Source organism: Pseudoliparis swirei, chromosome 17 (assembly GCF_029220125.1).
Source record: "Pseudoliparis swirei isolate HS2019 ecotype Mariana Trench chromosome 17, NWPU_hadal_v1, whole genome shotgun sequence".
Classification (NCBI taxonomy): Eukaryota; Metazoa; Chordata; class Actinopteri; order Perciformes; family Liparidae; genus Pseudoliparis; species Pseudoliparis swirei.
In genome coordinates, this window is record NC_079404.1 from 16469704 (window position 1) to 16601169 (window position 131466).

A 131466-nucleotide genomic window follows, 5' to 3' on the forward strand; every position below is an offset into this window, starting at 1 on the left:
CCATCTCTGAGGGAAATATTTACTTTTTAACTGCACTCTATTTGTCTAACAGCTTTAGTTACTGAGGAACAGGTGAGCATGGAGGAGGAGAGTCGGGTGATCGGGACAGGAGGGAAAGCCAGAGGACATCTGGTGGAGAGACGGAGAACTGCACTCAGGAGGCCCGCTCTGTCCTAAACTTCACATTTATCACATATATATGTCTTCTTCATATTTAAATGTATATTATTGACACTTTCACTTCATATTTAACTCTAACATTAATTCTCCAAAAACACGAATTGACTATCGTTATCGTTCCTTTCTTTAATATTTAACAATGACAAGTTTAAATAGTAACATTATTAAAAAGGCTAACGTTTCAGTTGAATGTTTTGAAAGTAAATGTTTCAAAGTAATATGTAAAAAGATACATTATATATTATAAACAAGCATGTGTAAATGTTTTGCAGTAAAAAAAAGGTTTACAGAAAAATGGTGCACAGTGAAAAGTATTAAAGATAATAGTTTTTATATATATACACTACCGTTCAAAAGTTTGGGGTCATCCAGACAATTTCGTGTCTTCCATGAAAACTCACTTTTATTTATCAAATGAATTGAAAATTGAATAGAAAATATAGTCAAGACATTGACAAGGTTAGAAATAATGATTAATATTTGAAGTATTAATTTTGTTCTTCAAACTTCAAGCTCAAAGGAAGGCCAGTTGTACAGCTTATATCACCAGCATAACTGTTTTCAGCTGTGCTAACATAATTGCACAAGGGTTTTCTAATCAGACATTAGTCTTCTAAGGCGATTAGCAAACACAATGTACCATTAGAACACTGGAGTGATAGTTGATGGAAATGGGCCTCTATACACCTCTGGAGATATTTCATTAGAAACCAGACGTTTCCACCTAGAATAGACATTTACCACATTAACAATGTATAGTGTGTATTTTGGATTAATGTTATCTTTATTGAAAAAACAGTGCTTTTCTTTGAAAAATAAAGACATTTCTAAGTGACCCCAAACTTTTGAACGGTAGTGTACATATTTCCATTTCCTGAGGACACCTTGCAAAAACAAATAGCAAATAGACCCATTTAGTCCTGAATAAAATGTCATCATCAGTAGTTTTAATATACAAGTTAGACTAGATGATAGATATTATGTTAAAGCAATACTTCAACCCAAAATAATTTTCTCCATTTCACCTCTAGGCACTATTTAGCAATCTAGATTGTTTTGGTGTGACTCGTATATCGTCCTGGTAATACATTTATAATACTTGAATGGACAATAGTATGTAGTGTACAAAGTAAGATAGCATAGTAAGAACAAAGTGTGCTTTCTTAGTAATTGGAATAAGCCAAAAGCGTAATTTTACTACAATATTATCATATTACCACAATATTATCATATTCATAATGCACCAAAAATATAAAAAATGTAAATGCTAAATGCTGGATGTATAAAGAACCAATTGTTTGTTTACAAGATCGCTAGAAACAACTTAAAGGTGGTGATATGTTAGTATAGGTTTCACAAGTGACGTTTCTGCTGCTCTCAGGTGAACGCGCTGCCAACTCGCATCCATCCGAACTTGGGATAAACACGCGTTTATTTCCAACATTTGGCAGAGGTCCCACCAGATCTCAAAATATCTTAAGCGACGACATCTGCCGAAATCGGTAAGTTCCTTTACTTTGCCGGTTGTTCTCGCATTATAACCTTTATCGAAATGTTACCGTTGTAGCGTCACATTGTGACTAAATGTTGTGTCCACATCTGCACTCCTCTCAGCTTCGACTTCCTGCCAGCAGGTGTCACATCCGATGGCTTTAAACATGGAAAAGGCCCCATCCGATCAGAACCGTGTAGAAATTGGTGACTTGCTGAAGTCGGACTCCTCCAGGTACCTGGTGGAGTCTGTCCTCGGGCAGGGTACCTATGGCACGGTTGTTAAGTGCACGAATGTCGCTGACAACAAGACGGTTGCCATCAAAACGATGAGGCATCATGGCTATTTAGCCACGCAGGCCAGAGCAGAGGTAGGAGAGACATGCACGGCAACGTGTGTTTGTAAAACTTGTGCAACAAAGCTTTGTACAGCTGTTCCATCAACTGTATTTGAAGAAATGCCTACAATACAATACAACAATATAACATCTGTCTGTGACCTGTTGTGTATCGCCAGGTGGATGTCCTGTTGACACTTCAACTAATGGACTCTAACCAAAGCAACCTGGTTGAATGGTACGGAGCTTTCACCTGCAATCAATACGTCTGTTTGGAGTTTGAGCACCTGGACAAAAGTCTTTATGACTTCATGAAGGACAGATCATTCCAACGTCTCCTTCTGAAAGAAATCAGACCCATTGTCAAGGAGATACGTTCTACTGCAGTTCTTATCTAATCAGCATATTGATTGAACATCGTATTAGGAAATGACTGACTTTAATAACTTTCCAGGTCGCCAATGCACTTGATTACTTGAAGGCTGCTGCGATAATACACGCAGACATCAAGTTCGAGAATATTATGTTGGTGAACCACGCGCAGGAGCCTTACAGGCTTAAAGTCATCGACCTTGGCCTGGCCCACGAGGTGTCGGACGCAGCCCAGGGCGCCTGCATTCAGTCCCTTCCATTCAGGTGAGTGACTGAAACCATGTTGGATCTGTCGGGGTCGTAGTAGAGGTCATATGCTTCAAGTTGTAAATAATACAGATGCCTCTCAAATTCGGTTGATGTTGTCATCATGGCGAGTGTGATCATGGTTGTCTTTTTCTCTTCTCAGATCTCCAGACTCTTTTGGGCCGACCGTATACGGAGGCCACGGATATGTGGTCTCTGGGCTGCGTCGCTGCCTCCCTCTACCTCGGATGCCTCCTCTACCCCGGCAGGACTGAATATGACATGGTGAGTACTACGGGTAGTTTAATCATCGGATTTACTTGTGTGTCCGTGTGTAGTAAGTGGAAATATTTCTATGTTCAATGTTGTTGCTAGATTGTTTTAATTGAAGCAGTTGCTCTGGTGGTCATAAAAATGTATCAAGATGTTAATTGGTTGAAATTCGCTGACTCCGTTGGTACTTGACGTTGTGACTTGACGTTGTGTTGCATCTTCAGATGAGGTACATAGTGATTGATTTTGATTGATTGATTGATATATTTATTTGTCGTTTGCCAGAGTACAGGTACAAAAGCATCGAAATTACAGAGGGTGGGATTGAAGATTGCATAACAGCATGGGAAGAAGAAGAAAGGCCAAAAACCCCGAACCCCCGAGAGGGCCCCGAGGGAGAGGGCAAACACAGAGCAAAAAAAACACATGACATTAGCACATAGGCATATATATTTAGAAACGGGAGACTCAAGGTCATCCATCGGACACGCTGCTCACCCCAGGACTGAAAACTGGCTATTTTTTCCAATATGACGGCAACTCCAAGAACCGTATCTGGAAACTCAAGGTACCTGTCACTTCACCACGACTCTGACCTTGCTGACTTTCTCTTTGTCCGATTAATTCTGTCTATGTTGTATTTCTAACATACTGTAGAATATGTGGGTCTGTCTGCCTGTTTATCCACATTTACTGCACTCAGAATGTCATTTCTAACAATAACACAATCTCTTCAGACACCTGCACAGATCTTTCGTGAGAACGGGATTCCGTCGAGAGAGAACAGGTTGAAGAAAGTCAGCTCGCTGTATCAGATCTTGAAGGTAGCTGTTGTTATTTTTGTATTATTCACTTAAACAAAATTCTATCCTGGAGGTGACTGAAGATATTCCTGACCGCTGTTGTTGGTTCTTCATTTTCCAGACCCAGCACTTCAGTAGTAAAATGACGGTTGATAAATGTGCCGAGTCAAGTGACAGGATTCTCTTTGGGGACCTCCTCTGTGGGATGCTTGAGTTTGATGCCGCCAAGAGACTTTCACCCCGTCAAGAGCTCGAGCATCAGTTCACCAGCATGCAACACATGGCCAGCAGATACCAGCTCAGCCCCTCGTAAGTTGATGTTCAGATTTCAGTTTTTAAACTTGTATTGGTGTGTGTAGAAGAGAACACTTAATCCATCCTACTTTATTTGAATGTGGGAGTTTATTCATGTAATTTGTCATTTGTTTGCAGTGTACGGTCCTGTTGTGAGATAATGGACCTCGGTCAGAACCAAGCAGAAATCAACAAGATCCCGAAAGACCATCCAGCTCCGTCCACCTCAAGTGTCAAAAGAAAGATGGCTGATGATGACGACTGACCACCACCAGTTGTCCCGTCCTAAAACAAAGGGTTCTAAAAAACTCTTCATCTCCATCCACCTCAAGCAGCAGCAGTTGCTTCCCACCCAGCGTCAAAAGAAAGATGGCTGATGACGACTCTGACCACCACCAGCTGTCCAGTCCTAAAACAAAGATTTAAAAAAACTCTGCAGCTCCGTCCACCTCAAGCGTCAAAAGAAAGATAGCTGACGATGACAACTCTGACAAACACCAGTTGTCATGTCCTAAAACAAAGAAGGTTCAACAAAACTCTGCAGCTCCATCCACCTCAAGCAGCAGTTTATTTTCACCAAGCGTCAAAAGAAAGATGGCTGACGAAGACAACTCAGATTTTTCCCCTCCTCTTCATAAGCATTTGATGTTGTTGTCACCGGTAAAATAGCAATAAAATGTCAAAAAAATTCTTTATTCTGGTTCTATAATTTCATAAATACAACAAACTATAGTCCCTGTATATATATATATATATATAAAAAACTTGTTAAGCTGTGATATCAAATATCTTTTGTGGCTCCGGATACATTTTATCATTAAAAATGACTGGTATGTCTACCTCGATGCATGATGCTTAAAAAGTGAAGAAGGGCTGAAGAAATGCAAAATTAGATGAAACCAAACGGTTGCTTTGATCAATTTATTAAACCCAATAGAACCTCTTACAAAAAGGTGATTTAAAAAAGTATTTATTGCAAGAGAAACAAGCAAAGTTTCATCAACTTGAATAATCCTCACTTCAGCCTCTCTGCATCGGCTCCGTATGCTCACGTAGTTGCATAGTTTTTTACGTCTTCATCTGCTTTTGTTGTTTCAACCAGCTGTCAGGTTGTGTGTGTCGTGTTACAGAAACAACAGCAGGGCTGTGTGTGTGAGTGTGTGTGTGAGTGTACATTTCACCAAAACATATTTAGCACAAATTAAAAAAACATGAGTATTCATCATCCAGCCTTCATGGACAAGGACCCACTCACTGTACATATACATTCATTTTCTTTCTAAGCAAACAAAACAAGGTAATATAATCATGCATATTATATCCCATTACTACCAATTAGCCCCCTACAATGTTATACACTTCCTTGAACTAAATTTAAAACATATCATTCAACAGATATTCCAGTTGGATTAAAATACAAGTGTCAGTATTCTAAACCCTTGATGAAAAAACTTTAATTATTATCATTTAATTATTTCATCAGTTGTTAAATAAACAATTGACCAATTCTAGAAGCTGCGCATATTCAGAGAACCTTTTTTTAAATGATTATTGTCTTGGAACAAACTTGAGTTTTATTGGCGTTTTCGGTTGGAAAATCCAATTAAAATCTAGCGGAATCTGGAAGGGAGAAATAAATGTAGAATAAGGGACATAGCCTAGCAGTAGCATGACCGCCTCAACGCACATGAATATGTGTGTGTTGCCCTCACCACGGTGTCTTTGCATGTTTCCACGGTGTAACTCTGCAGGAGACGGGCAAGAACCGTCTTCATGGTGAGGACAGCGTAGCGCATCCCGACGCAGTTACGAGGGCCGAGCCCGAACGGCATGTACGCGTACGGGTTCACCTCCTCCCCACCGGCTTTACTGAACCTGCACAGATGGGCACAAAGATACTCCTGAGATCATTAAGTCACAAAGATGCTCCTGAGATCATGAAGTCACAAAGATACTCCTGAGATCATTAAGTCACAAAGATACTCCTGAGATCATTAAGTCACAAAGATACTCCTGAGATCATTAAGTCACAAAGATACTCCTGAGATCATGAAGTCACAAAGATACTCCTGAGACTATTAAGTCACAAAGATACTCCTGAGATCATTAAGTCACAAAGATACTCCTGAGACTATTAAGTCACAAAGATACTCCTGAGATCATTAAGTCACAAAGATACTCCTGAGATCATTAAGTCACAAAGATACTCCTGAGATCATGAAGTCACAAAGATACTCCTGAGACTATTAAGTCACAAAGATACTCCTGAGATCATTAAGTCACAAAGATACTCCTGAGATCATTAAGTCACAAAGATGCTTCTGAGATCATTAAGTCACTAGGATCGTAATTTATTTATGTGTGCATTGTAATGCATTTGTGAATCGTTCTGCGTGCATATGTGAATCTAATTTATTTGTAATTCCTTCTGTGTTTGCATTTGTGAGTCTCTTTGTGTGCATTTGCAATTATTGAGACTGATCTGACTCCATAATTGCCCCCCCACGGCAACAAACCAAGTTATAGATTCATGAATGAAGAGAATGTAAGCTTAGTCCAGTGCGTGTTTACCTCTCGGGTCTGAAAAGCTCAGGTGAGCTCCAAAAGCGCGGGTCCTTGTGCATCAGGTGCACTGGAATGGTAACTAGGGTTCCTTCAGGGATGGTGAGGCCGTGCACCTGGGCAGTTTTTTTGCACACCCTCTCAAGCCGAGGTGCAGTGGGAATCAAACGCTGTGACTCGGACAAAACATGGTCCAGGTATTCCAGACCGACTACATCCTCGTATCGGAGTGGAGCCTACCGGGCAAAAAGATAAACAGGGGAGGATTAGAATAATTACGCGTGGCAACGAATCGCGCGCAAAATGACACGTACGTCTCTCGGTAGGTTGCCGTCGATTTCCTCGTGCAAGGTCTGCAAAGCATCAGGGTTGGTGGCCAGATTGTAGAGGATGTAAGTGAGAGTGGTGCTGGTGGTTTCATAGCCGCCAAAGATGAAAATTAAAGCCTGGGACAGGATCTCATGCTCAGTCAAACCTACAACAATATAAAAGGAAAATGTTCAGCAAGAAAACTACTTTCATGAGCGGAGACGTCATGAAGAACAGAACGTCACAAGTTACACACCTTTACTCGGCTGATCATGTTCACTCTTTATGTCCGTTTCTGGAATCTCGTTCTGCGTCATCACCTGCAGGAAGTCGGCTCGACTCTGGATCAGGACAAAGAACATTGGACACAAATATGAGGGTGGTATCGATCGGACCATTGGACTATTAACAAAAGGTTTGAGATATGCCTTTAAGTCGATGTGACACATGCTTACAGATTTCTCTGGCCCATGCTGGTCTTTAAAGCTCTTGATGATGTTGTAGAGATAATCTATACTGAGACGGGGCATCAACTCAATTTTCAGGAGCTCGAACAAACGGCCGCAAAAAGGAAACACCACTGAAAGAAGACCAAAGGGTTGTTTACTGAAATGTGCATATCTCGTGATTCCAAGGTATCGACACAATAAAATGATCTCTTCCAATAAACGAGGCGAAGGGAGCACATACTTAGTAAAAAGAAAAGCCACAGTTTGAAGTTAAGGATCTTCTTGATGTGAGTATTAATTGGGTCATCTGGATCGTTTATGGCGTTTGACTCAACACTGAAGGAGGCACTGGTCACAACATCTAAACTATAAGGGGCCACGAATCTAGGCAGAAAAAAAGGGAGGTGGTTTGTTATGGATTAGATGACAATATGAAAAGGGTGCCACTTCTTAGTCGACTAATAAGCCATTTTGGTCTCAGTAGAGTTGATTTGTCATTTTTTTAATGCTTTTTAAAGAGCTGAATTACTCCTCCTCCTCAGTAATTTAAAAACACATCTTGAGGCTTTTGTACAAATTATTTTTGGAGAAAGTTAAGTTTTACAGATCTCTATTAGACAAATTGTATGATTGTTAGTCGACATAGAACCTCTCTGGTCGAGGCCCGCCCCAATGTAATGATATGCTGGCGTAAAGCAGATTATTAACATACGCTTTGATATCCAGGGGTCCATCCAAATGTTTTTGTCCAAGTTTTTCAGCGAGTTGGTCTGCATAGCGAGCAACGATGGGAAAAACCTTTCAAAGAAAGTGGTTAAATGTTGATAATGTACATATGCTTTTCTATCATTGATGCCAATTTATTTCATGCGGTAAGACTGTAGAAACACAACTGTAGACATATACTGTCGGCACTAGCAGGGTTCCTACTCTTCTCGTGACAATTTTTTGGGTACTTCTCCAGGACATGATCCAATTGCTATGATAGACACACAAATATGTTCCTCTCAGCGGATGTCCGACTATTGCTGTAATGTATCCATGATACACTTTAGGAGCATGTGCTCCGGAAGTGCCTTAAACTTTCATTCTCTCTCCTGGCCATCAGGAGGCGACTCCTCCAGTTGCGGAAAAAAGTCAGATTGTATAGAAGTCAATGAGAAAATGACTCTTTATGGTCCCAGTCGCTAGTTTTAAGTCTTCTTCAATACAGCATAATGTCAAATTAGACAATGATGGTTCCACTTAAAATAGAATATAAAGCAGGGTATTCTTTATCTTTGGTTCCCTTGTGATTGACAGGTTAAAAAAGAGCCATATATACGCCATTTTTCCTCTAGTGGCACTCGTCCACAGTCCAAATATGGTCACTTCCACAAAGAACACAAGATTTGCCAGGACATTTGCCATTTTCACATTTTGCATGACATGAAAGTTGCGCAGCTGTTTTTCAGCTTTTTCCAGTCACATAGGAACCCTGACTATGTCAAAGGAAGCAGACTAGAGAAGAGGTTATTGAGGTCAGGAAAGGAAACCAACCTGTTTCAGTCTTCCACTGGTGAAGCACGGTGATAAAGTGCTGCGCATTCTTTTCCACCTCTCATCTTTAACTGTTGTAATTCCATCATTCAAAGGTCCTCCCAAAATATTTTCCTGTGAACATGACATCAGTTAGACTGAATGTGACATCACAGTGTGCAACGATGGATATGGATGTCTAAATGCCCCAACAACCAAACTTTGGCTCATCAATGTCAAAACGGGGATGTACAAGTAAGACTCTCAAGTTGAACATTTTTAATAAAACCACAAATGTGTCTTACTCACTAGTAGAATAGTTAAGAATGTTGAGTGTTTTTCCCCATTTGCATACGAAGTTATATGTTGTAATCCTCAAGTATGCTGAATCTCTGACTCTGTAAACTCTAGAATATTACGACACATCCAAACTTCCTCCTGACTTGAATGAGGCATAGTGAGGAACCTTTGTTCCCTCATGGTTCAGCAAAATAAGTTTGAGCTTTGAACTTGCCAGATAAGGAGACTATAAAACATTGCCGTAACCATCTGTCATGATAGATCATTTGCCATTCCATTGTGAAAACCCCTCCCTCTCACTGGGGGTATTGGTCCTGTTTGCTCTGTTTTGTCTTTCAGGCTGTCTATAAGCTGATGAGCCACACCTGAGCCTGGAGGCTGCTATAAATCAGCAACACCTGAAAATTGAGGGGTCGTTCACCTGACTTCCTGGCTGCTCTCCTTTGGCCGAGACTATAGCCTATTTGTTTTGTTTGTTTGTTTGTTTAAGTTGAGTCGTTCTTAAATAAATGTATATTTATCACTTTTAACTTGTCTTGTCTCCCATTCATGTTGCAGCCTTTGAGCCGGGTTGTAACGACCGTTATAAGTATCTTTTTTTCTGTTATTCAAGCTCACCTTCCCCGCAGAGTGCTACAAGGCTCTTTTCCAGTGTTGTATAATTTGATGAAGTGTAAACACGAAGACACAGGTTATAGAAAACTGATGCTGAACTTCCATGTGCTCTGGTGTACGATAACAAGCAACAAGAGGAGTCTCTTACCCTGCGGTTGGTAAACGTAGAGTAGCAGTCCTTCACCATCACAGTTTTAATAATCTCAGGGTCTGTTACCATTAGAACTGGTGTTCGTGCGTCAAACAACCTGCACAACAAAAATACAATCTAAATACAGCCTAAATGAGTTAATAATTGAACATGAACATTTCATTTGAAAAAGCCTCCATATGAGATCAAAGGCAGAATTAAAATATGTGATGGTAAAAATGTTAGCAAATTCCTGAAAGGAAATAAATATATTTAGCCTTCTAGATTTATTTAATGACCTTGTGCTAGTCCTTTACTGAATTATTCAATTTCCCGCAAATATAAGTAAAACATTCTACATTTTGATATTTTACATTTGGATGCTTTGATAAAGATTTAACCAGTTGTAACCAATCTTGTTTTGGCTTGTGACACCTTATTACAAACACCATATGCTAATTACCCTCTGATTGGTTTTAGGAGGCTACTTGGTAGTAGGCTACTGGTACCTTTACTTCATATTTAAGTAAAGGATATGAGTACTACAACTGTGTGAATATGAGACTACTCACCCCCAGACGTCACCGTACTTGGCTTGGCATTCACGGTCAAAAGTAATTAATCCCTACAAGGAAGTTCATTCACAAAAAAAAGTGTAAAAAGATTCCAGACATATAAGCTTCCAACAGGTTCTATAACGTCTGTGTTGTGTTCACGTGCCGTTACCTTTCTAAAGGATGCAAGCGTTCCAATAAACGGCAAGGGCCTTGGTCCAGGTATTTTCAGTTTTTTGAAAATACTATGTGGCCAAATGCCATACCTAAGTTATTAAAAAACACAAAGTTATAGTCATCTCACGAACATATGGATCAATAAATAACTCGTAAAAAACTATACTCACAACAATAAAAGGGCGAAAGCGAGAGCCAGCAAAGTCCAGGTGGTCGCGGAAAACAAGTTAAAACAAACATGTTGCCCGCTTGCAGAGGGAGAGCTGGACGCAATGCAAGTTAGGTCAACAATGAGGAAGACCGTGTGAAACACAGGACCTTAAATGTCCGCTGGTGGGTGGAGCCCACAGACCAGAGCTCCAGTCAGGAAAGTGAAGGCTCGTTATTTCATACCTGTGTTGGAGCACCATAAGCTCAGAGAATAATGTAAAGCTCCATCCAACAACTCAGTTTGGCTACTTAATAAACTCTTATTGTTTCACCAATCAGGAAGCTGCTTCAGCAAACGAAGCCAATTTTTACTTAAATATTCAAAACATTTAAACTCAGCTCAAATTAAATCACATCTACTGCTACTTTAATAGTCACAGCAATGTAAATGTGAATACATTTAGATAAAACGTGTGGTTATGTATGTGTGTGGCTACTATATAAAGATGGAAGAAGACTAATAAAGTCGGAGTTTAGAGTACTACAATGTGTTCTCCTTGTATGTGTTACCCCACGAGTTTATCCCACTCCTAGAAAGATAGTTAACACAATCACTTTCCCTAACGTTAAGTTACAACGATAAGTTACGTCTGGTGGCGCAAGAAAAACAAACGTGTTTCAACATTTTTGAGCTTCCTCGTGCACCGTAGATAACCCGGAAATGCATCAACAACCAACAACCCTTCACGCCAGCACCGGCGAACTCTCACGTTGGTCTTCGTCTTTTTAAATAATCTAAATTGAGGCGTTTGACCCCCTTGTCGTCGGAAGGCGAACTGCATTTGTCGTAGTTAGAAGGCAAGGTAAGACACGAAACATAAATACGCCTGTAATGAGTATGTATTGATGCCATTGTCCAGCTGCCCTTGGTCGGTAACGCGCACACACACACACACACACGCGTGCTCTGTTGTGTTCACGTAGGGGTCATATGTTGACTTCACGGAAGTAACGTAAATAAAAGCCTCTTCGGCTTCACGTTAATGATGGAAGTTTGAATGGAGCAGGAACCTGACACCAGTCACATACTGTCGGGAAAAATCCCTGATCAATAACCCTCCAACACTTATTATTTTAGTACACTCATGTTCTATATTTTGAATGCTTGTGTATTCAAATCCTCACCATTTAAAAATGTGTATGAAACATCCTTCATTTTGCGTGTATTTTGCATCCTATTCTTTAGTTGTTTCTTGATATTTCTTAGTTTTAATATTAATTTGGTTTATTGTCAAAGTGTTAAGTTGTATTGGGGTATGTTTTGATCTTGAGTGAGTTGATCAGATTCTCCACAAGGTTGTTTTAAAACATATGCCACTGTTATGAGGTATTCAAAGAAACATGACCTACCTTTTCTAACCATTAAACACATTTTGTCAGTTACACAATACAATATATCTAACATGTTTAATCTGGTTCCGAAATTGCAGGATAAGCACACATGGAATAAATAGATTAAGGAATTCCAAGACCCAGATATGGTGCAACATTACTCACTGATATGGTTGACACTTTAATAAACCCGTGGTTATCATTTACACCTGTGCTTCTCTGGTTGTTTTAAGCCTGTTTAAGTGCATCACGGCAACTATGGATATCAAAATAAAAAAAGGTATTTTGATAGATGAATACAATTTATGGCATTATGAGTAGGGCTGATAATGAGGATATGGAGTGATTGTGCCACAGCTGTCTGGCTTAATTTCCCGACTACCCCAATTTACACAATCCTTGCAGGTGTTGGAGATGTGACTGGAGAAGGCAGAGTGTGTGATAGTCACCATGATGACTCCACTGAGCTCTGATACTTGCGTCAGAGTTTTACCGTATTAAAACTTATTTATGTGGCTTTAAACCGGTTATGCTTTTATACTTTTGACTTTTTACACAGTGACCCAGAGAAGATAAAGCTGTCTGATGTGATGCACTGCTGTAAAACTGGCACAATCAATGACTTATCATGCTTTAATATCATTCGATTACTGATTGTTGATCTTTGTTGTGTAAAATAGTGGAAATACAATTCACAACCACATGAAGCAAAGGCTGACATGAGATGCTCTCTAAAATTAGTTTTTCATTTATTTTCTCTCTGGTTTCTTTTAAATTCTCCATGGCCGTGTAGTACATCTACTCTATCTTATCTGACTTGCTGCAATCCAAATATTATGACTTTTTTATGACATGGAGGTTTCATAAAGCCCCTCCGCTGATGATCCTCCCCAACAGGTTTCTGCTCCTACGCTGACAGCTCTGACCTACTTCTCAGAGCTATGTGTGTGTGTCCAGACGGCACACCTTTTGTCACTCTCAAAAGGTGCCGGTGGATTCTGGGTCAAGTTGCTATTTATGAACTACGTTCATTGTTGTTTCCAACCCACCCGACAACCTTTTGTTGCTTCGCTGTCCTCTGCTTTTCCTCTCGGCTCTCTACAGTCGCCATAATAAAAGGCGTAACATTTAGTTTAGCTGCTCAGGTGTCAGTGTCCTGCTGCACATGCTGGCTGACCGGCTCTGTCGTAGCTTACCGAGACACTTGAATGGAGCCGTCGTTGATGTTGTTCACACCTGTGCTTTTCCGATGACGAGCAGCCAAGCTGTTTGCAGTGAAAACGTGACTGTGATACTGAACCTTTTTGTACCGCTGTGGTTGTTATGGTGGTTAATACCTGTTTTATCTTTATATGTTGTAATAATAACTGTTTTGCCCTTTTTTTTTTTAGAAACCGCTTGCCACCATGTTCCTCACCCTCACCCTGCTGCGGAAAGGCATCCCCGGGAAGCAGTGGATCGGAAAGTACCGTCGTCCACGGCAGATTACGTGGCAGATGAACCGCAACACGGTGAAGCGCCTGGAGAGAGAGGCTGAGACCGAGTACTGGATCAGCCGGCCGTACATGACCAGGGAGCAGGAGTACTGTCACGCCGCCGAGCGCAGAGCCCAGATTTGGCTCCAGATCAAGGAGGTCAAATTTGCCAAATTTCCTGAACACAAGCACATCAAAGACCACCTGAGTCATCTCAACATCACCAAGACGTGGTGACAATGCGAGCAGAGGAGCTGCATGCAAGGACTGTCTTCATAATGGGACAATGTCACGTTTATTTGTGCAAAAAAACAACTGGGTTTTGTTCTGTGTGTCAAAGCAACACTTGTCAGCTGAAAAGCTCCCATGAAAAGTTGTAAACCAAATCTGTAATTGACCTTTTTAACTCTGCTTCCATAAAACAAGTGTAAACTGTTTGTCCTGAATCCACACCACTAAAACCTACTCGACCCAGCTAATCTGTGAGTCCTTATTTTAGCGCTCATTAAAAACATACTTTCAAGTTGAGAAACCCACCGGTTAGACAATCTCTACGAATGTGCTCCATGAGGAGGTTGGGACACATTTATGTAATGTTATGACTGGTTAATGTCTAATATGGATTTAGCTGTTATACATTTAATGTATTAAGAGGCGTGACTGTCAGTAAACCCCATCGCTGAAACTAGACTGTTTAATCCTTTTGAAGTTTTTAAATCCTCGAAGGTTCGTGGAAGCGCGCTCACTTAATGCATCTCATGAATTGTGACTTCCCCCTAGTGGGGAGCATTGAGATTCTCTTAAATCTCAGTAATGTGCTTCTGTTTGGAGAAAAATAGGCTCTTATAATACCTGGTAGTCAGGACATCTGTAACCTGTTTACATGATAGCCCACTGTTATTACATCACCCCTTTTCATTCCAACACTAATGCAGAACGACAGGAAGAGCCAGCAGGTGATAGTCATCTGCTGAACTTGAGTTTTATTATAGTTTAGCATTTCTAGAATGGATCCGTGAACATGAATATCTTGTCTTTTATTGGTCTTAAGCCAATGTGTGCGTCACTACTTCGGACAAAAAAAACATTTGACCTTTTCCACTGGTCACAGAGCACTGCTGGTTTACATAGTTACCATATACATCTGAGACAACAGGTGTACCCAATAAACAAGAGAAACCACAGGTGAGTTTAACTTATTTTTCTTTGTATCCGTTTTTATACTGTATTTGTTGAATTTTTTGGGGGGGAGGGGTCTGGTCTTTCTCTGTGGGTCAAAAGTAATTGAACAGGATTAATGAGCCAGAGGGGAATATGCAGTCTTAGAGCAAATTCAACTGCAGGAGTCCAAGAGAGATACAAATAGATATTTTGTTATTGCTGCTCCTTTTGGGGTACCAATTAAAAAAACCAGACCGTATAGAGAGTAGTCCATGAACAACCTTCCAACAATCTTCCTGCTTTGTTACTCACCCCAAACTGAAATAAGCCATTTAACACAATTGAGTTTTATTTTGCTACATGATACCTGCCTGGAAACTTTATAACAAAAGAAATAAATAACTAAATAAACATTGTCAACAAACAGAATAACAATTTACATAAATAATAGTCATACACCATCATAAGCTTTGTCTCCACCATTAAATCACATATAGAAACTAGAACGGGCACTCGGTAGAGCGCATACCTTCGCATATCACAAGATTGGGCATTGAATTATGAACATGTTGGCATTAGTTGCATGCCAATTGGATACAAATTGACCGTGCTATGGTAAAAAGAAGATTTTGACCTATCCATGACCTTGACCCCGATTGATCCCAAAATCTAATCAAATGGTCCCCGGATAATAACCAATCATCCCACCAAATTTCATGCGATTCGGTTTAAAAGTTTTTTTGTTATGCGAATAACACGCATACAAATAAATAAATACACGGCGATCAAAACATAAGCTTCCGCATTTTCAATGCGAAGGTAACCATATATGCAAACATTTATTTAAATGAGTTAAATTAACAGAAAAATGGATTCTGACCGGAAAACGTCCAAAAAGTTTTAACAATGCCTTTTCTAATCGTACCATAGACCCATGTTTTATTTATGGTAGCTACAAGTTGTTAAACTGCATCTAAAGAATCATTTTAGTTGAGTATAATCTAAAACATACCACTGGAAGTATAATTTAGCCGAAAACTGTGCGCGTGTCCAGCAGGTGGCGCTCCGGCTCCTGTTCGGGAGACGTGCGGAGCCGCGGCCCCTCCTGCGCGGGTTTTTTTTGCCGAAGCGCTGTTTTCGTCTCCTGGATGATGAGGTGCGTATTCAGAGGCACCAACGCACCGCACCAGGCTGAGGAGGCAGCTGACGAGCAGAGCAGACGAACCAAACGAGCTCCTCTCCGAGACATCCACGCACCGTGCCAGAGCCGCAGGAACCATGAAGACCAACGGCAGAACGAGGAGTAGAGATTCACCCGCAGGCGAGACGACTGAGTGAAGGGGCGGGATGGCGGGGGGTCGGAGGGGACTTGTGGCCCCGCAGAATACTTTTTTGGAGAATATCGTCAGACGGTCGAACGGTAAGGATGGAGATGGTTACGCGTGCATTGGACTGGAATACTTGAGGCAATATCTGTCTTTTCAGCCGCTCGCATCAAGCCAATCAACTAATTAGCGAAATTGAAAACAGCAGGAGGCCAATTAGTGATGGGTCACTCACCTGCAAGTGCATGAAAAAGTTAGTTTTTTCATTGAGCCACGTAGAAGGAAAGAAAAACTACTGGAGTGGTTAAAAAAAATCCGTTAATTATTGTGAATAAAATGTAGATGAATGAATTTTCGGACAAAGCTCCTTTTCCCAATCTGCGCAGCAGTACACGGAGAGCGAGAAAGACAGCAGGTTACGACCATTACACGTACTTAGCCTTCTGATTACATAAGGCCACTGGAAGTCATGCATGTAAACAATGATATGGTGTCTGGGTTATTTCTACAGTGTTAATGTGAACGTAATATAGGCCTACTGATTAATGTCATGTAGGATCATGTTAGAGACCAATGCCTTTTGATTTCACCATGATTCCCCTTTTATTGGTTTGAGATGAATTCATCAGGATTTTGTCTTAGCCTTTCAAAAACATTTCATGCATCATATTAACCAAAGGAATCAGAATAATTGTTAATAGGAGGCCCACCAAACCTCAAACTGGGCCTACAAGCACTACTGTTCCATTTGAGGATAATAACCACGGAAACTATCGAGCCCTGAAAGACTTTCTTCCATCTTCTTATTTCCAGTGAGAACATAATCACACATTACCAACCCAACGAAGAGGAGTTTGACGTATTATGGAACACAATGATGGTTGAATAGTTTTCTTAACTGTAATGGCTTTCATCTCACCTTCTAAAAAAATAAAGCACATATTTAAAATAATAGACCACATTTATCAAATAATATTTTTAAAGGTAAAGGGGAAGTCCTTTGGTAAAATTATGTAGGCTAGGTATTTCTCTTTACTTTATTGTTTTTCAGCTTACTCAGCAAAAAGTTAAATGAGATTTGTTTTGACCAATGAGTGCACTGTCTGCTGTGCAGGTGTGAAGACGATAAACCTCGTTTGAAAGCTGAAACTTGCCAAAAGGTCTTCTAGTATTTTGGGGCATTTGCGGTTCTAGTAATCCTTTAGCCTCTCTGTATTATTAGATCCAATAGAATGTGACAGGTGGGACTGACACTGGACAGCTAACTGTGGAACAGAACCAGCAGCGCAGTGTGTGTGTTTGTCACGAACCACATGCAGGGCCAAACACCAACTAATTGGTTTGAGCTATAATTACCTCTTCCTTCTCTAAAAAAAAAAGGCGTTTGGTTAAATTTAGGTTTGGAGTTAACTTGTGTAAAATACGGTCAGCTCCCCCAGAGGAGGGCTTTGTGTCTGTGTATGCACTCCTTGTTCCACACTGTCAGTCTGCCTCAGTAGCACATTAAAATGTGTTATGACGGAAGGGAACAACGTGTTTAGAAAAGATGAATACATCTTGCCAGAGAGACGCTTTCTTTATAAGAACACTGCTAGAATATGAATCCCTTCAGTGCACTATATATATTATTAAAAAGAAAAGAAAGGGGATAATCCAAACTTGTAAAAAACAATAGCTCATGCCCATGTTTTTCCTATGACCTTGGGCGGGCCGTGGATTAGCGAGAAGTAAATCTCTTGCAAACTAGAAACAAAAGGGCAAAGACTATAATCTGCAGGATGAGACACAATGGAGTGACTTGCGAGAGACACGGTGCTGGTGCATGGGAGCGTTCACAAATAACGAGATGTTCCTTTGGCTGTGACTTTCAAAGTTCAGGACTAGAGTGGTTTCTTTTTTGCCTCTATTTCAGATATTCATCTTTGTGTCTAGACGTTGCCACCTCAATTTAACTTTCAATACAAGGAACATCATACAAAAGTCAGTTTTTTCTCAGAACTTTTACTCTTTCACATTCTATTTGAGTGAATAATGTAGAGTGAACGTGGACAACACCAGGGACCGAATGTGAAATGTAGCCAATGAGCAGAAAAAAGCACCAAGGTGACGCTCAAAATCACATTGTTGGTCTCATACATTAAACTAGTCATACACTGTATATCTGTAATCTAAAGGTCAGCTGCATGCTGAAATGTTAAGAGGTGAGCAGCAGCAAAGCAAATGGAAGCAGGTGAGGCTCCTGCTATGATTAGCAGTTGTGCTCAGAACTGCAACACCGCTGCATGTTTGAAAAAGTTCATTCAAAGTGTTTCAACCTGCAATAACTTTGTCCAGGTACTGATGTGTCAGGAAAGACTGACACATCATTACCTCATGTCGGACTTAGATTATTTACACATTCATCAGCTACGGAGCAACAATACCATTTGAAGTTGTGTTTCTGGCTATAAGTCACATTATCACTCTGTTTTAGCCCTGTGCTTTTACAAAATAGATCTGGCTCTTTAAGCTGGTTTATGCTCCATTACGTTCACCAGTCGATACTGTCTTGTCTGCTGTTTGGTGCTGAGCAGGTAGTGTAGGTTACAGTGTTTTTTTTTTTTTTAGAGCTTTCTTCCTGAAAACGGCTGTGTAAATCAATAGTATTTATATTTACTTTGAATGGAACGACTACATTTTATTAAACTTTTTAGCTCTATGCAGATTTCTATTCACATTTTGACCACGATTACATTGAGCTTGTGGGTTTTTGCTAACATTTGAATGTGCAAAACATGCCATATGTTAATTATTGTGCTTCGTTTTAGTCCATGACATTTAAAAATCGATGACTGCAGATTGCCAATAAGGAACACTATTTGATCAATACCCCTTGCTAGACAATTGAAATTGATGAGAAACACAAGGACTCACAGTTTCCCCCACAAACACATGAAACAGTCTGTTTAAAATTCAACACACCAAGAGACAAGATGTTCTTGGAAAAAGTACTATTAATGACCGACTACTAACACAAAAGTCAAGAGAGCAGATATATTCTACGTCAGCAAAGCACTCGTCTTTGGCCTACATTTGTACCACGTGTGAGTGTGTGTGAAGGGTCGTAGACCAGCATGGACAATAATGCAAATAGTTTGAAGTGTTTTAGCCCTTGAATGCAGAGTTAGTCTTTTTATAGATAATTACTAAACAAACACACCTTGTTTTAGTCAAATGTTTCAAGAAACATTTTAAGTAAACATATATTGCATTAAAGGATGTTAAATCAAGTGTAGTGGCCATCATATTCTCAGTATGACCACTGAAGCATTCGATTTTGTTTTCGTTTCCTTGTAAACTTGTGTTAAGAATATATGAAGAAATCCACAAACAATGAAATGCTTTACCATACAAAGGTTCACGGTTTAGACACACGCTTTATTTAAAATATACTTTCGACTTTGTAGCTCTAAGGCCATTTTTAGCTTAATTTTGCCTGCCCATCTTGTACAGCACCAAATGGCGGACAAAGTTAGCGACTAACATTCGCTGAAGCTAAATATATTAGCTAACAGAAGTTGTTTGAGAGTAAAAGAAAGTTAAAAGTAGGGTGAATATCAGACTTTAATACATCAGATGGACACAAACGTGAAGACGCATGACTCCAGATGAATGGTAAGTTGCTCCAAGGCTGCCGAATGTGTAAGTTAGCAAACAACTGCATGTTAGCATCAACGGTGACGGCTAGCAGAGTGTCGGCTTGTTTATAAATGTATCTGTTTGTTCAGTGGCACAAAAAATGATGAGCGCAGCTTTAGCATAAGTCCACAGTAGGCTAATGGTAACGCCTGTTTCTGTATTACTATATCACAAATTAAGTTTTTAGCGTGTCGCATTCAGTTTCGCAACAGTTTGCTTCATTCACATTGGTGTATTGTTTATTTCTTTGTTGACAGGTCTCATTTCTTTTGTCTGACATCCAACAGATGTTTCTCACTGTAATCTGTTAACCTTCTTTCCTTTTCAAACATTTCAGTTTGGACACTGTCACATAAACAGACAGGTACTATCAAGTTTAGTTTGGTGTGCTGCTTATGTTTTCCTCACAGTTTATCTCTTTGTAAACACATTTCATTCACATTGTTTTACAAATTGATATTTTTATTTGATATGAGGTGTCAAAATGAGATGCACAAATTATCAATACAGTCTGGGATAATTGTCATTAGAATCTGAATATGGTGTTTTTAAGTATGACACTTTATTTCTTATAAAACAAGGCAAACATTGATGGCCTCTTTTTCATGTTCAAGTCATTCTCATAATCAGCTCAATAATTGTAATGTATGTCCTCGCCAGATATTTGAAACAAACCTTCATTTGTTTTTAGTCGAAGCAATATTACACATATTTTTCCATGGCAAATACTACAAAGTGTCATCATTTGCACGTTTGTTTCGATCATCTTTAGTCCAAAAAGCCAGCTGTTAAGAAGAAAAGCACCAGCCTTATCTTTTAATGTAAAACAGGAAGTGAACGCTTAAGGTGCAGCGTAGAATCGGACATCATCGAGCGGCCGAGGGTGAAGGAACACTACGGGAGACGAAGAAACCCAACTATTGTTATGTTGAGTTGATTGTACACGATTATACTTGTTAATATTCCATTTCTGCCATTAGATCCCCCTTAATGGTGCACACTCCTCCATGTCCTTTTTAAAATGTCTGAGGTTTAAAAAAATAGGACCGAAGAAAAATAGGCCATTAAAAATGGACGTACAACTAAATATTTTAATTTATTCATATTTTGACTCTAAATTTAGCTTGGAGGCTTTGTGGACATTTTAATATGCCAAATATGCAATATGAGAATTAATGTACTCCGTTTTCATACACATAAAAGAAAATCGACGACCATGGATATTAATATTTGTAAAGTTTTGTGCCAATAAAAAATAGCTAAATAAGACAATTTAATTCATGACAAACACAAGTACTGTTTTCCCAGAAACATAAATGACAGCTAACTAGGCGTGATACATCATCTATCTAAGCAACACACAAGAGGACACCACAAGATGGTGAGTAACGAGCTACTACTGATAAAAAAGTGAAGGGAGCAGATGTTTGGATGTTTCCTACATAAGCAAAGCATTTGTTTGGCCAACATTGTCTTTCAGCACCTTGTGTGTGTGTGTGTGTGTGATGGGCTGCCATCATGGACACTAATCTTAAAAGTGTATTTCCTTTTAAAGGTATATTTAAATATATAATGGCCCTTACATTTGCTTTGTGGTTGTGTAATAACTGTGACCTCTTTTCTATTTTTTCAGTTTCAGCTCCACCAATTACTTGACTTTAACTTAGGTTGAATGAGACCTCAACTGTTTAAGCTTTGGTATACTGTTTTTCTTTTTAATACTGCAACCGGTTTGAGTTAATTTACCCTTCTTCCCCGTTTACTTTCGAACAGACACCAACTTTGTCTTGGGAAACGCCCAGATAGTAGACTGGCCCATCGTCTACAGCAATGATGGTTTCTGCAAGTTGTCGGGGTACCACAGAGCAGAAGTGATGCAGAAAAGCAGCACCTGCAGGTAGGAAAGAGGCTCTGTGTGTCTGAGACGTGTGACGAGAACAGTTTTTTAAATGCTAAAGAAATGAGATGCAGAAATGTGATGCGAGAACATCTTTTGTTTTACTCATACAAACACATTTATTTGGAGAAACTGAAAGCTAAAATAATCATGCTGCAGTTCTAGAGCAGAAAGAGGATAATATTCTCTTTACGGCTTCTTTTCTTTTATGTAATAAGTGCCTGCAGTAAATGGTTTTGTGGAGCTCTCGCTGAGAGTCAGTTTATTATAGACCTTTTTTTCTTTAATATATCCGTTTATTTGTATTTAACACCAGGCAGAGCATCCTTATTTTGAGGGAATTACTAAATTAATGAGCTGCAGGTCTATACCGTGTCCCGTGTTTGTTCTCACGTTAGCGGCTTTGAACTCTCTCTGGAAAATGTTGGCTTATTTTAAGAGAAAGTGGAAACGGTGCTGAAAATACTCATTACATGGGACAAATGCACATGTGCAGTGTTTTCATTATTTTGCATGATTCCTTATTGATTACTGTAGCAGGTTGAGAGGAAGAGTTATAATGCATCAGAAAGATTGAAACTATTTTGAAATCACACAGTGAGATTTGATTTTGGTTGAATCAGTCCGTTGTGGTCAAGAGAGTCTGCAGTCACGCCACGTTCATCATCTTAGTTTAGTATGTTTGGATCGTAACATTTTCTATTTTCTAACGGCACTTAACACAAAATACATCTCGGCTGATGTGAACGTCTTGAGTTTTGCAAGTATTTAGTCATAAAGCAAAGTATTGTGCAAACGGACATTTTCATGATGAAGATGTTCTGATGAAGTCAAAGGATCACCAAAGCTATTTCAATTCATCCTGAGGGGGGATAAATCCATTGAATAGTCGTTGAGGGATTTTACTCAAAAACGCAGATTTCAACGTTATGGTAGCTCTAGAGGAAAAGTCAGGCGATCCCCAGAGTCCTCAGGGTTCATCCTCTGGTGAACATGGACGTCTGTATCACATTTGATGACGATTCATTGTGTTGTTTTTGAGATATTTTGGCTAAAGTGCTGGACCGACCAACTGATGTATAGCAATGCTGCTCACTGGGCTACAAGGCTATGAGGAACCGCCAAGCCTTTTGGTTTATGGGTCTTCATTTCAAACATCAAATAAAGTTATAAGCTCTGTGTAGCAACCATAATGATGCCAGTGGGGCCACAGGTGATAACTTCATGGGGGTTTCTTGCACTCATAGTGACAGAAAGTGAAATCACAATATATTCTGCTATGTTGAAGTGAATGAGAATATCACCCAGCGTGAAAAGGAATATAACGTTCCTATAATTTAAGACAGATAGAAACCGGTTAAAAGACAAATCTGTGATGTAATTGGGCTGCAAGGACCGAAACGGCAACGGTCAAGTTGTTTATAGACGGTGTCGACGGGGCGCTCGCTCCAAAACTGTTTGGATAAAGGAGTAAAGAGGAACTCTTAACTAACTGTTTATTGTTGTAAGCGTGCCAGTACGCACTATATTAATAGAATCACATGGAAACAGTTGGTGCTGCCAGGTTTTAAAAACCGTGGGAGATTTCTTCTGTTGTGGAAGATGCCGTATGTCACAGCCAGCATTGAGGACATTACTTATTTAGACCCTCGGGTCCCGAAGCAGAAGCTCCAGAACACTTGCCAATACAAATATTGAGCCGTGTGTATTACGATTAGTAATTTTTAGGATATGAGATGGAGTGAAGTCATTTGTTTATCACAGGAAAACAAAACTTCTGACTTTATTTGGAATCCAAATAGAAAACATTAATCTTTTTAGTCGACATGTTAAGTATTCAGATGCAATTGTTTTAATATGTAGAACTATTACCATATATTTGAATCGATTTAACTATGCCGCTAGCGAATATGCCTTTGTATTGTGGTATTGTGAAAAGAACAATGAAAGTTCGACATTACGTTTTTTTTAGTGCTGTGAAAAATAACGCGTTAACTCAGTTAATCCAATTACAGGTTTAAACTGACTGACTGTCACCCCCAGGACTACCACCTCTTCTTCCACCTTCCTCTCTCCTCCTTCTTCCCGCTCCTTCCTCTTCCTCCTCCTCCCTCTTCCTCCTCTCCTCCCTCCCTTGTTGTTTGTTTTGTCTTGCAAAAATGTTGCACCTTCCACCAAAAAATTCTCGAAAAATTTGTTCTTGTTTCATTCAACATTCAATAAACCTGTTTCTGATTTTTTTTTTTTTTTTTTTTTTTTTTTTAACGATTCGCAGAATCTTCTTTCAATCCGTCTTGTGTTGGTCGTTGTTGAAAAAAAAAAACAAACCAAATTCCTTCAATTCAATCACTTACACCGCTCTCCTGTCCTCTCACATGCACGGTGTTCAGACGGTCTGTTCATTCCTTCCGATCCTTCCCCTACGGAAGGACGACTTTTACTTCCTGTAGATCAGGTCTCAACACGTCGATCGCGACCTGCCAGTCGATCGCGGCGTAGTGTCGGTAGATCGCATGACATTAAAAAGATTGGCCCGCCCCCTGACATGTTCTCTAGAGCACGTCTTTGTTTATTAAACTAAACGTCTGTTGTTGATCGTATCTCCACAGCAGCATGTCATTTCTGTCTCTTCGCGTTGCGTTAACACTTATCGATCTCCGTCTGGCGCGCCACAGAGCTCCGTGCGCGCGCATCGGGACCGAGCAAAAAAAAAGTCACTTGTCAATCTGTCCACCTTTAGATTTTATCATGGTGGAGTTAATGGTTGACAAACAAGAGAAAAATGCTCTGTTTAACCCTCCTGTTACCTTTACATTTACTAACATATTTTACCACATTAAAACCTCCAGAAAATTATTAGAATTAATATTGTTTCCCAAGTTTAAGTGTGAAGTACTTTATGTTTGTTTGTTGACTACCTAAATAGCCCTTTAAATAAATAAAAAAGTTGATATTTCTGATATGTTTGACACAGTGAAAAACAGCCTGGGGTCAAATTGACCCCAAAGAACACCGACATTAAACATTGAATGGGGTCAAATTGACCCGAAAGGTAACAGGAGGGTTAAACATTCTGTTTAGGATGAAGATGTATTAATGTTCCATATGGAAGAAAACTGCTAAATAACTGCTGAGTTGCAGCACCATTGTATAGAAGAATGTATAAATGTATATATCCGTCTTTTGTCATAAATCTCTATGTTCTCACAAAATATACCGAGAATATCGGTAATATGTGATTAATCATGATTAATCCACAAAAACCTGTGATTAACCCGATTAAAAATTGTAATCGTTTCACAGCCCTAGTTTTTTTATAGGCAGAGAAACACGGAAATGAATCAAGTAAACAAACCCATACTTTAAAGTCCACAAGAGTAACAAATACGATATTAACAGTACATTGACTGTAAGATTGAATTATTTCATTGTTGCAGCCTAATAGCATCAAATTAACCTCATCTAGTTAGCAAAGTAGCTCGCTTGGTTTGCAAGAAAACTGCTAACTGAAAAACTAAATTCACAAATCACAATATTATTTGTTATAACTAGAACGGGCACTCGGTAGAGCGCATACCTTCGCCGCAGCCACTTTTTGGGTACCTTTTCATGACCTTGACCTTTGACCCGATCGATCCCAAAATCTAATCAAATGGTCCCCGGATAATAACCAATCATCCCACCAAATTTCATGCGATTCGGTTTAATACTTTTTGAGTTATGCGAATAACACACATACAAATAAATAAATAAATACACAGCGATCAAAACATAACCTTCCGCATTCTCGAATGCGAAGGTAAAAAGGAGGTGTGGCGTCATGATTGTCAGGATAATGCTGGATTCAGCCTAAAAGGACTATTCAAGTATCGTTACTGGGAAGTTTATTTACGAATGACGGCAAACAAGATGGTTGCTGCCGTATCCGGGATAGAAGTGGAAACATCTATCCAGTGTGTTGTTGATTAGTTTATTAGCTTGGTCATAGTTTGGATCGATACCAGTTAAACTGTAATGGAACTGTGGTAGTGGTACCGATATATACTCCTTGGACACATGTTTGTGCATCTCCGGTCTCTCTTTCTGTATTCTCCATCTCATTTCTGCTCTTGAATGTGCAGCATAGCGATTGAGCATCGCCCACCGATTACCAGATGGTTATGCTGCTCGCTAGCAAGTAAAATGTATATATGGGTGTCTTTGTACACCTAGAAAGTGAAATAAATACATTAAATGTTTTAGCCTATTTCATTGCATCCAGTGTTTCTGACGTTCAACATGTATCTGCGAATCTGCAGTGATTGAGTTTGGGCCTCCCCATTTTCATCAGTTTCAAAGATATTCAGAGGATGAATGGCAATAACTTTATGGTCCCTTTAATGTTTTATCCAGCTGCATCGTCAGGTCAACATAAGTTAAATACTTTTCTTCATTATTGTAAGTCGGTTTGGATAAAAGCATCTGCTAAATGACATGTAATGACCAACCACCTGCACAACTAATGGCATCTCCCCTCAGCTGCAGGCACTGACGTTGGCATTTAGCGAAAAGCCGATATGACAAAGTATTCTCCCGTGTCAGTTCCTCCCTCACATCGTTTCATGTATGATATCTCAGGAATGCCTTGAGGGAATTTCTTCAAATTTGGCACAAACGTCCATTTAGACTCGATGATGAACTGGTTTTGGTGGTCAAAGGTAACTGTGACCTCTAAAAACCCCATTGTTGGACATAACTGAATCATTAAAATGCTAATTAAAACAATTTACACGGAAGTCTAAGAGGATAACATGATGAAGTGGTGACATTTAGACCGGACGTGCATGTAAAATGAAAACTTGACTGGCTTGACGAGGCATCCAACCGTGAGACTGTAATTCTAGTCTTACATGAGTCCTAACTCTTCCACTATAAATTATGCACATTCACAACATCATATTTGCCTTCTCTGTTATAAAAACACCTGTTTACTCTCAGATAAAGGTTTATTTTTGACGTTATACATGATTTGTACCGTATTCCGTACTGTATTTCAGCAGATGTGTGCGGATCAAAGATGGTATTTTCGTCTTGGCTGCTCTTACTGTGTTCTGCGTCTCCTCAATTATGCATATGTTGTTTTGTTCGATACTGGATCCTGTAAACATCTAAAAAGCGAAGAAAACATAACCTGTGCCGATTTCATCATGCATGACCAGAGTCGTTTGAGGAATTGTTTTTCTTTGAAGCATATCACATTCCTCCTGTCTCAAAGGAAGAGAGAAGAAGAAAGAGGGCACATTCACCAGTGGTGTAACATAAAGCACTGGTCTGAAAAGTCTCTACAGCGTCGGGATGTAGACTCATTAAATTTAGCCTTTTTTTTCTTTTTTTCTTCATAACAAACTGAGTTATATTTAGATCATGCTGGAACAGGCTGCGTGGCAGTAACAAGCAAGGTGACATGAATGTCTCTGCACAGCGGTTTAATGTGCCCATGGTTGCTTGACCCATCTTCAGGTTTAAATTATAATTTTAGAAGTACTTTGTTTTTGGCCAATTAGACAGTGGGCTGCATTTATCTTTTTTTTATGCTTTCAAGATACATTTCAATGAGATTTAATCTAATTCTACACTATATTTGATAGAGCTTAATTTTGTAGTGTACATACCTAGAGGTCTCTAAATAGCAGTCTGGTTTGTACAGGTTAGGTGTGAGCCTGATAAACTGCAGAACACTAGTTTATTTGCTTAAAAATACAGATAACTTATAAAACATTGCCATCTAAGAAATCAGAGAATGGGACCAGTGACCAAAACCAGCAAATACTTAGCGACCAACACCATTATGATGGTCGCACGTTCAAGCCTTCCTCATCACAACTGGTGAAGATCTGAGCTCTCTCGTCCAATGGGCCTCTTCCTATTGAATACTTGAGTTGTTTTCTCCCCTTGTGTTCTCCAGCTTCATGTACGGGGAGCTCACGGACAAGGACACAATGGAAAAAGTGCGACGAACATTCGAGAATTACGAGATGAACTCGTTTGAAATACTGATGTATAAGAAAAACCGTAAGTAGCGCGTCTCACCTGAGGAAAAGAGTCCAGTTTGTTTCCCCTCTCTTGTCGTGCAAATGTATTCAGACTTCCTGTCACATACAGTCGAGTTCAAAGGCAGCCCAGAACATTCCTACCTCCTATGGAAATGTGGTAATTATTTGAGAGCCAGACCAGAGAAACCTTCCATAAATGTATTCTAGTTTCCATTAGCATGTATACCCTCCCTCCGCTTGCAGGTGTTACAGGAAAACCAGCACGTTTAGAACATCTCAGTTTACACCACGAAATCAAGATTTCCTGTCATGTTGTCAATGTAATTTCCTCTAAGTATAAGTGGATGATGCAGCAGCTAAATATGAGTGCGTTGTTCTTTTTCCACCTTCAGGGACGCCCGTTTGGTTTTTTGTGAAGATTGCTCCCATTCGAAACGAGCAAGAGAAAGTGGTCCTGTTTCTTTGCACATTCAGCGACATCACCGCCTTCAAACAGCCCATCGAGGACGACTCCTCCAAAGGTCAGTGTCGACTGATTCTACTTGTTCAACGTCATGTCTTCAGGAAGGACGTCTTTTATGACGCTGCCGATGAAAATTGATTCTTTAAAAATGTTTTGCACATTGCGCGGTAGACTCGTACACACAGTAATGGTTCTTAAATGGTTCTTTAAAAGGCTTTGTGGTTCTACGAAGAACCATCACCTGCTGAAGAACCATTTTTTCGTTTGAGGGATCGTTATAGGTTATTTAACCCTCCTGTTACCTTAACATTTTCTAACATATTTTACCCTCTGGGTCAATTTGACCCCAGCAATTAAAACCTCCAGGAAATTATTAGAATTAATATTGTTTCCCAAGTTTAAGTGTGAGGTACTTTATGTTTGTTTGTTGACTACCTAAATAGCCCTTTAAATATATAAAAAAGTTGATATTTCTTGTATGTTTGACACAGTGAAAAACAGCCTGGGGTCAAATTGACCCCAAAGAACACCGACATTAAACATTGCATGGGGTCAAATTAACCCTAAAGGTAACAGGAGGGTTAAAGAACTCTTTAAGGAAATGGTTCTTTAAAGAACCCTGGTTTGAAAACTCTTTGTGGAACCAGAAATGGTGCCTTAAAGAACAATTTTTTTGAAGGTTTTCTAAGAACCCTTTATAGGTTCTTTGAAGAACTCTCTCATGAAATGGTTCTTTAAAGAACCCTGGTTTGAAAGGTTATTTGGGGAACCAAAAATGGTGTTGAAGAAACATTTGTGAAGGTTCTTTGAGATACCTTTATATATTCTTTGAAGAACTCTTTAAGGAAATGGTTCTTTAAAGAACCCTGGTTTAAAAGGTTCTTTGTAGAACCAAAAATGGTGCCTTAAAGAACAATCTTTTGAAGGTTAACCCTGGTTTGAAAGGTTCTTTGTGGAAACAGACATTTTTCTTCTATGGCTTCACTCTGAAGAACCATTTTTGGTTCCAGATGGCACCTTCATTTTTCTGTGTAGGACTGCAGACACGTACAGAGATTATAAAACGAGAGATGCAGAGGTAACGTTCCTCTGCCAGCGATCACCATCCGACCCTGTGCGTTGTGCATCTGACAAAGGCCCACTCAGTCAAATACCCATCATGATGTTGACATGTTTATCATTACTCAACACAACAGATGAGTCATTGGACAGCTGCTGAAGATGAGCCAAAACAGAACCTGAACCAGTGCAACTCCAAACAAGCATCAGTGATGAAAATCAGATGGGGAATCATTATGAAATGAAGATTGTAGTTGTGCTTCGATTGGCCAAGCATGTTGCTCGAGTAATGATTTAGCTTTTGCCCTCTTTCTATCAATCGATCAATAACCAGCATTGATTTGTGCCGCCTTAGAGCGACCGAAGGCAAAGAATCCGACAAAGATAGAAAATAAAAATAAAAAGTGCAGTAGCCGACAAGCGCTATATGTTAGAATTGTCCTCACTGTTTATTCTGACCAGCAGTCGCTTTTTAGCCTGAACTTAGTCCTTTAAACCCACAATAACAGATTGTTTGGGCCACAGACACAAGTTGTATACAGAACATTGACGTACTATCTCTCACCTTTTAATGGGAATCTTTTAGCAAATGGTTTCCTTTTTTTTCACGCAACCAGCTGGTGAGGAGCAAATGTGAGTCTCATTTCAGCTCTGTTTTTAGACTCAACCAAAACATCTCTTTTTAATTTACATTCTCCTCTGTTGTATATAATAAAGGCAAAACATTCCTTAAATACTGTCAAGTTGCAGTGCAAAAGTTACTTTTTATTTTGTGTAATTCAGTATTTCCATTTTATGTCACATTATCAGTCACACCTTCGGTTCAGGATGAGAAGTTTAATTTAAAATAAGTTTTGTCTGAAAATCTGTGTTGCACTTACTTTGGTGCTCAGGAGTAGTTTTAACGGATTGTTTTTTACGAAAAACAGCTGCCCGCTGCAGCCAAGAACGACGAGAGCAGAGAGAGTAGTGAAACACAAAAGTTGCGGCCCAGAAAACAAAAACCTCAGCTGATGGATGTTAGGAAACTTCAGTAGACTTTGAATTGCCCTGAAAAACATGCGTTTGGAACGAAAAAGACGACCTCTTTGGTTCTGCTGCATCAATTTTGATAGTCACAATATTACAGGAATGTAACGTTTAATTAGCTGAGTGTTAATTAAAATGAGTTTGTTCACTAATTATTCTTAATGGAACAGTAGTCAACGGTTAAAAGTTCTTAAATCCACCAGAAAGATGAATTTAAAAGCGAGATACAAACACATAAAAGGTTATGGAGTAGAATATAAACTGTGATTGAAAGACTAATTGGACTTTTTACAACGAGCAGCGTAAAACATGTTAATGGCTTAATACTGCTAAAACATTTACATAAATAAAGCCATTAGTTAAAATGTAACGTCTGTTTTCTTGGAAAGCTGTATTTTCAGAACCTCCTCGGAACTCTGAAAAGGTGCCGTAGCCCCAGAGGAATGTACAGTACTGGGTCTCTGAGGTAGAGTGGGCCGTTCACTCATCGGAGGATTGGCTGTCCGATCCCCGGCTCCTCCAGTCAGCATGTCGAAGTGTCCTTGGGAAAGATACTGACCTGTGTGTCTGTGAATGACAGCTGGTGGCACCTTACATAGCAGCCTCTACCATCAGTGTATGAATGTGTGTTTTTAATGGGTGGATGTTGATACGTAATGTGCAGCTTTGAAGACCTAAAAAATAAAAGTGCCGTATTAATGCAAAACATTTACCAGAAAACCTCTTGGAAGATCATCGCGTTAAAGAGTGTGCATGCTTTATCTGTGTATTCCTCAGGCTGGGGGAAGTTTGCCCGACTGACTCGAGCTCTCACGAGCAGCAGAGGAGTCTTACAACAGCTGCAGCCCACCGTTCACAAGGGAGAGAATGTCCACAAGCAATCCCGCTTAGCTGAGGTACGGGGGACTGTATCTGGTTTGTATTTCTGATTTGATTGAGTAAATATAAGCACTGTAGGTGGGAACAGACTCTGGACAGAGGAATCTTTGAGATCAGGTCACCGACTTGGAGTACAGCGCTCCTCTTAAGAGCTGGTGATCTATAGTCAGACAGTACGGCTCCAAGCTCCAGTATTGTCTGGCCTCCCGCTGTGTTTATTTATTCATCTGGGTTTCTGGGTTTAGCTGACTGGCTCTTTTTGTTAGGTACTGCAGCTCGGCTCAGATATCCTACCTCAATACAAACAGGAGACTCCCAAAACCCCTCCCCACATCATCCTGCACTACTGCCTCTTCAAGACCACGTGGGACTGGGTGATCCTCATCCTCACCTTCTACACGGCCATCATGGTGCCCTACAACGTCTCCTTCAAGACGAAGCAGAACAACGTGACGTGGCTGGTGGTGGACAGCATCGTGGACGTCATCTTCCTGGTGGACATCGTTTTGAACTTCCACACCACGTTCGTCGGACCCGCCGGCGAGGTCATCTCGGACCCCAAGCTGATCCGGATGAACTACCTGAAGACCTGGTTTGTTATCGACCTGCTGTCCTGCCTGCCGTATGATATCATCAACGCCTTCGAGAATGTAGACGAGGTGAGTGCGGTGGTCTGCTAATTTCTTTGTCTGAGTGGATTGTCAACAAATACATTGGTGTTTTTGGACTCTTGGTTCATGTCGAGTAATGTGAATACATCATTTTCAGGTTCAGAAAATGTTGACATTTTAAGTAGTCAATAAAAAATTAATAATAAAATAATCAGCAAATTGTTTGATAATCGATTATTCATACTTTGTTAAGCAAACAGACAAAACTCCTCAAATTTAAGAAGTTTACATTCTTCTTTGGGATAGAAATTATCGGAAAATATCTTTGAAATAACAATGAAATGTATTCATCGTTGTTATTTTTATCTTGGGGTTTTGGAGAGCTGGTCAGACAAAACAAGCAATTTGGTGAATCGGATTACCTCAACTTGAGCTCTGTGAAATTGTAAATGGCTTTATTTCTTAGTTTTTTACCTTTTATTGCCTTAAGATGTGGTGTGTAATGTCTTTGTAATGCCACGTTCAGAGAATTGAAGTTGCATCATTTTGCTTGCACTACTGAGTCCATACAATCTAAATGTAGCACTTACTAAACCAACTAACCAACAGCAGGGCAGGAATATGCAACATTCAACCAAACTGTTGAAACTCTGAGATGAGTCGAAATAATTATGAATTTTTTAATATAAGAAATATACATAAATATGTTATCTACGTAATTATATATATATATGTATGTATATATATAAATATATATGTGTGTGTATATATATATATGTGTATATATATATATATATATTACACATTTTGTTTTTAGGAATATTTCCTTATAGTCACACTGGAGACTCACATTCACACCGTTACACAAAGGCCAGTTTTCTATGAACGGACGACTGATCAACAAAGAGAAACTCATCTGTTAATTGCAAGTAAATAACCTCCATCATTGTACTGAAACATCAACGCTTTTGAGTACTGAAACCAAACAGCGACCGCAGCACACAGGAGGCCAGTTGAGTTAGCTGTTAAATGTTAATGTTTAACGTAACTTTGCGCCAAGTTGTGATCCGATACCTGCGGTGGATGTGGTAGAGCCAGGCCCTTCGGCTACAAGGAACGTGGATTCCCAATTTTGAGAAATCTCCAGTAAATAATGTCTTTTACTAATACAATGACAAAAATGATTTATTTTAATGCTAACACATTTGAAACGTTGTATTTGTGCTCTGTCTGCGCCGCTTTTGGCCATTTAAATTGGGACAGTGGCAAAAATTCAAGAGGTGATCATTGCTGAGGTTCTTGACAGGTTATTAGTTTTCTCACGCAGGAATTCAGAACTGACATGACGCTGATAATCGGAGCCCGTTCACATGGAGGTTGTTGTCTACAGTGACGGTGAAAAGCCGAGGTTGGAATGAGCAACATAATAATATGCTCGTTGTGAATTCATAAATGTTTGAGCGTAATGACTTTTTGCTGGAGCGCCATCGCAGTATCTTGAGATAATTGGCACATTTTAATTGGGTAAGGAGTGTTACATTATTAAACTGATGCACCCTTCAGAGCTCTGCTGTGTCGCCCTGAAACCATTAACACCTAATGACAGCTGACAAAAGGGCTGAATCCTCTGCTGTGATTAAAAATCAGGCGTGTTTTACAGAACAAACATTTTGAGTCGTTCCCTTTTAACTGGATGAATTATTCTTATTACGTGAATACGTTAGATTGTATAGTGGCGGTTGAATATTTACTGAAAGTCTCAGTGTTTGGGTTCAGACTTCAGTAGAAAGAAACAAAAGAACCGGTTGTTTATTTGTTGACCAGTTAGGACAGTTATGAGTTATATCTCGAGCTGCAACTGATATAAAATATATTTTTATGGTGCAGCCAAAGCTTCTGAATCGGCTCCAAATGTTCACACGCATTGATTTAAATGGCCTGCTGTCCTGCCTGCCGTATGATGTCATCAACGCCTTCGAGAATGTAGACGAGGTGAGTGCGGTGGTCTGCTAATTTCTTTGTCTGAGTGGATTGTCAACAAATACATTGGTGTTTTTGGACTCTTGGTTCATGTTGAGTAATGTGAATACATCATTTTCAGGTTCAGAAAATGTTGACATTTTAAGTAGTCAACAAAAAATAAAATATTCAGCAAATTGTTTGATAATAGATTATTAATACTTTGTTAAGCAAACAGACAAAACTCTGGTGCTAGTGAGAGTGTGCTCACCTGTGTGCGCGCATCCCGGCTGAGCGATGCGCGCGCCGGCATCGGAGCTCTGCGGCGCGGGAGACGGAGAGCGGAGAAGTGTTAACGCGACACGTAGAGACAGAAATGACATGCTGCTGGTTAGAGATGATCAACATCAGATCGGTCAGTACGCAAAGGCGCGAAGTAACACAAGTGGCATTACGCATTGTTGATTATTTTCGCCCATGCGTACCTGCGTACCAGTTATGTGCACCCCTGTATATATATATATATATATATATATATATATATATACACTACCGTTCAAAAGTTTGGGATCACCCAGACAATTTCGTGTTTTCCATGAAAACTCACACTTTTATTTATCAAATGAGTTGCAAAATGTATAGAAAATATAGTCAAGACATTGACAAGGTTAGAAATAATGATTTGTATTTGAAGTATTAATTTTTTTCTTCAAACTTTGCTTTCGTCAAAGAATGCTCCTTTTGCAGACCTTTGGCATTCTAGCTGTTAATTTGTTGAGGTAATCTGTTGAAATGTCACCCCACGCTTCCTGAAGCACCACAAGTTGGATTGGCTTGATGGGCACTTCTTGCGGACCATACGGTCAAGCTGCTCCCACAACAGCTCAATGGGGTTGAGATCTGGTGACTGTGCTGGCCACTCCATTACAGACAGCATACCAGCTGCCTGCTTCTTCCCTCAATAGTTCTTGCACAATGTGGAGGTGTGCTTTGGGTCATTGTCCTGTTGGAGGAGGAAATTGGCTCCAATCAAGCGCTGCCCACAGGGTATGGCATGGCGTTGCAAAATGGAGTGATAGCCTTCCTTATTTAAAATCCCTTTTACCTGGTACAAATCCCCCACTTTACCAGCACCAAAGCAGCCCCAGACCATGACATGACCTCCACCATGCTTGACAGATGGTGTCAGGCACTCTTCCAGCATCTTTTCACCTGTTCTGCCTCACAAATGTTCTTCTGTGTGATCCAAACACCTCAAACTTGGATTCATCTGTCCATAACACCTTTTTCCAATCTTCCTCTGTCCAATGCCTGTGTTCTTTTGCCCATACCAATCTTTTCTTTTTATTGGCCAGTATCAGATATGGCTTTTTCTTTGCCACTCTGCCTAGAAGGCCAGCATCCCGAGTCGCCTCTTCACTGTCGACGTTGACACTGGCGTTTGGGTACCATTTAAAGAAGCTGCCAGTTGAGGACCTGTGAGGCCTATTTCTCAAACTAGAGACTCTAATGTACTTGTCTTCTTGCTGAGTTGTGCACCGGGGCCTCCCACTTCTTTCTGCTCTGGTTAGAGCCCGTTTGTGCTGTTCTCTGAAGGGAGTAGTACACACCGCTGTAGGAAATTTTCAGTTTCTTTGCAATTTCTCGCATGGAATAGCCTTCATTTCTAAGAACAAGAATAGACTGGCGAGTTTCACATGAAAGTTCTTTTTTTCTGGCCATTTTGAGAGTCTTATCGAACCCACAAATGTGATGCTCCAGATAATCAACTAGCTCAAAGGAAGGCCAGTTGTATAGCTTATATCTCCAGCATAACTGTTTTCAGCTGTGCTAACATAATTGCACAAGGGTTTTCTAATCATCCATTAGTCTTCTAAGGCGATTAGCAAACACAATGTACCATGAGAACACTGGAGTGATCGTTGATGGAAATGGGCCTCTATACACCTATGGAGATATTTCATTAGAAACCAGACACTTCCACCTAGAATAGACATTTACCACATTAACAATGTATAAAGTGTATTTCTGATTGATTTAATGTTATCTTCATTGAAAAAAACAATGCTTTTCTTTGAAAAATAAGGACATTTCTAAGTGATCCCAAACTTTTGAACGGTAGTGTATATATTACAGATTGTGTTTTTAGGAATATTTCCTAATATTCACACTGGAGACACCGTTACACAAAGGCCAGTTTTCTATGAACGGACGACTGATCAACAAAGAGAAACTCATCTGTTAATTGCAAGTAAATAACCTCCATCATTGTACTGAAACATCAACGCTTTTGAGTCCTGAAACCAAACAGCGACCGCAGCACACAGGAGGCCAGTTGAGTAAGCTGTTAAATGTTAATGTTTAACGTAACTTTGCGCCAAGTTGTGATCTGATACCTGCGGTGGATGTGGTAGAGCCAGGCCCTTCGGCTACAAGGAACGTGGATTCCCAATTTTGAGAAATCTCCAGTAAATAATGTCTTTTACTAATACAATGACAAAAATGATTTATTTTAATGCTAACACATTTGAAACGTTGTATTTGTGCTCTGTCTGCGCCGCTTTTGGCCATTTAAATTGGGACAGTGGAAAAATTCAAGAAGTGATCATTGCTGAGGTTCTTGACAGGTTATTAGTTTTCTCACGCAGGAATTCAGAACTGACATGACGCTGATAATCGGAGCCCGTTCACATGCAGGTTGTTGTCTACAGTGACGGTGAAAAGCCGAGGTTGGAATGAGCAACATAATAATATGCTCGTTGTGAATTCATAAATGTTTGAGCGTAATGACTTTTTGCTGGAGCGCCATCGCAGTATCTTGAGATAATTGGCACATTTTAATTGGGTAAGGAGTGTTACATTATTAAACTGATGCACCCTTCAGAGCTCTGCTGTGTCGCCCTGAAACCATTAACACCTAATGACAGCTGACAAAAGGGCTGAATCCTGTGCTGTGATTAAAAATCAGGCGTGTTTTACAGAACAAGCATTTTGAGTCATTCCCTTTTAACTGGATGAATTATTCTTATTACGTGAATACGTTAGATTGTATAGTGGCGGTTGAATATTAACTGAAAGTCTCAGTGTTTGGGTTCAGACTTCAGTAGAAAGAAACAAAAGAACCGGTTGTTTATTTGTTGACCAGTTAGGACAGTTATGAGTTATATCTCGAGCTGCAACTGATATAAAATATATTTTTATGGTGCAGCCAAAGCTTCTGAATCGGCTCCAAATGTTCACACGCGCATTGATTTAAATGGAGCCTCGAGGTGCTGCACTTACCGTTTTTTATTCTAATAATGCATCATCGTTTGTGTGTGCCTGAGCTTAAACGAGTCACGTGTGTGCGAGTGCATGCGTGTGTGTGTGTGTTGCGACTGTAAACTGCTGTGGAAGCATTAAACGGCGTGGTGCGTCACAGCGAGCAGCACCGCGTATGGCGGGCAGCACGCACAGCACGAGCTCATATGAAATGCTTCGGTACTGCTTTAAAATAAAGAACCAGCTTGTTGATGGGCTGAGTTGGAGTTGCAGGTCCAGAATTTTGTCAGCATCCTGAATGCTGACAAGTGTCAGTGGCTGGAGCAGAAGCAGTCGGTGGTAAACTACAGGAAGGAAAAAATACTACATTTTGTGATTCTAAAATATAAGTAATTTGATCTTTTTAGTATTGTCAAAGAAAAATAGTTATTTTTGATAAGTATTGTCTGTATTACTCGTGTTTGTTCTACAACAACTAATAAAAAGAGCCCCGCTCTCGGGAGACCAAATTCTGCTGGTTTGCTGGTGTGTTGGATAGAAAACTGAATATATTGTTCTTTATGTTTTGGACTGTGGGTTGTTGCGGGTATCCTTGATAACAGGGCTTGTAACAACATCCTGAAGTTGAACAGTAAAAGCATTTCTATCACAATAAAACATTTGCTAAACTGTATTGTTTACATCCATGCTTACATTTTAATAGTATTTTTATTCCCTGCCTTTGCTTACGTTATATGATCACTGCATTTCTTGGTGTGTTATGCTACCTAGAGATTAGTGGGATAGGGGGGGAATATTGCCGTTCCACTTTAAAGCTCCTTCATAGCGATACTAGAGGTTAAAATAAAAACTAAAAACTACTCCACAGGTTAAAACCCAAAAGAATAATCTGCAGATAAATCTTTAATATTCATATTTGTTTACAGCTGTTACGGCCTCTCGGTTGTCTAGGGATGCACCGGCCGTAACATACAAATAAGAAGGGATACAGCTAAGGGGGGGAAAAGGAGGCGAACAATAAAGTGAAATACTTAAGCAAAATATGGAATATTTATTTAGCAGAGATAAGGCTTAACAAAGAGTAAACTAAAACAGAAACAACTAGAATGGGCACTCGGTAGAGCGCATACTTTCGCATATCACAAGATTGGGCATTGAATTGTGAACATTTTGGCATTAGTTGCATGCCAATTGGATAAAAATTGACCGCGCTATGGTAAAAAGAAGATTTTGACCTTTTCATGACCTTGACCTTTGACCCGATTGATCCCAAAATCTAATCAAATGGTCCCCGGATAATAACTAATCATCCCACCAAATTTCATGCGATTCGGTTTAAAACTTTATTTGTTATGCGAATAACACGCATACAAATAAATAAATAAATACACGGCGATCAAAACATAACCTTCCGCATTTTCAATGCGAAGGTAAAAAGGCGTCAGGGTCTCCAAGGCCAACACAACAAAACAAAACCCCAATGCTAACTAGAAAATAAAACTACTGTGGTGAAATGAAAAACAATACTAAGCTCCCTGTCTTACCACAAAACAGGAGAAAAGACACAACACAAATGGCAGAGAACCTCTCCACAGCTTGACCCAAAAACACACAAATGGTGGCCTGATGTCACAGAATGGTTAAGCTCAGAGGTGAAGAGAGAGAGACACTTGCTTTCAGGGTGTCTATACGTCCCGCCCACTGATTAGGAGATGCCTCCCAGGTGGTGTTGCTCCAGGCGTGCCAGACTTGAAAGACATAGCTCCACCCTCTTCCTGGAACAGGGCCGTCTCAGTCACGGGTCGTAACAACAGTGCTGGAAAAAAATCTCACAATGCAACATAAAATATTTTTTTTTAATTCATATTCACTAAATTTAGTGCTAACTACCATCATGCATTGCACAGACAGAAAAAAGATGGATGTAGAGAGCTGACGGATAAAAGAATGGCCTGAAAACCTGTAAACAGTCGTTGCCACAATCGTATCATTAATATTCTATTTGTTTCCTGAGGCAGGGAGGGTGTCATAGTCGTCTACTTTTATTGATGGGAGTACAATTCTGCAGTTATTGAAAAAGATCTTTTCATAAAAGAACATAAACGAATGCTTTCTATTTGAAAACGTCTTATTTGATATCGTCAGCCATCCGTACGAGCTCATCCAAAGAGCACCTGATCAGACAACATCCCTTTATTTCCAGCCCCGTCTGCAATAACTCTCCAGAATTCCAGCTCCAGCTCCACTGCGCATGCGCTAGAACCGGTAGCTCCAGACTCGGCCTTGTCTCTGAGCATCCTCTCCCAGAGGAGGAACTACCAGCCAGAAACTGGCAGTGCGGCTTTGTTCTAGAGTAAAGATGTGCTCATTATAATTATAACAAAATGACATGTCACGAGGCCAATAATGTGGCTCTGAAATGTGTTTTTGGAGAGTATGACAGGAGATGAAGCAATATGAGGCTTTGGCTGCACAGACGCAACACAACACTTTACATTGAGTATTTGACCATTGACAACTTTTAAGAAAGGCATTTTTCACTATTTCAATTCAGTTTATTTTGTTTTGCCCATTCTCACACATTTCAATTTTGCCTCAGAGGGCTTTACAATCTGTATTTTCTGAAATTGTATAGAATTAAGAGTAATTTTTAGTTGCATGCCTTCACTTTGTACAAGTGTACATTCAGCCTCTGACAAGAGTCCAGACCCACTGGCTGTAAAGGAACATGAAAGATGAGCGTCCACTTCCCGGATCATCTTCCACTGTGTCTCTGCAACAACTCAGCGACTCCAATTTGCTCCAAATTGCTTTGAGGCAATCCATGGCCAGGGTTCATGAGAGCGGGTAAACAATCTCCTGTGTTATTAAGGCAGGGGTTGAAACATCTTTCTGTTCCTCCGGACGTTAACGACTGACATGAATAACTTTGATGGCCGTTTTTTTTCCCACCCCACAGGTTTCCAAATAGAGAGGGTAAGACCATTAACGAGAAGTGGCTGTCAAAGTTGTTCTTGGCAATCTTTAAGTGGCGTATGTTACCTCGAGACCGTCATCGTTTCAGTTTCTAATGACTGATAATCCAGAACGGCAGCCAATGAAACCACCTAATGTGGCGGCAAAGCGTTGATGGTGCATGCGTCTGTCGTACTGCACATGCTTTACCAACACGGACGGTTTTATGTTTCTTTTTAATTTTGAAGCCTTTGTTGAGTATTGCTTTTTGTCATATGTTTATTCATCGCTTTGCTCCTGATCAAGTGTCTTCTCTCTTACATGTGCTTCGTTTTTGTTTTTCTTCTTTTCCATCTGTTCTGTTTGCATGGCCTCCTCCCCCTCCCTCTTCTGCCTGTATTCTTGCATGGGACGTGATGGGAAGAATTGGAACCACCGAGCTGTCACTCAAGTAGGCTTCAGTTTGATTAGAATATGATGATATTACAGTTTTTGTGTCTCATTAGACACACTCACACACAAACTTGACGGGCTTCAACAGCAATAGTCACACACGCTCAATGTTTCCTGTGACGTTTTATTCTTGCATCATCATTTTAGCTGTGGTGCTCAATGAGGGTACGACAGCAGAAGCATCAATGCATGACGTAAATGTCACAAGAAAAGATTTGTGCTGCTTGGTTTATTTTTTTCTTGCTAAAGCTTTTTTTAGTGCCGAGAGATAACATCCATCAGATTATGTTGTGTAGTACAATTTGAAAATGGAAAGCGTCATTAAAACTGCATGAGAGCCGGTTCAGTCCTCACGTCGGCAGTAACAAACATGTCACTTGTGACAAATTAACTGCAGCAATGAGATTAAAGTCATCCTGGCATGGAAAATATGCTTGAATAGCATACGTTGTAACATGTTGTGCTTTGAATTAAACCACTTCTTGTTTTTTAGCCACTTTTGACGACATCTTTTCTCGAATTTCCTATTTAGCAACTTCACCAAATCAGGGTGTCAGAAGCTTTAATGTATGGCTTTTCGTTATGATTTAATGTGGAACACGTTAGATTATGAAACATAAAAAGGTTCACGCCAAGTAACATTTTACCAGATAAAAGGTTTGAGGACCGAAACTTTGTAGATAAAGTGATCAACAGGACTTTTTAACTTTTTAAAAAGGAAGTTAACGTTTGACCTTAGCAGCAGTAGTTGTCGAAACAATCTCACCGCAAGATCCATTTAGTTCCTGCTTGAGCTTTCAATCTCATTGCAAGATCTTCCCCTAGAAGGTGATTTGTTTGGTTGTCGAGGAAAAACTGAAATTCAACTTTTTTGATTTGTTTTCTTAGAACTTTAAAGCCCCATTATGTAGTTTTTCCCTTTTAGCGCCCCCTTCAGTTTTTGAGGTATTTAACGTTTACTTCAGTGTCGTAAATACCCAGTTACGATAGATGCAGCCTCGCATACACTTGTATTGAGTTGGGATCATGTGTTGTCCTGTATTATTATAATTATTATTGTTATTATTTGTACGTGTCACGGGTTATAAAAGGTGACGAGGGGGAGGTGACGCAAGTTTTTTTTTGTTTGGAGCGCGCTGACAGGTGCGCTCCAAACATGCTGATGGAAATGTCACTCTTGCCTGTCTTCAAAACTTGAGAGCCCTGCTAATATACGAAGACTGCGCAGGAACACTGAACTGGGCCCAGCACCTACCGGACTAGGGTGAAGTAGCGCGGGGATTGAACGCGGCGCCTCGCCACGTTTCCGCCTGGTCGGTCAGCTGTTTGCCGGCTTTTGGGGGGAGGGGGTGTGTGTGCGCGAGCAGTAATTTACTTTTGTTTTGGGGGACTGCAAGGACTGTCGGGATCCGGGGATTATACTTCGTTTTGAGTGGGTTTGATTGTTTGTAGTGTATGTGTTCATCCCTTTTTTTTAAGCGTATTGTACCTTTTCCCCTTGATTGAGTTGCTAAGGGCGAATTGTTACAACATAACCAAAAGAATGACAACATTTAGTTTAGATGAAATACCGATCGTGTTTTCAGCCTATATACGTTGTTTTCTAAATGTTTGAATGTGGAGTACGTGTGATCGAATACAATATTGTTGACAACACTAAAAAGCTACATAAAAAAGCTACCCTTATACTGTAGCTGCGAGCGTGGAGTGGCACTATATGACATTGCGTAATCACTGCCAGAAAGCAGGTCGAAGTCCATCCGCCCCGGATCGGGCGGCTCCAGAATCCTACATAGCGGAGTTATTTCCCCACAGACCCCCGATGGCAATGGCGGAGGCGCAAATCGCCATATTAATAGTCATTGTAGCGGCACAATTTTTTTCAAGCTGTTATTTTAAGGTACAATTGTTACATAATGTTACTTTAAGGATTTCATTTTCTTTAAATATTATCAAACAGGAAAATGAAGTCTTTCACTCGAGGTCCTCAATGTGAGAAATGCTTGTATGATATACTGCCTCCTTCTACATTCAATTGGAAAATAATAAGTAATGGTGAGTTGTAATTGGTAATTAAACTACCTTTTGTTTTACACAATGAACACCGTCTAATAGGCATATGTCACCTTTTCGGAGGAATACGCTTTATTTTCCTTTCTTCACAAAAGTGAACACTTTGTTTACAGCCGGTGTGATATCTGTGTGACCCGTTAGCTTAGCAATAAATAGTGTAAGCAGAGGGATGAGGGGAAATTAAACAATCAAAATACATTGTGTTAATTCGTGACGTGTTGTATTTGGGAACTGGTGAAAGGCTAGCTGCAGTCGTTAGGCTCGGCTAGGCTAACCGTCTCATGGCCATGGCTCCAACACATTCTGACCCGGTTTGCCCCATTTAGCACAAAGACTGTGAGCGGGAGGAATCAGCTAGCATGTAGCCTAACTTCCTGTGAAACCATAAATGTTCCACGTTTCCATCTCAGTTTGTGTATTGATTAAACAAAGAAGATGCATTGTGTGCAATTTGTGATCGTTAGACTTGTTGACGGATTAAATGTATTCCTTTTAGAACCTGAGCTCATCTGAAGCTTTGTTTAGGCCTGCTGGCTTTCGCTTCACATTTAAAGCAGAGGCCTTTTCTTTTCTCCCGTCTTGTGTTTGCAGAGTTTTGCAGCAGAACTCAAAAAACACGATTGCACAGATTATCGAGTTCTGTTGGAGCTCAGGTCTGTGAAGTGATTTGAGGGAAGCCGAGGTGTCTGGCAGGCAGCTAGATCAGATCAAGTGACAGCCAGCGCTGCAGTTGGACTCTCATTGCAGACCACAGCACATTAGCAAATCAATAACCCTGCCAGTACACACACGCACGCACACACACACACACCCGCACACACACACACACACACAGACACACACACGCACACACACACACGCTGCAAACTGATAGGACTGCAAATTGTCTGTTTGAGTGGGTGTTGCAATATATAGGCCTACAGCTGAGTATATTTATAGCTGCTGGTTATGTAACGTCATCACATTGTACGGGAATGTGTTAAATATCAAGTCGGCTTACGTTTACTCTTTGACTGTTGTGTTTTCCCCCCTCCCATCTTGTCTGTGTTGTCTTCTTCATATCACATTTGCTGTCGGTTCATGCACTTCATATTGATTCTTTAAAATGCTTTAACGGTTTCTGATGTGCGTTTTGTTCAATAACTGATGTAACACCCTGAGCACACACTGAGGTACATAACTTTATCATATTTAATGTTCACAGATTCATTGATAGTTTTCTATGATGAATACAAAAGCTTAAAGTGAAAGCAGATGAAGTCCAATCGTTCATTAACAGTTGGTGTGATATTCGACTGAGGTTTTATTTATACTTATATATATCTGTTGACAAACACTGCACATTGATAAACACTTATACTTACATACAACTACAAAGTAGGGTTAAAATAAATAATGTATTAACTATTATAGTGTGTATAAATGCTTAATAACCAGAACTTTAAGCATTGCCATGTATCAAATCAGTAGCATCTTGGTATTTAAATATGTTCAGGTTTTGGTTTACATTCAATTTAAATCATAAATAGAAAATAACACTTGCAATATTTCAATGAATGTATAAATCATTCTTTTTTCTTGTATACATATTGTTTCTGATGTCTTCCTCTCTTTGTTTCACTCCTGTTTTAGGGGATCAGCAGTTTGTTCAGCTCACTGAAGGTGGTCCGGCTTCTTCGTCTGGGTCGGGTTGCCCGTAAACTGGATCACTACATTGAGTACGGGGCGGCTGTACTGGTCCTGCTGGTGTGTGTTTTTGGACTGGCCGCCCACTGGCTGGCATGCATTTGGTATGTTCAAGACATTTGTTTATTTTTTTATCGGTGGCTAGAGACAAGGTATTGCTTCAACAACAAATGATGAAGGAATTGTTTATGGTACACGGTACCAGCTCAAGAATAAAGCAACAATCTGCATTTAGATTTGTCAATTTGTCGATTTAGGGAACACAGGAAGTGCGTCAACCGTTGCTCAACTGAAATAGGAAGAGGATAGCTTAGAAAGTACTTTAACTACCACAAGTAAAATTACTCCTTATAAACAATGGCCCATTCCAGAATAATGATTTTTATAGAACTATGATAAATGATGCAGCGATTGGTAGATCACTTTAAACTTGTAGGTAATAATAAGTGGGTAACTTATGATTATACCCTCAAATATCAACAAGCGCTCATATTTTTTACCTATAATACATCTAATACTTCTAATATATTATAACGTATTTGTTGATTATGCTCATAAATAAAGTACAATATTTGCCTATAAAGTAGAAGAAAACAAATTAACTCAAAATTGAACTTAAGTACAGTACTTGAGTAAATTGATGCATTACATAACATGAATTACATCACACATTCTGATAGACTGCCTTCATTGTGATTAACTAATATATATAGCGCATACAGTTAATCTAATGAATCCATTGATTAAGCTAATTAATGCATTTATTATAATTTATTTTTAGCCAACATCCTTGTTTCCACTCGTCAAAACTATATGTGTAGTACTTTAAAAGCCTGAAACGGTAGTAGTGCTTTCAAGAGAATTATATTTTTTCATTAATATGTAAATGTCTGGCAGGCAAGCCTCAAGTCTAATCAGATGGTGTTCTCTACAGAGGGCGGAGAGAGGTCATGTATTGATTTATTATATTCATGAGAACACACATGCACAGATACCATAACGACAAGAGTATGTCCTGCTTACATTAAAACAACAAAAATGTCTCGTAGAATGACTTTCATGATATTTTATGTATTGTGATGCACTTCCAACGACGCAAAATAACCACGTGCACACATATATTCACGTCACGGCGGACACTTGGACCAGTGCCTCATGAATCAGGATTACAAGACGTCATTCGAGTAATATATTCATAACCACAACAGTGTGTTTGTCTACAGGACTTCAAACAATGTTAATATGCAGCATTTAATGTTTACTTATTCTTTGAGTTCACAAGCGGGTATCGCACCAATATCATAAACATTGTTTATTGGCCCGGTCGGTATAATCAGACTTGAATAAGTGCAGCAAACCTCAGACTCTGACGCCATTTAGATATACAGGACTGTCTCAGAAAATTAGAATATTGTGATGAAGTTCTTTATTTTCTGTAATGCAATTAAAAGAACAAAAAAGAATAAAAGGCATGCAATATTTCAGTTGATTTGTAATGAATCCAGAATGCATGACATTTTTGTTTTTTTAATTGCATTACAGAAAATAAAGAACTTTATCACAATATTCTAATTTTCTGAGACAGTCCTGTATATAGCTCTGGTATTGTTTAATTTTAATGCCCCAAATAGTCCCACACATGTCCAGGTCCTCGCTGATGGATTCCCCCCATTAACAGTGATGTGATTACTTGTTGCCTCTCCACGCTCCAGGTTCAGCATCGGCGACTACGAGGTCATCAATGAAGAAACCAACATCGTGCGCATGGACAGCTGGCTCTACATCCTGGCGGAGGCGTTGGGCACGCCGTACCGCTTCAACGCCAGCGGCTTCGGGAAGTGGGAGGGCGGGCCGAACAAAGACTCCATCTACATCACCTCGCTGTACTTCACCATGACCAGCCTGACGAGCATCGGCTTCGGGAACATCGCCCCGACCACGGACGGAGAGAAAATCTTCGCGGTGGCCATGATGATGATTGGATGTGAGTGGAGGCGTTTTACCTTTCATCCAATGTAGCGGACACATGATACATGAGAAGTAAAATATGCTCTTTAAAGCCACAGTCCACAGAGGCAGGTGAATAAATGAATTATGAATGGAGCCATCGAAGTTCAGAAAATATAACTTTACAGATGATTGGCTGGGCAATATTCACATACTCTCCGGGAGCCAGCGTGTGCTGCTCGGGTTGATTTTGGTTCAGGGCCAGAACTGACATTTTTATTTGACATCCATTATCCTTGGCCTTTGTGGACTTCCACTGCCTGCTACCTACTATACAGTATATATAACAAATGTCCCACTTGAAAAAACATTTTCAAGGCCAGTTTCAGGCTATTTTCAGTCGCTATTCTCCATGGATGCACAATTTGCTGCTCAAACCCCCAAAAAGGGCCACCCATCGCCAAAATGATTTGTCTATTGATCACTGTAACTGAAAGTTAGCAACACCTGAAACGCATTGTGTCGTGAGAAGACATGAAAGCTAAACAAAATGACATGTTTTCTATTAACAAGTACAATTTATTTTCATTTGAAAAATGCCATATAATAAACGCGCGAAGAGGAGGAGGAGGAGGAGGAGGGAGGGGCGCGGTGGGGGCTTGTGAGCGCCGCGGAGCATGTCGGGGTGAAATTCCCACAAGAACTCGAATAAATTCCCCATCAGATATCAAAACATTTGGGGGGAATTGATGACAGAGAGTCATTTTTATTCTTCAATACTTATTAATGAAGAAAAAATTGGGCTCCAGCAGAAGGGGCACTTTTGTCATTCAGGGCAAAAGGGCCGGTGCTTGAGCACCACTAGTGGTCTATCTGTGCACGTGCCTGGATGCAGGTATTATTTTTGTGTCTTCAACAGGAAGATGGCGTTTCCATTCTCCATCCTACAAAGCTCTGATATTGTGGTCCGTGAGTGCGACACAAGGTTTATTTGAATCACTGAAGGAATCAAAGATGTGCGCGCACAACCGGCTTCTACGTCACTGTTGTGGCCAGTTTTCAGATAAATACTCTGAGACAATATCGCATTTTAACAATGTAGAAATATGAAAGCTACAATGAGTTTCAGAGTGTTTTCATATAACGAGCTGGAGCTTCCCCTCGTTTATTCGTCCGTCTCGTCAACACTGCTTTGATACTGTGACATGCACAGCACAGCAGGAGCTCTGTTATCCTCGCCATCATCAGACTCATTACCTCAGTCTTTTGTGTGATGTTGTGCGGAATTATTCCGCTTTTCTGGAGCGTGATGCGTTTACTCACAGGTTTCCTGTCTGAAATGCCTCAGAAAAGCAGCTGAAATGGCGAATAAGACAGGTACTCCTCAGAGGCTGGACTTCAGTGGAGCATTTCTTTGAACGCATTCTGTGATTGCTGGTAATTAGTAAGTCTGGATGTGTTTTGGTTAAACACATCGACAAAGATGGCCATCATATACATTAATGTCTGTAATAGATTCCTAAAATTACATTTCCAATATGATTAATGTCTATTTATGTCTCCTGTTGTGTTTTACCAACAGACGTAATATGTGAGTTTTGCTGCAGACATAAATAACAATGCAGAAAGCTGCCTCCGCTAAGTAACACAACCTCTTATCTGCTCGGAGGGAGGCATTTTATCACAGCTTCCTTCCACATCTCAAGATTAAACATTGAAGAGGAATGTTCTCCTTGTGTGGATCACAACACAGTGTGAGGCGCATTCATGTGTGGCTGCGTGCAGAGAGCAACACCTCCAAGCAATAACGGACTGCCGGATCAATTTTGCACAGCGCTCCCTCTGCAATCACTCCTCACCTCTTTTTCAGCCAAAATCTCAACCCTGAGACGAGTGGATGACACACTCACACACACACACACACACACACACACACACACACACACACACACACACACACACACACACACACACACACACACACACACATCTCTCTCTTTCTACCTTTTGGAGGCTCAGGTTTCTGGTTACACTGACGGAAGCACTGGCCAAAAAAAAAATTCATATCCGGACTTTTTTTGAATTGTGAGATATGCAAATCTGAATATCTAAAAACAGAAAGCCTCAGGCTGATTCAGTTGTCGATGCAATCTACTGTAGTCCATAGCTGTTCTCTATGAAATATGGATGCTCTGATACTGTTCTATTTTTACCACCAGCACTGGATCGGTGCTGGCAGTAGAAGATCACAGTGTGACGAGGGATTGGGGAGGGAGGGGGGGGGGGTAGGGTGCATGGGAAACGGGGGGCACTATACATATGTCCTGTTTCTATAGCAACCCATGGCCTGGGGGTTGCGTTTCTGACAACAGTCTTATAACTACTCTCAAACGAGCCCAGCTGTTGGATGCCGAGCAACGCCGCGGCGAAGTTGTGCACGTCAGCAAGTCGAGAGCCGATGTTAGGGGACGTGATGAAGCGCCGCTCCACGGGGACGGATCGAGTTTCCTTTGTTGCAGCATTTCCCTGTTTATCGGAGAAGTGAGCTACGCCATGAAGCGGTCGTACTAAGACCCGCATTGGTCTGTAATAAAACAATAGTGCATTCTTTGTGTTTTAGGTGATGTCATACTAGTCTTGATAGCGTGGTGAGCGACGGTGATGAAAGGATGAAAGCTGTGGTTGTCTTCGCCCCGAAGGAGTTTTGAGCACTTTATAATAAGTATTATTCCCCGTGCAGTTGTTGTTGTTGTTGTTGTGCGCTGTGAAACAAACAAACCTGCACAACACAGGTTACTGTCATCGTCTGCAGATAATTGAAATGTGTGGCTTCTATGTTTCCCTTCAGCACGGCTAATTAGGGCTTCATTGCCAAGAGAATGCTACACACATAGCGCAGACATCTGATAGCTTTGATCCACACACACACACACACACACACACACACACACACACACACACACACTCTCTCTCTCTCTCCAGCTGTTGCACTAGTCAAACCACCCATCCACCTCAGAGATACACTGCAGTACTATCACAAGACAAGTACAGAAGAAATGTCCTTGTTTAGTACGCTGTAACTGCGTTAGGATGGATGCTTCCACACACACACACACACACACACACACACACACACACACACTCTGTACTTATTGTTTTTCCTATTCTGTGAGATATTTGAGGATAACATTTGAATGTATTTGTTAATTTCCCACATGATTGATTTAAAATGCTCACCACATAAAACAAAACTAGGCTTTGCACATTTGGTCTCATATATCATGTAGTTTATATTAATGCCACCAGTGTGGCATGAACCGCATTTTGGAGATTTATATTTCCCCATAAACCACGATTTCGAGATTTTCATATCCATGCATACCAGGTTTGTGCAAATATTTTTCTCCCATAAGGTCTCTGAGATGTTTGGCATTTTAAATTGGTTTAAGTTTGTGAATCCTGACTTTATTCATATTAATATACTAATTATAAGCCTCCTCAGATATTTCAAAACCCACAAGATAATTTGTGCAAAGACCAGACCAGTGGCTATCGGATCTATAAATTATTGACATTTTCCCAGATTTATTTTAACGTTTCTTTTAGCACACAATTTACCATTGAGTCCATTCAAGCTACAAACTTGATGGATACCCATATATATGTTGTATACAAATTAAACTCCTCCCTTCTCTGTATTTCCCCAGCTCTTCTTTACGCCACCATCTTTGGTAATGTGACAACCATCTTCCAGCAGATGTACGCCAACACCAATCGGTACCACGAGATGATCAACAGCGTCCGCGACTTCCTGAAGCTCTACCAGGTGCCGAAGGGCCTGAGTGAACGGGTCATGGACTACATCGCCTCCACCTGGTCCATGTCACGGGGAATAGACACCGAGAAGGTGCGTCTTCTTTCACTTCCCCTGTAGCGTGCGATTACTGGTCGTTACCCTGGGATTTCAAACCAATTTCGACATGATGTGTTCATTGCAATATTGTCAAAAAATGTGTGTACGACCGCAGCATCAGAGTGTGATTTTATAAATAGTATTAAATAGTATCGAAATACAACTTTTTAGTTTTTTCCTGTTTGCAGAGGAACCAAAAGACAAACATATGATGTTGATGCTGCCTAACACCCCATAAAAAAACCTACTGCCAAGCCATTCTGTGCCAAAATGTTGCCGCCTATAAGGAAAACCCGACAGTGATATGCCGTTTATGCAGCAGTTATCATCTGCCATCCTATCGAATTCAGATGATGTTGAAATGATTTCAGTTCGTGGACATTTTAGCATTTAAAGCTGGCAGCAGATAAATTGAACCGGTGCCGCTCTGATTGAGTCGAAGCGTGGCGCCCTCAAATCGCTGCTTCCCATTTAAATCCACCTGTCCGATGCCCAATAATGGACACGTTTATTTTATTATTTTACCTCAAATTAGAAACATAACTTCATGCAGGGATTTTGTCACCAGCAAATCTGTTGTCATAATCAAACCCGTGAATACAGATTCTGTCCTCTTTATATGTAAAGCTTGCACTGCATCGATGTATTATTTATTTGCCTGGCTTCAGGCCACACTAAAGGGTCTAAAAATGGCATATAATCCCCCTTTGCTTGACATTCATTTTCAAAGAGATTTATTTTAAAGGCAGAGCCCTGCGACGGCCTGGCATTCTGTTGATTAGGCGTACTTCAACGACATGCTGCCACTCAGTGACACGCAGCAGAGAGGTGGGTGGACATGTGAAACTCCACCATAAAGCATAATTCATACTGGAAACAATCAGTGCCAACCAATAGATACGGTTGACTAACAGTGAAGTGTTTTTTTTTACCTACTGAAAAAGAAAGTATAGGTCCGAATCCGTTATTTGAATAAAAAGGTATTAATTCCTTTTTTTTTTTACTTGTGAAAAACTACACATAGTGCAGAAATTAATCTGACGCATAAGTGTACATTTGTTAAATCAGCTTTAAAAGTACAAACTTAATATTATGCTGGATTTGCACAACCAAAAATAGTGTAAAAGAATATAAGTATTCAATTGTAAACAAAGACGAACATTTTCATGAAAGGAAATTCGCCACAATATCTGATTTTTGCAAACATTTTTAATTTCCAGGCCAAAGTGTTTCTGTGTAGTGTTGGTAAGTTTCCCTCTTGTGCGCCCCATGACATCACAGCTGAAGTTATACCCACCTCAGGCACCACTACGCCACAGTTCAATACATTCATGTAAAAACGAGCGCTCTGAATTGTTGTGTGGAATTAGACAAAAGGAGCACCGGGCGCTTCACATATGATGATGTTAGGAATGCTGTTAATTAAAGAACCTGAAACCTTTTAGCATCTGGTTAGGAGCGATATAGCAAATTAGTCACCTGTGTGGGTGTAACGTCACCTTCCACTCTATTCATGAGCTGTGAATGCTTCCACTTTTTAATGCATAAAAACATGTTGACGTTCATTGTGGGTGCTGTCAAGTGGAACAGTGAAGTCAGTCGCTGGCAGCTTACACATATATGTTTTATAGATATATATGTATATATATATTTATATGTATATGTGTGTATATGTACATATATGTGTGTATAGATTTATATATACATATGTGTGTGTATACATATAATATATATATATATATACACACATATGTATATACACACATATGTATGTGTGTGTGTATATATATACATATGTGTGTAATATATGTCTATGTATACATATGTGTATATATATACATATATGTATATATACATGTGAATATATATATATATATATTTCTGTATGTATACATATGTGTGTATATATACATATGTCTATATATAAATATTAGTGTGTATATATGTATATATATATGCATTTATGTGTGTGTACAGATACATTTACACTACTGTTCAAAAGTTTGGGGTCACTTAGAAATGTCCTTATTTTTCAAAGTAAAGCACTGTTTTTTAGAACTAAGATAACATTAAATTAATCAGAAATACACTCTATACATTGTTGATGTGGTAAATGAGTATTCTCTGTTTTTTAATGAAATCTCTACATAGGTGTATAGAGGCCCATCTCCAGTGTTTGAATGGCACATTGTGTTATCGCCTTAGAAGACTAGCGGAGGGTTATAAAACCCGGTCATCGTATGTTAGCATAGCTGAAAACAGTTATGCTGGTGAGAGAAGCTATAAAACTGGCCTTCCTTTGAGCGACTAGTTTGAAGAACAAAATAAACATTTCAAATAAAAATCATTATTTCTTACGTTGTCAATGTCTTAATTACATTTTCTTTTCATTTTGCAATTTATTTGAAAAATAAAAGTGAGTTTTCATGGAAACCACGAAATTGTCGGTGACCCCAAACTTCTGAACAGTAGTGTATGTGTGTGTGTGTGTGTGTTGTGTACGTCAAAGCTTGTGAAAGATGGCGAGCTGTTGTCTTCATCCGACGCGTAGTCCTCTCTGACCACCTCTTCTGAAGACGGTCCACCAGCTCCAACGGTGAAGTTGTGATTATATCTGAAGACGAATCGTCACGCAGCTCTTCTCTCCACTCGCTCTCTTTTGGTTTTCTCTCCAGGTGTTGCAGATTTGCCCGAAGGACATGAGAGCCGACATTTGCGTCCACCTCAACCGGAAGGTGTTCAAAGAGCACCCGGCCTTCCGGCTGGCCAGCGACGGCTGTCTCAGAGCGCTGGCCATGGAGTTCCAGACCATCCACTGCGCCCCCGGAGACCTCATCTACCACGCCGGGGAAAGCGTGGACAGCCTCTGCTTCGTGGTGTCGGGATCCCTGGAGGTCATCCAGGACGACGAGGTGGTGGCCATCTTAGGTGAGTTCACCGTTCCTGGTGGAGGTCTTGTCACTAAATTACACTGAGCCTTTATGATATCATTTAAAAAATGCAATTCATCACTTACTGTATATGTTTTTAATGAAAGGCGGTCAAGGCTTCCTATCCCCCCCACTGACCTGCCCCAGATCTGCTCAAGTTGTCTCTTCTGATTTCTTTAGCTTGAATTAAAAAATGTGACGGTGAAGCAAATATTTAGGCTGCAGATGTGCAGCTACATTATATCTCTGCTGTCAGATTGTATTACCTGAGAGACCCAAAAATATGGCAGTGATGACGGTGTAAAGAAAAAGGTTTGTCACACTGGCCTCCGGCTCCGTTCTAACAAAACGGTTTTGCATAGTAACAATATTTTTCTGTTACTAGAAATCGTCCTTTTTCTCGGACTGCAATGAAAACAGATGTTTGGGGATGGTTGCCCGCTGAGTCATGAACTCAGGATTCGTACAATAATCTGTTTGTCACAGACTCCCCTCAGCAAGAGTTTTAATGGGCAGTAAAATGAGACCATACCAGACCTGAGTAGAGTATAATTAAGACCTCTGTGAAGTACTCTGGACTGTAACCCACGCATAATGGGCATTGAGAAGGAAATAACCAGACCAATTGCCGATATTTGCAAACCCAGATTTTTTTTAATGATGCAGGCTATCTTTATTTCTCAATATCTAGAAGAAATTATCTATTGTTTCTTGCCGACTCATGGCCTGGTTAAATACCAGGAGATTTTTTTTCCTCCTATTTACGACCTCATCATTTTAATTTGCCAAATGATTGATGAGTGAATAATGGATGGCCCGCTCCGGCAGGCCCGGAGACACCGTGGTGGGCGTTTCTCGTCAATAACCTGCCGTCGGTTCCTCTTTGCAACGATCAATATACTGTAGTGCTAATACCATTGACCCGGCTGGAGACTGTAATGCAGCCTGAAGTCATGATCAAGTGACTGTGAAACCGATTCTCATTAGCCTAATGGCGCTGTAGATCTGAAACAACATGTAAAGCACACAATCAAGTCCGACCGTCCATTCATCCTCAGCCCGCCGCTGTTTGACTACACGCAGCGGCTCTGAATGTGTTAATTATTTACTAACGTCTGGAAACGGGGGGGATACTTTGATTATTGCTTTGGTAACTTTATGTTTTTTCTATAATATGCAGCTTTGTTAGCTTTTCATCCTGTGGTTCAAAGAAGTAATTGGATGCCTGGATATGTTCTTGCATTGACACCGTGTGAGAAGTTGTTGATTTTAACTATTGATCACATAACACTGAGATGGTCACGTCGAGCCTTTCAAACTTCAAATTGGGTTCTCGTATCGCTCACTGGTTTATTAGCCTGTGCTGCACAAACGACGACATGCTGAGCATCTATGAGTACAAGTGTTTCTTCAAATATCTAATGAGTGTTTTTGCAAGTTTATACTATAATTAATAGCTTATGCAATAGTTAATATGTAATGCTAATTATCTGTTGGTAATATAGGCTGTCTGCAAACTTTCAGGTTGCCAGGTTGTGAAAAGAGATCCATCTGCATGACACTTGCTTTGTTACTTATACTTGTGACTGAATTAATATCAATAAGTTGATGATACGGACGCTAATTGGTCCAGATTGCACAGACTTGTCAACCCAGTTTGTGTTTCAACCTGTGGATGAACAAATCGGATAATTGGACCATTTCACCGAAGCTCGAGCTATCTGTCCACCCTGTGCACGACGTAGTAAACCCTCGTGGGGGCACGTTCATATGATTGGTTGAAAATGGAGGAGACATTTGATTGGTTACAGATCCCTGTTGGAAAAGAATGCATTCGGTGTCTCAAAAAACACAAACGCAATGAAGTTCACACACAACGAACAGTTTGTAAATGCAGGTTTAATCTATTTTTATAAATATAAATGTAACAACATCTAAATAGGGGTTTTGATCAATTTAAAATCCTTAAAATAAATAAATGAATGCCTTTAAGAACTGCAACCACAACCTGGCATCCCAAAATATATTCTAATAAAACTAATTTATAAACCATTATTCAAGCCTAATTTAAAATTAATTTCGAAAACATTAGAAAGGGAATTAACGTGTGAATTATTCCTCCATTACTTTACGTTTTGGACCAATCACCTGGTTCAATCGATTTCCTCTCTCTGCAGGTAAGGGAGACGTATTTGGGGATGTTTTCTGGAAGGAAGTGAATCTCGCTCAAGCCTGCGCTAACGTCCGAGCTCTGACCTACTGCGACCTCCACGTAATCAAACGAGACGCCCTGCAGAAGGTGCTGGAGTTCTACACGGCGTTTTCCAACCACTTCTCCAGGAATCTGCTGCTCACCTACAACCTGCGAAAAAGGGTGAGTGACTCTTCAAATGGCAGCAAGATGGAGAAGTTCACTTCCCGATGTGGGCGTCACGCTGTACTTTCAATGTCTGAAGAACTTCTGTGGACTTTGAGCTTGTTAGTTAATAAATAAATAAAATTCTCAGTCGATTCTCTTCAAGTTATGAACAAATATTGTTCACTATTCTGTTAATTGGAGCTCCTTTTTGATCTGTGACCATCATTCTTAATAAGAGCTTGGCCTTTAAATGGTCGTCCTGCATCCTGTTTGTATCTTGATTACAAGTCATTATTGCCGCACTTGGCCTCCCAGAGGTCACATAGTAATACACATGGTAATTACATCGTAATATAGTATATGTTGGCGAGTACCGGTACAGATTTGTCTCTCTGATTCAGAGAAGAAAGGTTTGATCATTTTGGGAGAATACGCTCAGTCTGTTTAGTGTTAGAGACGAAGCTTGATAAACACAGTTGTGCCTGTCAGATAAATATGAAGCTTCACCCAGGTGATGGTTAGCAGACCTCAGCACAAAGACTAAAAAGCACTCAAATCCACCTAGCAGTGTTTTGAAAGGCAAACTAACTGTCTCCTGGCTTCACATCTAACTAAATACAGGTTATTATCAAGCTTTGGGCAAGAAATTCCAAAATGTGTCTGCAAGCAGGAACATTACACATACAATTCCTTTATAAAATGTAAATGCTATATTCAATAACACAAAAAGAAGTATCTAGCTGGGCACAAGCTCATGAACAGCGAAAAAACCAATACCACAGTTCATACAAAAACCCAGTTCATCAAAACGTCAATGTACATTAAAGCTCGTCCGACATCCTTCCTTCAGAAATGAACAGCTGGGCTCAAAAAACTCAAGTGCGGCTACCAATCATTACCTCATCAAAAGTAAGATTAGCCTGCCCATGAGAGTACATGCAAGATTGAATTGCTTGCATTTGAAGAGGCAATCTCATCTGCTGCCTTAAACTCACAATTCACCCGGGTCCAATACCATCTGATTGTATCCAGAGAAGGATTGAATGAGGAGCTTCAAATGGAGCGGGTGAGGTTGTGTTCTTGACTTGGGAGATGGGCGGAGGTTCAAGATGGAAAACAATAGATTCAGCTATGAGATCGAGACGAAAATGTATGTTTTCTTCCTCTTTTCAAAAATTATGCTTAGGTGTTGATGACAAAAAAATGCTACAAATAGATGAAATATCCACATTTGGAGCTATTAAAACACGTGTTCTTCCGAGGCTGTGAACACAAGTTGTTTGATGGAATACTAGACTCTCCTCATGAACACAGTAGCCCGATGGCCTCTTTTCCTCACTAGACACTGCATTTCCTCATCGAGGGATTCTTTAATAGGCTTTTCTAAAATGCTGTAACATTCGTTTTTCTGTCTGTTTACAGAAATAGTTTGACATTTTGTGAATTACGCTTAAAGGCGTTTTTGCAGGGAGTTGGATGAGAAGTAGAGGAAGAGCAATAAATCACCCGGGGCCACACATAATACAGGTGACAAGAAATTGCTGTACAGAATCTTTTTTAAATGTCACAATTAGTATGTATCTTGGTCTCAATTCAGATGAAAACAAAACAAAAATAATCTGATAATTTATTTATGTCATTGCTTTATGTACAATGATCATGAGCCAATATAATGTGGCTTCTACAGTCAAATATCAATTAGTATTGGCCTTAAAAAAACATTTGAATGTCTGTACACTTCATATGAAGCTACACGCTGGTAGCTTAGCTTAGCATAAAGGCTGAAAACAGGGGTTTAGGGACTTCCCCTATTTTGTGGTTGTGGTTCTTTGGTTTTTGTGTGGATTAAATAAAACAATAATTAGTGAGCTTTAGAGGTTTCGGTAGACATCTTGTCTAACTCTTTGTGGGAATGCAAGTAAACATACAGGACTGTCTCAGAAAATTAGAATAATGCATTCTGGATTCATTACAAATCAATATCCTATCTAATATCATGAAAAAGTATACTAGTAGGTATTAAACAAATCAACACCTGGAAACACATTTTCAAATGTTTGATTTTGATCAGCCATATTAAAAGAATAAAAGGATCACAATATTCTAATTTTCTGAGACAGTCCTGTATGTCCCAAAATACCAAACTATTCCTTTTTAAAAAGGCATCAAAAATATTACTAACAAGAACATAATTTTTTGGGCTATAACATAAAGCAAAAATTATTCTGATAAAAAAATCCAAACTCAAGGACCATATACTAGATTTTTCCAGAGCTTTAAACCCCATCACTCAGTCTTCATTTCCTTTTCTTAGAGATTTTCTAGGAGCTGTTTTGATTCATCCATAAAGTACTTTAAGGACTTCTTAATGTGCCTCATACGTTACATATCCTACAGTCTTAAACCACGTGGCACTGTAAAAAGAAAAGTCTAATAAGTGGACCGTAAGTATTTCCAAGATAAAGAATGAACGATTTCTTCAGCATTAAAGACTCATGGGAGAAGGAAAAACTAAAACTACCCAAGAACATACAAATAGATATATTTGTATCTTTTAATTGACAAAGGCTCATTAGTTTTTACAGAGATAAGATGATTTATGAAATCCAAAGTACAGCAGGAAAACTACAAAGATAAAACTCTTAATTCGCCGCTGAGTGATCAGCTAACGGTGTCGCGTGTCTTTGCCGCTGAAGCCCGAGGCATGATGTGAACCTTCCCTCTGTGTCGGGGGTCCTGCCTCATTAAAGGTGACATTTACAAAGCACACACATTTTTGAAACATCGCCAGTCTTCCACACACACCAGTAAGACGGATACACATGTTCATTGGAAATGACGTTGATCGTGTTTTTGTACTTTCATTTCACCACTTAATCCGATTTTGAGGAAGCATACCCGTTTTTTATTTGCTCGTGTACTTTCATCCTTCAAAACAAACCTGATTATGATGCCGTTGGTCACGGGAACTGTACATTCTCTTGCAGATCGTCTTCCGAAAGATCAGCGACGTGAAACGAGAGGAAGAGGAGCGCGAGAGGCGTAAAAACGAAGCCCCTCTCAACTTGCCCCCGGACCACCTGGTGCGTAAACTCTTCCAGCGCTTTCGACAGCAGAAGGAGAGCCGCCTGGTGCCCGGAAAGCCAGAACTAGATGATCACGATATCGAGAAGGGCCCGGTGTACGTGGACATCCCCATAGCTAAAGCAGCCATCACAACTACCAGCGTCGTCACGGTGACGGAAAGCCCCGCAACGCCCTCCCCTTCGACGCCTTCATCTTCGACAACCCCCAACTGTGCTCCCGCGGACCAGTTGAAGCTGAAGGTACCAGCACCCGTTTCTCTGATAGGGGGCCGCGCCAATGAACCGGTCACGGTCAAAGGCTGGGGTCTCTTCAAGGAGTCCGTGGTCAAAAGCGACAACTGGAACAAAGTGTCCAAAGCCGAGTCCATGGAGACTTTACCCGAACGCACCAAGGCGCACGAGTCCCAGACGTCTCTCAAGAAGACGGACTCGTGCGACAGCGGCATCACCAAAAGCGACCTGCGCCTGGACAAAGTGGGCGAATTCCGCCTGACGCCCCAGGACCGCAGTCCCGCGCAGCCTCCAGAGGCCCGGCACCCCTTCTACCCCATCCCGGAGCAGACGCTCCAGGCGTCGCTCCAGGAGCTCAAGCTGGAGCTGAAGGACGATCTCAAGAGCCTGGACGTCCGAATGTCCGGTCTGGAGGCGCAACTCACGGAAGCACTTAAACTCCTCAAAGCGAGGCGGTCGAGCACCGGCTCTCCGCAGCCACTTTTTGACCTTTCTAGGCCGGCGTCACCGGAGCTGGAGAAAGAGGACATCTTCTCCTGAGGGGTGAACGGTTAACTCGTCAGGTTAACCCGAGCACTCGGAATCCAGTGAGATCCAGATGACCTGGATAGCCGAGGCTGCATCGGGCACACCTTTTTTAAATATTGGGCAACAGCGTGGTCTTCAAGACGCACCGGCCTTTACCGCGCGGGGGGTTGTGTGCCCGCCCATCAACGAGGGGACGTAGCGGTCGTAGCCCAGATTCTGTAGTCGTAACACTGGACGCTCGGAGGTTACGAAAACACTGACAGCTCGATGTTTGTACAGATGTTTGATTTATTTTTTTCTATCGCACTTTAATGGAAAAAATAGCTCGAGCGGTTAGATTCTTATCTCGATTTCAGAGAGCGTCATACGTTGCATCTCTGTTGGGAAGAGAGTAGAAACAGCATGACCCACCGGTTTGTGATGAATCGTTTGTATGAGATTCTCTGCATGTCGCATACACTAGACATGTGCCTCAGATTTCAGATTGTGCATTTTTGATTCTTTGAGTCCACACAGCAATGTCTTTTGCATTATTTCACCACGACAGTGGGAAGGGACGTCTTACCAGATGTTGAAACAGAGTAATTTCCTTCCAGCAATTGGTGAACTCTTCTTATTATATCTACTGCCAGGAGAATTATGAATTATACAACTCTGGCCAAGCAATCACATTTTCAAAGACATTTTTCAGCAGTTTATAATTCCCATAAACCATGGATAGATGAAAAGGCAGCAGTGAACAAGTTATCCATCTTTAGGAATATCTAGTATTTGTTTATTATTTTAACACGACAACCCCCCATGACCCATGTATATGATACATACATGTCGAATGAGAGCTATGCATTTTTAGCTTTGGTGATGCAGATGGTACTGATGACGTCTCTGCCCCTTCACTTACTGTCAAGAACATGATGATGAATGTCCTTTTGCACAATATTTCTACAAATGAATTGTATTTATAATTTAAATTTTTTTTTAAAGTAGTCATTGGAACTTGCTTTAGTGACGATTCTCGCCTTTTTATTTAGGTACATTTGTGTATCACACCAGTTAGCCTGCATGATGTAATGTCTCTGTGAAAACATTCACTGGTGGAAACAAACAAACGTCCCATGACAACACAAGAAACAAGTTGACGAATAATAAGGGACCCAAATACAAAATTATCAGGCAAAGAACTAGCGTTCTCCTTCAGGAATCTATTTGCTTTATTTAAAAGGAATAATTCACCCTCAAAATTATTATTTGTATATCGATTACTCGCCCAGTGTTTTAAAATTCTTGAATACCTCCTCGTTAAGAAAGACAAAAAAACTTTGTTTACACAATTTAATTGGGTAATATTAATTGGATTTTACAAAATATTGAATCCTTCATTTTCCTTCTCATAAAAATATATAAAATCAAATACATTAGATCCAGTTAAAACCAATGCATTAAAAAAAAGACGGGTACGTTTGTTAAATGCGATTTTCTTTATAAAAAAATATTATTTCAATTTGACCAAAAAGGAAAACAGAACAACGAGCTTACAAGATAACACAATAGGTGTTCAATTATTTAAAAATCCTTCTTGCCTGTACTTCACGGCAACACTGTTTAACTGATGGAAGGATGCATCCTAAATGATATTGATAACCTAATAAATCAATGTAAATAAATCAGTTAGGAACGCAGCAGAGAACAGGCCTCGGTGTGGGGGATGGAGTGAGCCAGAGGGAGGACAAGTGCTGGACAGCATTTCTGTGGCATCAATCATTCATTACAGAGCACGAATAAGTCCACAGAAAAAGATCAAATAAAGCGACAATTATGCATATTTAGCTGTTACAGTAGAACTTTCAATTTCAGTTGAGTCTCTTAAAATAAACTATGAATAATAGAAGAAAGTCATGAGTAATTTTTTTTAACCATCAAATGCTTTCGTTTTTTCCCCAGCAGATTTATGAAATCCAGAAAATAATCGTCAGTCAGGATTTTAAGTATACGGTCTTTTACATGGCACAACCATCATTCTATATTATTTATTATTCATATTTATAATTTATGTTCCTTTTCTCCGATCGAGACAAAAGACGAGCTGAGAGACGACTGAGGGAAAAGGCGCCGAGCGATTTCCTCTTTTCCTCCGACGTATTCTGTGGCTCCATTCTCATCAAAAATTCAGCTTACTTAAAAATAAATGGGCTTGTCATCACAGAAGTGAGAAGTCACTTAGTTTACAGCCGGTGTCTGTCGGTATGCTTTTACAAAGATCTTGGTCTTTTGGAGAGGGAAAAGCACGAATGTCATTTACGACTTCTCGATCACTCATAAAACTGCCGCTCAAGCAAAATAAGGAATTCGGAACTAAAAAAGGCAGAAAAGCGTAAGACGCAATAACATTTAATGTAACGTTGTACAGTCTTTATCAAAGCTGTCATGTCTTTAAATCTAAAAACAAATTGTTTAAAAAAAGTGTATTTATTACACAATCACTGCTCCAGTTATTATGATTGATCAAATTATTAATCTATTACGACGTCATATCTGTGTGGTAAAAAACAACCTCGTAATAATGTGTTCTTACTCTAGAAGTGAGTGGGTTTGAAGGTTTGAGTGGCACCACTGACATACATGACATGCTATGGCTAAAAGTGACGGTTGTGATACTCAGGTGAGGCTGATTAATACACTTTAAAGCTACTACAATGAACTTTGATTTGGTGTTGCTTTTGGCGACCCCTGTGGACACAAGTGGTAGTGTTGTGTTAGAAAAGCTCATTTTACTACACAGTTTCTGGTTAATCTTTGTGGTTTTGCAGCTCAGGCAAACCGCTAGCGTGGCTCTTTATTTAAAGCTCTATAGCGCCTTTAGCAGCAAAGCTTCTTCATCACACGTCTCATTGGTTTAATACAACATGTAAACGTTATGATTGTACGGGAAGTTATGTGCCGGTGGGCGCTTTGAACTTTGGTCTGAGCCATGCTAGCAGTTTCCCCCTGCCGCCAGTCTTTATGCTAAGCTAATTGGCTTCCGGCTCCATATAATGCAGTTATGAAAGAGGCATCGATCTTCTTATCTAACTCTAAAAGCACGTGAATAAAAGCTAAAGTATTCCCCTTAAAATAATTAGTTTTGACTTTGTTGGGTCAGTCCGTGTATTGAAAGACAACGCTTTTGACTTTTTCTGAAAGGTAACCTGTGAATTGTGAGCTTTAGTCTAGAGTATATATGCATGACGGCTAGAGAGGACACTTTAAATCACGCTATGTGGAGTTAAAGGTGAACAACAGTTAAACTGTTTCAAATAAATCTAAACAAATTAAAAAACTTTAGCCTGCACTAACTTTTACTAATACTAACAACAATGAGGTGCTGTTTGTTAATGTGATTCAACCATTCTAAACCCGCATGTAAAATATTTATTTTCTTCAACAGATGACAATTGAATTGTTTTCTTTGAAAGTACTTATGGTGGAATATTGTCTTGGTGGACAAAATAAACCAGTTTCCCTTCACCAATGACAGATGAATGACAAAATTGGTAATATTTGTATTGTAGTATTTTTAAAACTTTCCTTTTTGTATAACAAACTGAATCTTAAGCTTAATCTTTTTGTTGCTGTAGTGTGTTGCTCACTACGATACACGGTCAATATACAACTCTCTTTTAGTTGTTTAGTATCCAACAGAACCAGATCAATATGATTATTTACTACGAATCAGTAAAATGATCCATTCAGCAGAAAAAATCAGATTTTGTGTCACTATTTGAATGCAACACAACAAAGTATGTGGCAGGCACTTCCACCGACGCCTGCTTTTCCTTCTTTTCCCCCCCCCGACACCATAAAATATGCGTTGCTAAAATGGGATGGATGGACTGCGGAGGCACTCTAAAACTCAGACCGGATCCTTGAAAGCAATAAGAAGTTCCGTGATGTAACATTCATAAACAAATGGTGGCAGAAATAGGAGAATCCTTTTATAGTCCTGCACTTCCACTTCATCACATTTACCTTAATATGACTCCATCATTACATTGGATTGCTCCTGAGAAGCATGCAACACTGTGCCTTCATAATATTGCCCCGTGATCCTTTTTTTTAGGCCTGCAGTGAGAAAAAAAATACAAAATTACTCTTTAAAAAAAAAGAAGATTTGAAAACAGCATTATTTTTGTAGTCAGCTCCTAAAAAAGCTGCCAAGTTATCAAACCCCGATATTATCTCTCGCTCTCTCTACGTATAAATATATATATGCACAAATTATATTGCAACGTTTAGATTCTTAAAAGTGAAAAGTTTGAATTTGGTGTATTTATGTAATATGCACATGCCTCTGTGTTCACACACGTCACATGATGAAGCAATGTAACTATTCCAAGCACAAGGGGGAACTCTTTGTTCTGAGCTGTGACACTGTACTATTCATAATAAATATTTTATACATACTGTTCTGTCTGCATGGCGTCCGTTCATCTGCCGGTCTTTGCGTTTCCGGCTCCCATGACGGTGACGAGGGCCACTTTCCTGAGAGTGCAGCTCAGCTCACTGTCTACATGGAGCAGCCTCAACTTGATGACCCCAATACGGCTAAGATATTAATTGTTATTAGCAGTTTCACAAAGTATTGTCTGGTATAAATTATTCCTCCATGTCAGATTTTTTTCTTTTATCAATGTTAATATGCGCTGTAGTTTATTGTGATCTCACATAACACTGAGTGCACCAAATGTGTATTAATCAGCAGCTGAAAACGGTTCAACAATTACACAATGTATTGTTGTTTGAGTAATGTTTACTAAGAACTACAAGTCCCAGATTCTTGAGGACATCACAACCCATTTGTTTTAGGCCTTACGAGAAATGAGAGCGAATGATCTTGAGGGCGGCGTGACAAACACGGAAGTGAGTAACTATCGGGACACGGACAAAACCAATCGCTGCATTTGGCGTTTAGAAGAAACATTTTTCATCTTGCCTTTAAAAAAAAATGTCTGTATAAATAATTGTCCATCGTTCTCATCCGCTTAGTCCGGGGTTGGGGGCAGCAGACCCAGCAGGCTGACCCAGACTTCCCTCTCACCAGCAACGTTCTCTAGCTCATTCATATAAATAATTGTGTGAATGAAAATACAGCTGTTTTGAATCATTCCTGAAAAGTTGACATGTTCTGGAAGAGTTTTATGGGTTAATGTAGAATGAGTTTCTCAGGGAGCAGGTTAATCCCTTCGCATCAAAGATTTGAATGGATGCTATTTAAAATTAGCATCCTTCCAAAAATCCTTTAAAAATAGTTATGTCATAAATATAAGTGTACGTTCACTGACTGAATTTTATCTGATCTATATTAAATTGGACACTGATGGCACAACGCCGTGTATTGCATCTTTTTTTCAACCATAAAGTACCAAAAAGATTGAACCACTGAACTGAATGAGGCAACAGCACGTACAGTAAAGTTATCCATTAGAATATGGATGCATATTCATTACCAGGACACTTAAAATACAAGGTTTTAATCCAAACCTAGACTGAGGTAGTGTACAGTTGAGGCATTGTATCACAACACATTAGCACAAATGTGTTTTTTTCTCACATACATTCTCAAAAAAAATAGTGTTCATCTGCTTTCTAGTGGATAAATATCAACCATTAGTATTAATGTGCTGAATGAAAAGTAAGTCTGTTGTCCCTCTTAACCCTTGTGTTGCCTTAGGGTCATTTTGACCCGAATCAATATTACACCCTCCCCCCGCCTTTGGGTCATTTTGACCCGATTCAATGTTTCACCCTCCTGTTACCTTTATATTTACTAACATATTTTACCCTTTGGGTTCAATTTGACGCCAGCAATTAAAACCTCCAGAAAATTATTAGAATTAATATTGTTTTCCAAGTTTAAGTGTGAGGCACTTTATGTTTGTTTGTTGACTACCGAAAGAACACCGACATTAAACATTGAATGGGGTCAAATTAATCCTAACGGGGGGAGGGTGTAATATTGATTCGGGTCAAAATGACCCTAAGGCAACACAAGGGTTAAGCTTTTAATTAATATATCGGACATCAGTGTGATCTGTGAGGTTCCTGCTGCTCCACTCCGCCCACTGGTCCTTTTATCTGCCTCTGAACACACACACACACACACTTTTGTGGCGAGCTAGAGGACGACGGTAAATATGAAATTAGCATTTCTCCGACTTAACGCATCGCTGAGCAATATCTCACAGGAGCCATATATCACAAAGACGGATCCAGGGCCGTATTTACCTTTACCGTTTCTTAGAATAACTGAGATTCAGCCGAGCTCATTAAAGAGAACATGCCTCGACTCCTATGGGGGGCTGCCCGCAATTATTTCATTCTATTACAGTGTGTGTGTGTGTGTGTGTGTGTGTGTGTGTGTGTGTGTGTGTGTGAGAAGCTCTCCAAGAGAATCAGCGCTGATCCTCTAAGTCTTGGCTTACAGGGTTTCGTCTGGTCCCGCAGGTGCTGGGAAAAAAGTGTCTGCTCAGCTGCACCAGAGCCCGGTTTGGACGGGTTCTCTGGCTCGCCCAGCTGGTGACGGCAAAGAACCACCGGACTCGGCAGGTTGTTCCGGTGGTCCGGTAGCGGGGCTTCTGGCTCCGATAGAAAGTCAAGGTGACTCATGGCGGGTGAGAAGTGTACTCGAGTCCAATCTGAGCAAAGCAGTAGAGGAAAGCCAGCATGGGCGGGGCCGTGGTACACCAGCCTGAAAATTTAAAAAAACAAAAAAAACAATGTGTTAACGGGAAATATTCAGACTTCCACGTCCGGACTCTTTGTCCGGCAGCTCCTAGAAAGACTTGTGTTCTTCCACCAGAGCCAACGACGGTGTGCTGAGTTCTCTGCGCCGCGTTGTGTGTCACCGTTATTCCCCTTTTCTATTTTTAGCTGCGTCTTGGAGGGTCGAGCAGGCAGGTAAGGACGGCCGTCTGCGCCTCCTCCTCCCCAACTGGCGCGCCTCCAGATTACCTCAGTAACCTGCACCTGCGCCCACAATGCTTTCTCAATAGTCTATTCTTTCCCATTCATGTCGAAAACAATCCAACTCCGATACGCGCGGGGCTGCTTTATGCACAGCTGTACGCTCCGGCCCCCCGGCTGCAAGAACCCAGGCTTTTTGCTGATAAATATTGATGCTATGCTGACGCGTCGTTTTTGCAGATAATTAGCATAGTTTCCAGCAAACGGCAGCTAATTATGAATGTTAGTTTGAGGATATTAGAATTGAGTAATTACAAATATGACGCAGTTCCCGGCGTCTGAATCCATCACGCGAAAAGCCTTTTAACAGATTCAAGACGTCACAGCGTTTTGTCTTCTCAATTATGTAAATGTCATTAAAACCCTCGATGTGAAATATGTTCCCCCACTAGTCGTCTAACCTTTTCCGTCTAACGGGAGTGGAAAGCAGAACTTGGAGGAAGCGTACGCCGCTCGTCGGCACGCAGCCGCTGCTTCATACCGAGTCCTGGCAAAGAGAGAGAGAGCAGCCGAGGCTCCTCCGGTCGCACGGCACCACGGCTCCAATCAACCAGAGCTATAATTACGCCACAGTTTCTTTTGCCGCTTGATTATCAGAGTACTTTGTGTTCAAATGAGGGCAAACAGAGCGGCAAGTCACAACTCCGTCTGAAAGCTGCTCAGTGATCACAAAGACCGGGCCTCTCGGACGTCTGGCGACTTGTTGGTTGAGCTCTTCCTCCTCTGGTCATATTGTGATTACAACTCGTGTGTGGGTCATTTTTGATGTATTCTTTCCCCCCTACTAATGGCATCGCTCTGGGGAAAGCTCTCCGTCTGTCTTTAGTCCAGACTGAAATATTCTTGAAATATTGGATTGCTATGAAACGTGGTTCGGACGTCGACGTTCCCCTCGGGATGAATCAAGATCTCTTTAGTGACCTCTGACTTTTCATCTCGCGCCATTACCAGGTCGAAATTGTAATTTGTCCGATAACCTGACTGGACGAAATGGAGACTAATGACCCCCCCCCCCCCTCAGGTGCACTTTGTGCTAAAGGTCAAATACTTTCTGCATTCTCACATGAGCCATATGAGGTAAACCTGCTGAATATCATCATCATATTATAGTTGTGAGCATGCATTTACTCACTACTGTAATGTTACCGCTATTATAGACAGTTTTCAATCAAGCTAATATCACGCAGCGCCTCGTTTTCCTTTCTGAATTAAAGCTCCGCCTCGTGTCTACAGGTGTGTTTGAATGTCATTCAGCAAAGTCACTTCACATCACTCGAACATCGGGGCTATCGAAGACGACAATACGATGACAGGGTGAACAGGAATTAGTTTGTTTGTTCCACCGGAGAGGTCAAAGAGTGCAACTCAGCCTGCACCAGACAAGCTGATTCAAAAGCATTGATCTTGTGTTAATGAAGCAAAGCGCAGCCCCCCCCGCCATGTTTTATTATGCCGACACGTGCAGACGCAAGGAACTGCCTCGGGGCCTTTCTGGTGGATCCATTTCACTTCAATTTAAAAAGTACAAAACCACAAGTACACGAGCAACAGAGTGCTGGTTTGTTCAAGGGTCTTTCTAAACATTTTAAGTAAACATCAGGCAGTGCTGTGTTATATCTGAATTTGTGCTCATATATGATCCGGATTCATTATCGTAAAGGACAGGTGAGATTCTCTATTTGGTTTTCTAGGTCTTACTCACAGAATAATTCACAACAGAATTGGTATTTTAAAAACACCCTGCTTTTAACTTATTGACACCGCGTCTGCTAGAAGAGTCAGAAAGTGACACACGGTTTACGGTGAACTTTCCCATCACAATAAAGCTTCACTTGTGGCTGGAATATATACAGGACTGTCTCAGAAAATTAGAATATTGTGATAAAGTTCTTTATTTTCTGTAATGCAATTAAAAAAACAAAAATGTCATGCATTCTGGATACATTACAAATCAACTGAAATATTGCAAGCCTTTTATTCTTTTAATATTGCTGATTATGGCTTACAGCTTAAGAAAACTCTAAAATCCTATCTCATAAAATTTGAATATTTCCTCAGACCAAGTAAAAAAAAAGATTTATAACAGCAAAACAAAATCAAACATTTGAAAATGTCCATTAATGCACTCAGTACTTGGTTGGGAATCCTTTTGCACGGATTACTGCATCAATGCGGCGTGGCATGGAGGCAATCAGCCTGTGGCATTGCTGAGGGTTTATGGATGCCCAGGATGCTTCAATAGCGGCCTTTAGCTCATTTGCATTGTTGGGTCTGGTGTCTTTCAGCTTCTTCTTCATAATACCCCACAAATTCTCTATGGGGTTCAGGTCAGGGGAATTGGCAGGCCAATCGAGGACAGTAATGCCATGGTCAGTACACCAGTTACTGGTGGTTTTGGCACTGTGGGCAGGTGCCAGATCATGCTGGAAAATGAAATCCTCATCTCCATAGAGCTTTTCAGCAGACGGAAGCATGTAGTGCTCTAAAATCTCTTGGTACACAGCTGCATTTACTCTGGACTTGATGAAACACAGTGGACCAACACCAGCAGCTGACATGGCTCCCCAAACCATCACTGACTGTGGGAACTTCACACTGGATTTCAAGCAACTTGGATTTTGCGCCTCTATTTTTTTGTGTCTTACCCTCCTAATGGAGGCTGTCAATGATGGTCCTCTGGACAGCAGTCAGATCAGCAGTCTTCCCATACTTGTGATTTAGTTTACTGAACCAAGCTGAGTGTTTTCAAGGCTCAGGAAACCCTTGCAGGTGTTTCGAGTTAATTAGACGATTCAAGTGATTTGTTTAATACCCTACTAGTATACTTTTTCATGATATTCTAATATTTAGAGATAGGATATTTGAGTTTTCTTAAGCTGTAAGCCATAATCAGCAATATTAAAAGAATAAAAGGCTTGCAATATTTCAGTTGATTTGTAATGAATCCAGAATGCATGACATTTTTGTTTTTTTAATTGCATTACAGAAAATAAAGAACTTTATCACAATATTCTAATTTTCTGAGACAGTCCTGTATATATATGGAATATATATATATATTTATATATTATATATATATATTTATTGATATATATATTTATTTATTTATATATTTATATATATACTTAAATATATATTTATTTATTTATATATTTATATATATATTTATTCATATGTATATATATTTATTTATATATATATTTATATCTAATATATAATATATATATTTTAGATTTATATATTATATATATATTTCATATATATCAAATATATAAGATAACTATATGCATACAAATATATATATTTATATATATATATATATATATATTTATATATTATTGGGCACTGACTATACTCTGCACCCCCCCCAGTGGCGAGTGCAGCTCAGCCTGCTTATCATGAGCAGACAGGCTTTTCGGAGGGCCTGCCATCTCGCTTTAGGTGCCAAATGAGCCAAATAAAAACACGGGGCACTAAACAGGGAACCAGCACAAAGCAGATGTCGCTCTACTGCGGGGAGTTTGCCCATTCAGATGCATCAAATGGCCCATTATGACCTCTTCTTATAACACACTTTTATCGCCTCGTCTTTCTGTGAGCTTTACCGTCCCTGACCATGTGTTTTATTTTATTTCAATTGTTTTGTTTTGACTATGTATAACGTCATATTGCTTGATCTAAATTTTAGTTTTATGTAAATCTCTATTGTTTTAAAAGAATTTAGTTGTAAACCACATTGTAAACCTTGTTTATAAAGGTGCTCTATAAACAATAATATTAGTATCATCCTTATTTTAACCACTGCTAAATATACAGATCTATTAAACAGCTGCATTTTATTTTATTCTCTCAAATTGTTGCTTTAAACCAGTGGTTCTCAATTTTCTCCGTAAACTGTTAACGGCGTAACGTAAACATTTAAATAAAAGTACAGACATTTGGACATGTATTTATTAATTACTTAGTTCTATGTCCGTGTACTTTGTACTTTTCTAATTTGTAAAGTTCTCAATAAAGGTCTTTCTTCATTTCCCCCTGCACCCCACCTGTAATACCACTGCACTCCACTAGAGGGGCGCAGTGGTACTACACAGTTTGGGAACCACTGCTTTAGAAATACTATCTCCAGTTAGTCACCACTGTAGAAAGGGGAATATCCCACAATGCAACAGAACAGTCAAATGAAAAGAAGCATGACTAATAGTGACTCTTCGTTAATGCCAGCTGAAACTATCCTGCAAAATAAAAAGGTCACATAAATCCTACTGAGTGAGTGTTGCGGTGGATAATTTACCTTGAATGAAGACGCGCTTCCAGAAGATTCTGCCAACATGTATCCCCCCAAGAAACACCAGATTAGAGAGGATGAGCATGGCCGTGGAGCAGGCGGACAGAAGGGCAATGCAGCGCCTCTCCATCGCCGCGGAGAGATTCTGCTCCTGGGAAATCAGTAAATAAATAAGAACCACAGGAGATTTTAATCGTAAATCCGGGAGACAAAGAGCAGAAACGCACCTGGTACTAATGAACTGTGTGGCCATTAACTAGAAGGACTAGACAGCCTGCCGTCAGACTGTATCACTATGTTGAGAACCTGAACCTTCTCCCAAAGGTCCAAGAGAAGCTAGATGGACGTTTCTATTGTGGTTGGAAACAGACTTTAACTCACGTTAACATTGACCCTTAACTGTAGCTGCCAATCAGAAATGACCAGATACAACCAGTGTGTCTCCTGTCTATATTTAGTGTAGCAGCTCCTGGCATCATCTCTTTCATCAGATTACATGACCCCTTCATCATGATTATTTATAAAAACATTTTTGAGGGTTATAAGTGAAATTGAAACGTATGTGTATATATATATATATATACACATGTATATATATATACATACATGTTTATATATACACATATATATATATATATATGTATATATATATATGTATACATATATATATATATGCACATATGTATATATATATGCATATGTATATATATATGTATATATATATATAATTTTTTATTTTCTTTATTATTTTTCTTTATTTTATGTCATTTTTTCTGATTTATTTGATTATAATAATTAAGGATAGGAATATATAAGTATTTTTGCAACACAATACACAACAATGTTCACACATCTTAACTGAAAATAAATTGAATGAATAAACAGAGAATTATATCTATATACACTATTTTTTTTTCAGAGATAAATTGGATTTGGATTTTAAACTTACGACAATGGAGCGAATAAACGACGAGGCAAAGAGAGGCTTCAGTCCGTTCTCCACCAGAACTCCCGCCCAGTTCATCAGGGCCCAGCACTGCAAGTAGTCGTGGCCACCGTGCCAGAGGCAGACGAAGCCGAACGCGAGGCCAGTCGACAACACCTTGGAAAGATGGCCGTTCCGTGAGCCCCCCAGCGGCACGTAGATGTATCTGCAACGTGGGTTCACGAGATAAAAACACACATTGGCGCACTTGAAAGGAGATTATAACCCGTCTGACATGAAGAAAACATTAAATTAGTGCTGATAATATCAGACAGGACACGGATATACTGAAGCCAGTTAGTGGAGCATGTGTGAAACAAAGGGGGGGGGGGGAGGAAATGCCCCCACAATGCACCAATCACACAGATGATCATGTCATGTCCAGTGCAGAAACAGACACCTATAACCCAATGTTCATGTCAAATGTACCTTTTTTTCCACCACCTCAGTGAACTTTTGTTTCGTGTCTGATTTCATTATTTTATTTGGTTAAATCACATGACGCAAGCATTAAATTCCACTGTGGATTAAATGCGATTACACCTCATGCGATGTAACAACAAAAAAAAGGGAAGCCGTGTATTAGCACCACACAAGAGGAATAACATCCCGACAATCAGTTCCGATTGTGGCGCACGCCGCGAAGACAAACGACCTCAGATGCCACGAGAGCCTCGTCTGTCCCCCGAGGAGCCTAGAGTCTCAACATGCTACATCACGCCGACACGCTTCGAAGCAAACAAACACGTTCTGTCTAGTGTCGCTGAGCTAGAGACTAATTATCTCAGCCACCCTGTGGATAATCAATGTTCTCGGATGAAGATGAGTCAGCATTTTCTCAGCCTTAAATAGAGTGGCCTGCTCGGCCATATTGGAGGATGAGAGGAGCTGCAGATGGAGATGAACCAGAGTGTTGGAGGAAGGGCACGCCGAATACCGAAACACGCCGAGCATCCATCCGCCTTTTTAAATTGATTAGATGACGACGGATGCTAAACAGATGCTCATCAAAATATGATAATTGTAAGACATTGATTACTGTAATGCACGAGTAATCAGTGTGTTATGCAACACCGAAAGACCGACAGCAGATGGTGCAGACAAGGTTTAAAAGACTGGAATTTGAGTACCAAGTTACAGTTACACATAAACAAACACACACACACAGCTCAATCCAAGCCCACCTATAGAAATGATCTTATCCTATTTAAAAACTACCCCCCCCCCCATGATTTTGCGAGCAATCGCTCCTCCTCGTATGTTGCAGCAATAACTCAAACAACCAGTGAGTGCTCTTCTGTTGGTTGATAACTGTGGAGCGGCGAGCCGGAGACACAGCGGCACACAGGCCGGCATGTGATGGTGAAGGATGAGCCACTTAGCCGCTCAGGGAGACGGGGTGTCATGCAGAGCACGCCATTTAACACCTACGCACTCATCTGGCGCTCTTCAGACAATTTCAACAGAATTTCAGAACTGCAATAAAAGCTCTTTAAAAGCTCTTTGGAGCGACGTCGGGGCATTGTGTGTCATGGGTATCGTCGCTGCATCTCCGGCGGGGTAGTTGCGAGCGATGCCATTAATAAACAGGAGAAAACTATTTTCAATGAACACAGATTTCATTTTTTTAAAGGTATAGTTCATCCCGAGATCTAAAATACGTACAATACAGAGGAATTATTTTTCTATTGACCATAGTTCCTGCTCAAAACTGCCCGCAACAATATCTGATTATCTTAAATTACCAGGGTATGATTTCCCCAAAAAAAGAGACATTGCCATTTTCATTATTTTTTGGCCATCTGAGCACCACAAACCATGTGACATCTCATCCTTTATATTGGAGAGGCGTCCGATAACTCCAAAACTAGACGACTCACACCAAAATAATCTAGATTGATTAATAGCACAACAGGTAAGAGGAGAAATATGTATTTTTGGATTTTGGGGTGAACCGTCTCTTTGAAAAAAAATCTGCCATTTCTTTCTCAAATTCATTGTATCCTCTGTAGCCATCTCCAAAACAGTCTTTCACGCCTGGAAAGCCAGTGTACATGTCCGCCATCATACGTGTCATCACACACACTAATTAGGAAACGGCGACCGGGACCAGGGAGCGTTGCCAGGGAATATCAGTGTCGTTTCTGACAACTGTAGCGTCGCCTTAATGTGGCAACCCGCGTCGAACAAGTGCCCCATCATCTCCCGTAGGCTGAATTCAGCCAAGTGTGCGTCATTAAGAAGCAGACAACTCATAATGTACGTTGTCCAAAGTACAAGTGCTCTCATTACATATGCACATACTAAACAAGGAGGCATTTCACCAGGGTGCCGTGAGCACAACAGAAGAACTATTCACCAACAGCATCCGAGCTCATAATCATGAGAAAGCCGACATGCAAATGCAGCATCCTCGTCCATTAAGAGGGAACATGTGGGTCGGCAGCTGGAGGATGACGAGTTATTCAACTGAAGAGTTCATTGCCCTGCATGAAACAAGCCTCTTTACAGTAAGTGTGCAAAGAATAACAGATAAAAGGTTGAATAAACACACGGCTCACCATTCAAAACATGAGGCGACGAAAACTATAAATAGATACAACGCTCATTAATATCTATCTATATATAGATATAGATATATCTATATATAGATATATATAAATAAATAAGATTAGACAGATGGACCTTGACAGATAGACAATATATTTATCTATTATATATAAAATATAATATATGTATACAGACAGACAGTTATTTGATTGAGATGGTATTTCACATTTTTAGTAATCATTAACATCTGAATTAGTCTGTCCTCTGCTCATGAAGTGGCTCTTACCTGATGAGCCATCGATACAGGCCCTCGTCAAAGTGCCTGAGAGAGAACAAATGAGAAAAAAAAAGAGAAAGAAATATGAAGTGAGACATTTACATAATAAGATAGCACTGTGTAAGAAAGCCCTGAGCTCATGGGCTTCATATGCAGCATATATGATGGATGTGTGTTTGCGTGGGCACTCTGTCATTAAGAAGATTAGAAAAGGCTTTCCCTTTTTTTTTTTGGTGCTGCCTATAAACTGAAGCTGTTTTGAGAATGATGCCGGTGGACAGCTTTCTGCATTCCATCATTGTTGTCCACATTGGCCAGCTCAGCACACACACACACTTAGCACACACACACTTAGCACACACACGCTTAGCACACACACGCTTAGCACACTATATCCTTGACTTTAATATCGTTTTGGAGAGCATAGTTTGTGCACAGAGTGGTGTTTCTGTTATTTTACCTTTACCTTATTTTTATTTAAATAAATTAGTTAGGGCAGAATCAGGTTCACCTGGTCCAGCCCCTAGAGATGCTGCTATAGGCTTATAAGCTGCTGGGGGACGTTTTAGGATACACTGAGCACCTCTCTCCTCTTCTCTCTCTCCTTATTGTTGAATTTACATCTCTCCATCACACATTATTAACTCTGCTTCCTCCCCGGAGTGCTTGTGACTTCACGTCCCACAGGGTCCATTGGACCTGGCTGTATCTGATGCCTCCTGCATGGCCATGCTGATTCATGGCTTGTGGAGGTCTGGATCGTGGTCCACGCCGACTACGAATTATTCATACATTCTGTCATTGAATGTTTTTATGTAACTCTGTTCATCTGTACACATGACATAATTCTTCTATATCTGGATTAAAACACAGATTAGCACTTCAGTGGCACTTAAATAGCTCCTACTTATGGTACTTTTGTAGTTCGACTTGCTTGAAGAAATGTTACGATCTGAATTCTTGTTGTTCTGAGTTTGTACTCTTGGTTGAATGCACTGATTGTAAGTCGCTTTGGATAAAAGCATCTGCTAAATGACATGTAATGTTACGTAATATATTGCTTCTGTCCATCCGGGGAGAGGGATCCTCCTCTGTTGCTCTCTTGAAGGTTTTTTCTACTTCTTGGGAGTTGTTCCTGATCCGATGTGAGGTCCTGGGTCAGGGATGTCGTATGTGTACAGACTGTAAAGCCCTCTGAGACAAATTCGTAATTTGTGATATTGGGCTATATATATATAAATTTAAAAAATAACTGAATTAAAATAAATGGGGTGGAGAAAATAATAGAAACACCAGTTGGTATAATGCAATAAAGCTCAACAACACAAACTGCAGCTTCCAAACTTCTTATACGACAAAGAAAATTAACAATATAACCGTTATATAACCTTTATACAGATAGGATCTATTGTAGGACTCTTGTGACAGACTGCATTGGTTTTTTAGCAAGGTGTAACCAATAAACTGGTAACTGGACATGCATCAAAATAAACAACATAAAATGTTCTCCACTAGACATACCCACATGCTGTTGACTTTAGCCTCATATAAATGACGCCTGGCTGATTACTGTGGTGTATTCCCCTCTAATGAACACTGCAATGTGTACGTTCATTTAACTTGAGCAAGTGTGACCCCTTCAGCATCAACTGGGCATAGGCTCCACCTCTGCTTGGTCGCAAACGTGTTAAATGAGCTTCATAAACGCAACAATGGTTGTGACGTTTACTTTCATTGGGAGGTAGGCAGGACATACATTATTTCAGTCTGTGTGTGTGTGTACACAAACTCATGCCAAAGAATACATAACATACAAAATAGCTCATTTAAGGGGAAGGGGGAACGTACAGAAGCACAGAGAAGAGCAAATAAAGGAGGGAGAGCATCAGAAAAGAGAGGATAACTAAAGGTTTGATCCAGTTTCTGGACATCTGTGCTCAAAAAAGAAAAGAAACTGAGGTGTTTTTACAAAAGTAAACGAGTAGCAGTTGGATTTCCTGGACTTCCCAGAGCAACAATGTGCTGCTGATTTGCAGAATTCACGACCTCTTTAACCTGCTTGCATACGTCTGTGGACTTCCTTTGTTGGAACTACACATGTGAAGATAAGACTTCTTTTCCAGGCCTCTTCCTATCCTCCCGCCTCGGGTTAATGTGCAGAGCCCCCTCATCCATCCCCTCATCCATCGCCTAATCGCATCTATTTTTGTCCTGCCACTCATTCCGCTCATTGTCTCCTCGGACAGTTTATTTTATGAAGGGGCATTTGATTTTCACATCTGAATTTGAAATTGGTTTCCGTTGATTTAATGGACATTTTGTGAGTGAGAGTAAAATTGAATTTATTTTGTATTATCAAGTGGTTTGAATCCAGGGAGGGGTGGAGAGCCATCCGGGTTATATATCTCCAACATATTTCAATAATCTTAAAGGGACAGGTTTAATAATAGGAATATTATCCTGTCTAGTGCTTTAAATATGTGGGATAGAAACCGGCATTTGTCAGATGGTCATCTATTTGGTGATTTTTATTCATTCTTTTTGACCAAACTGGTTTTGTTTTGGTTTCAGCAATGATGCGACGGCGAATAAAGAATGATCCCAGGAAACAAACCCTTGTAGCTCAAGTCCGACAGAATGATGTAACGGTGCAGAGGTGACCTGTTGTTCTGATTGCCAGACGGAAGACGTAGACAATTCGTCTGAATCCTGTTGCCAACGAACAGGGAGCACTTATGGCACTTGACATTAAATTAACCCTTTCTTCAAAACAATAACAGATGCAAGCTTCTCCTGTTATTGACGTCTGAAGGAATGCTACGAGAGCCGTACGCTGCATTATTTATGCCGGTGGTGTTAATGGGAATGTCTTACCTCCACATCCCGGTGAAGCTGTACATGACGCTGACACAACGGGGGAGCTTCGGGGGAACCAGTTTATCCAAAGTAGCCAGCGTGGATGGGAGGCCAAACAGCACCAGATACTTCACAAAGAAGAACTGCACGAGCGCCAGGGCCAGACCTCCTGTAGCGGGGGGGGGGGGGGGGGGGGGGAAGGAGGTCAAAGTAAAGTAATATTTCATACTTTAATGATTTAAGACACGCTCTATATTTTCCCAAAACAGTTTCCCTGTGTTTTAAATATTATAATGTGTATTTATACATCCCAAATTTACCCTCAAAGGGGTTTCTAATATGTAGAGCATACAACACCTGGTATTATTAGACCCTCTGTTTAAAAAAGGGTGAAACTTCCCCAAAAAACAATTTTATAAGCAAAAAAGTGAAGAAACTTCAGAAGCAGCACAAGAGAAGGGATGAATAGTTGATGTTAGAACTTGGCAAACATCATTTGTTGCTGACATAAGAGAAATGCTGAGAACAGTTTAGCACAAGAAAAAGAAAAAAAGGCCAGTAATTGATCATAATTCATATTATATGTCTGCTTATGGATTCTAGGGGGCAGATAGAACAACAGTGAGTGAGTCAAAGACAAATAATTAATTAGTTAGCAAAGAACCTAAAAATCCCAGAGGAGCTTCACATCTAAAAAATTATCAATATGAGGCTGTAGATGCAGACTATATATATATATATATAGATATACATAACTATATCACTATATATATATATATAAATATATAGATAGATAGACCACAGTGGCCATGTGCGTAAATACATATGCCTTAAAAAAAGTGCAAAGGGGTCATACGAGGGTACACGGCCTCGCATATTGATGCCTTCAGTTTGTGAATAAATAATGTGAAAAGCAAAAAACAAATTATACTTAACGGACACCAAAAACTGTCACTTTATAAAAATATTAACAACATCCCGGATCCTAACCGCTGGTTATGAATTGAGGTCAATGAGTAAGACAGTAATCTGCATATCTGATGGAGTTTTGGAACCAACTACATCCTGAGGGGGCAACTCGTTTTAGCTTCTGCATCTGGAAAATGTGTTTGGAGCGTGTCTGAGGCAACTGGGAAACATTGAAGTAAAAAAAAAAAAAACTACGTTGTACTGTACACAGGAGCCTAAAAATACATGCGGTACGAAGACTTACCCAAGGCCCAGGGAGGAAGGATTTCTAAGTAGGTCTCATTAGACTGGATGGAGTGCATGTACATGACATGGATCAGGTATTCTGCGATGCACCACCACAGAATAATCCGTCCTACTCTGAGCACCAAGTAACTAAAAACAGATTTGTCTCCATCACACTCCTCAGAAGACCTCCGCATCTGCAAGGGTAGAAAGAGAGCGTGTTGCTAAGGGCCGCTGATGTCTACTGTGTGTTTTTTTGATAAAAGGTGACCTGAGTTCACCTGTCCTTTAACTGCAATTTAATGCAACTAAATTGCAGTTAAATTCCTGAGAACCCTTGTTGGCTGTCTTACCTGCTCAATGTAATCCCGGTACGTAATAATGGGTCCATTGTAGAAAAAAGGATGATAGAAGGTGTATGAAAATAACCAGCAGAGCTGCACAACTCCACCACGGTCTGCAGAGCCCCAGCAATGCTCCATGCTGAAGCTGATGAAGCGGAGACAACACACGGCAACACTGAAGAGTAGCAGGTAGTGCTCCTCCTCAGTTTTATACCAGCCCCTCTGAGTAACACAGAGAGGTGGCCAATTAGTAACAACACATTCCTGGGGATCCTTTATATTAATAGTTACAATCTGACAATAAATATAGCCATTTTCTTTTAAACATATGACACATTTTTTATGAGAAAATTAGTTGGCGACATATTTAAACGACTGATGAGAAAAATTGGTCGGCACGTAGGAATAAACATGTGCTTGAGACAACTTTTAATGAGTTGCTTTGGGAATAGCATAACTCTTAAAATAGAATATGTGTGTGTGTGTGTGTGTGTTCATTCACAGGAGTCTGTCATGTCTATTTCACTCCCTAATTTCATATTTCCAACCATTGTAAATGGAGCATAGGTGCTTGGCTGTAACGATGCTTGAAGTGCCAGCTGGTGTTAGATTGGGTTTATAAGAGGAGGATTCGGGTCAAGACGTCCTTAAAGGTCATGAAATACAAAGTCAGTGTCAATAATGAACAATAAATGTACACATGAGTGGCCTTGAGTTCCTGAAGTCATTAAAACCCAATTTAAGAATGTTTTTGTTCGTTATTCATCATTTCGTTGTATTTGAAGAAAAAAATAATGCAGTTTAATGAAATGGTAATTCTCTCATTTTCACCCATACAAGTTTGACTTTTAAAATATAATTACTGTCTGTTAGGATGTCTCACACTAAAAGCTATTTTTAAGTGCTTATAGGAAGAGATTTTCACCATCCTCTAGCCCTCAGTTAATGCTGTAAATAACATGCAGTATGTAAATGACATCAATAAATACATGGAGAAATGCAGTGGCCAAAAGGTTGTACTTCCCCTTGGTAGCGTGTGCCCTCTTGTGCTCTTTACAAATATGACATTTACTGATGATCAAATATTAGGTGACACATATAAAATAAATCAAACAATTATTCACTTATAAAAGTAATGGTTAATTCACATTATAAACACAAAGATCGTGGAGATGCAGTCCCCTGTTCATCAGAAATCTATTGCGTTTTGTCTGCTGTTAATGTCTCTTACTTCTAATAAAACATATGTTACTTGTCTGCGCTATGCTTTTAATGCAAGATGAAGCCACTAAAACCCGGAACCAGTATCCAACCCACCTGGATCTCTTGGAGCGGTTGGATGTGAAGTGTGGAGAGCAGCAGCAGGTTGATGGCCCACGACAAAGCTGGCCTTCGCAGTTGGGCCACTGAGAAGGACAGGCCCAGATGGACCAGCAGCACACTCACACCTTTCATGCCCAGCACACTGCTGGCTGCTAAGAAGCCGTATATCGTGATTGCCGGCACTCTCAACTATCGGAGAAACATAAAACACATGCCGGATTGAAACATCTCCCATCTGATGGCAATATTCCACTTAACCGTACTGCAGCAGCTGCTTCCTACCTTGGGGTAAAAGATGCTGGTCAATCTTGATATCACGCCATGACCGACAAGAGTCCACAGCAAAGACTTCTTAGCCCATTGCGTCCAGAACATCCACTCAAAGTCTGATGGGTCCTGACAAAAAACAACTCAATTCACCAAGCGCCTAATGAAAAGGCACTTTGAAATAATCAAAATGTGTTAAGGAGCCTAATTTGTATGTATGGACTAAATGGATAAAATCTTTTAAATGCTTTGTGTACAACTGAGTGTAGAGTTTAAATTAGGATGATGAGATGCACCATACCATAGGTTCAGATTGGGGTTTTAATGAGTATTTTCATTGAACTCACCCTTTTAAAACCCTTTACGAGGCCTTTTTCCAACTGGAATCCTCTCTCTAATCCTGCTTCATGCTCTGAGGTTTTAAACGGAGAAACAACGGATTCATTTCTCTTGACCCTTTCTTCTCAATCCATTAAACCAATGTACAGATGCCACTTGTATCGGCTTTACCTTTGGAGAATATGTGCAGTTGGTAGAAAGAGTACAGATGAGAGCCGAAGGACAGCACCCAATATGCAAGGATCTCCATCCATGGCAGGGGTGCCAACTGGGTCTTTGGTTTGGACGTCATCGGGCAAGATCACTGTGCTAGAGGGCACCTGAAATAGAGAAAGTCAATAATAACATACAATATATCACATGGACGTAAAGCAGAAAATAATTTATTCATGTCTGTTTTCAAAAAAATTATGGTGTTGAAGTTCGATGAAACTGACGGTAAATTAGAGGGAAATCAACACAAGAAACACCTTTATAAATTTAACTAAATCGGATTGTGTTTTCTATTGTTATCGCCATCGCTTCTGGAAACTGGGAATGACGTCACCTCTGGAAATCAAACCCCCACTCAGTTAACTAGATAGGAACTCGAGGACACTTTATTTTCCTGTCAGTTTATCTACAGGTAGGTAGGTATTGGGATTATGTCATCATTTTAGTTTGAATAAACCCTGAAATGGGGCGCTGCTGTTGACGTAGGAATCATTTGTGACGTCGGAAACCACTAAAACCCAAGACGGTTCGTACATGTGCGCGTGTGCAAGTGTTCGTGTGGATTTAGTTGTTGGTTTTATTAAAAACCTGCGCGAGCAATTCCACTCTAATGGCAGCTAGCTAACGTTGGCTGAGATAACTAGCTGTTAGCCGGTCACTTGAACACGTTGAGTGGTTACCGAATGAAACCGGGCGAGTCCACGCCGCGTCCACGGCGAGGCGGGACGATGCAGACCGCGCGGACCAGAAGATTGTGGCGTTAGTGGGCACCGGCATCCAACTTTCAAAGCTATTGAAGTCTTCTTCTGGTTTCATATTGAAAACTGGTAAACGACCTTTTTAGAGCATGGCTGCCCCCTGCTGGACGGGAGAGGCTCCTCGTGAAGGAACGCCTCGCCCACAGGGGAAGCAGTTCTCCCTTCAGGCCCTCTGCTACATGTGATCCCCAAAAACATGGCATTTTAAAATAAATATATGGATGGCTTGGCAAACTTCTCACAGGTGCGAAAAGTTACTGTTCTTAGACAGAGGTGAAAGACAATTACTCCTCTAAACAAATTAACACCACTTACCTTTAACTACTTAAAATGAATACTTTTTAAATTATAATTTGAAGATTGTGTAAACAAAAAAATCTAATCAACTTTAAAAATAGCATGTATTGAATAACTGAACTATATATATATACATATTATAGTAGTATAGTATAGTATACATAGACAGTATTGATATGCAGTATATAGTGTAGTATCGTTGTATGTATGTATATATATATATATATATATATATACATACAGGCACGTGCACAGACATGTTGGGGGGCAGGTGCTCAAACCAAAAAAAAGGGCACCCATTGGCAAAATGATTTTTCTATTAATCACTGTAACTTGAAGTGAGCAAATAATTGGTTGTTACAAAACACCTGAAACACATTTGTGTCGTGAGAAGACATGAGAGCTGAAGACATGAGCGCCGCGGAGCATGTCGAGATATCCAAACACATTTGGGGGGAATTGATGACAGAGAGAGTAAGTGTTATTCTTAAATACTGATTAATGAAGAAAAAATGTGTCTACGTCCCTGGGAAATAAATCTTGAGCCGGAGATGTGCCAGTTGTCGATTTACAATATCCTATTTCTGATGTTCAGTTGTGTCTATTCCCCAAGTCATGTGGTATAATAGGTTGGCTGTACTCAAAGAAGAAGAACAACTCATATTGTCATTTAATTTCTGGATATACACTACCGTTCAAAAGTTTGGGGTCACCCAGACAATTTTGTGTCTTCCATGAAAACTCACACTTTTATTTATCAAATGAATTGAACATTTCAAAGAACATATAGTCAAGACATTGACAAGGTTAGAAATAATGATTAATATTTGAAGTATTCATTTTGTTCTACAAACGTCAAGCTCAAAGGAAGGCCAGTTATAGTTTATATCACCAGCATAACTGTTTTCAGCTGTGCTAGCATAATTGCACGGGTTTTCTAATCAGACATTAGTCTTCTAAGGCGATTAGCAAACACAATGTACCATTAGAACACTGGAGTGATAGTTGCTGTAAATGGGCCTCTTTACACCTATGGAGATATTTCATTAGAAACCAGACACTTCCACCTTGAATATTAATTTACCATATTAACAATGTATAGAGTGTATTTTTGATTAATTTAATGTTATCTTTATTAAAAAAACAGTGCTTTTCTTTGAAAAATAAAGACATTTCTAAGTGACCACAAACTTGTGAACGGTAGTGTATTGTACTTGTGTGATACTGGGTATTGACTGTGCAGGTGTGTCTACATACAGATGTTCCAGATGGGTGTGTGCATATACGTCTGGCTCGGCGAAATGAGGTGACCTCTTTGTATGTATTGTTTATGTATTTAATGTCCTGTACTCTAGTGTATACAGTGGGAGGGGTGGGGGAGTGGGTTGTTATATGATATTTCAACAAAAAGATGATAAACAATGGAAATATCAGTTAATGTTTACTGTGTTATGTACCTGTCAATATTTCCAAATAAAAGAATACATTATTTGTTTAAAGAAGAAGAACAAATGGACTGAAGACTTTACGAAAAAAGATAATGGAAAGTAATCATTTGACCTCTCTAACAGTTTCAAGAAGTTGAGAGGGGAAACGTATAGCTGTCAAATAAATGAAGTTTAGTCGGAAGACCATACACCTGCAAACCCGCGTCATCTATTTCTCATCCATCTGCCAAGTACAATCTGGTGCAGTGCATCAAATGGTGACATTTGTTTTAACTGTACATGGTCCCTCTGAAATAATACGATTATAATATATAATATAATTAGGGCTGTGAAACGATTAAAATTTTTAATCGGGTTAATCACAGGTTTTTGTGGATTAATCATGATTAATCACATATTACCGATATTCTCGGTGTATTTTGTGAGAACATAGAGATTTATGACAAAAGACGGATATATACATTTATACATTCTTCTATACAATGGTGCTGCAACTCAGCAGTTATTTAGCAGTTTTCTTCCATATGGAACATTAATACATCTTCATCCTAAACAGAATGTTTAACCCTCCTGTTACCTTTCGGGTCAATTTGACCCCATTCAATGTTTAATGTCGGTGTTCTTTGGGGTCAATTTGACCCCAGGCTGTTTTTCACTGTGTCAAACATATCAGAAATATCAACTTTTTATTTATTTAAAGGGCTATTTAGGTAGTCAACAAACAAACATAAAGTACCTCACACTTAAACTTGGGAAACAATATTAATTCTAATAATTTTCTGGAGGTTTTAATTGCTGGGGTCAAATTGACCCCGAGGGTAAAATATGTTAGTAAATGTAAAGGTAACAGGAGGGTTAAACAGCATTTTTCTCTTGTTTGTCAACCATTAACTCCACCATGATACAATCTAAAGGTGGACAGATTGACAAGTGACTTTTTTTTGCTCGGTCCCGATGCGCGCGCACGGAGCTCTGTGGCGCGCCAGACGGAGATCGATAAGTGTTAACGCAACGCGTAGAGACAGAAATGACATGCTGCTGTGGAGATACGATCAACAACAGACGTTTAGTTTAATAAAAGAACAAAGACGTGCTATAGAGAACATGTCAGGGGCGGGCCAATCGTTTTAATGTCATGCGATCTACCGACACTACGCCGCGATCGACTGGCAGGTCGCGATCGACGTGTTGAGACCCTGATCTACAGGAAGTAAAAGTCGTCACAAGGTTTCCGTAGGTGAACCTGCGGAAGGATCATTACCGATGAACAGACCGTCTGCATGAGAGCGGACAGAGTTCAGATTGAAGTGGTGCATTGGAAGCTCATTTTGCAAGTGACTTTTTTTTCGTCCCAACGACCAACAACAGACGGATTGGAAGCTCATTCTGCGCATGCGTTAAATGCGTAAAAAAAAAAAAAACTAGTTAAACCTGTAATTGGATTAACTGAGTTAACGCGTTATTTTTCACAGCACTAAATATAATATATTTCATCTAGCATACAGTTTGGCTTTACAGCTCATACAGCTGTACTGAATAGCAACAGATAACTGAGAAATAATAATATAATAATAATAATACTTATAATAATACTAAGAATAATAATATAAATAAAAATAATGATAATAATAATAACTCGTATGAATCAAATATATATTTAAAAAATATGCGGGAAATAAATAATGCCTCTCTGTATTGCTCAATCGCACGCACGCACGCACGTCAATGCCATGGAAACCGGACCGAGGTTATTTAAGGCTGCGGACGTTCGGTTCTCCCCTTTGCACCTTGGACTTTGACACGAGCGGACCTCACCTGTGAACCCAAACCTGTGAAGGAAACAGACTTTTGCACTGCTTGAGACTTTTTGCTGGAAACTAAACTTGTTGGCGAACAGAACAACACGAGATCCGGACTACGAGAGACCTGAGACCCCGAGGAAGGTCCTCCGACGACCGAGAGCCGAGGACGAGCCCCTGCTGACGGGACCGGGCTGTGATTTGGACGATAAGTTAAGACCATTTCTACATTTAATTTAGCATTTTTATTATTAACGTATCCATAAAAGTGTTCTCAGTTTAGAAATCAGTGAAACCTTTTGAGTTTTCACGTTTAAAATGTTGACAGGAAATTTTGTGAAAACATATTTTGTGAAAAGTGACACTCAGTCGATGATTCGTCGTGTAAAATGAGATTTGAGCTGCAGAATGTCTTGAAAATGTCAGGAGATGTGCGGAATGTGTTGACAATTAGTGCAACTCCTCGAAACCCCTTTTATTTTTGTTTTAAGGCATCAAAACGTCGAAATTTAACTTTGAAATTACAGAAAAAAGATGGCGCCATGGAACGCGCGGGCGTCACTTGACCTGAGCTGCGCGTGACCCGGAGCTGCTCTGTTGTGACCGTTGAAACGGGCCTTATTGTACACACGTCTGCTCCTTTTACTTTATCATATGAAATTGATTTATTTAACATTAAAATGCACTGTGCCCGTTGTCGCAGTGCTTTGTTTGTTAAGTAGAGTTAACTGATGTGAGTGCACGAGCGCGCGCTGCCTCCAGCATCTCCTCCACGCGCTCTGAGATGCACCTCGTGAAGTGGGGAATAATGGGTTATGAACGAAAGAGGTTACTGTGGTCGTGTTGGGTTAATATCGCCATGTTTCACATGACGCGCGTGGTTTAACCAACCCTGTATCACACAAATCACGTTCCCCCAGAACTAAAGCGTAATTTTCAATCACGTTTGACTGAAAAGTTCAGTAAAGTTAGAAAGATATTCACAGATTCGGACTTCCCGGCTCAATAGCTCTCTCACGAAACGGAGTTAAAACACAAACAACACCTCTCTGTGATCGTAGTGATGTCGACAACAAGCTACAACCGTCGGAGCTGCCGACCTCTGAGGTCCAGGACCCGTCGGAGCTGCCGACATCCGAGGTCCAGGACCCGTCGGAGCTGCCGACCTCTGAGGTCCAGGACCCGTCGGAGCTGCCGACTGCTGAGGTCCAGGACCCGTCGGAGCTGCCGACCTCCGAGGTCCAGGACCCGTCGGAGCTGCCGACTGCTGAGGTCCAGGACCCGTCGGAGCTGCCGACCTCTGAGGTCCAGTACCCGTCGGAGCTGCCGACTGCCGAGGTCCAGGACCCGTCGGAGCTGCCGACCTCTGAGGTCCAGGACCCGTCGGAGCTGCCGACTGCCGAGGTCCAGGACCCATCGGAGCTGCCGGCATCCGAGGTCCAGGACCCGTCGGAGCTGCCGACCTCTGAGGTCCAGGACCCGGAGCTGCCGACCAGAGGTCCAGGACCCGTCGGAGCTGCCGACTGCCGAGGTCCAGGACCCGTCGGAGCTGCCGACTGCCGAGGTCCAGGACCCGTCGGAGCTGCCGACCTCCGAGGTTCAGGACCCGCCGGAGCTGCCGACATCCGAGGTCCAGGACCCGTCGGAGCTGCCGACCTCTGAGGTCCAGGACCCGTCGGAGCTGCCGACCTCCGAGGTCCAGGACCCGCCGGAGCTGCCGACTGCCGAGGTCCAGGACCCGCCGGAGCTGCCGACCTCTGAGGTCCAGGATCCGTCGGAGCTGCCGAGGTCCAGGACCCGTCGGAGCTGCCGACTGCCGAGGTCCAGGACCCGTCGGAGCTACCGACCTCCGAGGTCCAGGACCCGTCGGAGCTGCCGACATCCGAGGTCCAGGACCCGTCGGAGCTGCCGACCTCTGAGGTCCAGGACCCGTCGGAGCTGCCGACTGCCGAGGTCCAGGACCCGTCGGAGCTGCCGACTGCCGAGGTCCAGGACCCGTCGGAGCTGCCGACCTCTGAGGTCCAGGACCCGTCGGAGCTGCCGACTCCGAGGTCCAGGACCCGTCGGAGCTGCCGACCTCGAGGTCCAGGACCCGTCGGAGCTGCCGACTGCTGAGGTCCAGGACCCGTCGGAGCTGCCGACCTCCGAGCTGCTGACCTACGAGGTCCAGGACCCGTCGGAGCTGCCGACCTCTGAGGTCCAGGACCCGTCGGAGCTGCCGACTGCCGAGGTCCAGGACCCGTCGGAGCTGCCGACCTCTGAGGTCCAGGACCCGTCGGAGCTGCCGACCTCCGAGGTCCAGGACCCGTCGGAGCTGCCGACATCCGAGGTCCAGGACCCGTCGGAGCTGCCGACCTCTGAGGTCCAGGACCCGTCGGAGCTGCCGACTGCCGAGGTCCAGGACCCGTCGGAGCTGCCGACCTCTGAGGTCCAGGACCCGTCGGAGCTGCCGACCTCTGAGGTCCAGGACCCGTCGGAGCTGCCGACCTCTGAGGTCCAGGACCCGTCGGAGCTGCCGACCTCTGAGGTCCAGGACCCGTCGGAGCTGCCGACTGCCGAGGTCCAGGACCCGTCGGAGCTGCCGACCTCTGAGGTCCAGGACCCGTCGGAGCTGCCGACCTCTGAGGTCCAGGACCCGCCGGAGCTGCCGACCTCTGAGGTCCAGGACCCGTCGGAGCTGCCGACCTCTGAGGTCCAGGACCCGTCGGAGCTGCCGACTGCCGAGGTCCAGGACCCGTCGGAGCTGCCGACCTCTGAGGTCCAGGACCCGTCGGAGCTGCCGACCTCTGAGGTCCAGGACCCGTCGGAGCTGCCGACCTCTGAGGTCCAGGACCCGCCGGAGCTGCCGACCTCTGAGGTCCAGGACCCGGAGCTGCCGACCTCGAGGTCCAGGACCCGCCGGAGCTGCCGACCGCCGAGGTCCAGGACCCGCCGGAGCTGCCGACATCCGAGGTCCAGGACCCGTCGGAGCTGCCGACCTCTGAGGTCCAGGACCCGTCGGAGCTGCCGACATCCGAGGTCCAGGACCCGTCGGAGCTGCCGACATCCGAGGTCCAGGATCCGTCGGAGCTGCCGAGGTCCAGGACCCGTCGGAGCTGCCGACTGCCGAGGTCCAGGACCCGTCGGAGCTGCCGACATCCGAGGTCCAGGACCCGTCGGAGCTGCCGACCGAGGTCCAGGACCCGCCGGAGCCGCCGACTGCCGAGGTCCAGGACCCGTCGAAGCTGCCGACCTCTGAGGTCCAGGACCCGGAGGTCCAGGACCCGACCTCTGAGGTCCAGGACCCGCTGCCGACCTCTGAGGTCCAGGACCGTGGAGCTGCCGACCTCTGAGGTCCAGAGGTCCAGGCCCCGCCGGAGCTGCCGACCTCTGAGGTCCAGGACCCGTCGGAGCTGCCGACCTCTGAGGTCCAGGACCCGCGGAGCTGCCGACTCTGAGGTCCAGGACCCGCCGGAGCTGCCGACCTCTGAGGTCCAGGACCCGCCGGAGCTGCCGACTCTGAGGTCCGGGACCGGTCGGAGCTGCCGACCGCTGAGGCCCAGGACCCGCCGGAGCTGCCGACCTCTGAGGTCCAGGACCCGTCGGAGCTGCCGACCTCTGAGGTCCAGGACCCGTCGGAGCTGCCGGCTCTGAGGTCCAGGACCCGTCGGAGCTGCCGACTGCCGAGGTCCAGGACCCGCCGGAGCTGCCGACTGCCCTGAGGTCCAGGACCCGCCGGAGCTGCCGACCTCTGAGGTCCAGGACCCGCCGGAGCTGCCGACTGCCTAGGTCCAGGACCCGTCGGAGCTGCCGACCTCTGAGGTCCAGGACCCGGCGGAGCTGCCGACATCCGAGGTCCAGGACCCGTCGGCTGCCGACCTCCGAGGTCCAGGACCCGTCGGAGCTGCCGACCTCTGAGGTCCAGGACCCGTCGGAGCTGCCGACCTCTGAGGTCCAGGACCCGTCGGAGCTGCCGACTGCCGAAGTCCAGGACCCGTCGGAGCTGCCGACCTCTGAGGTCCAGAACCCGTCGGAGCTGCCGACCCCCGAGGTCCAGGACCCGTCGGTGCGGCCGAACCCCGAGGTCCAGGACCCGTCGGAGCTGCTGACCTCCGAGCCGTCGGAGCTGACGTTTTCATATTGAAATTAAAATGTCCTAAAAATGATCATGCTGATATGTGTTATGACAATATAACACTCAGCACAGTTTAGTGCAGACATGGGCAAACTACGGCCCGCGGGCCACATCCGGCCCGTTAGGCTTTTTAATCCGGCCCGCCAAACTTGTCCAAATCGCGACTTTGTTTACTTCCGGTGTGCGTTGGCGCGGAAAGTACTCGTCACACAAAACCCTTCACCATGATTTGTCAATCCGTTTGTCTGTCAACATTTTGCGAAAAAAAACAACCAATGAACACTCAGTAAATCACAAGGGACCCGCCCACCACACAGGTGAGGCTCATTTAGAAACAGCTGCAGTGATTTTGGCGAGCAGCTGGTCATTTTTTATTTGCACACACCCCATGAAACTTTATCTGCAATATGAAGTCATTTCTCAGTCCCATCTTTATCATTTTGGTGAATGTGTGACAGACCACATCATTTTTACTAAAAAAACGTGAATACAAAATTTGGTTTTCCTCATTTATTCAATTCAGTTTATTTGTAGAGCCCAATTTCACAAATTACAAATTTGTCTCGGTGTGCATTACAATCTGTGCATATAGACATCCCTGACCTTTGACCTTTGACCTCACATCGGATCAGGAACAATAGAGGAGGATCCCTCTCCAGGATGGACAGGTGCAATTACATGTATCTAGCATTGTATTCAGATATTTCACTGCTTTTGTGAACCTATGACCTTTGGTAAACCAATTTCAAACACCAAAACAGTTCGTCCACATGAGTAAAGGTGTGTTTTCAGAAGAGATATGAATAATTTTTAAAAATCGAACTTCAATTGTCAGCTTTAGGGTCATATTTTCTCGAGTAAAGCGCTGTCAGACTGTTTGTGACGGGTTCATACACATGCTGACCAGATGACGCCGCACATCGCCCTCACTTTAAAGACCCCTTTCTAGTTTCTGCTGCAGGCAGGATATTTAATACAGTCTATCTCTCAGGACAATCCGTCCATTATTTTGCGTGGTTTAAAACGATTAGAAATTATTGAGCTTGAGTATTTCGTTGGGTAATAATTTGTTTTCAATGTTGAAAGTGATTCCATTGATCTCTTTCCAGTAAATGTTGATTACTTTAACTTTGCACCTGAAATTGAAATGTATAAAAAACAGACGCAATCTCCAGGTTTAATAAATTACATTGCGTGTCCAAATGCTCCTGGCCCGGCCCCTCTGTCACATTTTAGAACCGAATGTGGCCCGCAGGTCAAAAAGTTTGCCCACCCCTGGTTTAGTGAGTATACTTTTGATACTTTAAGGAGCCCTACATTATTCTGGTAATTCCTGTGTAACTATGTATGACTGCTGCTTATAATGAAGTATTGTTATAGGTTCATAAAAGTTAATTGACCAATGACAATAGGAGACTAAAATTAAAGAAATAAAAATAATATATTATATAATAAAAGATGAATTATTGTAATTGAAATTTGAGCTGGCTCACAGCCAGAAACGTCTGACATTTAAATGTTATACACTTTCATGCCACAGCATATTTTCATAAATTCAGACAAAGGGAATGAGGCTGCAGGATTTTCACACACACACAATGACTTCCCATGACATTTTAATCACTTAACAAGAGGGCTGTTACAGTTTGAAAGTGTTCATAGTTGAGAGACTGTTTTCACAGTCAGCTAATGGATCAGTAACTGACTGTGCATGCATCGAGAATTATACAGGTCCGCCGTTGTTCTTTTTCACTCAACAAATAAACAACTAATATAAACAGCAAGAAAAGCCACCGGGAAATAAATGTGGTAACAACTTGACAAGACAGTGTGCACAACAGTAACATAGCATAACTCTATCCTTCATTCTGGATTCATTCTCTTCTCATTGACAAAATCTGCAACTTCTCACCTAAAGCAAAAACTTTTCTGAGTGTTGAGGCTCATCTCTTGAACTAAACGTGTCCTCCCCGCCCACCCTTCCACATCTACAGCTTGTTTCCTCGCCTTACAACTGAATACAGAGCAACATAAGAACATGCCCAGGGTTCCTCTGCGCGTACGCTCATGCATGCGTGCTGTGCACAGTGCGTGTCATGACATCACAAATGACTTTTTCACAGCTCGTCGGTCTCTCCGTCGAAGGCCACGGCGTCGGTCTCCATGTCAATGGTGCCGATCTCTCCATTGCCCATCCAGCCAATGGGAGTGCGGTTGAAGGAGGGCCGGCAGTCGATGTCGTGTTGGTACACCGCTGTAGCCTTTGGCTCCTGTTTGGCTTCATGTTCTGGCATCTGGAATTTCATGAATTGGTTGGCCTTGTCGAAGCCGCCGAAGGGCATGGCGGACCTGGCGGAGCAAGGCGAGAGGATTATTGAAGCACCCACCCCCGCTTGTTACAGAGCACCTTCAATATAAAGTCGGGGCCTCGAGGGCAGTACCTGTTGAAGCTTTTGTACTTAAGCGCATCTGTTTTTTCAATGGGACCGGGCATTCCTGTTTTCATAGTGGCGATCAGAATTTCATCCCCCTTCATGGCCTTCTCCCATGGCGACTTGTACGTCTTCAATAGGAGCAGCTTCTGAGATGATGCATCACTGTTTCCACCTTTAGTTGGTCGCATTTAAAGTTGAAAAACATGAAAAATAAGTATATATATATATATATAAAATATACATATATATGTGTGTCTGTTTTTACATTTTTTATTTAATTTTTTTTATTTTATATTGCCTGTCACTGTTTTATGTGGTATGTCTGAAACGTTGTATAATGTGCTGCTGCTGCCGTCTTGGCCAGGACACTCTTGTAAAGGAGATTTTTAATCTCAATGAGGCATTTCCTGGTTAAATAAATTTAAAATTAAAATTAAATAATAAATATACAAAATCTAAGGAAATATTCAAAAATCGAGGGAAATATTTGTATTTGCTTTTTTTTCAAGAGGAGGAAATCAATACCACATTCTCTTTTTGGCTCATGTAGCCAGCAACTTTTTAGTTTATCACGAAGACTGGAAACATCGGGAAACAGCTAATCTGCCCAAAAATGAACACACGACATTTGCACATATCTCATTAGTTTAATTAATTAAAAAAGAGTTCATTTTGTTTTAAAATGACTAGATCTTAAAATAGAATCTTTAAAGATAATTTTTGTAAAAATGCTACCAACCTTTCAGTGGGGACCAGTCACTCGCTCCTTCTCCTTGTCCCCCTTTTCCATGGTCGCCCCCACCCAGTCCTCCTGCACCTCCTGCTCCTCCTGCTTCTCCTGCTCGTGCACCAGGCTTGGGAGGCGGCACAGGGGCCCCTCCCCCACCACTCATCCCTCCGAAAGTCTGCAGTCCAACCTGTTTGCTGACGAAATGCCCACCGACGTTTATCACGTCACCTCCTCCAATCTGACCTCCCAGAGAGGGAACAAACTTCTGGAGGTTGTCCTGGAAGAAAAATGCCATCAATCATATATGTCCCACCGAAAAAGTGTTTTGTCGGAGTAACCATATTTCATATTGTCGAATTTACACCTGACAAGCAATACTGAGTCTTGATTGTGTATGAGAGGCCTTAATCCTTAAACCCTAATCTAGCTGGTTTGATTGATCGGAAAATATCAAAAAGTCATTTGAGGACCAAAGTGCCATCTTTTGGGTTTAGACGTTGGATTAAATAAAAAATTTAAAAATCTTTGGAGGTAATTTTCAAAGCCAGTTATTTATTTTTCAATCTAAATATGCTCAAGCATTTACATAAAGGAACACAATTACATTTATTTCATCCCTCAGTGGCATGACACATATTTACTGTCAATTTGATTGTTCTTGTGTTTATTTTCTCATTTATTTGGGAAGCTGCTCCTCGGATTTTAACAATCAGCGGGGGTATTACTTTACAAAAATGATGACAACCACTCCTTCCAAAGGATTTAAACATCATTATTTCAGGTGCTTAACACTTAACAATCCATTTACAGCTGGCTGTCATATTATAAATGAAAATTAGTGTTTGATTGGGATCGATTAAGAATTGTAATAACAATAGAGACGCCTCTTCAAACATTGCCATGAGTTCCTCTGTGGAATATCTGGATGTAATATCCACACCGTATCATTAAATTCATACATTTCCTTTGAGTTTTTCTCCGTATGCTCTCACCATAGACTCACTGCAGAAGATGTCCGGGTTGTTCTCGTGGATGAACCTCTCCACTCTCTTCTGCCTCCTCCTGAACATCTTGGAGCCTTTGTTCTTCATCAGGGAAAGCTCCTCCAGCATGATGTCTTTGGGGGTCCGGATCTTCGTTCCCAGGTCGAACTCAGACGCCTCCGGCTCCGACTCAAACTCTAGGTAAGAGACGACAGAAAGGTCACAATGTGGGAACTAGATGGTTCTTATTAGTCTCGTCGTCTCTGTAGTGAGACCGCCTTTTGGATAACAGATGTTTAAATGGTTCATTACATGTACGATATTTCCTCATTTTCTCTTTTACTATGAGTTTCCCCAGAAATAATTGAGATTAACGTCTCACAATTACGACTTTGTTTTCACACTGTTAGTGTTAAATATGTACAGTCTCCTTTTAACTAAAGTCAACCCAGAATCCTGTATATTTAGTTATATTAATTGTGCATTATTATATTAAATTTTGTTATACTTCTTTCTTACTTGCACTGCATGTCTAACTCCATACCTATCATCTATCATACATCCATTAATATATGTTGTGTTTATATGTCCGAGCTGCACTGATTATATTAATTTGGGTTATTATTCTGGTAACTTCATGCCAGCCTTACCATCCTGAGTGATATGTGATAAGTCGGTTATGATCTTGGAGAGCTTTTTCCGCTTGTTTAGTTGGGCAGGTGTTCCCAGAGGCATGACTGCAGGTTCAGGAGAGAGCACGGTGTTAATAATAACAACATCAGGCTGAACTAAACACATGAAAACCTGTTTCTCTTAAGCAAAAGATATATTTGAACTATACTTATAAAAAACATTGTTTGTATTTCAAAATAAAACCAAGGCAAACAATGTTTTTAAATGTAATAAACTTGAGGAAGTTTTGCTCGATTTTCTAAATAAACTCTGTAAAATAATAGTAACTTTTTATAGAACAGCTTTTAAGTGATGTTGTCCATTTATGCAGTTCTTTGGTTCCCCTAATTTAGTTTGTCTGTTTTTTATTTTTATTTTTTATTCTATATTTGTATCTTACTATTCTATTTGTTTTGCCTTGACTCTCTGAAGAGCACTTTGTAAACTTTGTTTTTAAAGGTGCTATATAAATAAAGTTATTATTATTATCATTTTTATTAAATCTGCAGCGCTGCCGGTTCAGACTACGGTTGAAGTCAAAGAAAGTGAGTATATGTACTTTAGCTCCAACACACATTTGCACAAAGTGTAAAAGACACTCCCACAGACTGCTTTGCGAATTATCTCCGATCACGGCACCGACTCGTCCAGATCCCTCTTTCAACACCTCCCGCCATCAACAACCCCTGACGAGACGGAGCATTATGAGGACCCTCCTCATTTTTCAGGTTCAAGCGGGATGCCAGTGCCCTCAGATTCCACCCATTCCCAAGTGAAGCAGACGTCTCCCCCAGAGGAAACACACAGCCTCATCGTGCGTTCCCATTTTGTTCTGTCCACAGAGTCAACAATAACACGAGCACACTGAGGATCAGGTGAGCAACGCTTTCTGCTGCCGTTCTCCTGCAGTGAAGTTTAAGGCCTTCAGGGTCATAAAATAGCGTCTGATCGTATTCCCCAATTTGCTTGGCAACACGTCGGCGGGGAAAGAGGCAGCGATCACATTCTCATCTGTCGAGATGCCACTCACCACTAAAATGAACATTTATTGTAAAACACAAGGGGCTTTTTTAGCCTGCATTACGTATTTCTGGTTCTTAATTAAGTTATCCTTTATGTTGTTTTGTCTTCCTTTACACATATTTTGGCACCTTCGGATTTCAACAGTTTCTTTTAAGGGCCAGAAAACATCACATCACAGCTACTGACTGTAACTCAAGCCACGGCTATTTTTAAAAGACGTTTTCAGCCAAGACATTTTAGAGACGCAGGCGTCGGACTATCAAATGGGCTTGAGGCGGCCCCGAAGGACACAATACACACCTCCAGAAAACAGGTGTACGTTTGACTCTCTCTCCAAAATCACCAGAGAGATCTGGAGTCTGTTGTGGAGGTTAACGAGGATGGATTGTGGACACCGGTTTAGTCGCCTTAAATAATTACAGGCTTTGGGACTTCTCGGGCTCTCAAATTCCCCCCACCCCTCCACCCCTCCTCTGTGAGTGTTTGGTAACACCATATAAAATCTCCGCAACGCCCACATAGAGGGGTGGTCAGCACATTCGGCCATTCCTTTGGTCATTTTAAGACGCACCGAGAACATCTCAAAGTTGCAAAGTGAATCCCTGAGCCATTAAACTCTGAATAGGAGGTAGAATCCAACACATTTTCATCTAAAAGCAAAGTAAAAATCTGTTTTACTGGGTTTTTGATGCTCCCCCTACACACACACACACAACCCGTGATCAGCTTTATTGCCTCTCCCTATTTTTGGTGTAGCCGGAATGGAAACCCAAGCTTTAGTTTTTAGTAGAACAAAGCACACCGATGGGATGCAGATCCACTCACCGGGTTTTTGTTGCAATCCTGAGAGGATCGACCTATAAATACCAAACAGAGACGAGGTGACGCTCAATGCTGGTGATCTGAATCACAAGTTCAGTGCTTCTGACCCTACGTATGGCTGGAGTACACAAAACCCACTTCAAACCCACGGCAAAGCTTCCAGGGGGTTGGGGGTGTGGGTAGCAGCAGTGTTGGTGTCAAGACGGAAGGAGGAGGAGGTTGAGTTTAGGAGTATGAATAGGGATTGGGGGTGGCGGGGGCCTTGAGGTGGGAGGGAGGGAGTAGGGGGCTAGCTGAAAGTGCTGATGGAGATATTAAAGGAACAAAATTATTCTCACAGATGGTCCAGACGCCTATATTTAGCAGCAAAGAACGAGGGGAACAGAACTCGGCTATAAGATAACCTCAAAGGACATGAGTGCACGGTGCAAGTTTAAGGTTAAGCATATGTGTGTATTATGTATTACGGCCATGCCAGTGTGCGTTTCAGAAGGAGGTTGGGGGCCCCTTCGCTCACTACTTTACTGTTACCCGACTCCAGATTATCACATTTTCAGTTTTTCTGAAGCACCGTGACTGGAGCGCATGATGGAGATTTTGAATGTTTCAAGCTGCAGCATGAATGCATGAAGGAAACTGATAGCCAGGATTTTAGAAATACTAAAGTCTTAAGTACAAAGTTACTCAGCACATCCCCCCCCCCCCCGCCACATTGTGCCAAATATAAATACAATTGTTGACAAGCCACCAAAGACAGCATGGTTATTTAAACTTTATAGTGTACATGTTGTTTCTCCACAAAGACAATATATACAATTAATGTGGGAAAATATTAAATCCCTTCCTTTTTATATTTTTCTTCTTTCAAACCCCCAAATTCTTAAAATCGGGACAATGTCCACTGTGACCTCATTTATTCTCTTTCACAAAAAAGTAATTGCAAAATAATGCATATTTGAATGACATTTAATACAAATAAATACAAAATAATGATCACAAAAGTATGTGCAGTCTCTCAACTGAGTGGCATCATGTCATATTTTACTATTTTGTACATTAATTCAAATTCATAGCTTTTTGAATTATAGTGCAGACTGCATTTATCTTACAATATATGTGACTATATATATAGAGATGCAATAGATGTGACTATACAGGACTGTCTCAGAAAATTAGAATATTGTGATAAAGTTCTTTATTTTCTGTAATGCAATTAAAAAAAAAAAAAAAAAATTATGCATTCATTATTCAATAAAAATCATATGATTATTTTTACAGCTTAAGAAAACTCTAAAATCCTATCTCATAAAATATTAATATTTCCTCAGACCAAGTAAAAAAAAAGATTTATAACAGCTGAGTGTTTGTCAAGGCTCAGGAAACCCTTGCAGGTGTTTCGAGTTAATTAGACAATTCAAGTGATTTGTTTAATACCCTACTAGTATACTTTTTCATGATATTCTAATATTTAAAGGATAGTATATTTGAGTTTTCTTAAGCTGTGTATAATCAGCAATATTAAAAGAATAAAAGGCTTGCAATATTTCAGTTGATTTGTAATGAATCCAGAATGCATGACAGAAAATAAAGAACTTCATCACAATATTCTAATTTTCTATATATATATATATATATATATTAGTGCTGTGAAAATAACGCGTTAACTCAGTTAATCCAATTACAGGTTTAACTAGTTTTTTTTTAACGCATTTAACGCATGCGCAGAATGAGCTTCAATCCGTCTGTTGTTGGTCGTCGGGACGAAAAAAAAGTCACTTGCAAAATGAGTTTCCAATACACCACTTCAATCTGAACTCTGTCCGCTCTCATGCAGACGGTCTGTTCATCGGTAATGATCCTTCCGCAGGTTCACCTCCGGAAACCTTGTTACGACTTTTACTTCCTGTAGATCAGGGTCTCAACACGTCGATCACGACCTGCCAGTCGATCGCGGCGTAGTGTTGGTAGATCGCATGACATTAAAAAGATTGGCCCGCCCCCTGACATGTTCTCTATAGCACGTCTTTGTTCTTTTATTAAACTAAACGTCTGTTGTTGATCGTATCTCCACAGCAGCATGTCATTTCTGTCTCTACGCGTTGCGTTAACACTTATCGATCTCCGTCTGGCGCGCCACAGAGCTCCGTGCGCGCGCATCGGGACCGAGCAAAAAAAAAGTCACTTGTCAATCTGTCCACCTTTAGATTGTATCATGGTGGAGTTAATGGTTGACAAACAAGAGAAAAATGCTCTGTTTAACCCTCCTGTTACCTTTACATTTACGAACATATTTTACCCGTGGGGTCAATTTGACCCCAGCAATTAAAACCTCCAGAAAATTATTAGAATGAATATTGCTTCCCAAGTTTAAGTGTGAGGTACTTTATGTTTGTTTGTTGACTACCTAAATAGCCCTTTAAATAAATAAAAAAGTTGATATTTCTGATATGTTTGACACAGTGAAACCAGCCTGGGGTCAAATTGACCCCAAAGAACACCGACATTAAACATTGAATGGGGTCAAATTGACCCGAAAGGTAACAGGAGGGTTAAACATTCTGTTTAGGATGAAGATGTATTAATGTTCCATATGGAAGAAAACTGCTAAATAACTGCTGAGTTGCAGCACCATTGTATAGAAGAATGTATAAATGTATATATCCGTCTTTTGTCATAAATCTCTATGTTCTCACAAAATATACCGAGAATATCGCTAATATGTGATTAATCATGATTAATCCACAAAAACCTGTGATTAATCCGATTACAATTTTTAATCATTTCACAGCCCTAATATATATATATAAATATATATATATATATCAGTTTTTATATGATCAAAATAGTTCAGCAAGTTTTCAGTGACCTATATTGGGCATACTGCATTGTCATATTTTGAGAACATGATGTCCAATAAAACAAATCTGCATGTTCCTCAATGAGCTTCAGGTTTTTGTGAATGAAGTTTAAAGTTTCAGACCCTGAAAGCTCTGCTGACTCGGAAACAACATTTCTCTAAAGTTGGTCTGATGGTGTGCTGGTGAAATTAGATGAAAATAAAATGGTGACTCACTACCAGTTGTACAGCTTATGTTGTCCCGAAATGACTTTAAGTGTAGTTTTGCTACTTAAATGCCAAATATAACTTGATGGTTTACAGTATATTTCCAAATCTATATAACTCCTTATTTAGTTTTGTACTGTAAATGTAAAAGTTGTACATTTCCTCATCTGAGCTATTGCTTTTTGTTAATCCTAAATGATTCACTTATATATTCTTCAGATTTCCCTTATTTTATGTCCAACTCATGTCCAGCCTCCTCTCACAATCTCGATCCCAGTAAATTTAGACCCATCTTAAATCTACTATTCAGAATCTAGAGAAGTCTTTCTATTATCTGCTGTATGATCGCTTCATAAACACATATGCAAGTGAAAGAGTTGTAATCTTGCGTCTAAGCACATGGGCTCTCAAGTAAAGCAAATCCTCCCTATTGGCTGTCTCACATCAAATCACCGTTTAATACTAAATTACTGTACACAGGCCTTTTCAGGTTGATTCTGAATTCTGAATTTATTATTGTTTTTTTATGTGTTTTCCTTTTTTTTCTTTCTTTTTTTGTCCCATTTTTCTTTTAGTCCAATATTCCTGTTCCTACAACTCCTCCACATACACCTGAGCCTCTGCAGCAAAAGATTAATTTGCTAATTAAATGCCAAAACAAATCTAGAATAAAGGGAACGAGTGAGACATCAGTGGTCAACGTGACATCAAGAGAAGAGAGGAATTAGATCACCCGATAAATTATCTGGCTTATCTCACTGCACATCTATTTATGTCTCGAGAAACGATAATACCATGTCACACACAAGTACCACGAAGACGAGTGAACGCGGGGTGGAAACTCTGTCTCACAGAAGCTGAGTTTAACACATTTATTTATAAGCAGTTGAATTTAGAACAAATTCTTAATGTCCTCCATAAATCGTGTTTATGATTTGGATATTATCAGCCCTATATATAGAGACCCTGTTAGTGTGGCAGTCAGAAAGCCCCTCAGTCACCATGCTTTTAACACACATGTGAAAGGAGGGGGAAGTGACTCTGAATTACGCATGCACCTTTTAAAATGAAGCTGTTCTTAGAATGAAATATAATTAGCAACGATATCACAGATGATGTTTGTGCTCACACGTGTCGAGAAATTGCCGAAGGGTCATGATGAACATGCTGTGATTGATCAGTTGACGAGAGAGTCCCTCGCCTCCCTGTGACTCAGTGGATATGTGGGAATATGTGAAAAGAACGAGTGCACAATACGCTCAATACGGTCCTGACATTTTCTTTATTCTCAGCACCGGAGCTAAGACTCAACCACGTTTACTGGGGACGAGAACGTGAATGTCAAAAACCCATTCAGAGACAAAGAATCCATCCTGTTGGGAACAGAATGGAGATCTGTTTCCCTCTCTCTCTCTCTCTCTCTCTCTCTCTCTCTCAACCTGGCACCCTCTTTGTTGCATGCATGCATATCACTTGTACCTTTTTCTCCTAAAAGTGAGCTCATCTTGTTGAAATTCTCTTCCTCTGATCTTATCATCATACTTTAACCAATGACAGTGTGATTATTGCAATTTTCGATGCATCTTAACTGGTGGAAAAAAGAAAGAAAAAATAGTATATGTATTGACAATAACCTTGAAGTATCAAATAAAACTCTTGCCACGTAATTAATTTAGCAGGATAATATGTATTCCTAGAAAGTAAATTGAAGTTCTCTGTCAGACATCATTACCTTGATGAAGTACCAACCCCAGAAGGTTTTGGTCTTGTTCATTTCTGCAAACCACATCTGTCAATGTTTCTGAATCAAGAAGAATATGTTTCAGTTATCATTTTGTATTCTGTATCTGTTTAATGCCATATTTTATTCTGAATTAATACTTACACATCCTAACACTGGCCTCACCAGGGTTGTCCTACATTGTTTCCTACATTATCGAGCTGGAATAGAATATACTGAACTTGCTTTGTGAAATGATCTGTCTCATGGAAGTCAGATGTCTCTCTGCTAAAAACGGACTAATCTTTATTTATTCAAGTGCAGAAGGTTGTAACTAAAAATGTACTTACTGTGTGTGTGTGTGTGTGTGTGTGTGTGTGTGTGTGTGTGTGTGTGTGTGTGTGTGTGTGTGTGTGTGTGTTGTCCTCTGAGCATTATTACCCTTTGCGTGTATGGTTAAACAAACATATGGTTATTATTATTAAAACTGATGTCAGTTGGTTATTGCATTGCTCAATCTCTGATATTGACTGCATGTACTCGACATTAAATAAAAGTGCAGGATCACACAATCAGCAACAGTGTAAAATCAAACATGTCAGACAATCTTAGAGCTTTCAAATCAAATTTTTATTCTTCTAAAAATGTTTTGCCTCCTGGTCAGTATGAACGTCTACTCAGCATTAACAAACATGTTCACACTTTTCATTGAATCAAACACATTTTGATTTATATATAATCCTATCTTACACATCAACATAATCATATCTACACTCTAGATTTGTTGTTGCTATTATATTATGAAAAAAAGAAAAAAACTTTAAGGTAAATTATATTTTTTTAAGTTGTAAAAAATAACAAACATACTCTATCTCCCCAAGAAATCCATGACTGAAAACAACACATGTATTCCTTTGTTTTTCCATTAACACGCCTAGGTATACAGTATATAGCCATTAAATTGTATTCCTTACTTTTTAACAACAACCATACTTAATGGAAAGACACCAGCTCAACTATATGCTTCTTTCCAACAGCTTCTTTAGCTTTACCAACAAACTTCAGGTCCCAAACTTTCCTATGCATCCCTCGTTTACTTCTCCGGACCGGGGAATTTAATTAAACTATAAATCCCAATCGGCCGCAAATGCTGAACAATCCCCATTTATTGTAAATACTGCCTCCGTCCCTCTTCTCTCATTTCTTAAATACTTGTAGTTCTGGTGCTGCTCTCAGTCAACTTCCCCTTGCACCACTCCAGATACATATCACGATTTAACAAAACCAAAATCCACATTCCTTTATTTGTATTATTTGTTTAATAAAAGTTAATAATTCACATATCTGCAAAGACCACACTGATACTAAGGAGGCTTTGGTGGCACTAATGGAAGCTATTCAGTGACAAGTGTACATTCATCGACAGCTCGGGGACTTGAATGTAACCCATGCTAAAAGATATCATTTCTCTCTGGCTAGTGAGCAGAGGTATTTGGCACAACCTCACAGACTGTGTCTTCACATATAGTTCTGAAGTGAGAAAAGGCATTTAAAAACCTGTTACAATATTAAACTGGTCATGCATTATTTAAGCCCCTGCATAAGGAGACTAGGTCATCGTGTGTTTATTCTTGACAATTCTACAAACAGAAAGGGTTAAAAAGACATGTTGTGCACATAAGTTAGTATAGTACTGAATATCAGAATTAAATGTTTGAAGATAAAAAATAAAAATAAAACTGCTATTTTTGCTTTATGATCCTACACCTGTCAACCTACGACATCATACAGTATTTCTTCTGTGAATTAATCCTATGATCCGAACCGCAACTATGCATTTTCAACATCTTTCAGACATTTCAAGTTTCAAAGAATATTTCAGTACAGACTCTGTTCAGATGGTATTTCTGCTAAACTAGTAGAAAGAGATCTCCAGAAGCCCGACACAAACCTCCCCCAGGACAGGCATATGGTGGACTAAACAGGACCAAACAGCATACAGTATGTGGAAGTATACTCTTTATATAATTGTTACTCAGATACAAGTGTGAGTAAATGGTGATGAATATTATTTTGAACAGCAATTATAGATGTCTATGATGTCTTTCCATTTCTTAAGTTCTGAAGTTTAATACTGAATCACTTCATCACTTTATGTTACTTCATTACTTTGTGTCTACAGCTGAATTTGAAGCTTAAATTAATTAATGTAGGGTCGCTTATGTTCATTCATTTGTCACTTTTTTTATTCATTTATTAGTTTATTAGCGGACTGCCCAACACAATTTCATAAAGCCAAAGCCCCACCCAAAACCCAAAGATATTTCATTAACAATGATGAAAGAAGAGAAAGGCACGCTCAATGTCACATTTGAGAAACTTAAACCAATGTATATTTAACATTTTTGACTTAAACAATGAACCAGTTAATTAAATCATCAGTAAAGGAATACTACATGAAGATGTCCAAGAGTGGTATTGACTCACTTACTGGTGTTTACATTGCCCCTGGCCTCCAAACATGGGGCTGAACGCCCACCTTGGTGGCAACAAAACGTGGTTTGGGTGCCTGAACCGGGTTGGGCCTGATTGGGGGCAAAAAGGCCAGGAAACTGAGGTCAGGAGCGCTCTGGAACTGCTTGGCTCCCTGGAGCCCACTGGTGTATGATACTGGAGTGTAAGGTGTAGGGACTGCATAGGGCACAGGGTGTGGAATCGGGGTGGCAGAGAATTGTGGGAGTCCGGGCAGCCAAGCTGGTTGGGCGGGAGGTACAGCTGGCTTCAGGGCACTGATTGGTACTGGTTTCAAGAAAGGGGCTGGGGTCGGAGCGAATTGAGTAAAAGGTGGGGAGACCGTTCCAGAATCATATAAACGTTCTCCGAGCGTAGTTGCCGAGCGGGGTGCAATAACCTTGGTCGCCAGAGTAGGAGCTGACATGGGTGTGGGTGTGGAGAATCGCTTGACCTCAAGGACACGGGTTGTTTTGATGGGGATCTGCTTCGGTGAGCTTAATGAGCTGCCCACCATCCTGTAGTCACCATGCTGCCTCTGGGCCTGGTGAGAGGGCACGGCTGATAGGTTAGCAACACTGCCTCCATAGTTGAACATGGCAGAGTTGAGCTGGTAGGGCTGTCTTCTCATGAAATCCAGGACTTGAATGCCCTCTTTTTGGGAGACTCCTCTACCCCTGCTGTCTGGCTTCCCTGTATTCCTCTGAGGCCCAGTCGGGATAGATGGGACCAGGAGTGGATTGTACCCAATGGGTGGAGGAGCACGGACATTTGGGGAGTATTTCCACTGATAGGGCAATGAAGGATTGGGGGCGGAGTCAAACACTGGGGCTCCACCGTGTAAGGCCACCTCCTGCTGGTAAGGGGTCTCGAGTGGGGTGTCCACTACATACATACCCATTCGACTCTGTCTGCGGGCAAACAGCTGGGCCCCCTTACCCCCTGCTTGAAGAAACTGTGGGGTCTCGTGGATGACCCGAGGCTTGGGTGCCACTGGAGGAGGTGCCCTTCCCATGCCCGCCTCAAAACTCCTCTCCTCCTCTTCGTCATTGTAAATATCTTCACATGGTTGTTGGCCATATTTGTGTCGAGTGGACCTGTCATCCAGATTCTGCACCATACACAATAAGTCTGGATTTGGGGAGTTCTTCTTGACCTCCGGCACGGTGAACATAGGTTTGGGTTTGCCACCTCGTCTGCGAGCATCATTTAAGATTCCTGTGCGACCTGTTGGACCAGGAACAGGGGTTGGGGCTACTGCTTCTGGCTGAGAGACTACTGACACTGTAGCTACAGGTGCCATGAAAAATTGAGGTGGGTGTGACTGAGCAAATGGCACTTGAAATGGAGGCGCTGGGGCAAACTGTTCAGGTGAACCATACATTTGAGATACAGCAAAAGCTGGTTGTGCTGGTGGAGCCACAGACACTGGGGGCGCAGCTACAAATGGAGGCTGATAAGCGGCAGTCATTTGTGGAAATGACTGCATTTTCTCTACAGAGGTAGAGACAGCTGGAGAGTAAAAGGTATCCTCTGGAGTCTGGGCAAAGGGACCTTGAGGTACAAAAAATGGGATGGCGGACACTGACGCAGGACTAGGGGTTAGCTGTGATGTTACTGATGGAGCATTCATGGCTAGTTCAGAGGCAGTGAAGAAGTGTGCTGGCACAACGGCTGCTGAGGCAGGGCGCTGGCTCATCTTTGTGACAGAAGGTTTGAACATCACAGGCGCCGTTGCAGCTCGAACGCTGATGAATCCAGGAGTGAAAGGACGTGCCGTTCTGTTGAGAACATTACTAGCAGGTGGTTCAGGTCTTGGTGTTTCAGCTGGTGGTGCAGGTCGGGTCAGAACAGTGACTGAGGACGTAGCTGGTTTGGGCGCCACAGGTGGAGTTGACATCATCATGCTACTACTAACTGCAGAGTAGGATAGATCCCCGTTAGACATTCCATAGGCTGTAACTGGAGCCTGAGACAGCTCTTGCTGAGGTGGTATCATCTGCTGAGGCTGTGGGTTTGGCTGCCACTCTGGATGCAACTGGTACATTTGGGCCTGGACTTGAGCCTGTGGTTGTGCCCCCTCAACTTTCTTGGCATGCTCAGCAGCCCTCTTTCTCTGCTGCTCAAACAACTGGGCTCCCTTGCCTGTGGTGTTACTCAACCCTGGGCTTGGAGCATCCTCTGCCCCATCCCCACGACCTTCATTGCCTGCAGTTGCCCTCTTCTCAAGCCTCTCCAAGTAGTCACTATCCCAAGTTGCATCAGGAACAGAAGAGAAGCCATCCTCGTCAAACTCTGATTCGCTGCCAGGGAATACCCCATCCTCCTCTTGGGAGTCCTGACACCTACCCTCATCCACACTACCAAAACTGGTGAGAGTGTACTTCTTGGAGCGCTGCCGCCTCTTCTTGAACATCAGCACCCCTTTGGAGTGAGGGTTGGGAGCATCAGTCAGTAGCGATGCAATTGTCCGACACTTGCTTTTGGCCTCTTTTACGTTCTTGTCTTGCACCGTATCCCCTCGGTTCAGTTCTGCAGGGTATAAAAGCCATCGCTATTAGCAACAGTTGCACGATAACATAACATACTGTAGTGAGGTAAGACAAACATGCACATCTAAACCTTTACTGACCACCATGCCTTCAACAGGCATCCATCTCATAACTTCCGGGAAAATTCCAGGCAAGCTTTGAGCTTCTCACATTAGCTGGGATGAAGGATACATTCACACATTGTTAGTCTGACATCGAACTGAACTAGAAATATCTACAAGCTAGTGGAAAGTTGTATGATGTAGGTGACTGAAAGGAGAAGTTCAGAGGGTTGCCGAAACGTATCGTGAAACTTGTTATGGTATTAACAAGATTAACATGAACTGACACACGAAGGGAGTTCTTAATAATATGACTAGGATAGGGTTCCTACGTAGTACATGAGATCAAAACAGCCCAGTTCTGTCCTTTTCCTGGGCCGATTATTTATGATGGACAGGATAACAATTTGTAAGAAGGTATTCTTATTTGGTGTCAGTGTTCTGTAAATAGTCAGACTTTTTGTTTGTGAATACCAAAAACAGTAAGACATGCCTGGTTGGGTTTTTCATAGTGGATCAAACATCAATGGACAGCAATAGAAACACAGAGAGAGAGAGAGAGAGAGAGAGAGAGAGAAATGTGTCAAAAATAAATCCGAAACAGACCTCCAGAGAGAGAGGTGTGCAGGCAGGGAAAATGAGAATATCCCTGCTTTGCAACTTGACACCTCAAAGCAGCTGTAGATGCTTTTCAGTGATCCCAGAATGATCACTTGGGTTTTCATACACACCACTGGAGGTAAATATAGTTAGCCGTACCGGCCATGTTGTGTCTTAGGTCTGACACCATCACACTGGACGACTGAAGAAAATATATGAAAATGTGTTTATTTATGTCGGTCGACTGTCAGATTAATGACATAGTGGTTTTCTTGATTTCAGATGATTAAATACTATTCCAATTGACATTATAATAAATGTTGATATCAATTTCAGGCATTAATAGGCTTGAAAAGTATTGAACTGAGATGTGCTCTCCTAAAGGTAAATATTGTGAAAATGTATTTTTAAAACAGGAGGGTTCTTTATAAAATTAAATTTTCTGTCTGTTGAAACTCTGTCGCGTTTGAACTGTCGACAGAGTAGTTTTTTACTCTTTTGGAGGTTTGGTTAAGGGATGAAATATTGCAGATAATATAGAGTAGATGGGGGTATTTTCAGTATGGTATTCAAGGTGTAAAGACTTGACCTTACTTGAGGCAAATATCTCGTTTTTTCTCAGGGACATGTTATCTTTGGTTAGAAAAGTCAATACCACACTGGCATAGACAGCTATGAAAATGTCTCTTCCTGTATATGAGGAGCTCTTCACTAAAGAGGCTCCATAAAGGTGGAGAACCCACTTCCAGGACCTCCTTGTAAAAAGTCAAATACACATATAAATGGGATACACAGGTCTCTGTCATTGTTCCTCCTCAGCTGTACTCACTGGCTTGTATGGCCTTTTCCATGTAGGTTGTTGAAAGCTCCTCATCGATGGGTTTACTCAACGGACCCACCATGGGTACAAGCTGGCTGCGGGAGCTTAGCTTGAGGGCCTCCTTTGCCCTCTCAGGGGACACCAGTGGCACCTTGGACGGCTCAAGAAAGCCAATATCCTCCTCTTGCCCTCCATCGCGTAGCCCCTGGTCATCTGCTGAGGAGATGATGGAGGATGTCTCAGTGGATGTCTGGGAGGACCACATTCCTGGACCCGGAGGCTGGTAAACCACCTCCCTGCGTGCCACCCCTGGTAGACCCCCGTCTCCATCCAACAAACTGGGGTAAAGATGCGCGTCTGGAGCACTGTCATAGCCACTCATCTCTGATGTCTCTCCGCCCTCAGGTGAGACTCGGCCTGCTGGTTTCCCCGGGGTCGGGTTGCTGGGGCTGCGGCGTTTCTGCCGACGCTGCCTCTCGTAGCCCGCCACATCCGCGTCGCTGTCAGTTTCGCCGTAGTAAGCCTCACTTCCAGGCGGAGATGTTAATCCACTGGTTGCGGAGGATTGGCTACGGTGGATTTCGCGGATGGGTGCGTGGTTGGGGGACATGGCACGCAGAGCGGCGCGGTATTCTTTGTCTATACGGGGAGATGGGGGGCGGGTCACAAGCACCACGGACTGGAAACCAGCAGGCACCCTGCAAACAAGTGGAGCTATTAAAATATTGAAGGAGCCATTGGATGTTTTTATGAGAATCAAATTAACAAAATCTGGATTCTTACAGTTAGTGGGATCTTAGGAGAAGCCGCAGAAATCATTTATTGTTTCGAATGTTATATATTATATAAAAAAAGTATATGCAGTATATGTGTTTGATGCAGTGCACATTGTAAAGAGTTAAAGACGTGTGTCCTCGTTCTTGACAAAGGATGATGATGATAATGATGAGAGTATAATACTTTCGCTCCTCTGACCTTCTGACCCGGATGTGTAATAACCCCGGGGAGCCGTCGATGAGGTCCATGGCCTGGGCATGGGATAGCGTCCCGCATGGCTGTTCGTTGATGAACACCAGTTCATCGGCCTCCCGAAGACCAGCCCTGCATGCCTTGCTGCGTTTACGCACCTGCAAAGGAAGGTACGATTACAAAACCTCACAAAAAAGTCAACATGTTACACAAATACAGTCAGAGATTTCTGATGGGTTATGTTCTTTTTTTTATGAAGCCAATCTATTTTAAAGTATTTGGGGGCACGTCCAAGACAACTCTCAAGTCCTTTAGGAGACATACATGTATCTAATGTGTCTCAAGGGCACATGTCAAGGCAAATATGAAGACTTCGAGGACAAGTCCAAGAGATTCAGTCTTTCACGTCCGAATCAGAACAATGGAAAGGGAAATGAAAGGGCAGATGTTCATATGTCTCTTTACTGTTAATACACTATTTATCTGTTGCTCTCCTGAAGTTTTGTGAAAGGTTTTTTTTCTATTTTTTGGGTATTTTCCCTGATCCGATGTGAGGTCAAAGGTCAGGGATGTTGTATGTGTACAGATTGTAAAGCCCTCTGAGTCAAATTCATAATTTGTGATATTGGGCTATACAAAAAAACTGAATTTAAATGTAATTGAATAGATAGATAGACAGACAGACAGACACACAAACAGACAGATGGAGATAACTTAAGACCATGTCACGAGTCTCAGGGTCTGTTGCCAGATATTTAATGAGTTCCCTTGGATGTTGCTTGTGTAACGGCATGATTGCGATATAAAAGCCGGACAGAGCTGATGTCTTGTCTTGGTTTGTGCTTGTGACTGGCAGAGAGCGCCTTCTGTCCTGACAGCTTGATCTCGCCATGGACACATCTATTGCATCTCGAGTGGAGCACTCATACACACTTTAACGGCGAAATGTCAGCCAGTAGCCATCTTCATTTGGTGCTTTGCTATTTGTGCACAAGGTCTGTCAGGAACATGGCGCTATGCCCACGCTAAATCCTAAATTGCCTCAGGTCTATCTATGCAAGTCGGGTCAACATGTTCCATAATAAATGGAAAACAGATGTTTGAAAAATGTCAAAGACAATGACTGCAGTGTTGATCGCATGCATTGCACTGAGGGCACTGCCATGAAATAAATTAATATTTGACGTTAGATTTCAGAGATTAGGAAATGAGTTACTTTGTTTGAGCGAATACATTTTTTCTCCCAGTTATTCTGGTTGGCCTGTAATGAAATCCCACATCCGCATTTAGCTAAGCCTTTTTTAAAGTGGCCTGGGACTGCCTGCGGTCCAGGATGTCAGTTATTCATTCAGTCAGTCACCTTGTGGTTTCAAGTCATAACAGTTATTATAATCCTACGTGCTCTCGCACACACACACACCACATGGACTGATACAAAAATACACATAAAGTTATATAAATAAGCGCACAAACGCGCGCATTGCAGACCCACAGGCACAAACCCAGCAGCACTGACACACTGGCTCTTTCAGTGAAGCCCCAGGCGGCTCCAGCTGTTAGAGCCGGTATAGTATGAGACCTGACAAGAGCACAACTTCCTGCTCCCAGGGGTGAAGGACCATTCTGTTTTGGATGGTCAGACAGAGCCAGCTGTCGTCCGCCATAAAGGTGATTTGGTGTCCTGCAGCTTTGTGTACACTGTAAACCCGATTTTATTTCAGCTTAAACTTTTAAGTGGTCATTACTTATAATTCCATGTTTTGTCATTACTAAATATATTTAGTTGTTTGCACTAATCATGGTGCTGTATGTTGTCTGTAAGAATTTTTATGAATATGGAGATTGCCTGGAAGGGAACATCTTGAGGTGCATGACTCATGGCGCTTTTCTTTTCGATTTATAAACAAACCAAAATTGGGATCTTTGCCATAAAGATTATTTGTCTTAACAAAGGGAATTTTTGCATGACAGCTTTCGCCATAAACAATGTGTGAGGTGACTGAGGTCTCTAAACGCCCTTTTATGAGAATTGTTGTAGAAATATAATTAGCTTTATTTGAAAATGAAAAGAAAGGTAATGGTAGAGGGGTACATAATGGAAAATACAATGGTATATGATTGATAAGAGGGGTTTTAGATAAGGTGCACGATACAATGCACAATTATTTCCGTTGAACACTCGTCTTCGAAGCAATTGACCAGCTGAGAGGACGATAAATACAAACCCAATGTTATGTTGACAATTTGCTATTTTGTACCTAAAAAAAACGTATACGTTCATCCCTAAGCAACAACATATATACTAGTGCATGTATAAAAATAGTGTATGAGCTACATTTTGTAGCTGAAACACACACCTTGGCTGACCCCGTGACCTGCTGCTTCTCAACCAAAAATAGCCACCTGAAAAAGTAGTTCTGCTCAGTCAACAATTATTGAAAGTGTGTATGGATATGTGCGTTTGGTTCATGTGTGTACATGTATGTGTGTATAATGTGTTTGCAGGTGTACTGAAACCTGAACTGTCCTATCCGGAAAGAAGATCCCTCCATTTTAAGATTTCATAGAATAGAGAATCGACCCGTCTTTTTAAACAGGAAGGACGAGGTTGTGGAGCGAGGAGCAACAACTGCACATTGATGATTTGTATCATGTCACAGATGGTGATGAATAATGTAAAGGATCAAAATGAAGGTTTTAAAAAAATGACCTACCTTTTTTTTCCTCTTATTTAGTTTTATCCATTTTCAGCTTTATCTCTCAGAGGTAAAAGCCTAATTAATCAGTTTATCCAGTATATATTCCCCTTTTGGTCTACATGTGAATCTTTAATTTCTCAAATATATCCGGACGACTTCACTGGTCACAAATGTGGGCCACCGATTCTTGTCCATGAAGAATTTGCTTTAGGGCAGTAAAATGAGCTGAGAGTTAAATATTTCACACGATATTTAATTTCCGTGAACATCTTTACACAAGGAGATATAAAGTAGTCCGTAATCCTCCCGAAGCGATGTCATTATATCAGTATTTCATATCAGATTTCAAGAACTGAACTAAATCCGGACATTCATTACATTCATTGCTCTCCTCTGTGTTACAACAGTGTTTCAGGATACATCTCAGACTTTAAACATTAATTCTCTTCCTGAAATGATCACGTAGTGGAAACATGCTTGTTGAATTGGGCAAATCAGCTTATGGCTCCTCACAAAAAATGCGATGACCTAAATGTACCATGAAATCTCTGCTATTATGTGAACCTTTCACTGGACCAGCGCCAGTAAGTAGCACAAAGTGAAAGTTCTTCGTCGGAAACAAACCAGGTAACCAATATAAAGAAGTTCCCATTTTAAACCTTGAGATGCGTGCAGTGTCGGAGCAGCATTCAGAAGACATGTGACAAGGTTACTCTATATTCCCAGCTGAACTTTAAGTTTTAAGTTCAGCCAATCAATCACCGGTGTGCCTCTGCATGAAGAGCACCCTCAAACAAGCCGATGACTCATATTCAGGCCTCAAACCAAGCTGCATGGCAGCCGGTATTGCATTTTAACTTCAGTCACAGCTCCTTAAATCGCCACTTAACATATCTGATGTTTCACTTGTCTTTATGCCTGGCTGTTGTATCGAACACACTTTCCCTCTTTCCACTCAGAGAACCGTGAACTGACATCTGTTGTCCGGCCTGCTGAGTGACCGGCCTTACCTTCGCCACCTGCAGCGCTTTCTGATGTTCCGCGCCTCCCTGGAGACGAAAGCCCCACGGCGCTCCACCGGACAGCGTAATTATCACTTCCTCCACAACCATTGTTTCTGCTCTCTCTATCTGTCTTCTTCAGCTTCTCTTCTTTTTCTTGCTTCTTTTTTTGCTCCTCTTTGTTTTTTGTTTTATATTTTTCATCCGAGGGGCCCTCAGTGCGTTGGCCCCATGGTCAGCGGTCAGGGCCCCCTCAGAAGAGCTCTGACGTGCGCTTCGCCTGCCAGACTCTCTCTGAAGCCAGCTCCAAGGCCAATGCTCACACCTGAACACACACACATGCACACACACACACACACACGTCTATGCGCCCACCCACACCCGGAGGGGGCCGACCATCATCGCCAAGTAAAAAGAGAGAGAAAATATGATGGGAAGGGTTGGTGGGGGGGACGGGACGACACGACGACTGTGTCTGCTTACACTGAGGAATGCCTGCCCTAAACGAGAGAGGGAAGGGTCCAACGCAACACTTGTCCTGTCACTCAGACCTATGCCACTAGGTTGCTGATAGCCCCTCCAAAAATAGGACACCACCACCACCTCTGCTGCTTCGCCTGCTCATCTGCAGACCGGGGGAATGTTAACATTCAGAAGGTCCGAATGGAAATGTTTCATATCTGGCTTTACAGCATGGAGGTCATTGTTCATCGCCAGACTCTCAAATCTCAGGGCTCACACATAGCATGATAGAACAGTCACGATAAATCACACTTTAATATCTTTTGATTTTACACCAAAGGGTGCCGGTGAAAATAAATGACGATAAATGGATCCCCTTCGGTGCTGGCTTGTGTTTAATTGCTGAGGCGGCCGTGTGTCCAGCCTGCTCCGGTGGATCTGAAGACATTCAAGGCTGTCATCGTAGAGCTTTTAAGATAACTACTTACGCACACTCTGGATGAACAGCCTGCATAGTGACATTGAAATATGTCATATTCCGCAGTGTTGACTGAATGACAAATACTTTGTAACACGGACGGGACACATGCTTGCTGGCATCAACCCGATACAGAATGTCGGACGCGGTCAGAAGTGGCACGAGAAGAGCAAATCCCGCTAACTATTCTTCTGTGAACTGGTTTCGTTGGTGTAGACTTGGTTGATATCGAATGAGACACGATGATGTCTCTCGTTAAAGGCAGATTTGGATTTATTTTACTACACATTTACATTTCGCCTAAGCTGAACCTTGGCACAGTGGTGCTTTGTGATGAATGCTAACATTAGCATGCTAGCAGGATCTCAATGACAATGCTAACAAGACACTGACTGATGTTAATGGTTCATTCCTACACTACCGTAGTTCGGGTTCACCCAGGCAATTTTGTGTTTTCCATGAAAACTCACACTTTTATTTATCAAATTAATTGCAAAATGAATGGAAAATATAGTCAAGATATTGACAAGGTTAGAAATAATGATTAATATTTGAAGTATTCATTTTGTTCTTCAAACTTCAAGCTCAAAGGAAGGCCAGTTGTATAGCTTATATCACCAGCATAACTGTTTTCAGCTGTGCTCACATGAAAAGGGTTTTCAAGGGTTTTCTAACCCTCCGTTAGTCTTATAAGGCGATAGCACAATGTACCATTAAAACACTGGAGATGGGCCTATGTACACCTATGTAGACATTTCATTAAAAACCAGAAGTTTCCACCTAGAATAGTCATTTACCACATTAACAATGTCTAGAGTGTATTTCTGATTAATTTAATGTTATCTACATTATAAAAAACAGTGCTTTACTTTGAAAAATAAGGACATTTCTAAATGTTGTGTGACCCCAAACTTTTGAACGGTAGTGTACGTTCCTAAGGCAATACGTTATAGATGGTTTTTAATCTATTATGCAAAACCACGATTACAGAGCTAATTTACTTGTATCAGAAAATCCAAATCGGAGTATTATTTTGATATTTTATTTCTGAATCCAATGTTCCAGTGAGACTTTCGTTCACATCGCGTCCATCTTTCTCCTCTGTTCTCGAGTTCCATCGCGGTTCCTCGTATTTCTTAAAACTCACTCTAATCTTGAACGAATTAATGTTTAAAAATAGATTGAAATACAGTCCGACAAACCAACGGCAACACCTTTGCACACAGAGTCGCTCGCAGTCGACATGAACCTGCTCTAATTATGTTGTATTTTCCTTTGGGGCATTGCTGGGCCTTTGAACCCGTTGATAGAGGCGGGATCGTTCCCAGGATGCAAAGGCAACGACGCCACTATCAATGCTGCAGCAGGTTACCGATGATAGCTGCTCCCTTTGGCAGCCTCTGCTGTGCAGCTGTCTCCTGACCTCAGGATAGAGAAACCCAGACCAGTCCTGGGTCAGACAGTCCGAGAAAATGTCATCCTCTCTTCCTGGAGACGGCGTCAGACCTAATGGAGCGCCAAACAGATAAAAAGTGATCCAGTTTATATCAGATTATTATATACAGAGGGAAAGTATGAGCCAGCCCCTCCCCCTAGTGGTTCAAAGTAGACTAGCTGTTGGCCTCCTGGATGGAGCTTTTACTTCTTTGTGTGGCCTTGTTCTTTGTCTTTCACATCCAACCTGGAAAACACTACAGCCAATTATATTTGTGATTATGTACCGGCCACCAGGTCCATATTCAGAGTTTATATCTGAATTCTCAGAATGTATATCAAGTTTGGTTCTTAAAACTGATAAAGTTATTATTGTAGGAGATTTTAATATCCATGTGGATGTTGATAATGATTGCCTAGGTGCTGCATTCATCTCATTGTTAGACTCGATTGGCTTCTGCCAGAGAGTACAGAAACCCACTCACAGCTTTTGCCACACGCTTGATCTTGTTCTTACTTATGGCGTTGACATTGAGCATTTGAAGGTCTTCCCACAGAATCCTCTTCTGTCAGACCACAACCTCATAATTTTTGAATTTATACTACCGGAGTGTACACCGTTAGTCAAAAGTTTCTACACCAGATGTCTAACTAACAGTGCTGTAGCTAAATTTAAAGAAGCGATTCCTTCTGCATTTAATTCGATACCATGTCTCAATATAACAGAGGACTCCTGGTCTAACTTTAGTCCGTCCCAGATTGATCATCTTGTTGACAGTGCCACAGGCTCTCTGAGAATGACACTGGACTCGATAGCCCCTCTGAAGAAGAAGACAGTGAGGAAGAGGAGGTTTGCGCCCTGGTATAACCCTCAGACACGCAAACTAAAGCAAACGTCACGAAAGCTTGAAAGCATATGGCGTTCAACTAATCTGGAAGAATCCCGCTTAGTTTGGCGAGATAGTCTTAAAACTTATCAGAAGGCTCTCCGTAATGCCAGAGCAGCCTATTACTCATCAGTAATAGAGAAAAATAAGAACAACCCCAGGTTTCTCTTCAGCACTGTAGCCAGGCTGACAGAGAGTCACAGCTCTGTGGAGCCGAGTATTCCTATAGACCTCAGTGGTAATGACTTCATGAACTTCTTTAATGAAAAGATTTTAACTATTAGGGACAAGATTAATAATCTCTTGCCCTTAACCAGTGCCAATCTGTCCTCAACTGGAATGGCCTTGGAAACCGCTGTATGCCCTGGTATATAGTTGGATGGCTTTTCTCCCATCAACCGTGACCAATTATCTTCAACGGTTTCTACTTCGAACACGTCTACCTGTCTCTTGGACCCCATCCCGACGAGGCTGCTTAAAGACGTTTTGCCTTTAATTGGCAGCTCTCTATTAGATATAATCAATGTGTCTCTGCTAACAGGCCACGTACCACACTCCTTCAAAGTGGCTGTTATTAAACCTCTCCTGAAGAAGCCCACTCTGGATCCAGAGGTGTTGGCTAACTACAGACCGATCTCTAACCTCCCCTTCCTCTCCAAGATCCTTGAGAAAGTGGTCGCAAATCAGTTGTGCGACTTTCTCCATCATAATAGTTTATTTGAGAAATTTCAATCAGGATTTAGAAAACACCACAGCACCGAGACAGCACTGGTGAAAATTACAAATGACCTCTTAATGGCAGCAGATAAAGGACTCATCTCTGTACTGGTCTTGTTAGACCTTAGTGCTGCATTCGACACCATTGACCATGACATCCTGTTACAGAGACTGGAGCAGTCGATTGGCATTTCAGGCACGGCAGTAATTTGGTTTAAATCCTATTTATCAGATCGATCTCAATTTGTATTTGTAAACGATGACGCCTCGATAACCACCAACGTTAATCACGGAGTTCCACAAGGTTCTGTGCTTGGACCAATTTTATTTACCTTATACATGCTTCCTTTGGGCAATATTATCAGGAAACACTCCATAAACTTTCATTGTTATGCAGATGATACTCAACTATATACAGGACTGTCTCAGAAAATTAGAATATTGTGATAAAGTTCTTTATTTTCTGTAATGCAATTAAAAAAACAAAAATGTCATGCATTCTGGATTCATTACAAATCAACTGAAATATTGCAAGCCTTTTATTCTTTTAATATTGCTGATTATTTTTTACAGCTTAAGAAAACTCTAAAATCCTATCTCATAAAATTTTAATATTTCCTCAGACCAAGTAAAAAAAAAGATTTATAACAGCTGAGTGTTTGTCAAGGCTCAGGAAACCCTTGCAGGTGTTTCGAGTTAATTAGACAATTCAAGTGATTTGTTTAATACCCTACTAGTATACTTTTTCATGATATTCTAATATTTAGAGATAGGATATTTGAGTTTTCTTAAGCTGTAAGCCATAATCAGCAATATTAAAAGAATAAAAGGCTTGCAATATTTCAGTTGATTTGTAATGAATCCAGAATGCATGACATTTTTGTTTTTTGAATTGCATTACAGAAAATAAAGAACTTCATCACAATATTCTAATTTTCTGAGACAGTCCTGTATATCGATAAAACCAGAGGAGAGCAACCAACTCGGTAAAATTCGAACATGTCTTAAAGACATAAAAACATGGATGACCTGCAACTTCTTGATGTTAAACTCAGACAAAATCGAAATAATTTTAATCGGCCCTGAGCACCTCAGAGATCAATTATCTGGTGATGTGGTTTCTGTAGACGGCATTGCCCTGGCATCCAACACCACTGTAAAGAATCTTGGCGTTATCTTTGATCGGGACTTGTCCTTTAACTCCCACGTAAATCAAATCTCAAGGACTGCATTCTTTCATCTACGTAATATTTCAAAAATCAGGCACATCTTGTCTCAAAAAGATGCAGAAAAATTGGTTCACGTTCGTTACTTCGAGACTGGATTACTGCAACTCCTTATTATCAGGCTGCTCGAATAAATCTCTTAGGTCCCTCCAGTTGATCCAGAATGCTGCAGCTCGTATTCTCACTAAAACTAAGAAAAGAGATCACATCACTCCTGCACTAGCTGCTCTGCACTGGCTCCCAGTAAAATCAAGAATCACTTTTAAAATTCTTCTCTTAACGTACAAAGCCTTGATTGGTGATGCACCATCATATCTTAAGGAGCTTGTAGTACCATATTGCCCCACTAGAGAGCTACGCTCACTAAATGCGGGACTACACTCAAAGAAATGACTCATTGGATGAACTCAATTAAATTGTTGGCAGGTTTTCCATCCAATAATTATATGCAACTCCAACTCAAATGTAGCACATCAGTGCAATAAAATGTAATTAAGTTAGTCCAACTCATTTGTATCAAATACATCTCAAATAAAATAACGATATTCATTAAATTAAATTAATTTGTGTTTGTCCAACTCAAAATATAAACTAACTAACTAAATATGGAAACTCCACACAGAAGGAACACCCCGACTGGGAATTGAACCCACGGACCTCTGGCTTTGAGGCGACAGTGCTAGCCACTACACCACCGTACAGCCCTGAAAGTGTCCTCACCTCATGTAAACAACTGATTTTCAGCTGGCGCATGCGCAAAGGGTAGTCCTCAATGAAACACATTTATTTTGAGTTGATATGCACACCATCTAACCTAAATAAATCTAATAAATGAAAGTATTCATACATTTTGTGTTACACCCATTAAATATAAACATCTATTTTTGTAATTAATTTATTTAAATGTATCAAACAATATTTAAATGTGTCACCTCGAAGAAGGGCTTGAATCGTTTTTGTGAGTGTAACCTAAATACATCTAATAAATGAAAGTATTCATACATTTTGTGTTACACCCATTAAATATAAACATCTATTTTTGTAATTGATTTATTTAAATGTATCAAACAATATTTAAATGTGTCACCTCGAAGAAGGTCTTGAATCGTTTTTGTGAGTTTAACCTAAATAAATCTAATAAATGAAAGTATTCATACATTTTGTGTTACACCCATTCAATATAAACATCTATTTTTGTAATTAATTTATTTAAATGTATCAAACAATATTTAAATGTGTCACCTCGAAGAAGGGCTTGAATCGTTTTTGTGAGTGTAACCTAAATAAATCTAATAAATGAAAGTATTCATACATTTTGTGTTACACCCATTAAATATAAACATCTATTTTTGTAATTGATTTATTTAAATGTATCAAACAATATTTAAATGTGTCACCTCGAAGAAGGTCTTGAATCGTTTTTGTGAGTTTAACCTAAATAAATCTAATAAATGAAAGTATTCATACATTTTGTGTTACACCCATTCAATATAAACATCTATTTTTGTAATTAATTTATTTAAATGTATCAAACAATATTTAAATGTGTCACCTCGAAGAAGGGCTTGAATCGTTTTTGTGAGTGTAACCTAAATAAATCTAATAAATGAAAGTATTCATACATTTTGTGTTACACCCATTAAATATAAACATCTATTTTTGTAATTGATTTATTTAAATGTATCAAACAATATTTAAATGTGTCACCTCGAAGAAGGTCTTGAATCGTTTTTGTGAGTTTAACCTAAATAAATCTAATAAATGAAAGTATTCATACATTTTGTGTTACACCCATTCAATATAAATATCTTCGTTTTGTAATTGATTTATTTAAATGTATCAAACAATATTTAAATGTGTCACCTCTAAGAAGGGCTTGAATCGTTTTTTTGAGTGTACTTGTAGTTCCTAGAGTTTTAAAAAGTAGAATGGGAGCCAGAGCCTTTAGTTATCAAGCTCCTCTTCTATGGAACCAGCTTCCACCTTCAGTCCAGGAGGCAGACACAGTCACCTCGTTTAAGAGTAGACTTAAGACTTTCCTCTTTGACAGAGCTTATAGTTAGGGCTGAATCAGGTTCACCTGGTCCAGCCCCTTGATATGCTGCTATAGATTTATAGCTGCCGGGGGACGTTTTAGGATACACTGAGTACCTATCTCCTCTTTTTTCTCTCGTTAGGGATGGATTTTCATCTCTCAATCACACGTTACTAACTCTGCTTTCTCCCCGGAGTCCTTGTGACTTCACGTCTCATGGGGTCATTGGACCCTATGAGACGGCATAGATCCTATCTGCGTGATGGATCATCGAGGTCTGGGTCGTGGAATTCCTGCTACCGACGACGCCACTGTCCTGTTGAGACTCCGCCCACTGTTGAGACTCCGCCCACTCCTCCTCTCTACCTCCATCTGCCTGATGGATCGTGGAGGTCTCCATCGTGGAATATGCCTACTATGAACTATTCATACACTCTGTCATATTCATTGAATGTATTTTAACTCTAAATCTGTCCTTCTGTACACATTACATCTATTGCACCTGTCCATCCTGGAGAGGGATCCTCCTCTGTTGCTCTCCTGAAGGTTTCTTCCCTTTTTTTTCCCCCTGAAGGGTTATTTGGGAGTTTTTCCTGATCCGATGCGAGGTTTTGGGGCAGGGATGTCTATGTGTACAGATTGTAAAGCACTCTGAGACAAATTTGTAATTTGTGAAATTGGGCTATACAAATAAACTGAATTGAATTGAATTGAATAATAATATTAGATTTTACCATTGCGGTTGGCGTTGCATTGTTCACGTTTCAAGTTGTATCTGTATATATTTTATGTTATATTTATACGTCAGGCAGGTTTCAGGGTGAACCCTCATGCATTTTACCACATGTACAGATCACATGTGCCTGAAATATTTCAGGACAAGAAAAAACGGTCTTAGCGATATTGTTATAGTCATACTGAGACATGAGGTCATGTTTTTTTTTGCAAATTCTAAACTAAAACATGAGGCTCCATCGAGTTTCTATTTTTATGGGTTTTTCGAGATATGCACATGCAAAGGAAAAGATGTACACATTGTACGTATACAAAGGTACTCAGACACAAATCATTTTAAAAATAAATAAATATATAAAAACATAAATAAATAAATAAATAAATTAAAAAATGTTAACATATATAAATACATTTAATAAAAATAATATATACTGTATATATATATATAAATACGGGTAGACGTGAAAAAACCTGCACACATATTAACATATATATACACATACCTGCATACCCTAATACATACACACACCAGCGAGTTTCAAGACAAATCCTTTTTTTCAAATTGTCACATCAATGTAGGATCCATAACCAAAACCATCATGCTGTCTCTGGATAGTTAGGAGAGACTTCAAGTTTTTTTTTCCTTTGTGAGCAATCAGATCATTTCCACACACACAAAAAACTCTTTATACAAACGCTGCCAACAGAGTTGTGAGAAATCTGAGAAAAGAAATGTGTAATATTCAGTGACACCCTTGTGCATCTAAAAGACACACAGACACTCTGCCCTCAACAAGTCAGGGAGGGGTCTGCTAAGTACCTCTGCCCTGGCCAGACGTTGGCCATCTCTCAAGAAAAGTTAAAAAGGTCAAAATCCATACGCAGCAGCGAAGCTAGAAGGTTTTACTTTCCTTTTTTTTTTCTTCACTCCATCTGCTTTCTATTGTGCGTTGACCTCAAAACAAATTAAAAAGCAGTGCGGCAAAGACTCAGGAAAGGGAGGAAACTTGTGTTTTTTCCTGCGGACATGGAAGAACCATTAAGTGAGGCGACAGCTTAATTCTTCTCATGTTCCTCCTGTTAATTAGTTTGTGCCTATTTCTATTTTAAAAGGTTTTTTTGTTCTCTTTCGGTGCCTTATTTTCGCCTCCCATTCACCCGATTGTACTGTGAAGAGCGTGGGGCATTTTCTTTGTTTTTCCCCCCATTTTTCTATTTAATGACTCCTCTGTTGGCCTCCCTCTGCACTGCCAAGATGACTTTGACGGACAGATCCGTTGAGTAGTATCCGGCAGAGACCCAGTGCCCTTTAACTGAGGCCAATGTGCCAGCATGGCAGACATGCGGGCCCTGCCCCCTGGCTCGGGAGGTGAAAATGAGACTGCCATGCTAATAGACATGATGGGTGCTGAGTTTTCACAAAAGGGGGGTGCACAAAGGTACGGGTTTATGTTTTAAAAAGAGTTAGGATGTTGTCACATAATTACTCGTAAACTTTTTTAATTCAACTTCTTTTCCGTGCAGGGAAATTGCATTCAATAAACCAAATGTATTTGTAGAAGATGTTAATTCCCACAATGTAGCTCTGGAGATCACATTGTGCACATTTTATAAGTTAATTAGATTTTTGGGTTTTAAAAAAGTATATATTTTAAGTAGTTGAAGGTAAGTGACTTTAATTTTGCCAACAGTGGGAGGGGGGTAAATTAACAGTATTTATGTATGTGTATGAATTAGGATATGCAGGTATGTGCATATATATGTTAATATGTGTGCAGGTTTTTACATGTCTACCCGTATTTATATATATATTCTCTTTTATTTATGTTTATTTTTATTTTTTATGATTTTTATCTGAGTACCTTTTTATATGTACAATGTTTACATATTCTCCTTTGCATGTGCATATCTCGAAAACCAATAAAAGATTTAATCACAAAAAACAAAAAGAATATGTTGGATGAGTTTACATTTATTATCAGTATTTGCATATTAATGTATCAGTAATCTTTATACTTCTTATCCAGTGCACTGAACTCAGCTCCAGTAGAACTATTGTGCCCATAATCATAGTAACAGATGCCCCGATGGGTATTTAAGATTGAGTAAATACTGTACATATCCACTGATGATGGAACATGTGTGTTTCTGGGAGACATTGTGTTAGATTCCTGTTACGTGCGAGCTGTTCAGTGGCCATCAGACTCTGGTTGTACTGGGCAGCTTCAGGGTGTTAATGTGGGAGACCTTAGTGGAGAGGTTGCCTCATTAAACTTCAAGGAGCTTGCAATATATCTATAGCTTGAAGACTTGCTCTTTCTTTTCTTTATCTGCTGCTTTTTGTCCTTCACCCAGCTGGGCTTTTAATACTGAACACTGTGTTTGTAAAGGACTGTTAAAATAATGTGTATATGAGCTAATGTGACATTAATGAAACTGTGAATATGTGAGTATGAAGTAATAAGTACCACCTATACTTGCAAACTTAAACACTCAGCCAACATCCAGCCATTCTTATGACGTGCAGATTTAGTGTCCTCCTCTCTGGGTGACAGTACTGGTCCAATCAGGAGCCTCCAGGGGCCCTCAGGGGCCTCCAGGGGGTATTTTTGAGTATAGCAGGGTCCTTTATTATGCTCCCATTCTCGTCTTTTCTGTTAATCTGCATGCATTATTTGTTAAATCCTCACGGTGGCACTCTCCACTGACTGTACCACCACAGCGCACAAACACACACACACCACATATACTGTACACACATTGAGCTTCTGTAATCTCTTTAATTGTTGATGAGTCAAAGCCAGCTCTTACTCTCCCCGAGGGGAAAAGTCTGATAGGAGGGAGCAGCCCGGCCAAGGAGGCACTGAAAAGAGGAGGAGGAGGAGGAGGAGGAGTGTGAATTTGACATTAGGCCACCAGCATCCTCTGTGTGGGTGTTTTGTTTCATGAGATGAGACGGAGTGGTCCCCCACCCCCTCTGCTTCATCTTGTCAATCCATCCCAGAGTCAGGTGAGGAGAGGAGGGAGGCGTCTGCCGGCTGGAAGATGATCCTCGAGTGTTTCAGGAGCAGCAGAGCCAGGGTCTGTGTCAGGATCACCTTCAGGGACGGTGGGAGTGACGATGTGTGTGTGATGTGTCAGAGCCCACGCCCTGCCTGTCCAGAGAGGCAGATGTAACTTTGGAGTAGAAGCATTTTAAATTAGATGTATAGTTATAAATGTGCTTTGAATGAATGAAAAGGCACCACGAGCAGCTTTCTGTACATGTGTTGGGCTTATTGAAGGAAAGAAATAGTGGTGTCAGCAAGTAGAAGTGCTCTTTTGTATGTTGGATGATAGATTTGAGAATGAAATTAATTTTCAGATGCACAGTTTTACACACACACACACACACACACACAACAGTCCCCACTTTAGCTCCAGCTCAACAGAGTGGCTCCAGATCGAGTGAGTCACTTATTCGTCGTCATGAATAAATCACACACACTTCTACTCTCTTCTACTCTGCACCACTGCCTTTTCAAGCACACACACATACGCACACACACACACACACACACGCACACACACGTCCAGACACAACACCTTGTACAAACACACACCGGGAGATAAGTTGAATATTTCAGCCTACGCATTCGCTCCGACTAACTTCCCCTTTGTTGAACAGTTGAAGTGCATTTGAGGGTCACACGATGTGCAGCGCACCCTGAACACGTTGCTAAAAGAAGTTAGACTTAAAAGTGGAGCCCTTTACATTACCTTGGTTTTTGACATATCAGAAATGAAGCTTTCATCACAATTGGCCTTTTTTATTCTTTTTTTAAGTGTGCCTCACTGATATCCCTTCTCTCATGTGACCCCCTCTGAGAGAGAGTCAGACGGTTGAGAAAGAACAGTCCCTTCCTCTCCCTATTGGCAAGAAGACGTTTGTCACTTTCTCTTTTCTTTTATTACAGACCCCCCCCCTCTCTCTCCTCCACCATCATAGCAGTAAAATGGAGTTCATGTCACCCCGCAGTTTCCTGATGGCTACACGCAGAGACCCAGACGTACACACACAGCAAGACAAAGTGACTGCTCACTTTATGCCACTTTGTTTATGCTGTTGGGCCTCATCTCGGACGGGGAAGCTTTCTTTTTCTACTTTCCACATTACTGAGTTCCATCTTACTGATATTCCTCTTTCTCTTGTTTACAGCGTCCCACTTAGTGCTTCATTTCTTTTTTTATGTTATATATTCTTTTTAACATGTTCCCATTTCCCACCAATTGTTTTCATGTAATCCAATTCAATACATCCCCAATATATTTGTCAGCTTCATTCTGGCCTCATCTTTCCCCTCTCCTGCCAGTCAGGCCTCTCCAGCATACGTCTCACTCTCATCATGGGCAAAAAGCCTGGTAAATTTCCCAAAGGGTGAGGCCAACACGAGCCTCTACAACCATAGGACATTGATTTCCTCTCAGCGTTATGGGATGGAGATGGAGATTCGGTCGATACACGTTCTCATCACAACACCGGATGTTCCTCCGTAGTCAGATTGTTGCGTTTCGATGTGACTCTATTAATTGAGCAGCATCGGGCAACAAAAGTCAGATGATGGGTTATTTAATTTACATTAGGGATTTACTGTATACTTCGGAATATGCACGATACGGGAAATGACAGTGGAAATATTAGCTGTAGCGGTTGAAATAGTATCGGCAAGTAATGACAGTATTAGTGAGAGTAATTGTAGTCGCTCCAAAATAATCATATATTCACACTTCCTCTCTGGGTTTTCCTGTTTTATTTGTTTTAGAGAGTTCTCTGGGTCCAATCCCTGTTGGAGTATCACAACTTAGTGTGATCTAAAATATGTTAAATGCAATGGCTGAACATTAAGATGAGGTATTTGAATCCTTTTGCTTTTGCATTATTTGTGTTACATTTGAGGCTATAAGTTGACTATTTTGAGCCCATCTTGACTTTGCACAAGTAGTTTTTCTCGTACTTGTGTGTTCTGCGATGACTTGCAGAAGAATGGATCAGTCTTTATTCAAGAAAACAATGTCTATACCGTCTTTATATACCTGTCTCGTGGTATGTTTACCCATGTGTGCATTTCAGCTGCCCAGGTCCTTCCCAGTCTTTTTATGAGGCACCTGAAAATACAATGGAATGTAGCAAGGTAGTGCAAAGGGTGAAGCCTCCATCTCTCTCACTCACACACACACACACACACACAGACACACACACACACACACACACACACACACACACACACACACACACACACACGCACACACACAACTCATACCAACTTCTTGCCCATCTGAGCAGCTGGCACCAGCTCAACCTCATCTCACACAACCAAGAACTCTCGAAGTCAACTCATGACGGGACGGTGAGTCATTTCCCGATCAATACTTCATTATTATGAAAGGAAAGATTCACTTAGTGCATCTGTTCTCATGTGATATAATTATGCACGGGCTTTATAGGCATTTGGTCTTTTGCTCACATCCCTATTGGGGATTTCAGTGATTGGGCAGCTTTTAGAAAGGCAATGAAACAGAAGCACCACCAGGAGTGCCAAGACTAATACACTCTGAATATTATCTAACCACTGGAGCAAAAAACACCCATATTCTGACTTATAAATAACAAAAAAGAGAATTCATGTTTCACTGGTACAATCCTGTTTTGAGACTAAAAGATGCAATTTGTTTATCGTGATATTGGCTACAAAAGCAGAAATAATATATTTCATTGACCTTTCAGTGTGTAAACTGTTGAATGTCCCAGACATCAACCTTACATCATAACAATGTCCAACTGATGAGTTACAATTTATCTAATCTTTACAATCCTCAATAGACGCAATGTAAAAAAAGAACATAGTTGGCAAAGCTCCCTCTAAGTCCATTCGGTGGTTTGATCCTGAATTTTGTCATTATCTCTGTGGAAAGAGTGACCTAACAATGTTCTGAGTGCAGATTAAAGTGTTTTAATGCAGAAATGTTGCAGGTAGTAGGAACAACAACAAAAAGTTAATTAAAAGCTCCTCATCCCAAATAAAATCACTGACCTTCTCAGCTGGTTTAAGAAATGTGTAACAGAATCCAAGGGTGTGACATTTCTTAAACCAACTGTTAAATGTACCATTGTTGTGTTTGTACATTCATCTTATCGAGACACTATTTTACCAGCTACCAAATTCACACCGGACTCCAGCATTCGATCATCCGATCTGCCTGCCTTCGGACGTCCCCACCCTACCGGAGCGTCTGGTAGAAGCTGGATACGCCACACACATGGTGGGCAAATGGCACCTGGGCTTCTGCAGGCCGGGCTGTCTACCCAAAGCACGTGGCTTTCAGAGTTTCCTCGGCACGCTGAGACCACATCTCCTACCGGAGTTGTGACGGAGCCGAAGCTTGGGGATTTGACCTGCACGACGGAGACAGGCCCGCCTGGGAGATGGCCGGCAACTACTCCACCTCTACATCATTACATAAATCTATTCCTACATTTCTGTATTTATTCATGCATTTATTTATTTATACTTAAGACATTTTAAGTCCTCCATACACAAACACACACACACACACACACACACACACCATTCTCCAATACTCTGACTTCATGGTGTTTTGTCCACTCCTTTGTCGTCCACACTGTGTTGTCGTCCTCTAGGTGTTATGTCTATAGTCTTTTCTCTCTAAAAAAATAGAAATAAAAATAAAAACATTGAAGGTCAGCAGATAAACAAGCCGCCTGGTAGAAAAGCAGACCAGAGCCAGCTGACTCACTCACTGTCCTGCAGCCAACCGCAGCAGGGTGACTTCAGGCCGTCGTTGGGTGTGTGTGTCATGGTGCCTGAAGTGAAGAATAGTTTGATTAATACAGATAGAGTGCGCGCATGTGAAAGCGAGGCCCAAAGAGATGGGCAGAGGAACGGAGGGGGACCCCTCGACGTCTCATCTCCTAATCATCTGAGAGGACTCTTTGAGGATGACACAGAGACCACCACAGGGGTTCTTTTGTTTAGAAGTCATACTGGAGATCACTCCTCTGCCTTTTAAAAGACCTCTGACCATCACATCATGTCCAATGTTATTCAGCTACTGTCTTATAAAATGCCGGAAAACTGATTCAGATCTTAATAAAATGGGGGGGGGGGAATGGAGGGAAGTGTAAGTATGTGTGTGTGTGTGTGTGTGTGTGTGTGTGTGTGTGTCATCTGCAATCCCACACACAGTAGCAATATATATATATATACATATATATATATATATATGTATCCCTGTGTGTTTCTCCCCAGCGGCCTGAAAATAATATTCAACTGTCCTTCACTTTTTCTTTCCCAATTGGCGCATCCTCCCTCCATTTCCTCCCCCCCCCCCCCCCCCCACATTCATGCCTCAGCGCTTTGCTCATCCCCCCCTCGTCTTTCTGTCTCATTTTGCTGCTCGTCCCACTCACTTGTTTGTGTTCTCATTTGCGAGATCGAGTTAGAAGCATTCGCCATGTTTCTGCTCAGAGCTCTGTGGCGTACAGTTAAAGAAGAAGAGTGGAGGAGGGAAGAGAAGAGTTCCCAGGGGCTGCGGGAGGCTGTCATGTCTGAAAAGGCTTGAAGATCTGATTCAGATATTTTGTTTAGTGAAACTGCATACATAACACACAGCGACTACTTTAAGGGTAAAGCGAAAGTGGGGAAATCTTCAAGTTTAAAGGATTAAGCTTTTATGATTATTGGCAAATCCCAAATATCATCAAAGGGATGATTACATCATCCTATCATCTGTGGCTCTCATGGACTAATTTTAATCTCAAATGTGGTGAGCTAATGAGTACTTACAGCACCAGGACAGTGTGTGTGTGGGATCAACTCAAAACAAACTACGACGCCCATGTTCAGTGTAACGAAGGATGATGTCACACTGTGGCTCATTGATGTGTGGTCATAGATTTTGGACAACAAGATATTTCAAGGTTTTGGCAACACAGAGAAATCGGGCGATCAATTAATTCAAATACATCCTTAAAATGAATCAGAAACGGGTAAAAATAAGAAATGGGATTGGTCCTCGTTAATTTAGACAGTGCTGTGGAGATTCAAAAAGTGGTTTCAGGGTCACCGGGAGAAAGTCAAACAATTTCTGTGAACTCCATCTTTAGAAGAAAGACTGTAAAGCAAACATGTGGAAGCTTTCTATCCTCAAAGAATCGATCTGCACATGACTCATATAGCATCACTCCAAGGAGCATTGAAGCTGAAGGCACTTTGTTCATTTCCCATAGACGTGCATGCAACACACACATACACACACACACACACACAGGAAAACCTCACACCATCACAATTGCTCCTCGGTGATGAGATTGGATGAGACTGCTTTGTATTAGCGGTAGGAATGTTGCTCAGAGTCCCAAACATGTGAGACAACTGGTGAAGACCATCGTTGGATGCCCACACATGTGATTCCCAGTATACTGCGATAGCCCGCAGAAATAAGGCACCGTCAGATTCTATAGATCACGAAGGAGGTGTCACACAAATACACACACGCACAAACACATGCACACACAGACAGATGAGCACACAGTGCTATCCAGTACGTGGGAGGGAGCTGTCATAGCCACTGTTGGGTAATCAGTTGAAGGAAAGGCCAACTTCAGATCTTAAGATTCTTTGGTGAAGTTGTGAAGTTAAACACAAAAAGGCTGACAAAACTGTTTTAAATATAACTTTTTTTCCTTGATTTGGACATAGTGTTCCAGATAAAGTAAATGCAGCCCTTTCTCTACACTCAGTGAGACAGAGAAGTATCAACGACTCAATTGGGACACATTCGCCAGAGTCTCGAGCACCGTCAATCGCAAACCCCATTACCCACTGAAACAGCCCTGATGTGCTATTAAATGCCTATTTGGGATGATGTGACGGGTAGTAATTGAAAAAGAAAGATAATAGATCCACTTTAGTGTACTGTGCATGACAGTCTGTTCCCAAGGAAGCTGTTGAAGCCTGAGAAGAGATATACTGACTGACATCCAAAGAGCTCAGCAGCGGTTAGGGCGGTTTGACCTCCAGGTGTTTAGGTGCTAGGGAATGACAGTGGTCACTCCCTGATTCAAACACACACACACACACACACACACACACAGATCTCCAAACCATTAAAGTCATGTGATGCTACTGGGCCGCGTGAGGGAGGAGAGTCGCTCTTAAGATACAAAGAACATGCGGCCGTGAGCCAACTTGAAAACATTCTTGCAGATTGAGTCATTCCCCTTCGGTCTCCATGGCGCCGCAACACTGCTGTCATCACCGCGTGGAGCTTTAGCTCGTAGAGCATGAGAGATGAGGATCTTTTCCATCTCATGCACATGAGACAAGGAAATCATGTTCAGAATGTTTTTGTTTTGTTTTTGTGGGACGGCGTATATCTTTGCACAACGCCAACGTGTACAGACACGTTCATGAAAAAACCCGTGGGTTTATGCAAGGCCTCAAATGTGCCATCATACTATGCATCTTATTTCATACGTTTATTATATGGTTTGTATGTCAAATCAAGATAAACCATCTATATAGCAGTTGCATGAATATAAAGAAGTCAAAAGTGCAATATTTCCCTCTTCAATGTCGTGGAGTCGAAGTATAAAGTAGCATAAATTGGATTCACTCAAATAGAGTACAGGTCCATCCCACCACCGTAATGCACCGTACATTATTTATCTTAAGCATTGCTGATGTGTCGTCGGCCTTTGGAAGATGCCGGCTCGCTATGCACCATCTCCTGGCGGGCTTATTTTCCTAATGTTAAATAATGCAGTGTCGAGAGCTACCCAAACAGGTAGACAGTGCAGTGAATCATTGCTCCATGAGAGGCAATTACTGACAGCCTGTTGAGCCTGTTTCTGTGTGTGTGAGACGGGAGGACGTTTTATTTGACGCGTGTTTTTCCCCTCTGCTGAACCTCCTCTCTTGTAGGCCTACCACTGCCGAACCTGCTTCTCCCTCGCGAGGTCGATACCGCACCAGTGGTAACGGTGGGTTACAAGATATGTAAGAGAGGATCACACGCTTCATAATAAGGCCGAGGGGAAATTTCTTCAGTCACACAAAACTTTCCCTTTTTCTGATGTAATGTTCCATTTTCAGGCTTGTAAAGAAATAGCCGACTCAAATAAAACACGTGGGTTTAAAGGGGGGGCTGGGGGAGGGGAACCACTGTTTTCTCAAAGCTCATGGGAATATGTATTCTTTGGCAAGGGTTTGCATGTACACTGCCGCTGCACGGCCTGTCCGAGACTCGTCTGACAGGTTCATCATCAACAAGAAATTCAGCAATTCGCTCTGCACCCCCGCTCATTAAGCTTCAGAGCCGGTCGTTACGGCCGCGCTGCCGGCGCTCACTGCAAACACTCGTTTATTGCAATGCTCTCCAAACACCGTGCCAGATATACACTCACAGTTCAGAGGCAAGGCTAGGAGAACAAGGAGTCGCATATGTATGCATTTTACACATATTGGACGTGTTAAATACGTTGAGCCGTTTCATCCAAGAGCTTGAAAAGCCTCCCAGTGTTAGCATGTTTTCTTAAAGGAAATGCATCATTTAGTAGCTAACTTTAAGTTGCTCACTTATAGTCGGTTTCTCAAGCTTAAAACGTAAGTAGAAAATGGAAACGATTTTGTGACAGTGAAGTGGGCTGTGAGACCAAAGAGCAAGCTGAAACAGTCTGAGACACTCTGAAACACAATGAGGCATTCTGAGACACAATGGAACATTCTGAAACACTCTGAAACACAATGGAACATTCTGAAACACTCTGAAACACAATGGAACATTCTGAAACACTCTGAAACACAATGGAACACTCTGAAACACAATGGAACACAATGGAACATTCTGAAACACTCTGAAACACAATGAGGCATTCTGAGACACAATGGAACATTCTGAAACACTCTGAAACACAATGGAACATTCTGAAACACTCTGAAACACAATGGAACATTCTGAAACACTCTGAAACACAATGGAACACTCTGAAACACAATGGAACACAATGGAACATTCTGAAACACTCTGAAACACAATGAGGCATTCTGAGACACAATGGAACATTCTGAAACACTCTGAAACACAATGGAACATTCTGAAACACTCTGAAACACAATGGAACACTCTGAAACACTCTGAAACACAATGGAACATTCTGAAACACAATGGAACACTCTGAAACACTCGGTAGAGCTGAGTGGATCAAATGAAAAATGACACGTTTCATATTAAAAGGTAGTTATTTGACCCATTGTTAATGTAAATTCATCGGAGCAGCTTGAAAGTGCCATCTGAATATAATGTGATTTAACCATAATGCTCCAGAAAAGTCTTCTTTTTCATCACATAAGACTAAAGAAACGTGTTTTGTATTTTACTTTTATCTTACTTGTATACTTCTATATCTTTCATCCCTGTTTCTTATATTTTGCGTTTTGTTTTTTATTCTTGTGTGTTGCTGCTACTGTCACGACAAATTTCCCCTTGGGGATTAATAAAGTATATATCTATCTATCATCTATCTATCTATTATGTAAAAATAATACGCAGGTCAATCAGAAAGTTAAATTGCTAACGTACAGTACGCTTGTCACAT

General features: G+C 41.1%; 6 protein-coding genes across 7 annotated transcripts; 2 read left to right on the top strand and 4 right to left on the bottom strand.

The window, feature by feature from the left end:
- Nucleotides 1-4903: 4903 nt before the first annotated feature.
- On the bottom strand, nucleotides 4904-10888 carry LOC130207472 (cytochrome P450 3A56-like). The gene is made up of 13 exons (XM_056436106.1): nucleotides 10782-10888; nucleotides 10607-10700; nucleotides 10453-10505; nucleotides 9899-9998; nucleotides 8857-8970; nucleotides 8030-8115; nucleotides 7559-7701; nucleotides 7324-7448; nucleotides 7125-7209; nucleotides 6874-7034; nucleotides 6569-6795; nucleotides 5710-5872; nucleotides 4904-5617 (listed from the first exon to the last, which is right to left on the bottom strand). The coding sequence occupies exons 4-13, from the start codon at nucleotides 9968-9970 to the stop codon at nucleotides 5546-5548; spliced, it is 1248 nt and encodes a 415-aa protein (XP_056292081.1). The 5' UTR covers nucleotides 9971-9998; nucleotides 10453-10505; nucleotides 10607-10700; nucleotides 10782-10888; the 3' UTR covers nucleotides 4904-5545.
- A 599-nt stretch (nucleotides 10889-11487) lies between these two features.
- mrpl57 (mitochondrial ribosomal protein L57) lies at nucleotides 11488-14107 on the top strand. Its single transcript, XM_056435661.1, has 2 exons — nucleotides 11488-11624; nucleotides 13545-14107. The coding sequence occupies exon 2, from the start codon at nucleotides 13560-13562 to the stop codon at nucleotides 13863-13865; it is 306 nt and encodes a 101-aa protein (XP_056291636.1). The 5' UTR covers nucleotides 11488-11624; nucleotides 13545-13559; the 3' UTR covers nucleotides 13866-14107.
- A 2029-nt stretch (nucleotides 14108-16136) lies between these two features.
- On the top strand, nucleotides 16137-59155 carry kcnh1a (potassium voltage-gated channel, subfamily H (eag-related), member 1a). The gene is made up of 13 exons (XM_056435555.1): nucleotides 16137-16209; nucleotides 20130-20156; nucleotides 21566-21689; nucleotides 27634-27740; nucleotides 28114-28242; nucleotides 31050-31168; nucleotides 31418-31810; nucleotides 44096-44253; nucleotides 45862-46133; nucleotides 49804-50003; nucleotides 52685-52937; nucleotides 55117-55313; nucleotides 58286-59155. The coding sequence occupies exons 1-13, from the start codon at nucleotides 16137-16139 to the stop codon at nucleotides 59153-59155; spliced, it is 2922 nt and encodes a 973-aa protein (XP_056291530.1).
- Nucleotides 59156-64634: 5479 nt separating this feature from the next.
- hhat (hedgehog acyltransferase) lies at nucleotides 64635-81544 on the bottom strand. 2 transcript variants are annotated; one of them, XM_056436288.1, is made up of 12 exons: nucleotides 81459-81544; nucleotides 80737-80885; nucleotides 80574-80638; nucleotides 80242-80355; nucleotides 79954-80148; nucleotides 78646-78858; nucleotides 78312-78489; nucleotides 77117-77267; nucleotides 74252-74287; nucleotides 71380-71581; nucleotides 70437-70575; nucleotides 64635-65867 (listed from the first exon to the last, which is right to left on the bottom strand). In XM_056436288.1, the coding sequence occupies exons 2-12, from the start codon at nucleotides 80855-80857 to the stop codon at nucleotides 65782-65784; spliced, it is 1500 nt and encodes a 499-aa protein (XP_056292263.1). In that variant the 5' UTR covers nucleotides 80858-80885; nucleotides 81459-81544; the 3' UTR covers nucleotides 64635-65781. The 2 variants fall into 2 exon arrangements, with proteins under 2 accessions (XP_056292263.1, XP_056292262.1); XM_056436287.1 differs by having other exon boundaries at nucleotides 70437-70581.
- A 9249-nt stretch (nucleotides 81545-90793) lies between these two features.
- myoz1a (myozenin 1a) lies at nucleotides 90794-96059 on the bottom strand. Its single transcript, XM_056436345.1, has 6 exons — nucleotides 95863-96059; nucleotides 93993-94079; nucleotides 93352-93539; nucleotides 92369-92636; nucleotides 91636-91801; nucleotides 90794-91543 (listed from the first exon to the last, which is right to left on the bottom strand). Exons 2-6 carry the CDS (start codon nucleotides 94075-94077, stop codon nucleotides 91312-91314), a joined length of 939 nt encoding a protein of 312 aa, XP_056292320.1. The 5' UTR covers nucleotides 94078-94079; nucleotides 95863-96059; the 3' UTR covers nucleotides 90794-91311.
- A 5192-nt stretch (nucleotides 96060-101251) lies between these two features.
- Nucleotides 101252-112235, bottom strand: synpo2la (synaptopodin 2-like a). The gene is made up of 4 exons (XM_056436286.1): nucleotides 111846-112235; nucleotides 108143-108294; nucleotides 107177-107865; nucleotides 101252-105686 (listed from the first exon to the last, which is right to left on the bottom strand). The coding sequence occupies exons 1-4, from the start codon at nucleotides 111945-111947 to the stop codon at nucleotides 103141-103143; spliced, it is 3489 nt and encodes a 1162-aa protein (XP_056292261.1). The 5' UTR covers nucleotides 111948-112235; the 3' UTR covers nucleotides 101252-103140.
- Nucleotides 112236-131466: the final 19231 nt, after the last annotated feature.

Bases quoted from the DNA above. Each gene is read 5' to 3' on its own strand.
- LOC130207472 (XM_056436106.1), bottom strand. From the start codon at position 9,970: ATGGTAACAGACCCTGAGATTATTAAAACTGTGATGGTGAAGGACTGC. The intron at 7,702-8,029 runs GTATGTTAATAA...TTTTCTGCCTAG, and splicing joins GGACCCCTGGATATCAAAGC to ATTCGTGGCCCCTTATAGTT. The intron at 6,796-6,873 runs GTACGTGTCATT...TTTGCCCGGTAG, and splicing joins ACGGCAACCTACCGAGAGAC to GCTCCACTCCGATACGAGGA.
- mrpl57 (XM_056435661.1), top strand. From the start codon at position 13,560: ATGTTCCTCACCCTCACCCTGCTGCGGAAAGGCATCCCCGGGAAGCAG.
- kcnh1a (XM_056435555.1), top strand. From the start codon at position 16,137: ATGGCGGGGGGTCGGAGGGGACTTGTGGCCCCGCAGAATACTTTTTTG. The intron at 50,004-52,684 runs GTGCGTCTTCTT...TTTTCTCTCCAG, and splicing joins GGGGAATAGACACCGAGAAG to GTGTTGCAGATTTGCCCGAA. The intron at 55,314-58,285 runs GTGAGTGACTCT...ATTCTCTTGCAG, and splicing joins CCTACAACCTGCGAAAAAGG to ATCGTCTTCCGAAAGATCAG.
- synpo2la (XM_056436286.1), bottom strand. From the start codon at position 111,947: ATGGTTGTGGAGGAAGTGATAATTACGCTGTCCGGTGGAGCGCCGTGG. The intron at 107,866-108,142 runs GTCAGAGGAGCG...ACTTGTTTGCAG, and splicing joins TTACACATCCGGGTCAGAAG to GGTGCCTGCTGGTTTCCAGT. The intron at 105,687-107,176 runs GTGAGTACAGCT...TATACCCTGCAG, and splicing joins GGAAAAGGCCATACAAGCCA to AACTGAACCGAGGGGATACG.
- myoz1a (XM_056436345.1), bottom strand. From the start codon at position 94,077: ATGCCTCTGGGAACACCTGCCCAACTAAACAAGCGGAAAAAGCTCTCC. The intron at 93,540-93,992 runs GTAAGGCTGGCA...TCTCTTACCTAG, and splicing joins ATCACATATCACTCAGGATG to AGTTTGAGTCGGAGCCGGAG. The intron at 91,544-91,635 runs GTACTGCCCTCG...TTGCTCCGCCAG, and splicing joins AAGTACAAAAGCTTCAACAG to GTCCGCCATGCCCTTCGGCG.
- hhat (XM_056436287.1), bottom strand. From the start codon at position 80,857: ATGACGTCCAAACCAAAGACCCAGTTGGCACCCCTGCCATGGATGGAG. The intron at 80,149-80,241 runs GTAGGAAGCAGC...TTTCTCCGATAG, and splicing joins CCAGCATCTTTTACCCCAAG to TTGAGAGTGCCGGCAATCAC. The intron at 78,859-79,953 runs GTGGGTTGGATA...TGTGTTACTCAG, and splicing joins AACCGCTCCAAGAGATCCAG to AGGGGCTGGTATAAAACTGA.